Source organism: Lissotriton helveticus, chromosome 11 (genome assembly GCF_964261635.1).
Source record: "Lissotriton helveticus chromosome 11, aLisHel1.1, whole genome shotgun sequence".
Taxonomy (NCBI): domain Eukaryota; kingdom Metazoa; phylum Chordata; class Amphibia; order Caudata; family Salamandridae; genus Lissotriton; species Lissotriton helveticus.
Window position 1 is genome coordinate 1085421947 of NC_136072.1, and position 144179 is coordinate 1085566125.

At 46.1% G+C, this 144179-nt stretch overlaps 1 long non-coding RNA gene across 1 annotated transcript; it reads right to left on the reverse strand.

Moving 5' to 3' along the window:
• Window positions 1-10131: 10131 nt before the first annotated feature.
• Window positions 10132-115686, reverse strand: LOC144792585 (uncharacterized). The gene is made up of 4 exons (XR_013602584.1): window positions 115504-115686; window positions 48752-48884; window positions 19777-19922; window positions 10132-10363 (listed from the first exon to the last, which is right to left on the reverse strand). It is a non-coding gene; the product is annotated as an uncharacterized LOC144792585 (long non-coding RNA).
• Between the last annotated feature and the right edge of the window lie 28493 nt (window positions 115687-144179).

Genomic DNA, 144179 nt, shown 5'->3' on the forward strand with positions numbered 1-144179 from the left:
TTAGCAAACCTCACAAAATATATGAAATAACATTACGTATAGAGGGGGATAAGACTAGAAAAATAAGGGGACTATTTTGGGATAATCTCTCCAAGGGCTATGACATCCTTCTAGCTGAAAAAGACTGGCCACCAGAGTTTGTCAGGGAGTGCCCTCATGGCGAAGAAATAATTATGCCTGCCTTCTCAAATCACATCCCAATTCATAAAAAATACACACTTGCCAGAAAGTGGGCAGTAGCTCTAGCTCCTGCTTTATATAAAAATCACGTAGGATGGGATGAGGACTCTCCTCCTCACAAAATCCAGTTAAAATCACAACCTACTGCACAGAGACAGTACCCAATTAAGCAAGAAGCTAAAAAACAGGTAAAAGAAATCCTAGATCAGCTAGAATACCAGGGGGTGATTGAAACTTGCACCTCACAAATGAACAACCCTTTGTTTCCGGTCTCCAAACCAGACAATTCATATCGTCTAGTTTTGGATTACCGACACCTTAACTCATGTTGCAAAACTTTTGCAGTGCAAAATTCGCATCGTGCTGCACTAATGAATAACATAGTGCGCAAAAAATACAAAACAACATTAGACATCTCTAATGGATTCTTTTGTCAAAACATAGCACCAGAGAGCAGATATGTGTCTGCATTCTCAATAAATGGCACTCAAAAACAATTCTGTCGGTTAGCCCAGGGGTACAAAAACAGCCCGGGGGTATTCTCAGCGAGAGTAACAGAATTACTACAAACATATGATGACGAAGCATTATCATATGTCGACGACATATACTTAACAGATGATGACTTGGAGACTCACTTGAAGAGAGTGAACACCATAATACTTGGGTTCGCAGCAGAGGGTTACAAATTCAACTTTAAAAAATCCAGAATTGCCCATCTGACAGTCCTGTTCTTAGGATATGAATTATCAAGTGAAGGCAAAAGCCTGGCTGACAATTTTCTAGAAAAATGTGCCGTACTCCAAGCACCTAGAACACTAAAAAACCTACAGTCAATTCTAGGCTTCCTAAATTTCGGAAGAACATACATTGCAAATTACGCAGAAAGGGTCAAACCCCTTTATGATCTAATAAAACCAGATTTTAAAAGAACCAATTGGACTCAAATACACACAGAAATTTTGAGATCCTTACAAACAGACATGTTAATTAAAACAAAATTAGAAACACGTGATAACACACGCAATCTTGTGATTCGAGTCATCCCAGGGAGATGCGGATTCACATACCTGACCTCTAATGAGGAAGACAAGGTACCAATTGCATTCAAATCACACTTGTACACAGAGGCTGAACAGAAATTCAGCATTAAAGAAAACATTGTTCATGCAGTTCAAACCGCAATAGCTAGAGAAAAAGATCAAGCTGACGGTAGACGTATCACAGTCAGAACATTAGAATCAGCCTTTGAGGCATTAACAACACCGTGTAATTTACCAACAACAACATTGAATCCGGAATGGATACAATGGGTGAATTCAATTACAACGGACAAAGTATACTACTACTTTGATCCAGAACTAGAGGAACTGAAAAATCTAGAATATGAAAGAACATTCCCTCTGCCAATCGACATTCTGCCCTTACGACAATACGCTTGTGTAATCTATACAGACGGACATGCTCAACCCTCCGTTTGGGGAGAACAAGCATACAACCCCACATGTGAGATTACAAAAGAAGTGTGGCGCGGAGGTAAACTAAAACCTCTATTAACAAAAACACACTCAGTAGAAACTAATTCAGAACAACAGACTGAAATAATAGCATTGAAAATGGCGCTAGATAATGCGGATCGCGAATTCCCGACACTTATAGTGTCCGATTCATATTACTGCGTCAAATCATATAACAACGATTTGCAGACATGGATTCAAAACGGTTACAAAGATGACACAGATGCAACAATAAAGCAGCAACTGCTGTGGGAACAAATAGCTCTTTTACAAAGGGAACTACCAAAGACTCACGTGACACACTCACTGAGTCATCAGCGTGATGGCGTTCACGTTGCAGGGAATTCATTGGCTGAGACAGCCACAGCGGTAGCAACTAAATCGGCTTCCGTAGTTCGAAAAAAGCGTACATTAAAATACATTGACGGTGAAACAGTGCTGGCGGTGAAAACGTCATTAAAGGGCAACTGTTCAGCGCTACCGATCAACTATCCACTCAATTATACATACATAATCGATGCAAACTCCGTCCCTTTTGCTCGAATCCCTGGAGTGGGGGATAGAGTGATTCAAAACATGGACAGGAGAAACTTGTTAATCGCAGACGCACATATGGGCGAGGGTCTCAGACACCTCAAACTAAAAGATTCTCTGGAAGAATTACAATCAAGGTACTGGTGGCCAGGCATGAGCCTGCATCACACCATGTTTGTAAAAAACTGCCCAAACTGCAACAGGAATCGCAGTGGTGAGAGAAACGGTGTAATACCGTGTCGTTTCACTCCAGAAAAAATCAACAGTAAAAAGCAAGGCTTGCGATTAACATATACAGGCTAGTTTCCACTTATAATGTAGATCACCAGCACTCGGCTGACGTCTGGACTGTTATACAAAGATTTGCGAGTCTAAATGGCATATACGCTAAGAGCATGCTTCGTTTGACCATTGTTTTCACTCTAGCCCTCCAGCCTGAGGGGAAACATGGCCAAATGAGTATAGCACAGCGGGAATCTTCTCACTTCCTTCCTGAGGGATACGGGATGGTGTAAAGAAAAAACCAAGGCATAAAGCAATCTATAACGGAAAGGATATTAGGTTCGGGAGCTGGGTGGGCCAAACATCTAATAAGTGTCCAACGTAGTCTAAATAACTTGCCAAGAAATTCTCTGAAGGAATTCAGTCCGTACGAATTATTATTTGGAACTAGGATGTTAATCTCTGACCTTGACAGTCAAACTTCAGTGGTGAAGGAAAAAAGCTTTGATATCAAAGACCGTTTGGCTATTTTGCAGGACTTAAATGAAACAAGAAAAGACCTGAGCAACATAAAGTTGAAACAGCAGCCAACAACCACTGAAGAACCACCACCTGTCCCAGCAAGACCTGTCTGGATTCCAAAAGTCGGGGATCTAGTCAGAGAAAAGATCGCGGTAAAGAAGGAATTTGGGCCTTCTTACAGAACAGCAGTTCCTGTCTTGTCTGTCAACGGGACAAGATCAGTTGTACTACCGCCGCTTGCTGGTAAAAAGGAGAACCGAGTTGTATCCATCGACCTGGTAAAACCACAATCATGTGGCCGATAACAAATAGTAGGCCAAGTGGACTCCCCATAAGTAGCAGAACACCAAGGTTTGCTACCAGTACAGAGGTCCTAACAAAGAGGCTAATCACATTCGAAACGCCTACAGAAGAACAACAAGGACTATGCAACAATGCAATGGAACTTAGACCTCTGAAAACCCAAATAAAAACATTTAGCAGAGACACACCAACCTATAATGAAGTAACAAACGACTATGCAAGAAACAGTAATCCTGAAGCAATTGGAACTATTGACAGAACTGCATCCGGCTACTTCATAAACTTCGATGATTCCTCTGAAGGCTTCACTGAATCAAAGACACAGCCATCATCAAAAACCTTTAAAGATAAAGCTAAAGAACTTTTGAAACAACTGAAAGAAACATATCTAATTTCTCCATGGATCGAATTTTGGGTGGGTTTTGGTGCATTTATCCTCATACTTTGGCTCATCATGATACTAACTTTGGGACGCTTCATTGAGGGAAAATATGCTAAAATGGACACAGCAAGTCAGAAAATCAACTTGATCCTCAAACCACACACATCTTCACACGTCGAGAAAAGAGAACTTTCTTCAGTCAACTTCACAGCCAATCCTATTGGGGTAGCATGGGACAACACAGACTACGAAATCTATGGTCCGGTTGAAATCCTGAAATATCCACACCAAATTAAGATCTCATTGAGTGACTTTGTAAAACCAAGCTCATTTGCTGATGATTGGGACTTCGAAAGCATTAATAATATGATGTCTGACTTAGTAATGTCTGCTAAATTTACCAAACATGATTATTTGCAGGGTTCTACAAATTATGATAGTATGTATTGCTACAACCACTATGGTAACCATTTTATACATAGATCTGCACAACCTAGAAATGTTTTAAATTATAATCAATGGGAACATTGTGCAACTCCTCCAAAAGGAAGCTCAAGAACCGTTTACGACAAATATTCATACTTTTCAGGTTTTAACATAAGTAATGCTGAAACATTTTATTTCAAATTGTCAAATAAGACAGGGACAAAGACCATGATAACAAACACGAAATTGATATATTCAGACTCATTCTTTGAACAAATGAATACTTTTGGTTTTGATTATTGGGACAAAAATGTTGAATTGAAAAGTGTTTGGGGCACAAAAGAATGGCAAGTACAGGGTATAGAATCTTTGTTTAGAGCCTGCATGATCCCAGAACAAATTATATTTTTAAATGACACTGTTCAACAAACTACCTGTCTAGGCTTAGCCAAAATCAAAGACTTAAATAAACCGTCTATTCCAAAACGAACAATGAACAGCAATAGCTCTACAGATGAAGAGATATACGTAAATTATGTATTAAACCAAAACAGAACACATCCAGATTGGAAACAGTGGTTGATCTGGCCCACAGATACTAATAACTGTCAAGACAGATTCCTGAACAAAACACAGGGGTTCAAAATGACCAGGCCAGACCCTAGATATCCTCAAAGACAACACCCAGGGATAATAACCACCTACAGTGTGGGCAAATTATGCCTTCAATGGCTACAAACTTCCACACTGGCAGAAATTAAGCAACACCTAACTTTACTAACTGATGGTGCTGACTTGCGTGATTTCACTATGGGACCACGCAAACAGCGTCAAAAGCGATTCATAGCAGCCTCTGTATATGCAGCATACAATGAGGCCTGGAAGGTTACTCAAATTGAGACAGCAGAAAGGATACGGGAAATTGACCGTATTCATTTGGAAAAATCACTTTCTGTAGTGGACAATGGGTTAATGACTCTGTCCTCCAGAATTTTTTCTTTGGACAGCATTGTGTCTTCAGCAATCGACATATTATCGCAAGACTTACTGTTATTACAACACGGTCAGTCCCAATTGCGTTCTATTGTACAGCTTGGCTGGACGTTACAAAATCTGCGTTCAGGCTATGTGCCTTGGCGTTTAATCAACACAACGTCACTATTCTATATCTTTAACCTTACTGATAGACAAATCAGTATGGCACAGAAGGGGGCTGATTATACAATCCTGAGCATTGAGAAACTTGAGAGATTACCAGTGACAATGTCAGAACGACCTGTCAGTGAATGGATAATACATGGGATAATTAATATTCCAATATCAACCTTCAGGTTTCAATACTGCCAAAAATATATACAGGCTGGCATGTATGAAAAATTAGGAAAAGGGTACATTAAAACAACATGGAACTTGCCCTATTCACATGCATGTGTCAGTAATAAAGGACAGAAAGTGTTTCTTAGTGGCAATAATTGTGCAATGTCACTAAGCGGTACACTTCTGTGTAACGGAATTAGTTTGCATGGAGCCTGTGAAGGGAACTCAAATAACCTTTCATGTCACCAGCAAGGCGCACCTGCAACACAGATTGAACCATTCTTTCAAAGACTCTATAATGGGAGTTACATTCTAATTGTAGATCACAGATGCTGTAGTCTTATGCCCGGGACTCCTTATCTCGTAACTACGACTGCGAAGGTCAAGTGCTGTGGACACTCATTGTTCCCCAGCTCCTTTCCAGACAGGGAGGCAAGGGCATGGCCCAACTTGAAAATTACTTCTATTCGAATAGATACTTTAAGCAGAATGAAAACAGTGCTTCTTCAGACGCCGACAAGGCTCACGTCATCAAAAGAAACGTATGATCTCCAAGTCGCAAGGACGACTGCAGAGATACATTCATTGTTATCAACTAATTCCCCCATACATTTCGCAGAAATCCTGAATGAAATCTTAAATATTTCTGATACCAGTGGAGTCTCAAAGGTATTTAAGACAGTATTTTCGATGGCATTAACACCATTCAAAGCCATACTGGGTATTTTTCCAGATTTCGTCCATTCGATTTTTGGCTGACTTCCCCTCATTTTGGGACTGATTGCAGGAATCCTATTCCTAGTCCTTATATTTCGTTATGGCAAACCATGTCACAGACAGAACACCTGCGACAAGGGAGGAAACAATCCTAGCCATTGGATACCGGGACCGGATATCAAAAATCCTGGGACTATCCCGGCTTAGAGACCTGAACATGACTTGGTTTCTATCCTTTCGACCAATGTGGCAACGATGTGTTTTACCTGTATTAAGGTGCCTGCTATGCGGAGAAGAATGCGTGTTAGGCACCTGTCTGACGCTACAATCGGATGCGCCAATGGATGCAGAAACATTGTTGAGTCCAACAAAGGCTCATGCTTTGTGCTGCCCTCAACGGCTACCAATCCTGATGACGGCATTCGTGGAAGCTTCACCACTACGATTAAGGGGTAGTGAAGTTCAAGATGAAAGCAGCATCGATCAGGTACGACCTTCTGTCAGCAATCCAAATCAGAATGTCAATGGAGACAATCATGCGCACGAATGCATGGTTACACCTATTTCCGAGTTAGTGGAACTCTCCCAGGAAGCTGTTGACAACTTTTTCGAAAGCCTAAATGATATGATGTTCTCACCAGAGCAGAAATAGAGACTTTTGAGCAAGCTCGTACACGGCGTTCCCTGAATTTGGCCTTCAACTTTAATAATAAAGTCACATGAACAATTTTCCCTCCAGTTCACGGACAGCAAATTTTTCAGCAGCCCCAGAATATTTTTGCATATTTTTCGGGACACTATCTTCTGCTTAAAGTAAGAACTATTCTTAGAGAACTAACATTTCTAATTTTAGATAGCTTATAGACATTAGCTGCCCGCTGGTATGTTCATAAATATTTTATTCTGTGATGAAATGGTCTCGAACCTTTTTTCTGTATTAAGAGCCATTTCATGTGTAAATTTTCATATACAAAATAGCAATAATGTATAGATATGCGTGATTACTTTAGCATATTCTGCAGCTTGAGTGCATATATTACATATGACTGTTTTTTCCGTATATTTGATAATTTCAAAATGCATTTATGTATTTTGGGGTGGTAAGGTATACACAATACTCTATAGTATGTTTTACTATGCATAGATTAGTAAATATGTCCATAGTTAGCGTGGAGTGGGTGTGATGTATTCCTATAGGTTCTGTATCGATCCCCCTATTCCTGACCCTATTCTGATTAACAAACTAACAAGTTAACTAGCAGCCATCCCATGAGGCAGAAAACCCCCATGATGCAGGAACCGTTATCTGATAAAGCCACACTACGGCACAGGAACGTGTTATCTGATTAGGTCATAACGCTTGCCATCTAATTAGACAAGCGATATTCCTCCAGCCCCTGATAAGGCATACGGAGTTCTCATAACAAATCAAACCTATGACAACCTGGGAAAAACCCTGCGGCCATTGTTTTGATTTCACCGAGAACTTCAGCAAAAGAATGTGCTAACGACCTGGTCGTATGACATCCTTATTGACGTATCTATGTCCATCCTTACGTCAATCTCAGCACCTTAAAGGTATAAATATTACCGATATTGCCCTATGCAAACACACGCGGTGGTGACGAGGACGGAGCAGCCAGACTTGCCGAAGCCCAGAGCAGAGCAGACCCCGCTGGCGCAGCCCCGCCTTCTTGACGCGCTGAGAACGAGAAGCTGCCTATTTCTCCTGCCGAGAAATCCAGCTCCGGCGCTTCCGGGTAGCCCTCGCAGACAGCCTGGAATATCGAGACCAGAGACGAGAGATACCATCCCTCATCCATCCTAGATTCCAGGTACAGAACTGAATGACCCCTCGCAGAGAATTCTTTAGTCAGTCACTTGGCAAAAACAAACTTAACTTAAACTGTAACTTTCTATTCCCGCCCACGTATTAGGCTTAGGTCAGGTACACGGGGTAGGCGTAGCTAGAAACACCAGTTGAGTACGATTAGCCAAATGTATATGTGTATGTAATATATTTTATTCATTTTAAACCTTCATATGGCTTAGAAACCATATCAATGTTTTTACAGTATTATTTTATACTTCTGCTTTTAATGTATGCACTTTACTTAACTATAAGTATTGCAATAATATCGATCCATTTCTCTTGTATGAGAAAAGAGACTGATCAATAAATAACATCTTTTATTGAACACGCCCGTCTCTTCCTTTTCTCTACAATCTGATGAGACTAAGAATGCACGTACTGACTGAGTAAAATAAATTGCCTTTTGTTCACACGACTCTCGAGATACACTCTTGATTAGGGGAGAGCAAAGTTGTCATGTTCTATGGTTGTCAGAAACTAAATCCCTTCTTGTCTATCCAGGGAGGTTCAACTCCTCCTTGCCTATTCGAGAAAGTTTCTAGTGAACTCTGAGCTAGCTGGCAAACCCAAACCTTTAAGTCTAATATCGACAGTAGTAGACCTAGTTAACGTCTGGTCTAGGCCTATACTATTGAAGGTATTATTCCAATGCGCAGAGCCTATTGGGATAATAGGAACTACACTACAGTATGCACTGTACTTAACCTTAAGTATTGCAATAATAGCGATTCATTTCTCTTGTATGAGAAAAGAGACTGATCAATAAATAACACCTTTTTATTGAACACGCCCGTCTCTTCCTTTTCTCTACAATCTGGTGAAACTAAGAATGCACGTACTGACTGAGTAAAATAAGTTGTCTTTTGTTTTCACACGACTCTAGAGATATACTCTTGATTAGGGGAGAGCAAAGTTGTCATGTTCTATGGTTGTCAGAAACCAAATCCCTTCTTGTCTATCCAGGGAGGTTAAACTCCTCCTTGCCTATTCGAGAAAGTTTCTAGTGAACTCTGAGCTAGCTGGCACACATAAACTTTAAGTCTAATATCGTCAGTAGAAGACCTAGTTAACCACAGTCCTACGTCTATACTATTGAAGATATTATTCCAATGCGCAGAGCCTATTGGGAAAATAGGAACTACACTACACCACAATGCATTAGGGGGTTGCAAGTAAGAGGTGGACTGGACTCATGTCTGCTACACTATGCAGGGTCTGCATTTGCAGCAGTTTGGGTTACATTTCTACGGAAATATGTTTGGTTGTGCTCTTACCTTGGGAGGTCCCCGCATGTCCTGAGGTGTCAATCTGCGTGATCCTGACAACTGCCTCTGGCTGCAGAGTGGATCCCACCAAGTCGTCCAGTGGGGTGTTTGCAGACTGAGTGGATGTTCCCCTTCCTGTTTTTCTTGCAGAGGCCAGCCTTTGAGGCACTCTTTCTTTTGCCTGGCTGCAAAGGTCATACCATCTCTTCTGTTGGTTGTTGATGTCACGGTGTGTTACCCCCACAAATTTGATCCTGGCTTGTATCCCAAGCCAGATCTTCCTCTTCATTGATTCTGCAACATGCAGGGATAGTTTCCCAAACAGCTGGTCATGTTTTTGAACAACTTCCTCAGTGAGTATTTCCAATTCCCTCTCGCTGAATTTAATCTTCCTCTTCCTGCCTTCTCCTTTTTGCTGTTTTTATGCTGTGTTCATGATGTTTGCTTGTCTCAATTTCTGCAGGGATAAGTGTTTTCCAGGCTGAGCACCAACAGTCTTCCTCCTCCTCAGTCTCTCCCTGTGCACAGGCGTGTGAAATCTGGGAATCAATTCCTGCTTGTGATGTCATCTCCATGAGACGGTTGGCGCTTTCGCAATTACCGATTCTGTAATTGTGAATTCGCAAATACAGATTTGGTAAATAAGTAATCGGTAAATATTTTAGCGATTTTTAGGGAATCGCAAATATTTACAGATTTTTTTGGTGCATTCGGTTTAATGAATCTTTAATAGCGATTCCTTATTTCTCACTATTTTAGAATCGCTAAATCTTAATTTGATACATGTGGGCCTAAATGTTTTGCAGCGCCATGAGTCAGCGTAGAGCAGAATATACATTTTCCAGCTATCAAGAAGGAAAGTTTCAATTTTATTAAAAATCTTTCTTCACTTTATTAAATAGCAGTCGTTTTAAAGATCACCACTTTATGTAAACAAAAAAGATTAACCAAACTACATTTCCCAGCAACTTCTGGTAATGAGTAACCATTAGTAACAGTTCTTCAATCATAACACAGATCCTTGTACATAATCCTGTGATGTCTCTTCCTGTTCCTCTTCTTCACATGAGGAAAGTATTCCTTGTTGCTTTCATTGTTCATTCTTCTGTTTGTTATATAAGGGATTAAAGTAAAATGTTACGTTATCCAGTTATTTCATGCAAATTACTGTTCTATCATAATCCACACCAGTACAAAATGCATGATATTCTAATTTCATGTTCATCCTATTGAAAAAACCAGAATCATCATTTTAGCCAATATATAGAAGCATCATTCCTCAAAGAAGCATAACATAGAACTTCAATACACGCTCTACTTACAGTCAACTCAATTGATCCAGTCGGTGGAGGATCTTCCAGATCTCTGAATGGGATAATCCTCCTCTCTGAGTCCTTAGTAGAATTTAAACTTTTCTTCTTGATAGCAAGGAAATGTTATATTCTATGTCAGGGCCAGAGGCGAGGAATATGCATGTTTAAATCTTACTTCCCACCAAACCTGCTGCGTCAGAAGTGGGATTGAAGGTCAAGTCCTACGAGCAATCCACAGCAGTCATACTGTATTCCAATCAACCACCTACTGAATTGCTTAAGAAGCCACTACCCTTATTGTGGAGTGGGGACAAAACTTTGTGGGGTCTATTCAAGCCTCCACCATGATCCTTTTTACTCACCTGGCGTGTGAGGGGGGAAGGGGCTGCCATGAAAGGCTTCTTCACCGAAATGAGGAGTTGTCTATCTCCTGCCGGCCTTACCGCTGCCATAATGTCCTCGTAAATGTAAATGTATTGGACTTGTAAAGCGCACGGCTGCCCGTAAGCGTCCCGGCGCTTGCTTAGGGAACCCGTCCTGGTATTCCCCTGTGAGAAACCCCGGCAGGGTGTCCACAAGGTGAAAGCCAGGCATCCCGCCGCGAGGGGCCGTAGTGGAGATTAAGCAAGCTATTGCCCAGAGTCGCAGAGTGTGACCCCGTGAGTTGAGTAGGCACCAGAGCGAGAATTGTTGAGTCCGTGGAATTTTGAGCCCAAGACCCGCCGAGGCGGGGAATCGAACCCTGGTCCACGGTCGATCTCAGCTTCCGGGTCTGCCGCCTCTAACCACTGAGCCACGCTTCTCCACTGTAAGACTTGATACGAACAATTGTTACTTACCTGTAAACAGGTGGTTCTCCAGTATTGGTGTCTTTCATAGATTCACATGCTTGAATATTCCCCGTCGTCGAAGTGGGAGTCCCACGGTAAATAAAATAGCAATAATGCTAAATATATATAAATATATATAACCATAATACAAGAAAAAGAAAGGAAATACAACTGAAATCGTCTAAAAACGGTTCCTACATAGGAATGCAAGGCAAAGAGAAAAAACTATTTGTAACACATTAGTGTCATTATGTTAGTCCAATCTGCAGCCAATCAGGCGCCAGCACCCTCTAGAACCTTCTCCTCAGAAGCTCAAGCCCTCAGATTTTCGTAGCACAAAGTAATCAAGAGTGTATGAGGAGAAGAGAGCCTCTGAGGGGAGGAGGGTGGGTCGCATGTGAATCTATGAAAGACACCAATACTGGAGAACCACCTGTTTACAGGTAAGTAACAATTGTTCTTCTCCAGTATTAGGGGTGTCTTTCATAGATTCACATGCTTGAATAGAATAGAAAGCAGTAACCTCCTAGAACTGAGATTGCTAGGCATATGAAGGAGAAATCAAGACAGTACTAATAATAATAATACAGTCATATAACACATCATAGCAATCACAGGAAACACTAAGGAGGAGGGAACAGAGGCTCACCTTACTGGAAAAGATGGCGAAGCACTGCCTGTCCCACTGCGGTATCCGCTTCATTGATGGCATCCAAACAGTAATGTTTGGTGAAGGTGTGCCTGCTGGACATTGTCGCTGCACGGCAGATCTGATGAAGTGGCACACCAGCAAACAAGGCGGTGGATGAAGACATCGCCCTCGTAGAATGAGCCCTCACTGAAGACTGCAATGGTTTGCCCGCTTGTTGGTGGCAGAAGGCAATGGCTGAGGAAAGCCACCGGCAATAGTCGGCTTGGAAACTGGATGTGCCCTGCGCAGTCGTCCGTAGGCAATGAACAGTTGGTCGGACTTGCGGAAGGGGGCAGTTCTGGCAGTGTAAAATTTAAGACATCGTTTGATGTCCAGAGAATGTAAGCGCTGCTCCGCCGGAGATTTTGGGTCCGGAAAGAAAGTCTTGAGGAACACAGGCTCATTCAAATAAAAATCCGTAGGTACTTTAGGTAGGAAAGAGGGGTTGGTACGAAGTGCCACTCCGTTAGGTTTGAACTGTAGATAAGGCGGTTTGACAGTAAAAGCGTGAAGGTCACTCACGCGACGAGATGAGGTCAAAGCCAGAAGAAGTGCAACCTTCCAGGTGATGAATTTAATATCCGCCCTATTGATAGGCTCAAATGGCGACTTCATAAGTTGAGATAGTACCACATTGAGGTGCCAAGCTGGAGGAGGGCGACGCACAGGTGGAAACTTGCGGAAGAGCCCTTTGAAGAATTGGCGTATAATCCGTGATGAACAGAGGGATGAAGAGCCATCATGGCGGAAACGAGATATTGCAGCTAAGAAAACTCTCAGTGTAGCATGAGAGAGTCCTGACTGAGCGAGGCTCAAAAAGAATGGAAGGAGCTGCTCAGGAGTGGAATGGATGGGATGGATATGGGCTGTAACGCACCAATGACAGAACCGCTTCCACTTAAGTTTGTACGTCTTGATGGTAGACGGAGCTCTGGCATGAGCTAGGATGTCTCTGCACTCCTGGGATATGTTCAAGCCAGCGAATTCAAGGTGCTCAGGTTCTATGTGCACAACTGCAGCGTTGAGGGATCCGGATGACACACTAAGCCCCTGTCTATAGTTAGAAGGTCTGGACGAGGACGTAGAGGAATGGGCTCGCACTGGGACATTAGAAGCAGTTCCGAAAACCATGCCTGTCTGGGCCAACGAGGTGCGATCAACAGGATGTGGCAGGGCTGCCTCCGCATCTTTCACAGTACCCGCGGTATTAATGGGAGCGGCGGAAAAGCGTAAGCGAATAGATCGCACCAGTTGATCAAAAGGGCATTCCCGCAGGACCCTGGGTGGGGATGCCAACTTGCATAAGACGGGCATTTCCGATTCTCCGGTGTTGCAAAGAGATCCAGATCTGGGTGACCCCATTGGCGGAACACAAGATCCAGAGTCGGTTGGTGCAGTTCCCATTCGTGTGTTGAGGAAGTGGACCTGCTCAAAGAGTCCGCCAGGAGGTTGGACACGCCCGGAAGGTGGACAGCTGTCAAGGTGATGTGATGGCGAAGAGCCCAATCCCAGATCGACTGGGCCAAGCGGGACAGAGGTGGAGACCTGGTCCCTCCCTGCTTGTTCACGTAGTGCATACTGGTGGTGTTGTCTGTTTGGATTAGCACTGACTCCCCGTGAACACCTGGGAGGAAGGACTTGAGCGCTAGAAAGATCGCCATCAATTTTAGCCTGTTGATATGCCACGTGCGCTGCGTCGGCGACCACTTGCCCTTGATGGAGAGACCCTGGAGATGAGCGCCCCACCGCTCTAAGGAGGCGTCCATCGTCAGCGTAAGGTCTGGAGCATGATCGAGGAAGGACACACCCATTTCCAGATTTGCGGGCTGCGCCCACCAAAACAGGCTCATTTTCATGCGGGCTGTGACGGCAACTAGTTCGTTGAAGGATCCGGAGACCTGACGCCACTGTAAGTCCAGTTCTTCCTGAATAGGATGGGTGCGCAGCCTGCAATTTGGGATCAGTGCGATATAAGATGAAGCCATTCCCAAGAATGATTTTAACGTCCGAACAGAAACTGACTGTTTTCGTCGAATTAGTGAGACCAGACGAAGGATCTTGAGACGCCGCTCTTCTGAGACAATCGCTTTTGAGAGCTGCGTGTCTAGGATCGCTCCCAGGAATGATCTGGTCTGCAGAGGTGCAAACTGTGACTTCCCGATGTTGATGGTCAACCCCAGAGAGCGAAACACTTGCTGGCAAAGGTGCGTGTCCCGACCCAGCTGATGGTGGCATTGAGACTTGAGAAGGCAATCGTCTAAATAGGGAAAGATCTGAACTCCTTGTAGACGCAGGTGAGCCACCACCGGGGCCAGTACCTTCGTGAACACACGAGGAGCTGAACGCAGTCCGAAGGGAAGAACTTTGAACTGAAAATGCATTGGTCCCACTTTGAAACGCAGGTACTGGCGATGTTGGTCGATTATTGGAACATGAAAGTATGCGTCTTGAAGATCTATGGTGGTCATAAAATCCTCGCTGGATAGAAGACGCAGGACTTCCAGTAGCGTCAGCATACGGAATGTTCGAGACTTCAGGAACTGGTTGAGAGCCCTCAAATCCAGAATGGGTCGCCAATCTCCGTTCTTCTTGAGTATGAGGAAGAATCAAGAGTAAAAACCATTCCCTCTTTGATGTTTCGGGACCACTTCGACTGCACCCTTTAACACAATAAGACGGACCTGATGGTAAAGCTCCTCGAGATGTGGAGGAGGTGGGCCACGAGGTGGAGTGCAAGGAGGAATCTCTGTAAACTCCAGGGTATGACCCTGTTTGACAATGTCCAAAACCCAGCGGTCCGAGGTGATCGAGGACCATTGGGAATAAAACAGAGAGATTCGTCCTCCAACACTTTGAGAGTGGCAAAAGTCATTGGCGTTTCTGATTGGCGCCACGATAGGACGACTTTCCTCGATATGATTTGGAGGGTTGTTGACAAGACTGCTGATTGGGCGTGTAACGTTGGCCGCTCTGATTGTAGGAGCGGTATTGTTGCCCACCTCGAAAGTTGGAAGAAGTGCAGCGTCCGCGCGCACCTCGAAAGGACTGCTTCCGAAATTGCAGCGTGCCCAAGGACTTCACCGTATCGGTGTCCTTCTTGATGGACTCAAGGGCATCATCGATATGGGATCCGAATAACGATTCCCCATCATATGGCATATCCAATATTCTGGCTTGGACTTCTTGCCGGAAGGAGGTGGACTTCAGCCAGCCTTGTCGTCGGAGTGCAGCCGCACTTGCCAGGAGGCGGAAACCTGTGTTAGCAATATCGACTGCACAGTCGATTATTTCTTCCGATGCCCTTTGACCATCGCGGAGAATCTGTTGTGCGTCAGCTTTGGAAGCATCAGGGATGAGTGCCATGTAATCTGCAATGTCTAACCACATCTGCCGGTCATAACGTCCCAAGATGGCTAAGGCATTGGCGGCCCGGACAGATGTTGAAGCCATCGTTGAGAACTTGCGGCCAATAGCATCTAAGCGTCGACCCTCTCTATCCGGAGGGGCTGTGATTTGGGACGCTGGATTCCGTGCTCTACGCTGTGCGGCCTGAGTCACGACAGAGTCCGGTTTGGGATGAGAAATCAGGCAAGCTAAAAATCTCAATAAAGATTTGTTAAAAAAAAAAAGAGAAATCAGGCAAGCTGGAGAACCAGTTGGGGCCTTGTACTTCTTCTCAAGGCGCGGAATCTGAGCAGGTAAGGAGTTTGGAGTATTCATTAGTTTAATGCCCTCTTTCCAAACAAAATCAATAATAGGAATTGTGTGAACCTGCTTATAAGGTTTATCTTTAAGGTCATAAAGAAAACAATCCTCTTCGCGTTGTGATCGTGGAAGTTTGAAACGCTGAGCCGCTTTATCCATTAAAAGATGGAAACTGGCGATGTCTACTGGTGGCGACTCACTCGAGGTACCAGGTTGAGGAGAGGGCGTCTGCGCCCGATAATCCTCCCATTCGGCCATATCCTGGTCGCCTGCCTCATCATCCGTGTTGTCTGGGACTTCACCGTCCTCCCGTTCTGCGACCTCCTCATCATCCGCATCCCGCGGGTATACCGTGGTATGGATGCTAATTGATCTATGAACCTGAGGCGCGGTACGATAGGCGGCAATGAAGGTGGAGGTAGTACCACAGGAGCGGGAGATTGCGCAGGTGCAGTCTGCGGTGTTGCAGGAAAACGGCGGTTGTAATCGTCCAGCATATGTTGGAGATTAGAAATTAAGGTCAAAGGAATGGTGGCGACAGGAGCTTGAGTAAAATGCGCTTCATGTTGAAATTCTGAGTCACCGCCACCGTCAGAGTCTGTGTCCTGACATTTAATTATTAAATCAGAGGGACTACGTGCTGCCCCAAACGTGTCCTCTTCATGCTCCGAGTCTGTATCATGCTCAGATGTAGTTGCGAACATCGGAGAAGGTGGTTGAGGCTCTGGATCAGAGATCTGTTGGCAGGGTACTGTAGTGCGCGAATGTGAAGATCTGGAGGTCTTCAATGGCAATAACGGCAAGATGCAAACGAAATAGGTGCCGCCGTCGACGGAGCTGTCGCTGGTAACGTCGACGAGGCTGATTTTGCTGTTGTCAACGGTAATTTTGACGAAACCTTCGTCGACGGAGTGGTTGTCGACGGGGTCGTCGACGGTGTCGCTGTCGACGGGCGATCCACTGTAGATGAAGCCGTCGACGGGGTCGTCGTCGTCGGGGTCGTCGTCGATGCTGGCACCGACTCCGTAGGCCGAGTCTTCGTCGACGGGCCTATCTTCGTTGACGAGATCTTCTTCGTCGACGAGATCTTGGTCGACGGTGTCTTCGCCGACGAGGCTTTAGTCGACGGCGTCGTCGACGACGACGATGTCTTCGGGTCTTTCGTCGACGAGGATTCCCTCTTCTTCGTCGACAAGATAGGAATCGTCGACGAGACAAGTTTAGACGGCAACAAAACCCTTGTCGACGTCGAGGCTGACGACGAAACCGTCGTCGACGATGAGAATGCTGAAGTGGTAGTCAGCGTCGTCGTCGAAAATGCAGGCAACGCTGTTCTCGTCGTCGGAGCGCTCGACGACGCTCCAGTCGACGGCGGAACTTTAAGAGGTGTGAAAACACCTTTAGAGGCAGCCAAAGACGCCTGAGAGCCAGGTCTCGTGGGCGTAGAGGTGGTAGGAGTGGTAGAAGACACCACAGGAGCCACAGACAAGGCTAATTTAGGCTTCTTGAGGAAAGGAGAAGGAACCTCCTGAACACTACCACTCTTTGAGGCTGCTGAAGAGAAACCAGAACGTAAACTTTCTGCGTCGGACAGTAAAGACTCCTTGTCCTTAAGACGTTGTAGCCAAAGGAGTAGACGGCCTTCCCTGTCCTTAAGAGTTTTGGTAGAAAAGGTTCTACAAAACTTGCAGCTGCCAGCCTCATGATCCGGGTACAAACAATAAATACACTTCTGGTGGGGGTCCTTTTCAAAAAGGCGCAGCTTCCCACAAGAAGAGCAGGGTCTGAATAAAGACTTCTTACTTGACATGCTGAAGAAATTTCTGGAACTAGAAGAATAGAGATGAAAATTGAGCAGAGCTCAGGGAGACTCCCTTCACACGACGTGCGGTAGAAAATCTGAGGGCTTGAGCTTCTGATGGGAAGGTTCTAGAGGGTGCTGGCGCCTGATTGGCTGCAGTTTGGACTAACATAATGACACTAATGTGTTACAAATAGTTTTTTCTCGTTGCCTTGCATTCCTATGTAGGAATCGTTTTTAGAGGATTTCAGTTGTATTTCCTTTCTTTTTCTTGTATTATGTTTATATATATTTATATATATTTGGCATTATTGCTATTTTATTTACCGTGGGACTCCCACTTCGACGACGGGGAATATTCAAGCATGTGAATCTATGAAAGACACCCCTAATACTGGAGAACTGGAGTACTCTTATATAAAGCGTCAGAAGGCACAGACAGCTCTGCTGCAAGAGACACACCTTACTGCGGAGAACTAGCCCGTCTGCACAAGCGATGGCAGGGAACCTTCTGTGCCACTACCTACTCGGTGTTTGCGCAGGGGGTGTTAGTATGGCTGCCACCTGGTACCCCCTTTCAGGAAACATGCAGGTTGGTCGACCCTGAAGGGAGATATTCATTAATCGAAGGACTTCTAGATGGTCAGTCAGTGCTTATAGGAAGCATCTATGCTCTCAATACTGAGCAGGGGAAATTCTGGGACACCTTGTCGAGTGTCTTGGCCCAATTCACTGGCTCACCATTGGGTACTAGGGGAATATTCTAATTGTGTGTTTGACCTCTCCCTGGACAGGTCCCACCCACCCATTCCTGGCTCCCCACTCTATGTACAGACGGAGCGCTTCCGCACCTGGGTGCAGCATTTGTCACTTGCAGAACCCGGTACCCCACTGCTAAACTATACTCATTCCACTCTATCCCACACAACCTCTTTGTGCGTCTTGACCGCTTCTTGTGCTCGCCCACCATCGTACCCCTAATTCAACATGCGGACTACCTGGGAGGGGTCCTGTCAGACCATGAAGTGCACCTCATGGCCCTCCAATGGCGGCCAGCCCCCCGCCCTCTGTCCCTGTTCGGCGGCTGCTGTGCGACTGCCTTGAAGACCTGGTGTTTTGGCATGAGCAGGAGCCACATATTCGCCACTACTTTTCTGAAAATTCCCACACGGAGTCCACCAGAATGCTGGAATTGGATGCCTTTAAGGTAGTCACCAGGGGGACGTGTATCCGGCAGATAGTAGGGGTCCGAGGTACACTCGAACAAGACTTGCAGGCAGCGGAGCTCAAGCTTGCTACTCACAGCAAAGTGGCAGACGCTAACCTGGCACTTGTGATCCAACTGAAGGAGGCACAAACTACCCATGAGGCACTACTAGCAGACCTCCAACGGTACAACCTCAAAGCATATGCTGCCAGGGTGCATCGAGAAGGGAGCAAGCTGGGATCACTCCTAACATGGATTATTCGCCAGGATTCTGATGCTCGCCCCATAACTGCAGTAACCACTGTAGGAAGGTAGATCCCTGACTAACTTCTCACAACCACCCCCTCAGGCATCGCGGTCCATGGCCAGACTAATATTCTATGACTACTATGCTGAGGTCTATAGGGTCCCAAGGCACATTTCTTTGCGATTTATAAACCATTTCCTTGCTGCTCTTAATCTGCCCCTGTTGCAGGTATGCTCTCCCATGCCAGCCTTGCTCAATGTCATTCAATCTGATATGGACCAATCTGATATGGACCTCTCCATTCAAGTTATGTCATAAGCATGATGTGCTGTCATTCATAAAGGAGTTGTATGGTTTGATCACTAAGGTTTGGTGGAATATATGCTTGAATGTGTTTGGAGCTAGTTTCTTCAATTTATACCATAATCTAATCGTGATCTTTCATTCGTGTGTAAGTACATAACCCTCAATCAAATCTAAATATTGCATGTGCACATTAATGGACAAATGACAGACACGTGTATTTTAATTTCCTGAAGCAAGTACAAGCAACTGCAGAAATCATGTGCATCGTAAAATGTAAATGAATCCCACAGGCGTTAACTGACAAGTGTCATAGGCGTGTGAGCAACGTGTATTCAAATAAAAAATAACTAACTAGAGAGGGTATTTAAACTGCTCCCATCTGCACTCATCGCTTTGCCACGTTTTCCCGCTCACTTACCGGTCTCCAGCTCCATCCAGTGGCCGGTTCTCTTCCTCTTCGATCCCCAGAGGATTTTCTATCCGAGTTCCTTCGCAGTCAAGATTCCCGCTTCAGTTTCCGGTTGTCCGGTCATCCTCTTCAGCTTCCTCGATTCAATGCATTCCCTAGAAAAGACGAGCATCGCAAAAGGTCAACTGAGGTAATTAGAGTACTGCAAAATCGCTGAGTTAAATCTTGATACACTTTCTTGCATTCCGCAATTGGTGAATAATATCGCCTATTGACATTAAAACAGCCTTAAAACAATTTGGGAATCTACAAAGCCAGTTTAACATTGCGGCGAGACATTTAACCGTAATTTCCTGCAATAAAGGCATCTAGAAACGAAGGCTCAAGAACTCTGTACAATGTCTTTAACTCTGAACTCTGTATAATCAAAGACTTCCACAAACATTATGAGAAAAACATTACTATTGTTTGTTATTCTCTATTTATTTATTTTCCCCTTTTGATGTTATTAATGCTGAGAAGCCACAAAAGAAAATCGCAGAGCCCCATTTAGCGAATTCTGATTACCGAACTCAGGTATTAGTGTTATGTGAGATGCACAATTATCGATAACGATCATTTATATTTTCTTGGACAGTAACGATTGCATTGTTTATTTCAGATTACCCATCAAAGATAAGAGATATCGTTGTATGTGTGAATAACTGTCAGTATTTCATGTGCAACCTAAGAGTTATTGGGTAAGGAAGAATAGGTTTTTGTTCACAATTGATGATGATTATGTTAGACAAGACAACTACATTTATATGTTGTTTATTCTTTTATGTAATTAGGAACTTAATCTTGAATACAAGCTTCCCTTCTCTATAAACAGTGGAAGGTTCAAGGTATCCAGGTACTTCCTCAAGAATTCCAGTCCCAGCCGACTGACAAGTCGTGAAAACTTCCTGTCCCAAACAAAGACATCTGGAATCTTCATTTTTTCTTGTTTCTCTTCTCCTCCAATCCCCTTTTCCCCCTAGGAGCTTTCAGAGTGACGGTGAAGTGTTTTTTCATTATTGTCACGCTGCTAGTTTCCAGAGGGTCTGGGGGAATTATCGTCATTGAAACAATCTGGAGAGCAGGTGAGTGCAAACTAACAGAAGGCAAAATCCACAACTTGTTTCAACTTGACTACGATCTTATCATGGACATTTCAGAAGAGACATCACGTCTAACTGAAATAATTAACACATTTACAAGTAGAAATGCAGCAAATGAATCAGCAAAATCATGCCTCGAGGGAGGAACTTTTTAAAAATAGAACTGAATTCACACAGTGGAGAGAACCAAGAACTTCAGACACTAGCCCCATCTTAACTGCACCCAAATTTGGTCAAAGTCCTTTTGCCACTTCTTCTTCTAATGCCCAACGCCCAGATCAAAATTTACAGGTCACAGTAGGAACCCCAACCCCTGTTCCTTTGGCCAACCCCGAGCGATTTTTGGGGGCTAGTTCTCGGTTTGCCTCTTTTATGAGTCAGTGTCAGATGCACTTTCTGTGCAAACCTCAGGTTTGACAAAATTGCTTTCATCATTTCGTATCTAGGATGTGTAGCCGTCAATTGGACAATACCTTTAATAGAAAATAACGATCCCCTTTTACATAATTATACTAATTTTAAAGATGCTGTGTCATGCCTGTTTGCACGACACACTTTTATACAAGCTAGCGATAATGAGCTTTTAAATCTACGACAAGGTTTACATATATCACCACTTTTAATCATCTTTTGTCAGAAACACATTGGCCAGAAGAAAAACGGATTTCCCTCTTTTATAGAGGTTTGAGAGACAAATTAAAAGATTCTTTAGCTCACACTGTGGAATTACCAGTCGATTATTCTGATTTTATAGATGTGGTCATTAAATTAGATCATAGACTTGTAGAGAGAAAGCATGACAAACCAAGACTAGACACCAGAATAATCATAGTTTAATCAGAGAAAAAAGAAAGTGAGGTAAGAAGAAATGTCTCAGAACCAATGCAAATAGGCAGGCTGAAAGGTCCATTAACCCCTTCAGTGCTGGCCACGTTCAGCGGACATCGTGTGTACAACCTGGGTAGTGCTGCGCACGTCCTGAACGTTCCGGCCCTGCCCGCGCAATAGAATGGCAAACAACCTTTACAACGCAACTTTTACCACGCAGTGCCTTTACGACGCAACTTTTACAACGCAAACCATTACAACGCATTGCGCTGGGGGGGCGCTCTAGGATAGGGAATAGGTTTAATGTACTATCCAACACCTTCCCTACTATCCACGGGGACTGGAGTTGGAATAGTAAATTAAACTATTCACTATCCAGCGCCCAAAAGCATTATGCGTTGTAAAGGTATTCGTTGTAAATACCGCGTTGTAACATGCGATGTAAAAGCATGCGTTGTAATGTAATACATCCGAAAGGAGAATTTATGTTTATATTGTAGTAAAAGTGGACATTTTGCTCGATTTTGTCCCATTAAACCTAAAAAGCAATAGCTAATGTGAACACTAAACCATCTGAGTCTGAAAACTAACTGTCTCGAAGGAAGTCGAGATTGTCCCTTCGAGAACTAATGAATCTAAGATCTCTCAATACGTTACTAACATCATAAATCATGTTCCACGACACATGACTATTCGAATCACTTTCATTGTCTCTGCTCAGCAAAGATACTGCTTATCTGTTTTATTAGATTCAGGTGCTACAGGCAATTTATTTTTTATATAAGTCTTGCCCAAAAATTCGGACTAACACAAGTACCCAAAGAAGAACAAGAACCAGAACCAGTAAGAGCGGTTCATGGTTCAGCTTTATCATCAGGTCTTATTCTGTGTGAAAAGGGTCACACAGAACAAACCTCATTGATACTTCAACTTTTGGGGTTATATTAGGAGTTTCCTGGCTGGAACTGCATAACCCTAAAATTGACTTTATCGCACAGTTTTCTGACATTGTTTCCCCCATTACTCCTTTGTTAAAAAAAGCAAAGACGTTTCACTGGACAGAAGATGCTGAAAAGGCGTTTCTGAAATTAAAACAGGCTTTCACCACAGTTCCCATTTTGTGTCATCCAGATCCTGATAATCCATTCTTTGTGGAAGCAGATGCTTCTCAGACTACATTAGGAGGAGTGCTCTTGCAGAAAAATCCCTTTACCAGACATTTACATCCGTTAGCTTATTATTCTAGAAAACTACTACGGGCAGAACAGAATTACCCAATAGCTGAGCGAGAGTTGCTCGCTATAAAGGCAGATTTTAATGAATGGAGATATCATCTTTTGGGGGCCAAACCTACAATCACGATCTTTACTGATCAAAAGAACCTTCAGTTTTTTACTTCTGTGAAGGCCCTGATTCCTAGACAGATGAGATGGTTACTGATTTCAGTGAGTTTGATTTTCTGATAACATATTGTCCTGGTAAAAATCAACTATTATCAGATACCTTATCTAGAATTGATGAAAAAGAAATCAAAGAGCAACCTACTCCAGCACCCAGTAGTTCAAGTTCAAGTTCAACTTTATTCGGATTCCAAAAAATCCATAAAAGCACATCACAAATTTACAACAAAGTAAATAAAATTAATTCCATATGACGAGGTTTACAATATTGTACAATAGCAAGTAGTCAATTGATTTAATAAACTGATCGTACCAAGGTAAAAACATTCAGGGGTTACACATCGTCTTGCGTGCTCAAATGGTAATTTTCAAAAAAGTGCTGGTGCGAAAAATGAATTCTTCAGTATTCAAAGTAAGCAACCACTGATAAGCATTATCCAAAGAGACAGGTCTCTGCTTTTTAAAAAAAGGAGTTAAAAACCACTTGGTATATTTTAAATAATATTTACAAAAAAAAAAAAAAAAATGTAAATCAGTTTGGCCACTCACACCATCACATGGACAAAGTACGTGATCAAGATTGGGCTGATAGCCAAGCGGAAAACATAAGAGGAATTTAACAGTACCCGCTCTCAGGCAAAATAAAAGACTCCTTTCCCAGTGACTCATTGGTAGAGTAAGATAAATTGGTAAAGAATGCCTATATGATTCTATGGACATATAACTTAATGCAAAGGATTTCTTTGATTCCATACAAATCCTTTCTGTGTTATAAAGTGTATAGAGTGCGCTTTTTAGCTCATTTTTGTGTAGTGTTTCGGCTGTGCTTGGATTTAGGAAGAGACTGCCTTTATTAACACTATATAGACTATGATAGACTCCCGATAACCATGGAATATCCGTTCCTCTCTCACATTTAAGACAGTCGCTAATAATTCCTCTAGTTAAAGACGCAGCTTGATTCCTCTAAACTGATAACCAACAAAGAGCTGGGCGAGCATTAATAAAATCATTAATAAAATTTAAATTAAGTTCCCTGTGACAAATATATTGAGGGGTGGAAATTGGGACACCCAACAACTTTCTGCAAAACCTATTTTCCTCTCGCTGAATTGAGTGTGTATTCACATTGCCCCAAATCTCAGCTCCATAAGTGGCAACAGGGACACATTGTAGTTTAAAAAATGTAGAAATGGCTATTATAGCACCTGTATTCTTTGGATGTGGGAGACTAAGGATTGAATTGATGGCCTTAGAGAACTTGCTCCTGGAGTGAGCCAAATGCTCAGTCCAGGAGCCGTTTGCAGCAAAGACCACCCCAAGATAGGGAAAACTGCAGTGGTTTTCAATTTTTGGCTGCCTACACAGATTGAATTAAGCTTACGCTTTCCAGGGCCACATGACATTATGTAAGATTTTTTTAAATTAAATCTTAAGTCTAAGCTGCCAATGTAGTTTACAAAGGAATTTACTAAAATACGCAGAGAGTTCGGAGAACAGCCAATTAAGACCGCATCATCTGCGTATAGCAGTACCGGCAGCTGCATCCTCTTAATTCTCGGGACATCTACTGTCAAAGCTTTCAGGGAAGTGTTCAAACCATTAATGTAAATAATAAAAAGCAGGGCTGCCAGAACACATCCCTGTCTGTCACCCCTGCCCACCCCTATAGCACCAGAGACCTCACCGCCACTACCGATCCTAAATTGAGCCTTGAGATCTTTGTGAAGATGCGCCAAAAAATTTACCAAAGGCTCGTCCAGCCCATAGGCCAATAAAATGGTCCACAATTTGAACCTATTAACTAAATTCAAAGTGGACGATAGGTCCATAAAGGCCAAATAAACTGGGGAGGATCGGGCGATGGTATATTTTCCAATGACCAAATTTAGGTTTAGACACTGCTCAATTGTCCCGACCTTACTGCGAAAGCCCAATTGGCATGGCTCTAGAATACCACTGTCCTCTGACCATTCTAAGATCCTATTATATAGAACTCTGCCCAATATCTTTAGGGTATTGTCAAGCAAAGAAATGGGCCTATAAATAATGGGATCTGATCGATCCCCTTTTTTAAAAATTGGGACAATGGTGCTCATGGCCCAGGTGCTCGGCAATGGTGCATACGGCAAGTTATTAAAAACATTCAAGAGGAGCGGAGTCCAAAACAATGGTTGCCATTTAATCAAGTCTATGGTCAGGCCGTCCGGGCCAGGTGCCTTATTTCCCAGGCTCTGGTCAATCGCTTCTTCCACCTCAGGCAGAGTTATTTGCAGGTCGGACAGTTGGCCCAATACATACTGTTCTGACTCTTGTACAGGTGAGGCATAGATCTTAGAAAAATGGCTCTCCGACATCTCGCTCGAGATGGTACAGCTAACCGGTGTCAATAACTGGCCCATAGAGCGCAAGTCCTTTACGGCTGACCAGAATGTGTTACCCTTTTTTGTAGCAGCAGCCTTGGATAAGGCTTCCCAACGATTGTTCAGGAAGGCACTCTTCCGATTAGTAATTGCTGTGGTGTACCTCCGCCTGGCTGCTCTCACATCTGAAAGGGTAGGGGGTGCCTTCAAGGGAATTTGTTTAAGCAAAATAGTATTATTTTGTGAAAATTAGGAGGATAATTGAATAAACCTCTAAAGGACTAAATCCCATACACTATTCACTAGTAACCTAAGACAATGCACATTATTACAAAGACATGAAACAAACAAGAAAACATGAACACAGGTGTATAGAAAAATCTCGAATTTATCAGTTCATAAAAAAGGCATTAAATTATATAATACAAATATAGATGAAAAACAGGCCTACAGGTATAGGAATTATACACGAATATATAACTCTGTAGTTCCTGGTTGAGCCTATCCTAAAACATAATGCGGTTAATGAATGGAGAAGGACAAGGCGCTGGTCGACGTTTCGGTCTCTTAGGTAATAATCTGTGAGACCATCTTCAGGACGATGGATATTTGTATTTGTATTAGCCCTATTGTAATCTCTTTCTAGTCGAAGCCGTTATTTTGAAAGTCAGATGTGGTCAAACAACGATATATGGATTGATATGGCATAACCTTAAGTGTAATTTGTAAGGGTCTTAAATGTGGTATTGGGCGGCAGATTTTAATTTCGACACTTAAAAGGTGACAGCAGTAGTTATGATTGTTTGGCACTAAGATCAATGTGCTTATTTTCTAAACTTTATGCGGTGCAGTGGCTTATATGCAGCTGTACAGATGAATCGCACTCTTGAGTTATGTAGTTGTTGTCGAAAAACCGTTCCGGCACCATCGGCTTCAGCAATTAGTTAGCAGCTGCCAAACAATCATAACTACTGCTGTCACCTTTTAAGTGTCGAAATTAAAATCTGCCGCCCGATACCACATTTAAGATTGGTACATCGTTTAATAAAATTTCCTGTAGGCGAGACCCTTACAAATTACACTTAAGGTTATGCCATATCAATTCATATATCGTTGTTTGACCACATCTGACTTTCAAAATAACGGCTTCGACTAGAAAGAGTTTACAATTATTTATTTTTCCATGAGTTCTAGAATTTGACACAGGTAAATTAGTCCCCGCATTATCAGGAGCACGATTCTCCTTGCTACTGGTCAGATTGTCCATAATAAAGTCCATCCTTTGCAGCCGCCCCCATAGTAGATCAAAATTCTTGTCAATAATCTCCTTAATTTGCGACAGGGCAGAGTCTAAAGTTCTCTCGTTTTAACATTCCCTCTAGACTTAGCAGCCTGCGCTCCAGTATTAATGCAGGGGGTGGCCAAGGCGGCCGCAGCAGTCGTAACCGACGCTTCCTGTTGTGGAGCTACAAGTCGTGAGATGGAAAAGGGGCTCTCAATAGCATTTTGTGGTGATAAATGAGGTATATTGGCTGGGTTGGTGCCACCCAATGACAGACGACCCTGTAAAGAAACAGGGTCCAAAGACAGACGACGTTCGGTTAACGCAATTTCATGAGTCAGGAGGGATTCTGCCCTTAAGATAAAAGCGTCTAGGGTCCCTGCAACTCCTTTCCTTTGAGTCATTTTGAAAACACAGCTCTGCTGAGCGGATGCCAAGTACAAACAGTATAAGTGTAATACCAAATAGGATCACGAACACCAGGAAATTAAGATGCCTTTCACAGTACCTGGAATTCCTCAACAGATGTATGGCTGGCAGTAGCTATCAGAGGGGGGTCCAGCCCGGCCTCCTCCGGTCTCGGATGGGCTCAGACAGGCCCGCCCTTGGTTCGGGCTTCGTCCGGGCACGATCCGCGCACGTGTCCCACAGTGTGGGAGTGTGCAGGGCGATTTGTAGTGCCCCTGGCACTCCCCGATGAAGCTGCGGCCGTGCACGGCCGTTCGGGGGATCTGGGATGTGTTGTCCTTCCAGCAGCTTGTTTTGACATACTTAGCAGCGCACAGCTGTGAGAGTCTTCTCAAACTTAAGCCTTCTCTGGTTGACTTTTTTGAGTTATTTTTAAATACTAATTTCTCACCACCGTGTGGTCACCATGTCAAACTTGGGATTAACATACTCTGAGTCAGAAATAGCAGACATCTTGTTGCCGATCCTTCAATTTCTCAGGCAATTGCCCATACCTCTGAATGGGAAAAGCTCACTGAGGTGAAACGTGAGAGGATACGTACCATCCTTCATGGTACCATATTGAAACAGTATCTGATGAAAAACGCGGCCCCTAAAGGGCTATTAGTAACAAATGCCCCTAGGATTTTCCTAAATGATGCCACCTTTAGGAAGGAATGGGCCATGATCGCGTGGCATTGCACCCGCGACTGGCTCGTCCTCATAATTAAGACAGCACTAAGACTTTCAGAGACGCTATTGATTGAAATCCAAGAGACTGAAACCCGCTTCAAAACAACAATAACAGGCTTCAAAAAAAAGCTCGACGAAATCAATAAAGACCTCAATGAATACAAAGAGAACTTAATGCAAGCAAAAGTTACTAAGTTCCAAAAAGACCTAGATAAATTCGAATTCGAAAAAATCTACCCTTACTCAGCGGCATCATTCACACCGCCCACAAGAAATTCAACCAACAACGCTCAATCAGATGAGGATTCGTCTATTAGTAGTGGTTCAAGTACAGGCTCCTACAAACAAGGGAGAAGGAGAGGCAACAGAGGAAACCGCAATAACAGAGGACGCCCTGCATTTCACAACCAACCACAAGGATGGCCCATGCCCCCACAAATGATGGATATGGGACAACAATTCCCTTTTCATCAACCACCTTACCCAATGATGGGTTGGAGCCCGGGCTTCATGCAACCACCCAACTTCGCCCCCCAATATCGCCAGCCTTTTTTAGGTTCGGGCAGGAGAGGAAGAGGGAAGAGAAGAGGGTCCAACCAGCTATCGTGGGAAAACACGGACATGGTGAGCAATCACACCCGCAACAAGGACCAGCAACCGGGAACGAGCGGCACCTAAGCTTAATAACAAACCTCTCTGATAAAATCTTATCACCGGTAGAAACTAAGGTTTTGGAAAAAGGTTTGGGTTTCATCCCCACCTCTCGACCCGACAAATTTAGACTCCACTGTGAGCTCGGAGCTTTTTTCAGGAAGTTGAAACTTAAGGCCTTCTTCGAGGGAAAGGAAGACCCCAATGAGGCACTGCGAAATGGTGACACCAGCCTCAGATTAAGCTCCACTTTCAACCTCCCACCACACACCGTGCCGGCGGCCATCACAGCCTTTGAGCAGGCAGTTTCTTTAGACCTTGAGAACTGCCCAGATCCTAAGTCCTTTAACAACTTTACCACTGCGGAATATCATGCATTGCAAGATTTGCAAAACGATCAAAGCATCACTATAAAGCCCGCAGATAAGGGTGGTGGCCTAGTCATACAGAACACTACTGACTACGATAAGGCATGTCGGTTACTTCTCAATGATCAAAAAAACTACAAACTCTTGACGATAGACCCCACCGAGGATCTAAGATCACGGATCTCGACACTAGTAAGGAGAGCGGAAGAAGACGGACTCATTTCAAAGAATGAGGCGGATTTCCTCAATATCAACGATAGCATTATCCCTTACTTCTACACCCTCCCCAAAACCCACAAAAATCGGTTGCCACCACCCGGACGTCCAATCGTCTCCGGTATTGGCTCCTTACTGGAACCTCTGTCACGCTTCTGCGATCATTACCTGAAGCCGTTAGTACAGAGCACTCCTACCTACCTTAAGGACACTAAAAGCCTTCTCCAATTACTTGAGAACCTGAGTTTCGCTGAGAATACCGTAACTCTAGTTACGCTTGACATTGAGAGCTTATATACAAGCATCCCCCAGGACGACACCATCAAGGTCCTGGGGGCAGCCTTAGACTCTGTCACTTGGAACTACCAAACCTCCAAGGACTTCATCTTGGAGTGTGCAACACTGGCACTTAAAGAAAATTTCTTTTCCTATGATGGCAATCTTTACCTCCAGTGTACCGGTACCTCTATGGGCAGTACTTTTGCCCCGAGCGTGGCAGGCCTCTATGTAGCAGACTTTGAGGCCAAATACATCCTGCCAACTAACAGTCCTTTCTCTCAGTCAATACAAGTCTGGCGTCGCTATATCGACGACGTCCTGGTCCTGTGGATCGGCGACGATGAAGAACTTCAGGCCTTCCTGACGTGGGTCAATAACCTCGACCCCAATCTAAAATTCACGCACGCAACCAGCAAAACTGAAGCCACATTTCTGGATGTCACAATCCAAGTCTCTGGGACTAAACTTACTACTAAGACTTATCACAAGCCAACTGCCAAAAACAATCTTTTAGAATATACCAGCTTTCATCCTCGACCTTTAAGAGAGAATCTTCTCTATGGCCAGTATTTACGGCTAAGACGCAACTGCTCTGAACTACAGGACTTTAAGGCACAATCTGAGGAACTATCAAATAAACTCAAGGCCAGAGGATACCCCACCGCAATCCTAAACAAAGGTTATAAAAGAGCACGCAACCAGCCAAGGGAGGCTCTTCTCGAAGAAAGGGAGCAAAACCATAAGGAAATCCCTCTGACGTGTGTAACAACATATAGCACACTGTCAAACATAATGAAAAAATCTATAAATAAAAATTGGCGAATTCTGTCCAGCACCAATAAAACCTGGGAAAAACCTCTCTTCTCCTTCAAGAAAGGTAGAAGCATTAAGGATGCACTGGTCCATACACGACCGAGACTCAAAAACAGAGATCGGTAACTGACATTTGAGATCTTCCAAAGGTGGTGGGTCACTACCCATGTTCCAATTGTAGTGTATGCCACCTGACAACACATTCAAAAACGTTAGAACTGGAACCAGGCAGGACATGGGCACAACGAGATCATACGAACTGCAATACAAACAATGTAGTCTATCTTATCACGTGTCCCTGCGATCTGCGTTATGTGGGCATGACCAGCAGAAAGGTCAAACAGAGAATTTGTGAACATCGGTCCAACATCAGATGTAAAAAATCCACTACCAAAATAAGCAAACATTTTTGGGAATCCAACCACACCACTAATGACATGCACTGGACAATAATTGAACACATCGGAAATGGTACTAACATCACCCAGCACCTTTTCGAGAAGGAACAGAGATGGGTCTACAGACTTGGGACCCACATTCTCGGGCTTAATGACGATATCCCATGGAATTCTGTTTTGAAGTAAACATATAGGAAGCTGTTCATCGTCCAGTCAATGGGATTGGTATATAGCCAACGAGAACAACTGCTTCACCCTCTGTGCTCTATAGTAGAGAACTGACGTTTCACTCCTCTCTAGCGTCTAACTTCGTTGTCCCTGACAACGTCCAGAACATTTCTGATTGGCCCAGGTTAACCACGTGACGAGTTGTCGTCACGCGACAAGTCTGGTCCCAAGCCACATCTTGCAGTGGCTGTATCTTCGTTATCCCCGATCGCAAACAAGAAAACCAGAATCGTTGCATCTTTAATCGCTGTATTTCAAAATCAACCAATTTGAAAATAATCATTTGTGTTGTCGTATTGATTGCCCATGACAACGACCTGACAACCTCTTACTGGTTCTACGAACCACGCGTCACTTTCATCAGCAAACACCGATTGGCCTACAACCACGCCTCGACGTGGTGCAACCACGCCCACCCGGAAGCAGATTACCGCGAAGCGATCACTTAACGCCCTCGCTGCCTCGCGCTCACATCTTCGGGGTCCAGCTGAGGGTCGCTTCAGGTATACAACGGGTGCCGAGCGTCGAGGGCGTGAGTATAAAAGGCAGAACCTCCCCACCACTAACCTCACTGAGCTAAGTACCAATCCATGCCGTGGGACTGACTATGCGTCAATCCCCCTTGTTATGTTTTTGTTTTGACAATTGCAGGGTGTGCCAATTACGCTTCCACCCCCCTCCTGTGACCCATGGTGTGAATCCGTCACGCCTTAAAAGTGAGAAATGTTTAATATTGTTAGTACGATCACGATCGCGCCGACTTTTTTTGTTTGATAGCGTTTTTAAACACAACTAAACCCCCTTGCAATTAGCATTGTCTGTATATAGCACGTATAGTACACATCACTACCCACTTTTAGCACTCTATAAAATTGGGGACCAAGGTGGTGTTAACTATACTGTTACTCTGCCACACGATGCCTCTGAAACCACCAACTGGAGCACAATGGACTGACATTAAGTGATCAGCATCGCAACTCATTGTATGTTCTGTCCTTTATGTTTGTCCGCGTTATTCTTCTTCCCCCACAGGTGCAGAAACCGTAAATTCGGAAGCCTCCTAAACCAGGAGTAATTAGGAAGACAATTTTTTCTTCCTAATTTTTTGCACTTTTTTCACTATTTAATTTTCACTTTCACGCCCCTAGGTAAGGGTGGGCCTTAGAGAGTCCATACCGCCAGGGTTTTATTTCACACTGAGTCCTGATGAATGCCAGGTAAATTTATACCGTTTCATGGCTGAAACATGTCGACTGACTTAGGAAACTACCACTTAATTAATTGTGGATGAATTTCCTACACACAATCTTTATCTTTAAGTCCTTAGTGATCATAATAATAAAGTTAATTTTGAAACACTACTGACTTTTTTACCTCTCACCACTCACTAAATTTTCTTTGCACAACACTGCCTTAACCCACCAACCCGCTCCGCAGTAGATCTGGCATTGAAGCACACAAAAGAGACGCTAGGTCTCTTTTGTGGGGCCCGATGATGAAGCATGTCATCACTAGGTGGTGAGTGAGGGCTTTCCTTAACGCCTTAAGTGAAGTCGTTTAATTGCTCCAAACCGGTGGTACGTCACTACCTTGGAACACTCTTGTCTTGTTTATTTGGTCCTTCCAGCAGCGGCAGTCCGGTAAAGGCAAATGCAAGATCAAGGTCCCGCGGTGCGGAAGTGTGCAGGGCGATTTGTAGTGCCCCTGGCGCTCCCCGATGACGCTGCGGCCGTGCACTGTCGGTCGGGGGATCTGGGATGTGTTGTCCTTCCAGCAACGGCAGTCTGGTAAACGCAAGGGCAAGATCAAGGTCCCCTGCACCCAGTATAATACCTCAAGACAAAATTATTGCAGTAACACATGTTGATTCTGTCTTTCAAGACAAAAAGTCAGCAACCCAGACGGTTAATGTTAAAAAATGGCTGCAAAATTCCAACCATTCCGAAATAGATTTTGTTTCAAAATAATAAGTTATTCATTCCACAAAAAATTTACGACAACAAATCATAGCCTGGAATCATGATTCAGGATAAGCAGGTTACCCAGGTACATATAAAACTTTAGACTTGTGTCCAAGTAATTTTTGGTGAGGAAATATTCAGAATGATGTACGAGAATATATAAAATTATGTTCAATCTGTGCCCGTAATAAATCTCTACACATAGCACCGGCAGGTTTATAACATCCTTTACGTGTTCCTTCAATACCCTGGCACACCATCAGTGTAGATTTTATCACAGATTTACCCAAATCCAATATTTACACTACTATCCTAGTAGTTGTGGACTTACTCTAAAAAATGAGCCATTTTATACCTTTAAAAAAACTTCCCACTGCTACTGAATTTAGTGACATCTTTTTGAATCATGTTGTCAAATTACATGGCCTTCCTAGTAAAATAATTTCCAACCGTGATCCTCAATTCAGTTCAAATTTTGGAAAACTTTATGTGCACAATTGGGAATTGATGTAGCATTAAGTTCTGCTTTCCATCCACAAACAGATGGACAAACGGAGAAAGTTAATCATTACTTGGAACAAAGTTTACACTGTTTAACTTCCACCTTAACTTCACGTTTGGATAAAGCACTTTCTTTAGCAGAGTTTTCATACAATAATAGTATTCATGCTGCACCTGGATGTTCCCCATTTGATTTCATTACTGGTTATCATCCACTGTCACTTCCTAATCTACCCCTGACTCCTACAACCCCCATGCAGTCAGTGTCAGATCGACTTAATCAGTTACAGGAAATTCAGGAAAGAGCCTGAATAAGTTTGACAAAAATTAAACTACATTCCAAAATACAAGCAGACAAACATAGGTCACCAGAACCTACGCATAAAGTTGTAGAATTGGTCTGGTTATCTACGCGGAATATCCTGTTAGAGGGCCCCAGAAAATTACAGCTGCACTTTATTGGGCCATTTCCCATAAAACAGATCCTATATACAGTCACAGTTCAACTACAACTACCTGATGAATATATGTAAATGTAAATCTAAATGTATTTGAGCTTGTAAAGCGCACTGCTACCCGTCCGTAGGTTTCCTGGCGCTGTATAACTCTGGGGAACCCGTCATGGCTTTCCCTGTGGGATGGTCCCAGCTGGGAGTCCCCAAGGTGGAGCCAGGCATCCCCGGAATTGATTGGGGCGTTGTGGAGATTAGGCAAGCTAATACCCAAAGTTGCCGAGTGGAACCCCTGATTAGAGTAAGCACCGAAGCGAGAATTATCGAATCCGCTGACCCAAGTCCACGACCCTGCCACGTCGGGAATTGAACCCTGGACCCGAGCCGACTTCTGCTCCCGGGTCTGCCGCCTCTAACCAGTGAGCCACACTACTCCACTATACAATGCATTCTACCTTTCATGTGTCTCTAATCAAACAATACTATCCCATGACCCGAAAGGATACTCCCCCTCCACCAGTGTTGCTCAATAATCATCCTGAATATGAAATACAATGCATACTGGATGCTAAAAGAATACAGGGCAAATTATACTATCTCCTGGATTGGAAGGGTTATGATGCTTCTGAACGATCTAGGGAGCCAGCGTCCAATGTTTATGCTGCTTGACTGTTAAGACGTTTTTATGCCTTGCACCCTGACAAACCTCGTCCTTTAAAGCGGCCTTTGAGGGGGGGAACTGTTACAGGTATCCTCTCCCATGCCCGCCTTCGTCAATGTCATCCATTCTGATATGGACCAATCTGATATGGACATCTCCATTCAAGTTATGTCATAAGCATGATGTGCTGTCATTCATAAAGGAGTTGTATAGTTTGATCACTAAGGTATGGTGGAATGTATGCTTGAATGTGTTTGAAGATAGTTTCTTCGACTTATACCATAATACAACATTTTCTAGCTATCGCGACAAGAATTTTAGATTCTATTAAGGACACGGAGGCGAGGATTATGCTTTCTCATTTCTTTACTGCACCAACAGCAACCAAAGAAAAGTAAAACTACAATGATAAAAACAACATTTCCCATGAGGCTTTGAACCACGCCTCCAATATTACAGCCAATCACAGTAGTAACAAACATATAAAGTATCGAGACACTAATCTGGCCTCCTCTTTCTTTGCGCGAACAGTCTCTTTAAAATAAACCTCAAGCTCAATCCAAAGGAGATATTCAACTCTTGTTGGAGTCGTTTCCTGAAACAGAAAAAGAAGTTTGAGAAAAGAAGCCCACCATTACATTTCTCACTGGGTGGGAATAAAGTTGTTAAACAACATACTTCAAACAACTTTACAGTTGAATAACTGTCCCAACGGGTGGGATAATCCTTGCGTCCGTGTCCTTAATAGAATCTAAAATTCTTGTCGCGATAGCTAGAAAATTTTGTATTCTATGGCAGGACCGGAGGCTTCTGATTATGCTGGTTCAAAGCTCATCAAGCACAGCATCAGAAACATGAGGAATAGGTTTACAATAAAAAACTTTAAACATTGAGTCAGAAGACCAGTCAGCCGCTTTGAGAAGTCTTCCAAGCGGGAACCTAACAAATAAGCCTTAGAAGCCATCGCACTTCTAGCTGAATGAGCACCATAAACAGAGATATCGATGCCAGCCTCTGACATAATCCAACGAACCCATCTGGCAAAAGTAGCCGCAGCGACCGGTTTGAAGGGTTTCTGAACAGAGATTAGCAACTGGCCTAAAGGATCAGTCCTGTGTGCAATAGTACGCTCCTCATAACATTTCAGACACTGCAACACACATAACTTGTTAGTATGCCGATAAGCGGGATACTCCACTGAGCGTGACATGGTTTTAGTACGTCTTATAATAACAAAGGAGACACCCTGCGGAGAAAACATCCTACCAGCCAAATCTAGAGCTCTAACATCTGAAACTCTGCGACATGAAATGAGACACAATAGCATAGTACAAAGAACAAGAGAAGTGCCGGTACTGATAACATTTATTCAATGATAGAACTCACCATCCACACCAAGAAAATTAATTCCAGATAGGGAATTGCTACTTAGTCGCAATTTTATTTTATAGAAATTCAACAGTTATTACAAAGTTTATCTGTTCATAAAAGAGAAGCATTACAGAAATTAGAACAATAAGGGACACATCAGATCACATTCATTGGAAACCTCATACATTCCAAAACTGCTATCATGTCACAGTCAACAAAACATTCACCACATTCATATCTGACTCAAACAAACCAAATACTGCCGCTACAGGGAGAAGAAAATATACACTGGATCTGCACAAATTATACAATAGTTCAGTACACTTGTTTGAAAATATTACATTCCTGTCTATTTATGAATTATTTGCCATTCAATAGAAATTAATACACTGAGAGGTAATGTACATAAAATGGTAGGGAGCCTGGGAGTAGTAATGACTCCTGGGTACTCAAGCAGACCAGTAAGAAAGTGGCCTACGCGTTTCAAATCCCCTTTTATTCGTCAGGGATTCTCATCAGGGCCTCAGACACACCCAATAGCTTAAATGTAGTTTCTAAGGGGGTCCAAACGGGATAGGCTTCTCTAGGATGACAGAGCCACTAAGTGGCTAGGGTTAAACGGAGATGACTCAGGGTTTAAGCTGTGCGGAAAACCAATCACGGACCTAAAGAACAAGTTACTTACCTTCGGTAACGCTTTTTCTGGTAGATACAATATCTGCCTGTGGATTCCTCACCTTGTGAATACCCCTTGCGTCAGCAACATTCGGAAATTCTTTTTTCGTAGCCTCGCGCCGACGTGGACTCCTGACGTCATAGAGACACGACCTCGCTCGCGACTCCGCTGACGTCACCGACGCCTATAATAGGCCCACGCCGGCGTGATGACATCAGTTCCGCCCTTTTTTCCGTGCCATCGAGGCACACGGACGGACCAATGACAGTAGAAATATACAAGTATACACAGTACACCATAATCAAGGCAAAACACACAGTGTTAAGCAAAAGCAGGAAAGAAATTGGAACATTTCCTTGACAACAAAATATATATATACATTACATTACAGTGACTCTGGCAAAGAAGAGTGGACAAACGGGGAGGCGGGTGGGTCAGTGAGGAATCCACAGGCAGATATTGTATCTACCAGAAAAAGCGTTACCGAAGGTAAGTAACTTGTTCTTCTGATAGATACATCTGCCGTGTGGATTCCTCACCTTGTGAATAGAGTCCCACAGCAGTCCCCACTCCCGGAGGAGGGTGTCCACTCTTCTAAACCAGGAAATCCTGAAGGACAGAGCGTGCAAAATGACCATCCCTCCCCACCTCGGAATCCAAGCAGTAATGCTTCGCAAAAGTGTGGAGGGAAGACCAAGTTGCCGCTCTACAAATATCCTCTACAGGCACACCTCTAGCCAATGCAGAGGTCGAAGATTTAGCTCTAGTTGAATGAGCCCTTATACCCTCTGGTGGTTCCTTACCGGCCAAAGAGTAGCAGATCTTTATGCAGAGGACGATCCATCTCGATAAAGTTCTTTTATGGACCGCTCTTCCTTTCTTGCAGCCAGCAAACCCAACGAAGAGCTGGTCTTCCAAACGAAAGTCCTTGGATCTGTCCAAGTAAAAGGACACCGCCCTCTTAGGATCCAGACGGTGCAGTCTCTCTTCCTCCTTAGAAGGGTGAGGGGGAGGATAGAAGGAAGGTAAAGTAATGGACTGTCCTAGGTGGAAGGGAGTTACCACCTTAGGCAGAAAAGCAGCCCTGGTCCTGAGAACCATTCGATCAGCATGTATGGACAAGAAAGGGGGCTTGTGACAAAGAGCTTGAAGCTCACTTACCCTTCTTGCCGAGGTTATTGCCACGAGGAAGACCGTCTTAAGGGTAAGAAGCCTCAAGGGACAATTGTGGAGAGGCTCGAAAGGAGCACCCATCAAAAAGGTCAAGACCAGATTCAAGTCCCACTGAGGCACAATAAAAGGGACAGGAGGAAACTTATTAATAAGGCCCTTTAAAAACCTTAAAACCACAGGTGACTTAAAAAGAGAAGGCTGGTCAGGCAAACAGAGAAAAGCTGACAGCGCAGAAAGATAGCCCTTCACTGTAGCAACGGCAAGACCCTGCTGCGCCAGAGAAAGGGCAAACTGGAGAACATTAGACAAATGGGCCTTCAAAGGATCAACAGACCTTTCCCCACACCACGTGACAAATTTCGACCATCTATAAGAATAGATGGACTTAGTGGAGTCACGCCTGGCTGACAAGATAACATCCACAACGTCAGGCGGGAGGGAAAAGGAAATCAGGTTGCCCCGCTCAATCTCCAGGCATGAAGGTGCAATGTCTGGAGGTGGGGGTGTAGAACCTGCCCCTCCATCTGAGAGAGGAGGTCTGCCCTGTGAGGGAGACGGAGCGGCGGGTGAGAGGAGAGGTGGAGTAGATCTGTATACCACACCCTTCTTGGCCAATCCGGGGCGACCAATATGACTTGGGCCCGGTCTTGGCGAATCTTCCTCAGAACCCGAGGAATCAAAGGTATGGGGGGAAAAGCGTAAAGGAGTTGACCTTTCCAACTCAACTGAAACGCGTCCCCCAAGGCTCCTTGCATCGGATACTGGAGACTGCAGAAAGACAGGCAGTGCGCATTCTCGTGAGTGGCGAACAGGTCCACCCGAGGAGTCCCCCACATCTGAAAGATGTCGTGAACAACCTCCGGGTGAAGCCTCCACTCGTGGTCGGCAGAGAACTGTCGACTGAGACTGTCTGCACGAACGTTCAACACCCCGGCCAGATGATTTGCCATCAGACAAATCTGATGGTCCTGAGCCCAGGACCAGAGACGCAGAGCCTCTCTGCAGAGACACCGCGACCCTACTCCTCCCTGCTTGTTGATGTACCACATCGCGGTCGTGTTGTCCGTCAGGACTTGAACCGACTGACCGCGAAGGGAAGGGAGGAAGGCCTTGAGCGCCAAACGTATCGCCCGCAATTCTAGAAGGTTGATGTGAAGCAACCTTTCCTCTGGAGACCAAAGGCCCTTGACCTCCAGATCCCCCAGATGAGCACCCCACCCGAGAGTGGATGCATCCGATATCACCGTGGCCACCGATGGGGGAAGTTGAAAAGGCTTTCCTTGGGACAGATTGCCTTCCACGCCCCACCAAGACAGATCCGCCGCAGCTTCTCTGGAGATCCTCACTGACTCCCTGAGATCTCCGTTGTGCTGATACCACTGCTTGCGGAGGCACCACTGGAGCGCCCTCATGTGCCAGCGTGCATGGTTGACCAACAGAATGCATGAAGCCATCAGACCGAGCAGGCGAAGGACCTTCAGGACTGGAACAACCGCTCCATTGTAAAATAAAGGAATCATCTCCCGTATGTCGCGAATCCTTTGAGGGGGAGGGAATGCACGACATACGGTTGTGTCCAGTACTGCACCTATGAACAGGTTGCGCTGGGAGGGCACCAGGTGAGACTTGGGTACATTTATTGAAAAACCCAACCTGTACAACAACTGGGTTGTCTCCTGCAGATGATGAAGCACAACCTCTGACGACTCCGCTTTGATCAGCCAATCGTCCAGATACGGGAATACCGGAATCCCCGATCTTCTGAGATGCGCCGCCACCACTGCCATCACCTTGGTGAAGACCCGAGGTGCAGTAGTAAGTCCAAACGGAAGGACCGCAAACTGGTAGTGTTGTGATCCAACCGTAAAACGGAGATACCTCCTGTGCGACTTCAGGATTGGGATGTGAAAGTACGCTTCCTGCAAGTCGAGTGACACCATCCAGTCTTCTTCCAGCAGAGCCTGAAGAACCTGAGCAAGGGTGAGCATCTTGAATTTCTCCTGCTTCAGATAAAAATTCAAGATCCTGAGATCCAGGATCGGACGAAGCCTGCCATCCTTCTTGGGAATCAGGAAATACCGGGAGTAGCATCCCTGACCCCTTTCCTGCTCTGGAACCACCTCTATCGCACATTTTCTCAAAAGTGTTTGGACTTCCTCCTGTAGGAGTAACAGATGTTCCTCTGAGCAATATCCCTGGCAAGGAGGGTAATTGGGAGAGAATTCCCGAAAGGGAAGGGCATACCCATTTTCTACGAGATTGAGAACCCAAAGATCTGATGTAACCGATTCCCAATCTCGTAGAAAGTAGGTAAGCCGACCCCCCACTGGACCCACATGATCCTGAATGGCGGATCTAGGGCTGCTTTTCTGTGGCTGGGGGGTTGGAGGAGGTGGAGGAGGAAGAGACCTGACGACCTCGAGGACGTGACCTCTGTTTCCTTCTGTAAGACCTATACAAGGTATTCTGCTGCTGCTGTTGTTGCTGCTGCTGCTGAGCGGGTCTATACGACCGAAAGGAAGAGCGACCAAACCCTCTAAACTTTCTGGTCGTAGAACCCCTGACCTGAAGGCCAAGAGATCTAGCAGTTGCCCTGCTGTCCTTGAATCTCTCCAAGGCCGTGTCTGCCTTCTTCCCAAAAAGCCCCTCGCCATCGAAAGGCAAATCCAATAATGCAGACTGCACATCAGCCGAAAAGTCAGATGACTTTAACCAGGCTGAACGCCTCGTGGCAACCGCCGTGCCCATGATCCTTGCCACAGAATCTGTTGTATCAAGTCCACTTTGGATGACCTGACGAGCCGCTGCCTGAGTGTCAGATAAAGCCTCTTCAAAGTCCTTTCTACTAGCCTCAGGAACCTTAGGGACCAAAGAACTTATAGAGTCCATAAGAGCATGGATGTATCTTCCCATGAGGCAAGTGGCGTTAGAAGACTTCAAAGCCATGCTGGACGAAGAAAAAATCTTCTTCGCAATCTGATCTTGTTTCTTGGCTTCTTTGTCGCCAGGCACCTGCGGAAAAGCCCCAACAGACTTCTTAGAGCAAGCAGCCTGAATCACCAAACTTTCAGGGGAAGGATGCGAAGATAAGAAAGCAGGATCCTCACGAGCCACTCTATACCTCCTAGCCACACTTTTTGCAACCGCAGGAGCAGAAAAAAGCTTTTTCCAAACTTCCATTATAGGATCCTTTAAGGCATCGTTAAATGGGAGCAAAGGTTCCACTGAAGAACTAGGAGAATGGAGAACCTCTGTCAACAAATTCGATTTAAACTCGACAGAGGGCAAAGTCAGACCTAAAAGTCCTGCTGCCTTCTTCATGACAACATGATAAGGTTGAACATCTCTGGAGGGAGCATCAGGTCCAGAAGGCAAAGACCACTCCGGAGAAAACTCAAGACCACTTGCATCCGCCAGGTCTTCGAAACAATCCCCTTCCAGTTCACCTTCCTCCACCTCAGAAGATGAATCATTAACTCTCTGCTCCTCCCGAAGCCGTTGAGCCTCTCTACGAGATCTCATTTTGACTCGAAGTGCAGCCGAATCCAACGCCGAATTCGACGGCGCCGGAGCCGACTTCGGAATCGAATCCGAGGGCTTGGAAGGCTGCCCCATAGAATCCAAGGGAGTCGATGACGCCGGGACCGGAGTCGCCGACTTCGGCCGAGCCGGCGTCGACACCGGCGTCGACCGCGGTGGAGCTTGGTACTGCCACAACGGAGTCGGAGCCGGCATATACGGCATGAAGGGTGCCGGAGCATATGAGTGTGGAACACCCAAATTGAAAGCCATTGGACCCATGGGACCCGAAGGTGCTCCAGAGGGGTACCACGACCTGGAGAAAACACCATACATCGCGTTTAAAAACGCAGAAGGGTCCTGACCTGGAGTCGGAAATGGTGGATGCTCAGGCTGACCTCGAGGTACATTAGAATCTGTTTCCTCAACAGGATTCGAAGCCCCTTCCTCAACAGGAACTCCATCGGTGTCTTCCGGAGCCGGAGATGGAGCCGGAGATGGAGCCGGAGATGGAGCCGGAGACGGAGACGGAGTCGGCGTCGGATCTGGAACTGGAGTCGGAGAATGGACCACCGACTCCGAAGGTGAAGCCTCACCTACCGACTCATGAGGAGGAATCACTTTCGACTTCATCCTTTTGGGAGACTTTGATCTGGAATGATGACGTGATCCGTGTCTCCTCTTCTTATGCTTCTTGCGGGAACCGGAAGCATGACCGGATGATGACTTCGAGGCCGACGCCTCTCGAGACCTTGACCTGGATCTCGACCTCGACTTCTTCGGATGCTTTGAGGATCTTTTAACCTTACTTGCTTTAAGTTTGGCAACAAGAAGTTTAGATTCCCTCTCACGAAGAGCCTTCGGATTCATCTTTTGACAAGATGAACAATCATCGACGTCATGATCCGAGCTTAAACACCAGATACAGTCTTGATGAGGGTCCGTAACGGACATCATCTTCCCGCATTCTCTGCAAGGCTTAAAACCGGTCTTCTTTGTCGACATGACAATATCTGAGAATTGGAGAAAACGAAGAAACAAAGTAACAATGTACTAAGGCTACAGAGTATCCCGAAACCGTTAGCGTCGACGACGCGGAAAAAAGGGAACTGATGTCATCACGCCGGCGTGGGCCTATTATAGGCGTCGGTGACGTCAGCGGAGTCGCGAGCGAGGTCGTGTCTCTATGACGTCAGGAGTCCACGTCGGCGCGAGGCTACGAAAAAAGAATTTCCGAATGTTGCTGACGCAAGGGGTATTCACACGGTGAGGAATCCACACGGCAGATGTATCTATCAGAAGGGTTGACTCCAACCGCCGGATTTGCAAAATGGTATCAAATAGGCGTGAAGGACGAGAGTAATCTTCGTAGCCTTCAAAGAGGAAATGGGCGCATTCCCACTCGATTGTAAATCGTTCGTGCTACGAAGTAGCGCTTCAAAGCGGTAAAACGTCGCTCATCTTAATAGTAGAGGGGGCAGCGTCAGCACATACCCGCTGGTCTAGCGTGTACGGAGGGATTGTATCCAACGCTGTCTCTCTTCTGTCTGCAAACTGTCAGCGTCTGACTTCGCGCTAATCTCTCACGCAGCGTGAGAGATTAGCGCGAAGTCAGACGCTGACAGTTTGCAGACAGAAGAGAGACAGCGTTGGATACAATCCCTCCGTACACGCTAGACCAGCGGGTATGTGCTGACGCTGCCCCCTCTACTATTAAGATGAGCGACGTTTTACCGCTTTGAAGCGCTACTTCGTAGCACGAACGATTTACAATCGAGTGGGAATGCGCCCATTTCCTCTTTGAAGGCTACGAAGATTACTCTCGTCCTTCACGCCTATTTGATACCATTTTGCAAATCCGGCGGTTGGAGTCAACCCTTTAGGTCCGTGATTGGTTTTCCGCACAGCTTAAACCCTGAGTCATCTCCGTTTAACCCTAGCCACTTAGTGGCTCTGTCATCCTAGAGAAGCCTATCCCGTTTGGACCCCCTTAGAAACTACATTTAAGCTATTGGGTGTGTCTGAGGCCCTGATGAGAATCCCTGATGAATAAAAGGGGATTTGAAACGCGTAGGCCACTTTCTTACTGGTCTGCTTGAGTACCCAGGAGTCATTACTACTCCCAGGCTCCCTACCATTTTATGTACATTACCTCTCAGTGTATTAATTTCTATTGAATGGCAAATAATTCATAAATAGACAGGAATGTAATATTTTCAAACAAGTGTACTGAACTATTGTATAATTTGTGCAGATCCAGTGTATATTTTCTTCTCCCTGTAGCGGCAGTATTTGGTTTGTTTGAGTCAGATATGAATGTGGTGAATGTTTTGTTGACTGTGACATGATAGCAGTTTTGGAATGTATGAGGTTTCCAATGAATGTGATCTGATGTGTCCCTTATTGTTCTAATTTCTGTAATGCTTCTCTTTTATGAACAGATACACTTTGTAATAACTGTTGAATTTCTATAAAATAAAATTGCGACTAAGTAGCAATTCCCTATCTCGAATTAATTTTCTTGGTGTGGATGGTGAGTTCTATCATTGAATAAATGTTATCAGTACCGGCACTTCTCTTGTTCTTTGTTGTATAGGCTCAGCCTTGCTGATTAGAGCCAACCCCATTTTTGTTTTCACACAATAGCATAGTAAGCTTGGCAGAAAGCTGTTTTAAGGACAAATCACCATTATCTGGCCAGGTTTCAAACAGATGAAGAACTTTTGTAACATCCCACAGTGTGGAATACCTTGTTCGAGGAGGGTTGGCAACACGCACTCCTTTAAGTAACTTACAAACCAAGGGATGCATCCCCACAGGCTTACCATCGATGTGATCGTGTCCAGCTGAAATAGCAGATCTGAAATTATTAACCGACCTGTAGGCCAGGCCTGAGGCTGCACATTCAGAAAGAAAATTCAGAACATCAGTTACATTTGATCCCACGGGATCCACCTGTTTTGGAAGGCACCAACCCACCCATTTCTTCCAAGATGCAGAGTATCGTTTCCGGGTGGAAGGAGCCCACGCCTGCTGCATAAAGCTGGAGGCCTCCTGTGAAAGGCCTGCAAGGCATTCATGTCTCCGGAGAGCGTCCACACCATCAAAGTCAACTGATTCTGCAGGATTAAGGGGTGGCAAGCTCCCACTGGATCCTGCAGAAGCGTCGGGAAAACTGGGAGCCGGAATGGAAGATCCACAGATAACTCCAACAGTGTGGGAAACCACGACTGAGTCGACCAAAACGGGGTCACCAACACTATTGTCGCCCTTTGCCGGCGCACAAAGGCCGCCACTCTCGGGATCAGAGCAAACGGGGGAAAGGCATAATTCCTCCGTAGCCCCCAATGGTGTAGGAACGCGTCCGTTCCCATTGCCATCGGATCCGGTCTCCAACTGTAAAACAGGGGAAGCCGGGCATTGAGGCGAGAGGCAAACAGGTCTATCTGGCAGGGGCCTCGCATAGTCATGATCTGACCAAACAGCGATGGGTGAAGTCTCCAGTCGCTGAAGTCCCGAAGAAACCGGGAATTCCAATCCGCCAGCTGATTGAATTTCCCCGGAAGGTATTCCGCCACTACAGAGATCTTGCGATCCAGACAAAAGTGCCAAAATTCCTTCGTGCTGTGCACCAGCATTCGAGACTTTGTCCCCCCTAATCGATTGATGTATCTCACCGCTGAGACATTGTCCATTCGAAGGAGGATACAACAATTGCTCTTTAGCGGTGAGACAGACCTGATGGCAAATGACCCTGCCAACAACTCCAGACAATTTATGTGTAATGTGAGTTCGTCGGCTGACCACTGACCTCCTGTGGTAAAATCTCCACAGCGAGCGCCCCAGCCCCACTGACTGGCGTCCGACTCGACTACCACATCCGGGGCTGCGCCGAAGATGGCTCGGCCATTCCAGGCTGACATGTGCGCCAGCCACCACTGAAGCTCCTCTCGGGCTTCGAGGGAAAGAGGAATGAGATGGTCGTAATGAAACTTCCTCTGTAAATAAAAGATTTTCAGTCTCTGCAGGGCTCTGTAATGCAGGGGACCTGGGAAAATGTCCTGACTCGAGGAAGCCAGAAGGCCCACAATCCTCGCCAGAACACGCAAGGAAATCATCTCCTTGGATAAAGTGGATGTTATTTCCCTCTTGATGGACCTGATCTTGTGAAGAGGAAGGAGGAGTTGAGCTGTTACGGAGTCTATCAGGAAACCTAGGAATTCCATCTGCTAGTTCGGTATCATGTCCGACTTCTTGGCATTGATAACGAACCCCAGATTCTGTAGCAGAGACGTCGTCCACTCTGTGAGGAGAAGGGGCCGATCTTGAGCTAGAATAAGCATGTCGTCTAGGTAGACAATGAGACGCACTCCCATCTCTCGAAGGCGAGAGATCACCGGTTTGAGAAGCTTGGTGAACACCCAAGGGGCTGAGGACAGACCAAAGGGGAGCACCCTGTACCGGTACCACTGCCCCTTCCAAGGGAATTGCAAGAACATTTGATGAGAGGGGCAGATGGGGACTGTCAGATAGGCATCTTTTAGATCCAAACGGACCATCCAGTCGTTTTCCAACAGAAGGTCTCGTAAAAGATGGATACCCTCCATCTTGAAGTGGCGATACGTGACATAGGGATTGAAGTCTCTCAAATTTAACACTAAGCGTTGACCGCCTCCTTTCTTCTGTACTAGGAAGACGTTGCTGCAGAAGCCTCCGGGGATGAAGGGTCCCACAGCAATAGCCTCCTTGGCCAACAACTCTTCTAGTTCTGAGTCGATAAAACTCTGTTCTAGAAGGGAAAAAAGGAGAGGGGGAGGGGGAGAGGCCTGAAAGGGACATTCCAACATCTCTATCTGGTAACCCTGGACGGTCCGGAGGACCCACACATCTGAAGTGAGGCTCGTCCAATTCACCACAAAGTGACGCAACCTGCCCCCTAACGGAGCTAAGCACACCTGACTTACCAGAGGACTGGTTGTCGAAGTTCTTGTAACCTCTGTTGACACCTCGATTATAGCGACCTCTGAAGCCACGGGATCTTGATGAGTAGAAACCGGCCTGGTCCGGTTCTTGTGTGTATCCTCTGCCCCGCCTAGGAGCGTAGCCCCTTTGTGGACTGGTATTTGAATAGCGGCCGGTCGAGCGTCCTCTACCACGCCCGGCCCTATTAGAGACCTGATGTAACACCCTCTTCAAGGAGGTTTGAGATTTATCAAGGGACGCAAAGGTATTAAAAATTTCGCAATGTCTTTCACAAAGTTGTCCCCAAACAACTGTCCTTCCGCCAAAGGACCCGGCTCTGATGAAGCCAACTCTACCAACTGAGGGTCAATCAGGAGCAATACTGACTTCCGCCTTTCAGAAGCTAAAGCGCAGTTGGCGTTCCCCAGCATGCAAATGGCGCGTTGCGCCCAACCAGCTTGGACTTCAGGGTGAATGGCATCTCCTGTCTCCTGAGCTTGAAGGGCCAGTTCCAGGATTTTGGCTAATGGCCCGGAAAGGTCAAGGACCTTATCTTGGCACGCCCTGAGAGCGCGATCAATCCCTTTTTTAGGGTCTTTCTTATATTTCTTAAGAAAAGTAGTCATGGAAGTGTCAATATCGGGTGTGACGGCAACGTTGTGGGCCAAATCGGGACGGGGACACTCGGACTTAAGGCGGGCTCTCACCTCTTTGTCAAAGCCTTTGCGGAGATGGGTTTCCAGGTATTCCGCTACAGCCGGGGGGGGGGAGCCAATCAGAGTACCTAGGGTGCACTGTATCCGATGGGTCAAAGGAGAAGGGTGAAGGGGTGACGGGAGGGGAAGCATGCTTACATTTCTTGGTGCGCTTGCGAGGAGCAGCGTCTGAAGAATCCGTATCAGTATCAGTGTCAGTAGTGGTATCCTTTGGGGGGGATGGGGGGGGGGACGGTAAGGCCTTGTCACCGGAGGAAGACTCCTTGGATTTACAAAGTTTATCATAGGACTGGGCATGTGGCCAGGATGGGTCAAGGGCTACCTTCTTAGGAAGGGGGGGACGGGAGTGATCTTGGCCAGGACGAGCAATCGGCTTACCAGGGACCAAAAATTCCAATTTCTTGGCTAGTGGGAGCAGGGCCGAGGAAAGGGCCTTATCTAGCTTAGCGTCCAGCTTTTTGTCAATAAGATCTTCCATGGACTCCTCGTAATATTCATCATTGCCCTGGTAGTCGCACGCAGTACCCTCCTCTTCGCAGTACTCTGTATCTGCCATATTCACAAGGATTTTGAGCAAATTCCACTCCAATCCCCAGAGGGAAGCACAATTGCCAGCCCAGGCAAGGGCGTCGAGCAGGGGAAGTGCCAGGCGCAGGAGCCGGAATTACCAAGAGAAAACAGGCGTACAAAGTCCCACTCTAGGACTAATGGAGGGAAATAACCCTTATCCAGTTGGAAAAAGGGTCTCCAAAAATTGCCCCTCTTCCTCAGTCACTGGGAAGCTAGGGGTTAATGTCCATGAGCTCCGATCGTGAAAGGAGAGAAAAACCTTGCTTTTTTACTGTGAAAAACGGCCTCTCGGCTCCTGGCCAACTGCGTGATCCCCCTTTCAGCCGGGGGTAGAGCGTCTTGATGGCACTATCGGCGGGCTGCGCAGGCACACAGGCGTGCGCGGGACCCGAAGACGCACGCCGGGCCTCGGCCGGGCTCCGACGTGCGCCTCCTTCCCCGCGGGGGGGGCAAATCCCTCCAAATCGCGGACGGCAAGTCAAGCGGCCGCACACCAAGCAGCGATACAGGGAGAGAGCGAGGGCCTATGGGCGCAACACGCGCTCCGAAACTAATCACTGTAACACGAAACGGGTCAGAGCAACCCGATCCGGAGTCTAAAGGGGACAGAAGCCGAAAGCGGCAATGACTTAAGAGTCGCAAGAGTGGCAAAAGCAGCACATAGCAGGTGAAAATAACAGTGCACATACACGGGTTCAATAAAATAAGCAACCAAGCGCACCAGAGGCGATATCTACAACATGAGGCCTGCCACACAGCAGAACAAACATATAAAGTAAAGAGAACTTATCTGGGCTGCGGAGCAGCAAAGAAAGAGGAGGCCAGATTAGTGTCTCGATACTTTATATGTTTGTTACTACTGTGATTGGCTGTAATATTGGAGGCGTGGTTCAAAGCCTCATGGGAAATTTTGTTTTTATCATTGTAGTTTTACTTTTCATTGGCTGCTGTTGGTGCAGTAAAGAAATGAGAAAGCATAATCAGAAGCCTCCGGTCCTGCCAGAGAATCTATTATTGTATCGTGATCTTTCATTCATGTGTAAGTATAGAACCCTCAATTAAATCTAAATATTGCATGTGCACGTTAATGGACAAATAACAGACACGTGTATTTTAATTTACTGAAGTAAGTACAAGTAGCTGCAGAAATCATGTGCATCGTAAAATGTAAATTAATCCCACAGGTGTTAACTGACAAGTGGCATATGCATGTGAGCAACGTGTATTCAAATAAACAGCAACTGCAACTAGAGAGGGTATTTAAACCGCTCCCATCAGAGCACATCGCTTTGCCTCGCTTCCCCGCTCACTTACCTGTCTCCAGCTCCATCCAGTTTCCGGTTCTCTTCCTCTTCGGTGTCTGGGGGATTTTCTCTCTGAGTTCCTCCGCAGTCGAGATTCCCACTTCAGTTTCCGGTTGTCCTCTTCAGCTTCCTTGATCCGATTCCTCGATTCACCGCATTCCATAGAAAGGACGAGCAACACAAAAGGTGAACTGAGGTAATTCGACTACTGCAAAATCGCGATGAGTTAAATCTTGATACACCTTCTCGCATTGCGCAATTGGTGAATAATATCTCCTATTGACATTTAAGAAGTGACAATTCAAGCCTTAAAATAATTTGGGAGTCTACAAAGTCAGTTTAACATTATGGTGATGTTTAACCGTTATTTCCTGCAATAAAGGCATCCAGAAACGAAGGATCAAGAACTTTATATAATCAAAGACTTCCACAAACATTTTGAGAAGACATTACTATTGTTTGTTATTCCTTATTTATTTATTTTCCCCTTTTGATGTTATTAATGCTGAGAAACCACAAAAGAAAATCGCAGAGCCCCATTTAGCGAATTCTGATTACCGAACTCAGGTATTAGTGTTATGTAAGATGCACAATTATCCACAAAGATCATTTATATTTTCTGTAATTGGACAGTAACTATTGAATTGTTTATTTCAGATTACCCATCAAAGATAAGAGGTATCTTTGTATCTGTGAATAACTGTCAGTATTTCATGTGCAACCTAAGAGTTGTTAGGTAAGGAAGAATAGAAGGTTTTTGTTCACAATTGATGATGATTTATGTTAGACAAGACAACTACATGTATATGTTGTTTATTCTTTTATGTAATTAGGAACCTAGTCTTGAATACAAGCTTCCCTTCTCCAATAACGGTGGAAGGTTCAAGGTATCCCAGTACTTCCTGAAGAATTCCTGTCCCAGCCCACTGACAAGTCCAGAAAACATCGTGTCCCAAACGAAGACATCTGGAATCTTCATTTTTTCTTGTTTCTCTTCTCGTCCCATCCCCTTTTTCCCCCGTGAGCTTTCAGAGTGACAGTGAAGTGTTCTGTCATTATTGTCACGCTGCTAGTTTCCAGAGGGTCTGGGGGACCTATCGTCGTCAAGTTGAAACAATCTGGGGAGTAGGTGAGTGCCATCGAACAGCCCCGGAGTCGCTCTCAGATGAAGGCATCAATGGATGCAGAGAACACATCGGCTGATATGAAACAGGGGATCCTAGACCAGGCCATGGGTAAAAACCTGGGGATGGAAGGCCTGCCGTTGGAATACTATAAGACTTTTTCCAACCTGCTAGATACCCCAACTGGTGGAAATGTACAAAGCGGTGCTATGAGCGGCAAGCTCCTCCATTCGCTCCATGAGTCCATTCTAGTCACGTTTCCAAAACCAGACAGAGATTCCAACCAACTGGCCTCCTATAGACCCATTGCCCTCCTGACGGGGGACTGCAAGATCCTTGGCAAAATATTGGCAGACTGCTACACCCAGGTACTTCCTACTCTCATGGGCTCTGACCAAATTGGCTTTGTACCTGGTAGGAGCACATCCCTAAACATCTGCCGTCTGTTCCATGTTCAAGATAGGGTGAAGGGTCTTTTCCCCTGTGCTGCGTGCCTGATCCTGGATTTGGAGAAGGCGTTCGATACCCTGTCCTGGCCTTACCTGTTCACAGTGCTTCATCCCAGACCCAGACTCGTAGCGCACACAAAGCTACTGTATTCAAAGCCCATCTCGCAGGTATGCCACGGTTGTCACATTTCGGCTCCCTTCCCTGTGACTTGGGAGCGCGCGTCAAGGGTGCCTGCTCTCCCCTCTGCTCTTCGCCCTACCGATGGAACCCCAGGCGGCGCGTCTATGGGGAGGGAAGAGGGTGGGGCATACCCCTAACGGGGGGGACTCACAGTGTGTTCTTGTATGCAGACGACCTACTTCTTTATCTGTGGGACATTGCAGCCAACCTCTGACCATTCTGGGCCATGTTGTTGAACTTCCCCGATGCAGCCGGGCTGAATTCATCGGTCTTTCCTCTCAGTCCTCAGCTCCCCCGTGGGAGGTGCGCGTTGTGACTCCAGCCTCGCTTGGCATGAGCAGGCGCCGCACTATCTGGGAGTCCACCTGTACCATACTCCTCAGGGTTTCTATGAGGGTAACCACCGCAGAACCTTGGCAGGCATACGTGGGCTTCTGGTAAACTCCTCCCCTGGCTTCTATAAGGAAATTTGCATTGGCAAAAATCATCATCCTTCCCTACCTTCTCTACTATTTTGCCAATCTCTGGTCATCCCTCTTCGCTCCTTCTTCAGAGAGCTAAATACACTGCTTTGCCCCCTTATCTGGAGGAATGGGCGAGAGCGAGTCACTTTAGTCAAGCTGCAGCTGCCGGTGAATCAGGAGGGCCTGGGAGCCCCATCATTTGAAGCATACTTCCTGGTGGCGCAGCTCCAGGGGCTATCTCGCTGGATAGCGTGGCGGTACCTGGGGAGGCCTGCTCTGACAGTGGACCTTTGCCACTTTCGGCAATCCGCCATCTGTTCCTACCGGGAGACCCGCCAGTCTCGACCTATTCCATACAAGTAACTATAGCAAAGGCCTGTATGCTCCTCATTCACTATCGGTCTTGAGGAGCCCCCACTATACAACCCACTGCTACCGCTAGCCGGCCTGCCCCGGGGCGGGGGTTATGACAGTACCCAGGATCTACAGATCTGGACAGACCACTCGCTTCTGGAGATGGCTTCCTTATTCTAAGAGGGCCAGCTACTCCCCTTTGACCAGCCGGTGGAGGAGGGGGGGCTCCCTCCGAAACAGTTCCTGCTCCATAGGCGAATCACGCTCGACTGGCGATGCCTCTGGGTCCCGGCTCAGAGGGAGCCTGCGACCCATCCAGTGCTCCACACAATATTAACCATGGGCCATGGCCGTCATCTTATCACCTGGATATGCAAGGCCATCTGGGAACTGAACCCTGTCCCACTCGCTCGAATTCCCGAAGAAGGTGTTCCGGAACTCCAGCTTAAAAAATATACATTTCTATATATTGCACCGGGCATACCTGATGCCAGCTCAGCTTCAGTGTAAATACCAAGAGTCACAGTTTGCCTGCGCCCGCTGCCAGACCCCTAACATAACCTTCCTTCATATGTTCTGGGCTTGTCCTGCAGCACTACTGGAACATTATACACATCACACTGCAAGAAGTCACGGAGCTCCCCGAGATATCTTCGTGGGAAGCCTGCTCATTGGGAATATTCAAACGACAAAAACATTACAAGGTCCAATAGTGTTTCGTGGCGCTAGCCCTTCTGCTGGCCAAGCGAGGCATCACAATGCACTGGCGTGCACCTGAGGGACCCCCCTGGTGGCCTGGGTAAGGGGTGTACATAAGTGGGGCGCTGTGGAAGAAGATGCGCTTTGATAGGTGCACAGGGTCCATCCCCGCACCATCTCCCCTGAATGGGCCACGCTACTCCTGCGCTTCCGCAAAACTGTTGATCATGACACTGTGCCGCCGCAGTTGCAAGGCACCCCTGCAGCGTCTTTCCGGGCGCCCCCCACCCGGAGACCGCAGACATCCTGCCTTCCTGAGACTCCCCAACACTGTGCGCAAACGTCACTGCAGCCGGAGCACCCCAGCAGACTCACCAGGTGCTCCCCCCTGGCTCAGCTTGCAGCGCCAACCACCCACTGTACACAACTACACACTCGGCTTTCCCTCCCTCCCTTCCTTCCTTCCCCAGCCACAAGCCCTGGTTTGGTGCCCTATGTTAGCATCTAGTTTTTCCTCTAAAATTATTCCTTTGGGCACACATCAGTAGTTGCACCTCTCGTGGGAGCGGTTCACCCCCCTAACGTGCTCCATGGACATTCATGTACTCGATTCTTGCTCATTGCATGCAATGTTGTTTCAATGTCAGACAAGTAACTGGCTTGTTATGTCTACACTTCTGATTTGTGTACATGTGTAATGCTTCTCTCCACTTAAAACCCAAATAAAATGGTATAACAAAAAACAAATGGCAGGATCTGTGATTGACTGAACAGCCTTATTAGAAATATTTGTCTAATACGCATGATACAAGTCACCACAGTCTCTCTATAATACCTGCAAACAAAATGTTAGTAGGAATACAATAATAAAATGAACAAAGTATATGTAACTTACAATTGCATGAAATCTATTTCCATTGAGAAAGATGTGCCTGTCACTGTACCAGACAAACACACAACATGATGCTGGATGTTACGTCATCTGCTTAACCCAAAACTCCACAGGTGAGTCTGTAATAAGAACGAATCTGTATGCCTATAGCCATGTAATACAGGCCCCAACCACTCACAACAGCATATCTTTTATTGAGTAATGTGCTGCTCTTCCCAACCATAAGCAATGACACCAAAACGTTGTTGAACATCATTTTCATGGGGCGATAGGCTTGTTCTGTTTCGCTCTGCCCTATTTCCATGGTCTATAGATTGCACATTTGGAGGTAGTTGCTGAACCTTCTGGAGCGCAAATGACATAACAAGAATTAGCAATAGAGGGGGGAGGAGCTTAGCGCGCACCCAAGATGGTCGCGTGAGCTCAGAGCTCCCGGACCTTCGCCACCTCCATCGACAATCCTGCAACTAATCCTGATTTGGACGATGGGCTTTTTGTGGTCGAGAACCTGCTGATCACTTATCCGTTTGCGAATTTCGATTTGGTCTCCGGGAACCGAATATATGGATTTTTGAATATTTGCGGCCTGCTCCATGGCACTGCCCCGGGCTTGCCTACTCTGCCAGCCGGGTAGTAATTGAATAACAACGGCCTGCGCTAACCTCCCTTGCCCGGTCTTCTACTTTCAGTTTCGATTCTGACGAGCCTACGTCATTGACCTTGCCTTGGTCGCCCTGGCTGCTTGCTCCACTCAACTATTCGCAACATCGCTCGGAGATCCGGACTTTCTTGTTCTTTGCCTAGCGACTGGTCCTCACTTTATTCTCTGAGCTTCTGCGGGCACATCGAGTGTAGCCATTTTCACTAGGTCTCAGAATACCCTCCGGGGCACACGACCTAAGATGGCCACCAAGCCTGAAGCAGAGAGGCGCAAGACCAGACCGGCAGCTCGAGGAGGTTCTGTCCAATCCAACGTCATGGACCGATATACCCTTACTAAGAGCTCTCCGAGCGGAATGGCTAAACCCCCGGCCGGCATTGAGGACGAATCCCTGCTGGGTGATGACCCGTCGTTGAAAGACGTCATGTGCGCCATTGCTGGGATGAAGGCCGCGATGGGACAACAGTATGAGGCCCTAACCCACAAGCTGGACACTGTTGCCATAGATGTCAATCTGATCAGGGCGGATCTTGCAAAAACCAACGAAAAGGTCAAGTCTCTCGACCTGAAGACTACTAGTCTTATCACCGACGTCTCTGACCTGCAGACGGAGGTCGGTAATCTGAGATCCGCCCGTGACTATCTCTCCCGTCGCTTGGACGATTTCGAGGGCCGAGCACGACGGAACAACGTCCGACTGGTCGGTGTCCCGGAGAAGACGGAATCGTCAGCTGTGGACCTACTGGTGGAGGACCTTGTCCTAAATCATTTAGCACCCAAGGGCCTGAGCAAGTTTTTTGCAGTAGAACGGGCCCACCGTGTCCCGGGTGGCCCGCCCAAGCTGGGTGCCTCTCCGCGCCCCATCATTGCGCGGATTTTCAACTTTCGTGATACTGCAGGCTTCCCGCACATCGGGCCCCACGGAATATGAGAACGCTGCGGTCAGCTTTTACCCGGACTTCACCCAACAAGTCCAGAAGCAGCGGCTGGGATTTCAAGGAGTGAAGAAGAGACTGAGAGACAGGGACATGAAATATGCCATGCTTTTCCCGGCTCAATTGCGTATCGTCCACAACGATAGAACATTTTTCTTTGACCATCCTGAAGCGGCTAATGACTGGTTGGACTCGCTGCCTACGGGACGAGGGCGATTTGAACAATCGGAACCTTCCGGTGGAGCGGAGGGCGGCCCGACGGAGCAGGAATAGGGAGCGACATCGGCTCCCGGACCAACGTTTTGACTTTCGGCAGTGGTTCGATGCTATACTGATAATGATTGCTACTCCATTGTCTTACTGGGGTGTGGGTGAGGGGCGGGTGAGCCTTCCTCCTCTGGGGTTCTTTTCGTAGATTAGTTGTATGTTAGGGCGACAGGCTGGCTGCGAGTTGGGGTGGCTTTTGAGTCTAACGCAGGGGTGCGGGGTGGGGGGTATGATGTTGTTCTGGGGGTTGAGAAGTTCAGGGATGTGTTTCTTTGTTTTTTTCAAGGCATAATGCTGATGATCTTCTGTGTTGTGGTGTCGCGGCTGGTGTGGGGGGGGACTTGGGGTGGAATCTGGGATGGGGGGTAGGGGACTACGGATACTGTGTTGGAACATAAATGGTCTGGGAGACAGAATTAAGCGGGAAGTGGTCTTGCAGTTACTGAGACGCTTGTCCCCTGATGTGGTTTTGCTTCAGGAGACGCACTTGCTGGGTAATACGTGCCACGCCATGAATAGGCGTGGCTATCGTCTCATTGCACACTCAGGTTTCACTTCTGGCTCCAGAGGGGTGGGCATTCTAATCCGGACCTCCCTCCCCCTCGCTGTTGACGACATTATACTTGATGATAGAGGGCGGTACGCCGCCATTGTGGGGCGTTGGGAGGGTAGGGTGGTTACATTATTTTCTGTTTACATACCCCCAGGTCTTCAAACTACGACCTATGCAGATCTGGGAAGAGTGATTCTGGGAGTCCCCGAGGGTTTGCTTGTAGTCGGGTGAGACTTTAATTCAGTAGTATCTGGAATGTGTGATCGTTACCCTCCCCGAGTTCTCGCTAAGTTCCAATCCTGGCTTGGGGACTTCATGGAGGCGCTGGGGCTGACCGATTGTTGGCGCTTACATCATCCTGGGCAACAACAGTATACCTTTCACTCTGGGGCCCACGGCAGCCTTTCGAGATTGGATTATGTTTTGATGCCCTCCTCCCAGGCTTCCCGTATAGGGGAGGTGAAACATCTTGCCAGGGGTATTTCGGATCATTCCCCACTGTGGTTGGTTGTGAACGCACATGGGGGATCGGAGGGTCGAGTGGCCCCGATCAACCCATGGTACCTCCGTGATCCTAAGATTAGAGCGGAACTACTTAGGACAATTGATCAATACTTTGCCGAAAATGTGGGGTCAGTATCCTCTTCTGTCTCCTTGTGGGAGGCGTACAAAACTGTAATTCGGGGGCAGGCCCTTTCGTCGATTGGCAATGTTAAGAGATGTCGACGAGAGGAGGTTGTTCGTCTTGAGACTGAAATTACCGTTCTTGAGGGAGAGTTTGATGCTGGGGTCTCCCCTGAGAGGCTTCATCTGTTGGACCTAAAACAACATGAGTACAGAGCTCTGGTGACTGATGCAGCGAAGGAGATGAGTCGTGAACAGCAGGGACGTCTGTATGATGTGGGAGATAAGGCTGGGAAGTTGCTTGCTTGGTTGGATAGGAGAGAATGCGCGAGTCGAGTGGTTCCTGTTATAGTTGACGCAAATGGTGAAAGTATCACGGACCCTGCTGGGAAGGTTGAGAAGTTCGCCGATTATTTTCGGGTAGTGTACTCCCCTGTGTCCGATAGACCGGAGCAGGACTCCCACATGCTTTTACGCGATATCTCGCTACCATGCTTGTCTGATTCAGAGAGGGACCTGCTGGAAGCTCCGCCCACGGCGGATGAAGTTGCGACCGCTATCCGTTCGATCCGCTCCGGGAAGGCCTCGGGCCCTAATGGACTCCCTATAGAACTCTACAAGCTCCGTCCGGATGTGCTGGCACCATATATGCGATCTATGTTTTTGGAATCACTGGCAGAAGGGTTTCTTCCTCCTGACCAGAGATTGGCTTCCATAGTGGTTATTCATAAAGAGGGTAAGCCACGTGACCGCTGCGAATCATACAGGCCTATTTCCCTAATAAATGCTGAACCCAAGATCCTGGCCAAAGTTCTTGCTAATCGTCTGGTGACTGTTATAAGCGATCTGGTTCATCCAGACCAGTCCGGATTTATACCACATCGCAATACGGCACTTAATCTTCGGCGCTTGCATGGAGTCCTCGCGCGAGCGGGGACATTGAGAGAGTCGGCCATCTTAGCGTCTTTGGACGCCACCATGGCGTTTGACACGATTGAATGGCCCTATCTTTGGGCGGTCCTTTCCAAATTCGGGTTTGGGCCCACCTTTATCCGTTGGGTTCGATTGCTTTATGCTGATCCCTTAGCCCAGGTAGTGGTGAATGGACGTGTCTCGGCCTCCTTTGCTCTCGGTAGAGGTACGCGCCAGGGCTGTCCTCTGTCCCCACTCTTGTTTGCCCTTGCTTTAGAGCCACTGGCGGCTTGGCTGCGATGGGAACCATCCATGAAGGGCATTCGATGGTCTCCGGAATTTGAAGACCGTGTATCTCTGTATGCAGATGATATCCTTTTGTACCTCACATCGCCCCGAAAGTCGTTAATCGTCCTTTTCGACGTTTTGACTTCTTTCCGTAAGAATTCCGGCTTAGTTATAAATTGGTCTAAATCTTGCGTTTATGTTCTCTCCGGTGATACTCCTCTCCTGCCCCGTGATTGTCCTATTCCGGTGGTACTAGATGGTTTCAAATATCTGTGAATCTTTGTCACCTTGGACCCCACACTTCGGTATGAGCGCAATCTGCTGCCCCCTCTCAGACGCCTTCGGGCGGATGTCGGGACTTGGAGCAGACTACCCCTTTCTCCCTTGGAACGAGCTGCGTTGTTTAAGATGATGTCGCTCCCCCGATTCCTTTATGCACTTCAAAACACGCTTGATGTTGTGCCAGCGGAATATTTTCGTGAGATTGAGAGTCTACAGCGGCAATTGTTATGGGGGGGCCGTCCTCGCATCGCCCTCTCGAAGCTTACACTCCCTTGGTACGATGGCGGCATCGCTCTCCCGGACATTCGTCGCTATTACTGGGACTCTCAATTGGGGGCCATCAACCATGGCACCTACACTCCCCCACTAAACCCGGCTTTTGCGATGGACAGATGGTTGCTACCCGGTGGGGACTACAATAGGGCTCTATATGCGAAATCAGCTGGCGAAACTCTTACGGGCCCCACCGAAACAGCAGTGCAGGTGTGGCGTAGAGCTACGGCGGCCACGGGATGGGCCGACAGGCCGACCCGGGCTACCCCACTATATGCTTCGGATAAACTGGGCTCCCTTTGGCAGTCGAAGGGATTTGATCGGTGGGACATGATCGGGATCAGTAGGGTAGATGACGTATGGATCAAGGGCAGGGTCAAGACGTTTGAGGAATTGAAAGTTGAGTATGGGCTGAATGATAAGGAATTCTTCAGATATGCGCAAGTCCGGCATGCGGTCTTGTCTGTTTTTCCACTAGGCTCGGACGTGCCGGAGGCATCCCCGCTCGAGGATCGGATTCTGGATGGTCACGTTCCTGATAGCACGATCTCGCTAATTTATAAAAAGTTGATCAATACCAGGACTGATCTACTAGATAGTCTTCGAGGGTTGTGGACCAGAGATGGTCTAGAACTCGATGATGAGGACTGGCAGTCCGCGATTTCTTCCCCGAAGGAAGTGGCTATCCCGGCACGTCTTCGGTTCGTCCAACTAAAAATTTTGCATAGGGTGTATGTGACTGGCCCACGTCTGGTTCGAATGGGATTTTCGATGGATGGATTGTGCAGGCGCGGATGCGGTATGGTGGCTACGTTCCTTCATATTATCTGGGAATGCCCTGCTGTGATACGTTATTGGAACCGCGTGCATGAAGTAATGAGTGAGGTCACGGAAGTGCGATTAATGCCTGAAGCGCGAAGATGCTTGTTGAATGTCTGGGAGCCGAATGACTACAATCAAGCGCAGCTCCGCTGGGCGACCTTGGGCAACATGGTTGCCAAGCGTGATATTGCCCAATTGTGGGGCGCTCAGAAGCCTCCGACACTTCTGGGGTGGACACATAACATGGATTGGTGCATGTTTCGAGAAAAAACTGTGTATGTTTCCCGTGGCAAACCAGGCAAGTGGGGGAAAGTGTGGACCCAATGGAACGCATACCGTGGAGATATATGTACTCCCCCAATGTCGGAATTTGATGCTGATTTGTCTTCCTCCCAACCTGACGTTTCCTCCGCAGGACTATAGTTGTTTTGTATATATTTTGGTCTCCTTTCCCCCCCTCTCCCCCCCCCAATTATTGATTGCATTACTGCTTGATTCCTCTATATAACCCCCCCCCCACGGGCCACGTGATGACACGTGTTAATGTACTGCCTTGTTTTGTATTGTTCTTTTGTTTTCTTGTTTTAAAATTAATAAAAAGTTTTCAACAAAAAAAAAAAAGAATGAGCAATAGAGCATGTGTATGCTCAACAGTCGTTGGAGCGCCGATAATTAGCATTTGACAATTGGGATATCAAAATAAATGAAATTATCAGCACTTGGAAAAATGTTCAATTAGTGGAAGCGCTGCATTCAAATAATAAGTTCAGTAACTGTCTGTCATCCAAAACTCTGACCGTTATTCTTCAGAATAGAGCAATTAAGAAAGAAGGGGTTGATTTAGAAAATATCAGCAGGTTTGCTCATTACCAACTCCCGAATCCCCGTGCCAGCATTCTACCCCAAGAACTCCCCTCCGAGAGCATTCCATAGCCACATTCCATGCACCTCACAACAGTATCCCTTTGATTAATTAACTTATCTAAGGATGGTTTCCCAATGATACGCCATTAATGAAAAAATAGCCTGCAGAGATACTCAATTTGAAAGAGTTCACTGTGCAATAGCCAGGTCTGACTTGGATAATTCCGCCAGAAAATTCAGGACATGCGTTAACTTGGCCCCTATGGGATCCAGGTGTCTACACACCAACGAGCTGCCCATCGTCTCTCTGCACAGTGCCGTCTCTTGATAGTACCAGAGGCCCTGGCATGTTGAATGAAGTTTGCAGCAACCTCTGAAAGTTGTTTGTCCTCCAATCATCCCCTGAAATCCTCGAGGCCATGAGTTTGAGATCTCCTTGCAAAACCAAAGGGTGTGGGCAGCTTTGGAACACTGCAACCTGCTGGGTGCTGATGGCAGCTCTATTGGTAGATCCCACAATAATCCCATCAGAGCCATGGCTGTGGTCTCCGAAGCAGGACCCTGCTCCCGTTTGACAAACTTTCCTAGGTTGTCATTGGAAGAGCTAAACTGTCTCTTAGACGCTACTAAGTCCTGTTCTCCCCTGGACCCCTGCCCTTTAAAAACGCTTAAGGCATGTAGAGAGGTTATCCTTCCCCCTCTGCTGGAGGTCATGTATATGGCCATCTCCGAAAGGGAGTTTTCCCGTAGCTTGGAAAACCGCAGTTGTGAAACCTCTTCTAAAAAAGGCCTCCCTGAACCCGGAAGTCTTAAAAAAAATTCGACCCACCTCCTTACTTCCTGCCCCTGCCAAAATGCTAGAGGCCCATCTCAATCGCTACTTGGCTTCTTATCTGGAGAGTGAGAACCTGTTGGATGTCTCCCAACATGGGTTTCGTGCTGCTCATAGCACTGAGTCCGCCCTCACAGTGATGCTTAATAATATCAGATCAGAGGTTGACAGAGAACAGACCACGTTGTTGGTTCTGTTGGACCTGACGGCACAGTTTGATACCCTGTCCCCTTCAATCCTGGTCGACAGGCTAAAGGGGATAGGGGTGGAGGGCAGTGCCTTGAATCTCCTCTCCTCTTTCCTTCATCAGAGAAGGCAGAGAGTAAAATTGGGAACATTTTTGTCCCCGTCCCAGGCGGTGCAATGTGGGGTCCCACAGGGCTCTGCTTTGAGCCCTGTACTGTTCAACATCTACGTGACCCCACTTGCTAAGATTGTAAGATCTTTTGGGTACCAGGTGCTGTCGTATGCTGACGATACTCAAATTATCGTCTCCACCACCCTGCCGATAAATGACTCTGCCCTCAAATTTCGAGCTTGCATGGAGGCAGTATCGCACTGGATGATACGTAACCATCTTAAGCTGAATGGAGAAAAGACGGAAGTCTTGGTCTTTGGAGGGAGCCAAGAGCTGTGGACAGGGGACTGGTGGCCGGCCTCCCTAGGGGACTGTCCCCAGCCTACTCATTCGGCCAGGAATCTGGGCCTTCCTCATAGATCCTGCCCTTTCATTTGACCGCCAGGTCAACAGAACAGTGGCCACTTGCTGCACTATCATTCGGACACTAAAAAAGATTGCCCCATATCTGTCACCTGATGCGCGCAAAAAGGCAACGGTCGCCCTGGTCTCCTCCAGGCTCGATTACTGTAATGCGCTATATGGAGGCATTAACAAGAAATCTCTTCAGCGCCTCCAGGTAGTCCAAAATGCCGCTGCCAGGATGGTTCTTGACCTGCCTAGGCGTACATCTGATACCAGGGCTAGGAAAGATCTCCATTGGCTACCAATTCAGGCCAGGATCTCTTTTCAAATTCTCTGCCTGGCCCATAGGGCGGTCTTTGGATCAGGATCCGAAGGGATCAGATCCCTTGTTAGCCCTTATATCCCCAACAGATCCCTTCGCTCGGCCTCCAGAAATCTGCTCATCGTTCCTAGATTTAAAAAGGTGAGATGGGGAGGAAGAGCATTTTCCATCTTGGCTCCCAAATTATGGAACTCGTTTCCATCTGAACTTTCCAGCCAACCCTCATTAGGGATTTTCCGTAAACTTTTGAAGACCTGGCTCTTCTCCCTGGCTTATTAAGCTCTAAGGTATCCCCCTTATGTTGTTCTATGTCTGTCTGTTGCCTGCGCCTTGATGCCCTTCTGGGTTAAGTTTTGCGCATTATAAGACACCTATTCATTCATTCATTCATTCAGAGCTGTAAATCCGTAGACCGGAGCAGGACTCCCACATGCTTTTACGCGATATCTCGCTACCATGCTTGTCTGATTCAGAGAGGGACCTGCTGGAAGCTCCGCCCACGGCGGATGAAGTTGCGACCGCTATCCGTTCGATCCGCTCCGGGAAGGCCTCGGGCCCTAATGGACTCCCTATAGAACTCTACAAGCTCCGTCCGGATGTGCTGGCACCATATATGCGATCTATGTTTTTGGAATCACTGGCAGAAGGGTTTCTTCCTCCTGACCAGAGATTGGCTTCCATAGTGGTTATTCATAAAGAGGGTAAGCCACGTGACCGCTGCGAATCATACAGGCCTATTTCCCTAATAAATGCTGAACCCAAGATCCTGGCCAAAGTTCTTGCTAATCGTCTGGTGACTGTTATAAGCGATCTGGTTCATCCAGACCAGTCCGGATTTATACCACATCGCAATACGGCACTTAATCTTCGGCGCTTGCATGGAGTCCTCGCGCGAGCGGGGACATTGAGAGAGTCGGCCATCTTAGCGTCTTTGGACGCCACCATGGCGTTTGACACGATTGAATGGCCCTATCTTTGGGCGGTCCTTTCCAAATTCGGGTTTGGGCCCACCTTTATCCGTTGGGTTCGATTGCTTTATGCTGATCCCTTAGCCCAGGTAGTGGTGAATGGACGTGTCTCGGCCTCCTTTGCTCTCGGTAGAGGTACGCGCCAGGGCTGTCCTCTGTCCCCACTCTTGTTTGCCCTTGCTTTAGAGCCACTGGCGGCTTGGCTGCGATGGGAACCATCCATGAAGGGCATTCGATGGTCTCCGGAATTTGAAGACCGTGTATCTCTGTATGCAGATGATATCCTTTTGTACCTCACATCGCCCCGAAAGTCGTTAATCGTCCTTTTCGACGTTTTGACTTCTTTCCGTAAGAATTCCGGCTTAGTTATAAATTGGTCTAAATCTTGCGTTTATGTTCTCTCCGGTGATACTCCTCTCCTGCCCCGTGATTGTCCTATTCCGGTGGTACTAGATGGTTTCAAATATCTGTGAATCTTTGTCACCTTGGACCCCACACTTCGGTATGAGCGCAATCTGCTGCCCCCTCTCAGACGCCTTCGGGCGGATGTCGGGACTTGGAGCAGACTACCCCTTTCTCCCTTGGAACGAGCTGCGTTGTTTAAGATGATGTCGCTCCCCCGATTCCTTTATGCACTTCAAAACACGCTTGATGTTGTGCCAGCGGAATATTTTCGTGAGATTGAGAGTCTACAGCGGCAATTGTTATGGGGGGGCCGTCCTCGCATCGCCCTCTCGAAGCTTACACTCCCTTGGTACGATGGCGGCATCGCTCTCCCGGACATTCGTCGCTATTACTGGGACTCTCAATTGGGGGCCATCAACCATGGCACCTACACTCCCCCACTAAACCCGGCTTTTGCGATGGACAGATGGTTGCTACCCGGTGGGGACTACAATAGGGCTCTATATGCGAAATCAGCTGGCGAAACTCTTACGGGCCCCACCGAAACAGCAGTGCAGGTGTGGCGTAGAGCTACGGCGGCCACGGGATGGGCCGACAGGCCGACCCGGGCTACCCCACTATATGCTTCGGATAAACTGGGCTCCCTTTGGCAGTCGAAGGGATTTGATCGGTGGGACATGATCGGGATCAGTAGGGTAGATGACGTATGGATCAAGGGCAGGGTCAAGACGTTTGAGGAATTGAAAGTTGAGTATGGGCTGAATGATAAGGAATTCTTCAGATATGCGCAAGTCCGGCATGCGGTCTTGTCTGTTTTTCCACTAGGCTCGGACGTGCCGGAGGCATCCCCGCTCGAGGATCGGATTCTGGATGGTCACGTTCCTGATAGCACGATCTCGCTAATTTATAAAAAGTTGATCAATACCAGGACTGATCTACTAGATAGTCTTCGAGGGTTGTGGACCAGAGATGGTCTAGAACTCGATGATGAGGACTGGCAGTCCGCGATTTCTTCCCCGAAGGAAGTGGCTATCCCGGCACGTCTTCGGTTCGTCCAACTAAAAATTTTGCATAGGGTGTATGTGACTGGCCCACGTCTGGTTCGAATGGGATTTTCGATGGATGGATTGTGCAGGCGCGGATGCGGTATGGTGGCTACGTTCCTTCATATTATCTGGGAATGCCCTGCTGTGATACGTTATTGGAACCGCGTGCATGAAGTAATGAGTGAGGTCACGGAAGTGCGATTAATGCCTGAAGCGCGAAGATGCTTGTTGAATGTCTGGGAGCCGAATGACTACAATCAAGCGCAGCTCCGCTGGGCGACCTTGGGCAACATGGTTGCCAAGCGTGATATTGCCCAATTGTGGGGCGCTCAGAAGCCTCCGACACTTCTGGGGTGGACACATAACATGGATTGGTGCATGTTTCGAGAAAAAACTGTGTATGTTTCCCGTGGCAAACCAGGCAAGTGGGGGAAAGTGTGGACCCAATGGAACGCATACCGTGGAGATATATGTACTCCCCCAATGTCGGAATTTGATGCTGATTTGTCTTCCTCCCAACCTGACGTTTCCTCCGCAGGACTATAGTTGTTTTGTATATATTTTGGTCTCCTTTCCCCCCCTCTCCCCCCCCCAATTATTGATTGCATTACTGCTTGATTCCTCTATATACCCCCCCCCCACGGGCCACGTGATGACACGTGTTAATGTACTGCCTTGTTTTGTATTGTTCTTTTGTTTTCTTGTTTTAAAATTAATAAAAAGTTTTCAACAAAAAAAAAAAAGAATGAGCAATAGAGCATGTGTATGCTCAACAGTCGTTGGAGCGCCGATAATTAGCATTTGACAATTGGGATATCAAAATAAATGAAATTATCAGCACTTGGAAAAATGTTCAATTAGTGGAAGCGCTGCATTCAAATAATAAGTTCAGTAACTGTCTGTCATCCAAAACTCTGACCGTTATTCTTCAGAATAGAGCAATTAAGAAAGAAGGGGTTGATTTAGAAAATATCAGCAGGTTTGCTCATTACCAACTCCCGAATCCCCGTGCCAGCATTCTACCCCAAGAACTCCCCTCCGAGAGCATTCCATAGCCACATTCCATGCACCTCACAACAGTATCCCTTTGATTAATTAACTTATCTAAGGATGGTTTCCCAATGATACGCCATTAATGAAAAAATAGCCTGTAGAGATACTCAATTTGAAAGAGTTCACTGTGCAATAGCCAGGTCTGACTTGGATAATTCCGCCAGAAAATTCAGGACATGCGTTAACTTGGCCCCTATGGGATCCAGGTGTCTACACACCAACGAGCTGCCCATCGTCTCTCTGCACAGTGCCGTCTCTTGATAGTACCAGAGGCCCTGGCATGTTGAATGAAGTTTGCAGCAACCTCTGAAAGTTGTTTGTCCTCCAATCATCCCCTGAAATCCTCGAGGCCATGAGTTTGAGATCTCCTTGCAAAACCAAAGGGTGTGGGCAGCTTTGGAACACTGCAACCTGCTGGGTGCTGATGGCAGCTCTATTGGTAGATCCCACAATAATCCCATCAGAGCCATGGCTGTGGTCTCCGAAGCAGGACCCTGCTCCCGTTTGACAAACTTTCCTAGGTTGTCATTGGAAGAGCTAAACTGTCTCTTAGACGCTACTAAGTCCTGTTCTCCCCTGGACCCCTGCCCTTTAAAAACGCTTAAGGCATGTAGAGAGGTTATCCTTCCCCCTCTGCTGGAGGTCATGTATATGGCCATCTCCGAAAGGGAGTTTTCCCGTAGCTTGGAAAACCGCAGTTGTGAAACCTCTTCTAAAAAAGGCCTCCCTGAACCCGGAAGTCTTAAAACAAATTCGACCCACCTCCTTACTTCCTGCCCCTGCCAAAATGCTAGAGGCCCATCTCAATCGCTACTTGGCTTCTTATCTGGAGAGTGAGAACCTGTTGGATGTCTCCCAACATGGGTTTCGTGCTGCTCATAGCACTGAGTCCGCCCTCACAGTGATGCTTAATAATATCAGATCAGAGGTTGACAGAGAACAGACCACGTTGTTGGTTCTGTTGGACCTGACGGCACAGTTTGATACCCTGTCCCCTTCAATCCTGGTCGACAGGCTAAAGGGGATAGGGGTGGAGGGCAGTGCCTTGAATCTCCTCTCCTCTTTCCTTCATCAGAGAAGGCAGAGAGTAAAATTGGGAACATTTTTGTCCCCCTCCCAGGCGGTGCAATGTGGGGTCCCACAGGGCTCTGCTTTGAGCCCTGTACTGTTCAACATCTACGTGACCCCACTTGCTAAGATTGTAAGATCTTTTGGGTACCAGGTGCTGTCGTATGCTGACGATACTCAAATTATCGTCTCCACCACCCTGCCGATAAATGACTCTGCCCTCAAATTTCGAGCTTGCATGGAGGCAGTATCGCACTGGATGATACGTAACCATCTTAAGCTGAATGGAGAAAAGACGGAAGTCTTGGTCTTTGGAGGGAGCCAAGAGCTGTGGACAGGGGACTGGTGGCCGGCCTCCCTAGGGGACTGTCCCCAGCCTACTCATTCGGCCAGGAATCTGGGCCTTCCTCATAGATCCTGCCCTTTCATTTGACCGCCAGGTCAACAGAACAGTGGCCACTTGCTGCACTATCATTCGGACACTAAAAAAGATTGCCCCATATCTGTCACCTGATGCGCGCAAAAAGGCAACGGTCGCCCTGGTCTCCTCCAGGCTCGATTACTGTAATGCGCTATATGGAGGCATTAACAAGAAATCTCTTCAGCGCCTCCAGGTAGTCCAAAATGCCGCTGCCAGGATGGTTCTTGACCTGCCTAGGCGTACATCTGATACCAGGGCTAGGAAAGATCTCCATTGGCTACCAATTCAGGCCAGGATCTCTTTTCAAATTCTCTGCCTGGCCCATAGGGCGGTCTTTGGATCAGGATCCGAAGGGATCAGATCCCTTGTTAGCCCTTATATCCCCAACAGATCCCTTCGCTCGGCCTCCAGAAATCTGCTCATCGTTCCTAGATTTAAAAAGGTGAGATGGGGAGGAAGAGCATTTTCCATCTTGGCTCCCAAATTATGGAACTCGTTTCCATCTGAACTTTCCAGCCAACCCTCATTAGGGATTTTCCGTAAACTTTTGAAGACCTGGCTCTTCTCCCTGGCTTATTAAGCTCTAAGGTATCCCCCTTATGTTGTTCTATGTCTGTCTGTTGCCTGCGCCTTGATGCCCTTCTGGGTTAAGTTTTGCGCATTATAAGACACCTATTCATTCATTCATTCATTCAGAGCTGTAAATCCGTAGACGCTGCTCTGGGTATCATCACGAAAGGTGGAAAGGCATACAACTGTCTATTTGACCAGTCCTGTAGGAATGCATCCACGGTTTTCACTCCAGGGACCAGCCGCCATCTGACATAGACCAGAAGCTGATTGTTCAGCTTGGATGTACAAAGATCCACGCAGGAAGGTCCATCTAGCCATCAGGACTTTGAATATCTTGTGATCCAATCACTGTTGTCCGTAAGGTACCTTGAGTTCCAGTCCACAATCTTGTTCTGGGCTTCCGGAAGATATTCTGCTGTTACCAAAGTCTGTCTCTCTAGACAGTAGTGCCAGAAGTCCACTGCTGGATCCAACAGGTTATTCGATCTCGCGCCTTTCAATGAGGTTTATGTATCTCACCGTCGACACACTATCCAGTTTCAGGAAATGCAGCGAGAGACTTTGTTCCTGGTGAGGGACCTGATAGTAACAGAATCTGCTAGAAGTTCCAAGCAGTTTATATGAAGCGACAGGTCCTCCTCCAATCATCTACGTCCCATCGAGATGTTGCCACACCTGCCCCCCCCCCTTGACGGCTGGCGTGCTATTCTATGATCAAGTATAGGGAGATTCCAAAAATCGCTCGGGCATTCCAGGCATCCATGTGGTCCAACCACCACTGGATCTCAGTCATGGCTTCTTGCGACAAAGGAATCCATTCCAAGTAGTGTAATTGTCTCCTGAGATGGGCCACATTGAGTCTCTGCAATGCTGTGTAGGGGTGAGCCCAGAAAAATGGCCTGTATTGATGAAGAGAACAGTCCCACTATCCTGGCTAATTGTTGAAGCGATATACTGTCTTATCTCATGACCTTCCTCAGTTTTCTTCATTTTTGTGATTTTTGTCTCTGGGAAACTCAAGAGTGACTTCGGTCGAATCTATTAAGAAACCTAGAAAGGACATTACCTGTTTTGGAATCAAGTCTGATTTCCTCTTGTTAATTACAAATCCCAGGTTCTGAAGAAGTGCAATAGTAATTTTTCAAATTGAATTGTAGACAATGGAGGCATTGATCCATCAAGAGAATATCATCCAGATAGATGATCATTCTGATGCCTCTCGTTCTGAGTACCTCCACACACGGCTGTAAGAGTTTGGTGAAACACCTCAGGGCTGAGGATAACCCAAATGGGAGTGCAAGGAACTCTGAACTTTGCTCCTCCAGGAAAATTTGAGGAACCTCATGTGGGGGCGGCATAAATAGGGATGGACAGATAAGAATCCTTTGGATTCAACCTTGCCAACCTGTCCCCCGCCAACAGGACATCCCTCAAGAGGTGGATCCCCTACATTTTGAAGAAATCAAATACCAGCCACTCGTTAAACTCTTTAAAGTTTATGACGGGTCTAAAAACGTTGTCTTTCTCCTCCACCAAAAAGATATTGCTCAAAAGTCACAGGTGGAATACTGACCTTTAAAATTCCTCCTTCGCATAAGAGCTCAGTGACCTTATCATCTGTCAGACTCCTTTCCTGATATGAAAATCTCAAGAGCCATGGTCAGGAGATCTGCACTGAGCAGTTATAGAACTCTATGTGGCACCCCTGTACTATTACTATTACCAAAACATCTGATGAGTCTCCTTCCATTTGTATAGAAACCAATGCAGCCTCCCCCCTAATTTTCTAGGGGCTGCTCTGTCAGCTCAGTGATCTTGGTGAGAGAGCCCACAACGTCCAGGAGTTTGTCCCGACAGGCCCTCCACAAATGATCAATCCATTTCTTGATGTCCCTCGTGTACTTTCAGGAGAAAGTGCACATTTTCGTATCAATCTTTGGGTTGGCTGTCACTTCTCCCCATAGTGAAGGTCTGTGGCATTTTGCCCTCAAACGAGCCCTCACGTTCTTCTCCATGGATTGTCTCGTCTTATTGGCGACATAATCCATAATTTACTGCTCAGGCATCCACTGTGAATACTGGGGTGGTATAGGCCTTGGAGCAGAGTAATTTGACTCCACCCTCTACATATATTGTATTAATTTGTTACAATATATAATCTGTATATTCAAAGTGTGCCTTAAATCATTAATTTGTGTGTTACACTTTTATGCATTATCGTAAATAAATATTGCTGTTTAAGTGAATAAGTAGCCCAAGTATGTATATTTATTGAATACTCACATTATAATAATGATAGCTTGCTTTCCTATGGTTAATAATGCTATTCCGTGCCTCCATTTTGATTTTCGAGCTAACTTTGGGGGCGATTATGATGGCGGTGAATCTGCATCCTCCGGGCCGGTGGAAGCCACCGCCGGCCCGGAGGATGCGGATTTACCGTCGCGGTGACAGAAAACACCCACCGCCAGATTAGGATGGCGGTGGGATGGCTTTGGGAACAGCGGCGGACGGCAGGTCCGTCCGTCGCTGATCCGCGGGATGATGAGCGCTATTTGGTGGCAGTGTCTGCAAGACACCGTCAGCCAAATTAGGATGTACGGTGAAACATGCTTTTCCGCGGCGGCTTTTCCGCCGTGGAAAAGCATGTGGAACTTTGCTTCTGGGGGCCCCTTGCAGGCCCCAGGGTGAAGGAGGGGTCGGGGGGGGGGGGTGGGGGGTATAGAATGCACATGGGGCTAGCCGGTTTTGAAACAGGGGGCTAGTTTTTTTTAACTAGAGGGGAGATTATTTTGCAAAATTGGCTCAGAGTAACAAAATCAGAAGGCCAATGGGATGCCAGCTTTCATGGACAGCTCAGATCAGCTTGCAGGGTGGGGTTCACGCAGGATCACACATCAGCCTTACTCCTACAGTGTGCAGGGCCTCATGAAAGAGACGGGCTATGTCACAGGGTGCTCTTGCAAAGTCACATTAGCCTCACAAATGCAATATGCGGTTTCGCAGGATGCTCGGTGGTCAATGTCAGGTCACACTGGGTCATAGAGCATTAACTCCAGTCTCACTTAACAGCACATAGGGCCATATGTCAGTCAGTCAAATAACTTTATTCGATTCAAATGAATCATAAAAGTTTACAGAAAATCATACATTCATTTAAAATAAAATTTCTACACACAATTTAAAAAAACAATGCACAAAATAAAAACCATGTTAGGAAAATTCAATAAAAGCAATTTACAATTCGTAACGTTTCCTAATTAAAAAAACAATTTTGATAAAACTAAGCACAGAGCTGCAGATAGGAAGAGTTGATAGCAACCTTAAATAGTTAACACCCTCTTTGTAAGAACAAGGACGAATGTCCCTTAAAATAGGCTTAATAAAGCGGGCTCTTGCAGAGTGTGCAAAAAAGCATAAGGTGCATTGTGCTCTGTTGGGCTACATTGTTACATGGACGGGGGGGGGAAGTCTCTCACACCAACCCCCCGTTTTGGAAAAGCCACAAGAAAGTGCAGTGTGCTTAAACGAAATCTAGCCATTAGAAAACGTGGGTGGTAAAATAAAAATAAAATTGTTGCTTATTTAAAAGTGCACAATCCACTGTGTCATTGACCTGGTTAGACAAACTTAAAACATTATGATATTTGAATTTGAATTTAAAAACATTTGTATAGCGCACATATACCACGCGGTTTCTTGGCGCTTTTGGATTGCGAGAGGCAGCAGGAGCAAGAAGGATCTAAAGAACGTGAGCTCGAGAAAAGAGCAGGGTTTTGAGGCCTTTACGGAACTCAGTGTAAAGGGATGTCATGCGAAGCTCAGCGGGAAGGGAGTTCCAAAACATAGGGGCAAGGACTGCAAATTTGGTTCCACCCGCCTTTTTCTTCCTAAACCGGTGAGTGGTGAGGAGTGCTTGATGGGTAGAGCGGAGCTCTCTGCCCGGTACATAGGGTTTAACAGCGGAGCAAATAAACTCCGGGGCAGTGCCCATTTTAGCCTGGAAGGTAAGACAACCAAGCTTAAATAAGGCTCGCTCTCTCACTGGCAGCCAGTGCAATGCCTGCAATAAAGGGGTGGTACGATGATATTTAGGCAGGCCGTGAATCAGGCGGGCAGCCTGGTTCTGCACTAGCTGCAGCCGGTGGATGGCATAGGCCGGAGCGCCATTATAGATGATGTTACCATAATCAAGGCGCGAGAGCACCATGGCCATCACTATGATCTTTAAGGCGGGAAGGGAGAAAAAACGAGAGATCTTCCTAATGGTTCTGAGAGAAAAAAAACAAGAAGAGACAACCGAATTCACCTGTGAGTGGACAGAAAGTGAGGAATTAAGAAAGATACCAAGGGTTTTAACCTTAGAAACAGGAAGCGGGGGAACACCGAGTGAAGATGGCCAGTGGGAAGGGGACCAGGGGCTGCAACCACCTCCGGTCAAGACTAACTCCGTCTTGTCCGGGTTGAGTTTGAGGTGGTTGCAGTTCATCCAGTCTTGTATAAACAACATAACAGACTGGACATTCTGGGAGGATGAAGGGGAGTGAGAAAGGTTAAAAATTAGCTGGAGGTCATCGGCGTAGTTAAACACCGTGACCTCGAGCTGCTGTAACATAAAAATGAGGGGGTAGATGTATAAATTAAACAAAAGAGGGGAAAGTGAAGAACCTTGGGGAACCCCACAAGCAACCTTACGAGGGGAGGCCCTGAAACCCGCTAGATGGACCGCCTGAGCCCTGTCACTCAGGAAGGACTCGATCCAGGCGAGGGCAAGGCCCTCTATGCCCGCCGCCCTGACACGGGTAAGAAGAGTGGAGTGATCCACCGTGTCAAAAGCGGCGGACAGATCTAAGAGAATGAGGGCCTGTGGTGAGTTGGTATCAATGCCCTCGCGTAGGTAGTCCATCACTGAGATCACCACCTTCTCCGTTGAATGGAGGGGGCGAAAGCCCGCCTGCCGAGGGGAGAGGCAGTGGTTGTTTTCCACGTGGGCGCTCAGGGTGCAGGTTACATGGGTTTCCAGGACCTTGCCCAAGTAAGGCAAAAGAGAAATGGGGCGGTAATTGGAAGGGGAAGAAGGGTCGGCACCTGCTTTTTTTAAGATAGGAATGATAGCCGCATATTTATGGGCAGCGGGAACCACTCCATTCCTGAGGGAGTCATTCAGAAGGGTAAGAGGGGGAATTGGGCAGGCTAGGAAGATATCTCTCAAAATATAAGCAGGGGCAAAGTCCAGAGGGGAGCCTGATTTCACCTTTTGGAGCAAAGGAGGGAGCGTGACTTTTGTCAGAAGGGAAATGGAAGTGAGTTTAGGGGTAGCAGTAGGGGGGGGAGGATTGATAAATGTGAGGGATGGAGGGGGGATGTTGGCCTTAATCTTTGCGACTTTATCAAGGAAAAAATCGTTGAGCGAGTCGCAAAGCGGTTGTGAAGGGGGGATCGAGGCCATGACTCTGTGGGATGAGGCAAGCTCGTGTACTGTGGCGAAGATTTCTTTGGATTGTGACTCCGCAGACAGAATCCTGTTAGAATAAAACAGGGTCTTGGCATCAAGGATGCCTTGCTTGTAGACCTTAAGTACGGAAAGGTAGGCCTTTTTTTGGGCAGGGCAGTATGTTTTCCTCCATGCGCGCTCTGCTCTGCGCGCGGCCAACTTTTTCGCTTTAAGATCAGGAGTGAACCAACGGTTAGCGGCGTGATTCCGCTTAACCGTGATCCGTCTTAATGGAGCAAAGTCGTCGCCAGCGCGGGTAAGCCAGTTGTTAATGGTATCCAGTTGGACCGGGGCGGCGAGGCCGGTAAGGTCAGGGCTAGAGTTGGCCAGGTAAGTGCACAGGGATGGCATGTCGGCTTTACCCCATTTTCTAACCCAGATGTTCTTAGGAAGTGGAAGTTTGACAGCCGGGGCTAAGGCAAGGGAAAAGGAGATTAAAAAATGATCAGACCAGGAACAAGGGGAAATGGCAAGTGGGGTGACGGGGATGCTCAGGGTCCAAACCTGATCGAGCGAGTGACCAAGTGCATGAGTGGGGCTGTGAACATGAGAGGTGAAGTTAAGGCTAATCATAAGGTCAGTAAAATCTTTAGAGGAGGGGCTTTCAGCAGGATCATTAGGCCAATAGTTCAGGTCACCTAAAACTAACACTGACGAGTTGTTTACTACCAGTGTTGCGAGGGTGTCCTGAAGATTAGAAACAAAGGTGGGGGTGGGATGGGGGGGACGGTAGATGAGGACAATGGTAAGGGGAGTGGAGTGGGAGCTGGAACGAATTATCAAACAGTCGACTTCCGGAATAGAGGGGGAGGGAAGGATCTGAAAATGGAAATCAGTGTGAGCTATCAGGGCCACTCCACCGCCTCTCCTGCCCTCCGGTCGATCCGCTCGGATGGTAGAGTATGAGGGAGGTAGGGCAGCTAAGACATTTGGCAGGGAGTCGGCCTTGAACCATGTCTCTGTTAACAACAAGAGATCCGGTTTATGGGTATCAATATAGTCGAATAGCTCATACTGGTGGCTAACTGCTGATCGGGTGTTAAGAAGCACGGCCGTGGTGTTAAAGGCCGGGGTATGGGGAGCAGGTACAGAGGAAGGGATAGAAGAGACAGTGCGGGACGAAGTGAGCAAGCCAGCTATAGTGGCTGGAGGAATAGGAGGAGGACTAGCAAGAAGGCCCAGATGTTTCAGCCGATAACGGGTAGACGGGCTGATAGTGCCAGGGGTCCAGAGTGACAGGAAACTGAGGGAAGAGTAAGACAGGGGGGGAGCATTAGGAGGTGCCCCTAGCCCCGGCCGGCCGCGGACGGGCGCAGACGGGCTGGACTCTGGCGTGACTCCGGCGCGCCTACGTCGCGCCCGCTGCGCTCGTCTGCTGCGCTGACACATGAAGGCCGTTTAAATGGAGGAGTGGCGCGGGGGGAGTGGCGTGGGAGGGGTTGGGCGATCCAGCCCAAGGCAAGATGGCGACCGCGGCCGCTGAGAGCCCGCGGTATAAACAGCTGACAGACAGCCACGCACAGCCCCTAAAACGAAGAATGAATGAATTAGTAACCTGTCAATGTGTTTTTTTAATGCCCATTTTCATATTGGGTTGAATAGACTTGAGTTATCATAAAAGTCTTCAAGACCTATCTTATAAAAGTTTCTTTAACATAACGTAACCAGGGGACCGCCATTGCATTGTCAAGGTTCACACAGTCTCTTAGGATATCTCTTGAAAATAATAGGTCCTCTGAGGTCCAAATTTGTCCCCAAAGAAGCAAGGGGGCAATATGAATTCGGTCAGTCACCTAGTCAATACCCACCTCAGAATGACAGAAATGAGTGGGGGAACTACTGGGGATAAGTAATAGTTTTTTTTAACACCTTGGCTGCTATTGTCATTCCTCCCCTGTCCCTGTGCTGGACCTCAATGTAAATGGGTGTGGTCATGACGAGCTCAGCTCGTCATGAGCACAGGAGCACTGTGCCTCATGACGAGCTGAGCTCGTCAGGAGCACCGAAGGGGCTAATGTGTTCTCTAATATTTGAATCTGTGCACTTTTATGATATCTCATACTCCTGCCCCATAGGTGGCCACTGACAGACATTTCGTTTTATACAATATTTTCAATTGGGCTTATGACCAAGTTTGCTGGCAAATCGAAAAAGCCCCTCTATGGTTCTACGAGTTTGTTGTAGCCTTGTCGTAATCAAGTGGTCCCAACTTAGTTTATTATTAAAAAGGTTCCCAAAGTAAGTAAAATGTGGCACTTTGTCAATAGCAATATCATTTACTATATATTTACATATTTTAGTTTTCTTTGGACCGCAGACCATAACAAAAGATTTACTAAAATTAACCTTAAGGTCCAATCCTGTCACAAACTCAGTGAATGCATTCAAACATTTTTGTAGGCTATTGGCTGTTAAGGTCATCAGGACTGTTTCGTCCACATACAGGGCTCGACAAAACCACTCGCCCGCTTGCATTTGCGAGGGAGAATGGATGAGGACGAGCTATTTTTAGGTCCTACTCGCCCTTTCTGGCGAGTAGGAAGACAAACTAACTTTTGTCCTCTGAGGGGATTTTCCAAGTTACTAGACCTGCAGGACTAGTACAATTTTTAGGTCTCGTCCTTTTCCATTGCGAAGCAATGGGAAATGGGGGAGAATTCATGTGCTCCATCGGATAGTCAAACCACCGCTTTTCTCCGTGGCGTTTTCTTCGAGTGCACGTACAGGCACGCGCATTTGGCCATCTGTTCCTGTTCCTAATGGCCCTCCCCCAGCACAGAGCGCGCATCGCGGCCGCACAGCACATCAAAGGGCTTCTCCCAGCGTGTGCTGTGCGGCTTCTCCTCCCCTAATTATGTGGCCGGCTGCAACGTGTATTGGCAAGGTTTGTTTAACAATGTTCTTGCTATTGTTGGTGTCTCTTAATTTTCTCTTGAAATTGTTTCTTCTTTTTTAAACACGCTCACACCTTTTGCCCATGTTCTCACTGCACAAAACTCATAAATAAATATATACATTTAAAAAACGATTGGCATACTTTCCGTTATATACTCATTTGTTTACACGTGATACGTCATTGAGCATGTAATCTTTCACTTTAATTCATTTTGAATCTCTTGTCAGAAGCCAAATGTTTCTGTTTGTAATAAGCGTCAATATTGCTGGATTTTTATCCTTTCTTGTTTTATTTGTTGCAGCTTTATATAGCACCAAATAGATCCAAAGGTATTGTACACTGGTCCCTCTCACCCACTTCTTGTGGCGAGGTTAATGCATACTCGAGTTTTATTTTGGTGTGGTTACTTTCAAAGCTTCCCCCGTCCCATTGCTGTTTTCAATGCCATCATCCACCTTCCCATTATTGTTTTAAACCCCTCACCTCGCCACTATTTCCAGTTATCCCCCACTATCCCTCTGTGGCTTTCTCAATTCACCCCCACCCCTCCTGCTGTTGCTTTTAAATCCCCAAAACCCTCCAGTTGTTTCTGTCAGACCTTCCCCTCCTACCTCGCCAGAAAAAACATCACCCGCTAGCCATCCCACCAGATTGCCTTTGACAATGCTTCTTTACTTAGATTTCTGCCGTGCTGCGCTTGGGCAGCATGCATTTCTGAGAATGACAGTCCGGCAACTAACCCAGAGCGTGCTCGGGGTAAATAAATACAAGTAAGAGTTAGAGTTCTAAACAGCACGGACAGTGTGACTGACTCGAGACGGGGTGCTGCAGTTCCTCAATGCTGCTGTCAGACCAGAACATGTGCGCGTGGGACAGCAATGCACCGGACTTGTTCATATAGCTCTTTGCCACCGTCCCATATCTTTGTAAACCGGCTTTGCTGCATGAAGTGACTGTTCTGCATGCCGAAACATAAAACTTATGTGCCTTTATTATTTATCGCTCTCTCTCCTTTATTGTTATTTATCTCTCCCTCCCTCTCGTTTGTTATTTATCTCTCTCTCTCTCCTTTATTGTTATTTATGTATATCTCTCTATCTCCTTTATTGTTATTGATTTGGACTGATCAAAGTGAACAACACTGCTGGAGTCCTGCTCACACGTTGTCATTGGTGCCTGAATCTTGTTTCCCGTGGGTCTCAGCCGGTCGGTCATCCCTTTGTTTTGAATCTGTGCTTTGTACATATGGATGCTGACAAAAAGGGGAGGTTCACAATAGGCTGCAGCATCACAGTCATGTGTTTTGTCTTGTTTTTGGTAATTACAACATGACTGTGGGCTCCGTCACTGCTCATGCGTCCACGTAGCAAGACTAATAAGCATTTGCAATCCAATAGGTCTCGCATTACTGAAAGTTTGAGCTATTGGCGTTGCATCATTATTTGCAACGCCAGTAGCTCAAACTTTAACTACTGCGAGACCTATTGCATTGCAAATGCTTGTTCAGATTTATCGAGCCCTGACATAGGACAATAAAGGTACCTGTTTGCCTCCTATTCTTGGAAAATCCAAGTGTTGAAGTAAAAAATGTTCTAAGCCATAAGTACATATTAAAAATAAGAACGGAGCCAATTTACAGCCCTGACACACTCCCTCGATTGAGGCAATTGGGTTAGTCTTTTCTCCCTTTGGACCATACCGGATAGCTACAGTAGTAGATGTGTTTAATCTGTGCAACAGGGTGACAAGCAGTTCCTCAAATCCCATAGTGTCCATAAGTGACCACAGCTTTCCCCGACAAACCGTGTTGAAGGCACTGAACAAGTCCATGAAGGCCAGATGGATTAAAACACCCCTGGCCTTTATGTACTTGTCCATAATCTTAGACAAGTTGAGGCACTGCTCAGTCGTTCCCCTCCCCTTCCTGAAGCCAAATTGAGTGTTCACTATAAGGGCAGAAGTATTGGCCCATGACTCCAGGCGTGCAAGAATTACCCTCCCAGCAACTTGCGTAAAGCATTGATTCGAGAAATCGGCCTATAGCATGTAGGGTCATTTCTATTTCCCTTTTTAAAAATCAGCGCCACCACTGCTCTTTTCCATGAAGATGGAATACGGCCCAAAATTGCTGCTTTAAAAACCTTAAGTAACATTGGGGCCCATATTTGTCGGTTGCTTTTAAATAAATCCAGGGGCACACCGTCTGGCCTTAGAGCTTTTAGGGGAATACCCTTTCTCGGGGCCTCTTCCACTTCGCTTAAAGAAAGTGATGCACTAAGCTGTTGTGCAGTTTGTATGTTGATACTTATTTCATCCTTGCACTCACTTGGTGAAACGCTCTCTGGGTTAAATATATTGGAGAGGTGGGTCTCCCAATCCACCCCAGTTATATTAGTATCCATGCTCCTTTTTTATTAGTGAAAAGGGGGTGATTTAGCACCTTCCAAAAGCTCCTAGAATCCTTCAGAGCACTTGCTCTTTCATGATCATCCCAGGCCTGCCTTCTCAATTCATCCTTTCTCTGCCCAATTACCTATTTATAGGTCTGCCTGGCTACTTTTATCATATCCCTATCTCGGGGGACACTATGTAATGCCTTTTTCAATTTATTTTGCGCCGCATAACAATCGGCATTGAACCATCATATTTCGGGGAGACTGCCTTTTCTCACCGGTCTGAGCACATTCTTAGCCACGTCATCACAAATAATTTCAAAACTTTGCATTATTGCATCTAGCTGTGAAGTATCGGTTAAGCAGGTCATTACTTGAGTTAGATTTGCTTTAATAATAGTCTCCTCAAAATCCTTATAATTTATCGCATTTAATTTTAGCCTTATCTCTTTGTTGCGATTATATTTTATTAGGCAATCAGAGGCCTTGCCCTTTCGTGCCTCAATATATAGGGAAACAGTAAGGGGGTTATGATCACTGTCAGGGTTGGGTTTGACCGCAAAGTTATCAACAAGGTGTGAGTACCTACTAGAAATCAATAGTGCTTAAACAACCCCCCCGCCCCGAACTGTCGGATATTGCACCACTGGAGTGCTAACCAAAGTGTCAATCATACGTAGGTCATTCACAACAATAATGGAGTTTAAGGCGTTGCCCTGTATGGTATGTTTAAAGTGGGTCATAGGTTGATCATCAGTATCTACTAACCCACAAACCTTGCTCCTGCTATGCTGACATAAGGTGCAGTTGAAATCTCCTACCCAAATAATACACAAAGGGGAAACTTTCACTTCTATCTTAACAATCTCCATGTCAAGCAAATTGATAACCACAACATTCTGTGTATCAAAGATATTGTAGTACCAATTGACTAATATTATGGGTACATTGATCAAATTAAAACACAGGATCAGCTGATACCATGGGGATTCAATTACTTTTTCTATTCTTAGCGACTCATACTGTACTAAATTTAGAGTCGCAAGGCCTCCCTTTGCCCTCCCTGCCAATGATGGTTCAGCTTGGACAGTTAATGCGTTGTATCCGTCCGGAGAGACATCATCCCTGCTCCACGTTTCTTGTGTGCAAATAATGTCAAACGTTTTAATATACTGGACCCATGTTTTGTCTAATGACCTTCGAGAAATGCGTGCAACATTCCAAAAAATTAGACGCAGGCTGCGGCTATTAAGTTGGGAATTTTGCGCATGTAAAAAGTTGCCATCCCCACTATTCGATGGTCGTTCAGCTTGAGTGGCATTCAAATCTATCCCAATAGTCCCAGCTGTTCCCAGGCCTCTATTATGGTACAGCTGCAGAGGGACAATAGCTGTGTTTAAAGTCTATGGAGGGTTATACTCTTTATCACTCCCACGTGTATTGAGAATAATCTCAGATACATGGGCATTGTCTTCTGAAGCACTAGTTTTTAGCTTTGGTCAGTCTATATCAGCAAGACCGCTTAGTGGCTCAAAGCGATTTTCGTGATACCAAGGTGAAAACTGTGGATACTGTTTTGTCCTTAATGAGCTCTCTTCTTCCACTAAGTATGGTCGCAATCTAGGTGGTCGATAAAAAACAAACAATGGTAATATAGAGATCCTTAACTCATTCATAGGTTCGTCAACCATCCTATCTAATATGGATCTTACCAGGCCTCGTGGCCTGAAGGTCAATACAATGCAATCCCCCGCCAGTGACTTATTGGTTGGACCTACCCACCTAACCCTGCGTGCCATCTTAAGCTCAGAGAATAGTAGATTATTATTTACACCTGTCTTGGCATTTACACAATGCAAAGATGTATTCCTCAGAGATGGCCAGTCTTCCCTGTCACCAGGCAACAATGGGGGAACATTAGCTAAAACAACAATATAGGGTGTTGTTTCTGCAGGCAGATGTAAGTTCGAATTAGTGCCACTGATAGGTGAGTGACCTAAATGATGATGTGCAGGGGTACGTGAGATTTGGGGCCTTTCATCAACATTGTTACATGCCTTATTCACTTGATCTGTGTTCGGGGAATTTACAAACTGACAATCACTTTGGGAGAATCCTTCTGTCTGAAATGAATAAACAGTGACTTGTGGGCAGTTACTTTCCGGTCTCCCTTGGTGAGACCCTTCTTATGTCATAGTTCTCCAAGAGGGTTCCTGGTTGTAAACACCCCCTCTATTGGCTCCACCCATGGTCTTATTTAGCTTAGGTCTGTGCTCTATAGGCAATGTGGGAATGCTAGGTGATTGTTTTTCTAAACATGATAACCTGCTCTCGATATCCGTTAATTTCTGAAGGATGGGATTTAAGTGCGCTGTAATTACAGTTTCCAATTTATCCCAAAAACCCTCCTCCAAGTTGTGAATTAAAGTCGGCTCGGGAACCCCCTCAACTGGAGCTAAGACTTGATTGGCTTCAGGTGTAGGCTCCCTGTCCACTTGGTTGCTCCTACCATCTAGTAGTTTAGATGTGAGGTGGCTTTGTTTGTTTAACTTAGTTACTACCTGCCCTTTTTTTTTCTTTGGCGGGGGTGCAGAGCTACCTCCGCCTTTTGGTTTAGATTTCTGGGCCCTCACAACTACAATTGGCATAACTGGAGTAACCTGGAAGTCGGTTATCTCCTGAACATTAGCAAGCTCAGGGCTTGGGGAGTGTGACCTGCTAGTTCGTGGTGCTCCATCAACCGGGTTCGTTTGTGAGCTTAAAGTGCTGAGGGTATGACGACTAGGTAGTAATTGAGGACCTAGGGATAATTTGCGCTCCGTCAATTCAATTTCGTGCATGAGAGTAGATTCAGCTCTTGATAAGAAGGCATCTAGTGTACCTACTACCCCTTGACCAGTCATAGGTTTTGTCATGTTTGATTAAAGTCCTACATTACAACACAAGATAGCAACAGTCAAATAAGAAATATTATCAGGTAAAACCTTCAGGGTTCAGGGATGAGTACCTAACAATCACATTCAGTCAGTAAGAAAGTGTTAGACCTGTCTGCTTCTGAGAGTCCCCTCACACTATGATTTTTTTTGTTCCCCCGTGCCTCCTAAAATTTGTCGCTTTTTCTTTGTCTACCAGGACCTTTTTGTGTGTTGTCCCATGGGGCTAGATGCTCTTTGATGCCCAGTTGCTCACCAAGTTCCTGGCACCTATGTACAAGGCGCCTGACGGAACCAGTGGCATAACCAACTGGGGTTGTCAACCCTAAAATGGTGGACACCATTGTCCCCTATGAGAGTGACTCCCATTGGAGCCCCTCTGACCTCTGACCCTTTGAAGGTTTTGGCGCACTTTGTGTAACCTGCAAACCTGACAGGAATCCCCTCAGGAGTTACAAGTACACAAAATGGCTGCCTTAGGAAGCCCAGTACGGTGGCTCCTAATGACCAAAAAGATACCTTGAAAGGGCCATGTCATTGATATAGCCAGGGAAGGTTCTAGAACCTTCTGGCTCGTGCTGGCATCCTAGGGCACGGGCTATAAAAGGCCCAGTCCCTGGCGGCCATAAAAAAGAATGATCAAAGAACACCAGAAGAAGAGGACTTGACCCCAGATTGACACCTGCCATGTTAACCCCCTGAGGCAGCTGATAGCGCAGGCAGAAGAGCAGCAGAGGTTGCTGGCGTGGACCCTGACTGGCGTTCCAGTCAGAAGCGTGAGCAGTGACCTCTAGCCTTCAGCGCCTGGTCAGCGAGTGCCCAATTGCCCCTCAGAGACTTTGGCCATAGTTAGAGCCTCCCCGCCCCCCAGTGGTGAGATCGCAACTGCAACTTTTAAAAGTGCCACCTTCAACTTAAGTGCCTCCTGGCGGGCGTTCGGACGTCTCCGAACCCACCGCCGTCGATGCGCTGTTTGTGGATAGAAGGTGAGGTGCTGCGCTGGGGCGGGGAAAGGCTGGCCTTCATTTGGGCGAGATTACTGTCTCTGCCCTGCCCGAGTGACTTGGGAGCTGGTGTGTGGGCGGGAGCCCCCCCTGTGAGTGAGCTCGGAGGGAGGATCGCGGAGCCCCTGGAACCCCCCTTGGCCTTGGGAGAAGTGCCATACTGACTGGAGCGCTTACCGGCGCCGCCGAAGTGAGGTGGGCCGTCTCTACCCCTGAAGTTGCCGCGTTGTTGTGGAACTGTGATGCGGTCTCATTTTGAACTGTACGCGCAGGTGTTTTGGCCCCTCCGGCAGCCCGTTCGACGGTCCCAAGACTCGTGAACTGGAGCCGCCTTCGGAAACCCCGCCTGCGCTGACAGAAGCGCACAGACTCCTCCGGCAGCAGTAGCATTGAACCGGCTGGCCGCGGAGTGTAATTGCCGTAGTCATTTTATGCCTTTATCTTCCAGATATACGCGCAATGAGTTGTGAGTGCAACTAAGGGATTATCACTCGTATCTTGTGCCAGAGAGCCCGAACCCGTGAACACTTCAAAAACTGTAAGAGCACGCATTCCGCATTGAATGACAAACGTAATGTGTTTACCCTGAAAGTGATTAATTGGTGGCAGCGATACCAGAATGACCCTGTGATATTTATGTGAAACGATCAGTATCTAACCTGCTAGGAAACTGTCCAGTCATTGCTGATATTTATTCCAGTCATTGCTGATATTTATTCCAGTCATTGCTGATATATATTCCAGTCATTGCTGATATTTATTCCAGTCATTGCTGATATGTATTCCAGTCATTGCTGATATTTATTCCAGTCATTGCTGATATTTATTCCAGTCATTGCTGATATTTATTCCAGTCATTGCTGATATTTATTCTAATGTATTGAATCCTGATATTTATCCAGTATATTTATTTATTAGAGTCCAACTATTTATTCCTGAGAAACCAGTACACAGCTAATCAAACCCATGTAAGAAATGTCAATGTGATTACCTAAGTGAACTTACTTCAAACCCAGAGAACTTTTACATAAACGAAACGTATTTTTCTATAACAGTGGTGTGGTGTCCTTCTTTTTGTGTGGTGTGCAGGGAGTTATTATTTGGTCATAGCCGGCTTAACACAACAGCCTTCTACCGCCTTGTCACTCAAGCCAAGCTACCCCCCTTTGTGCTGGGCTTGCCTATCGCAGGTCCAACAGAAAGTATAGCCCAACCTGGCCTCTTTCTGCCTATGACGTAATTCAGACCCGATACCTTGCAAGCACAGTTCAAATCAAGTTCACCAAATATCCTTTGGCTGCAACCAAACCTGTCCTGTGAATGTTAATAGCCTATCCCAGCCCGGCCTCTGACGGGCCCGGGCGTTGCAGGAATGCCTGGAGTGCTTTAAAGGCGCAGGGAGGGTGATGTCACCTACCGTGCCGGGTGCTCACTGGGACCTGCTGGGGGACCCCCCCCCCTCCGGGGCAGAAAAAGGTGAATGTCAGTAGGGCTCACAAGCCTTTACCTTGTCCCGGGTGTCTGGGCAGGCCTGACGATCCTCCACTCCTCTGCCAGGTAAGCCCCATGCCCGATCCTGATCTGCACCGCTTCGGCCTCGTGTGCTGCCTCAAGCGCCCCCTCTGGCAATCAGACCCAGTCCAGAGTCTGGAAGGACTTTTCACCTCCTTCGCTGTGCCACAAAACTCATTGGGCCTTCCCGGGGAGTAGCACCGCTTTAATGAGGGAAGAGCGGCCGGGGGGGCCTTCACAGGCGCCTCTGCGCCAGGCCTCTTACTCACTTTGCCCCCTCAGGCTGCCTCTGCGCGACCAGAGCCACTCTCAGCCATGAGGGCGTGTCTTCAATCGGGTCCAGGCCTCCGTGTCACCTGGCGTCCTCTCACGCCGTCTGAAGGCACCTTGCGGGGGCCAGCCCAATCAGGTCGCAATGCCGGGCCAGCTAACTCAGGCCTGCGGCGGGCAGTCGACATCCCAGGAGAGGTCAAGCACCGGGGCTCCAGCACCTCGCGACCAGCCTCCGATGGCCCCACACACTGCGGGAAGCACTGTTCTTCGGCCACAGAAAGCGGAGCTCCTCAGGCTCGCTGTTGCTTCGCCGCCATCTTCGAAAAGTTCACTCCTAGCTGAACACGAGGCCATATGTACAAACACATTTTCCCATGGACACACAATGGTGATGGAGCGAGGTTCAGAATAATATTTTGTTCTGACTCGCAAAGTTAAACTTCCATAATATCATAACTGTATTAATCAGTGTATGTTGAAATGTACTAATCAAACTAGTTTAAAATGCAAACACGACATGAGGGACTAACACATGTGCTCTATGTTGCAATTGCAAGTTCGTGGAAAATAATGAATTAACCTTGTCTATTGTCTTTGTCAGTATTAAATGCGGCTGTTTTATTAATGGCATGTGCTTATTTTGTGTGCTTATGCTATGTCTTTTTGTCTTTATGTGGCATAAGTTTGTGAAGAAACCTGAATATGGAAAGCAGCTTTATGTGCTTACAGCTAGTTAACATAAATTAATGGGATAATAATTAGAAAAGGGGGTGGGTAACAGAAGGGTTTTCAATACTCTAATTAATTGATGTCTTGTGTTTCTTTGAATACTAGTTCTCCATGAGAGAGGCCTAAGGCCTGAGGCCTAGCGTTTTAAAGATGGTGTTGTCGAGTCCTGTCCAGAGAGAGCAAGAGCCTGGCGTGGAAAGTTTTATCACGTTGAAAATATTTGCAAGCTCAATGGAGAATTGTATTATACGTGCTCATGGAAGGATTAAATCCAAGGACAGAAACTGGCAAAGTCTGCCAAGTTAAGGAAGTCACAGCCTGTGAATGTAAAATGTTTCAATCTGAGGAAGCTGCGTGACTTGAAAATAAGGGACAATGGACTCTAAGAAAAAGTTTGATTTAAGCTTCAGGAAAGAGGATGACACCATATGAGCTGACGTTTCTCAGCCAATCCGAACTCTGGATGGTCAAGAAAAGTATACTTTTCAGTGAGATTAGCTAGTTAGAAAGGTATAAAAACGTAGCCCCAAAACGGGAGGGGACTGCTTGTTTTCCGATTCCTGAAAGGCGTGTTGTGCTGACGGACATTTGGCGCACGTAAGGATAGTAGGCCTTAATGACTTTAACTTTAGATGAAGTGAGTTTTAGACAGGGTAATAGAACTTAGGGGTTAGGAAACTTGTTTATTTTTCTTTAATTCATGCTGAATGGTGATGCTTTGAAATGTCAATCTAATATGTCTTTCCTCAATAAAACGCTGCTAATTTGCTAATAAAATAAAGATTCATATTTTAAAATGCTCTTTCTTTGAATAATAAAGCTAATAAATTAGATTTTGAGTTTACAAGCTGGTCTTGTTTATTCATGGTCTAGTTGCCATCAGTTGATCCATTTACCTTAGTGACTTAATTAAAATGTATTATGTTAGAAATCCATGGTAAAATTGATAAACTGCAGTTGTATATAAATGCGTAAATAGTTTTTAAATAGTTCTGATTAATTAGGTCACATGATTCAGCTACCCAAAATTTGTCTCGGTAGTTTATGGGCCTTGTGAGAGATTTATGATTAATGGTGAGTATCATGGTGTTGGGTAGCGTTGTTGAGACAGATTTTCTATAGGGGCGCTGCATCAATTCCTTGGTAGCAGAGTAACGGACATGCTACATGGTAATTACATAGGATCGATGTTTAACATATGTTGAGTTTGTTCAGTTGTTATATGTAGTTGAAAGGTTTTTTCCAGCAGTGTGAAAATTCCTGGTTTTGTACCGGTACAAGAGTAGTGTAACAGGTGAAGTTGCACAGTGCATTTGTTCTGTTTCGAAATAGTGGTATTGATGTATATCACTAGTGTTGTGGACGTACAACACAAGTTTAGGGACCATAGGTGTGCTAGGATAAATGTATAGTGAGGATAGTCTATGAAATTGTAGCTTTTGAGTATAGGGACTAGGAGCCTGTTTTAAAACTCACTGTGAAAAGAGTAGTAGAATTTATCCAAGCTTGAGTGAAGGGTAAGGAAGCGTCGTCTATCTTACTGACAAGTGTAGGTTTTCTATGGTTGGTTAAAGTCCTACCAAGATTCATGTATGCATGGTTAGGTTTTCTTTCCTTTGAAAGTGCGTAAATGATTTTGTAATTACGTTCGAGTTAAAACTTTGAATTGACACTATATATGCATTTAGAGGGAACGAGTTCGTTATTACCTGTTAGAAGGGTAGAGTAGTATTACTTTATCAACAAATGAATATTCTGTGAGAATAGCGTCGTCTATTCCATGCAAAGAATACTTGAATGATTGTAAAAACTGTCACTTCATTTTAGCGAAACAGACAAATGGTTTGTTTTTCTGTAGTTATTAACTGAATTTCATTGAAAAGTTTGTTTAAAATGGCGCTGTGAAAATATTTTGTGAAGGAGGGGTGAGTTCTAGGAGCGAGAGACAGTGGAGCTGCAGCGGCAGTGTACGTCACAGGGTCCGCGCTGTGATTGGCTAACATACGTCACAGCTAGCGCGCTGATTGGTTCACGTGACCAAGACAAGCTGACAGCTGATTGGCTTATTCTGAAGGCAGTGATTCTATTGGTTGAGCAAGGTGGTGACGTAGCTTAACCTGATTGGCTTGTTGGTGAGTTTGGCGCACGGATTGGTTGAATTGGCGGAACCACAAGTAAACATTTACGATCATTCAGAAATAAGTGAATTTGTTTAAAAACATGAGTTATTACTATAAGAAAGAGGAGCTTACTTGGCTTCAGAAAATGAAAAATGTATTTAAACCTGATAAGAAAATTGAAACGAGAGGTGGAAAGTTACTTCATAAGTACAAAACACCTGCAGCCTATATGGAAGGTGAATATGGGTATCATACTTGTCTTTGGAAGGATAATTGGATGGATTATACCAAAGATGATGGTGTTTTAGGATGGCCGGAAGATGGATCATTTAATATGAAGGTTTTGAAAAACTTGAGAGAAAAAATGATGGCTCTTGTGCCAAAGCCTAGACCTACTCAATTTGAAGCTTTAGTTGAATGGGAGGATGAGATGTTTGAACTTGCACGAGAAAACAGTGGTATAACCAGAGGTTCAAATTTAGATATTAAGAGGGAAACTCATGAAGATAGAATGTGTCGTTGGACACAGGCACACATGTGTGATGGTTTGTACCCAGTGAGAGAGATGGTTACTGAAATACCAGGTCAAAAGAATACCCAAAAGAGAAATAATGTTGTTGAAGAAAGTGATTTGAAGATCCAGTTTTAGAAGAAATTTATATTACAAATCGGAAGCAAACTCCTTATAAACCAGCCTGTACTTGGTCTTCCCCGATGGTTCCTACAGGAACTACTCCAAGTGCTCCTCCAAGGGAAATTATTGATGAGGTATCACCCAGATTTCACCCGAATAATGCAAAAACTCCTGAAAGAGTAGAAACCAGAACTAATTCTAGTATATCAGGAGGAAATAGAAATTATATTGAAATTCCCAGAAATAATTTTGGAATTTCTCTAATACAGAGAAATGAAGCCCCAAGAAATGTAATGAGAACAGAAAGATGTAATGAAATGCCAAATACTTCAGAATATCTTCAAGCAAAAGAAGAGTTAATACAACAGTTAACTAAAAGCATGGAAGCAGTAACGGTACCAGTAACAATTGGTCCTGTTAAACCAGTATTTGATCAAAGAGAAATTAGACACTCAGCTTTGACTATTCCATTAAATGCGGAAATTCAGAAGGTGGCCTAAAATTTTTATTCAGAATTATCAGAGATACACCGAGAGAAAACAATGCCTGACTTAACCTTTAATCAAGATTCACCGTGTAAAACTCAATTTGGGGCAGAATCCGATACTGAAACTCCAGAAAGAAGCATTAATAGAATAGATTTAACGAATACCCCAAAAACTCCAGAAAATAAATTACTAGATGTTGCTAAACTGAAAGCAGATTTAGAGGAATTAATTATTGGCACGATCGGACCTGACATTTTAAAGCAATATCAGGATGAAGAATTATTGTTTATTTGTAAAAGCATACAATGGAAAACAAAAAATAAGTATGATCAGTTAGAAGAATTGGCTGTTGAATTGGAAATTGATTTGAGCAGGCAGAAAAATTTGGGTAAGCATTACAGAATAGATTTTACCGAAAAGGATATTGAAAACATGAATTCTAATGGAAGAATAGTGCATATTAAGGATTTGATTGTGTACCGTAAGAGATTAGGGGACTTAAGTAAATGGAGAGTTAAATGGACAAAGAAAAGGGAGGAAGAAAGGAGAGAAAGAGGTGAAATGGCAAATCAGTTCCCGATGAGAGAAATAGCAGGAGGTGGGTATGTACATGTCCCTTGGACAAGACAGGACATTTTGTTGTTCACAAATGATTTTCCTCGGCTGAGAGAAAAGCCTGTGGAATGGTATCGACAGGTGGATAGATTTATCAAAGTCTCAAAAGTTCTGTGGATTGATCTTGATGGATTCTTTGACATTGTTGTCCCATCAGATCTTTGGACAGAATGTAAGGTTTCCATGGGTTGGCCCAAGGAAGAACCTGAACGAAATAGAGTAACAGGTGCTCCATCATCAGATGTTATGGAACTGTATGATAAAGTAATTTATTGGTTGAAAAACAAGATTCCCCCGAAAGAAGTTGATTGGGTTAAAATAGATAGAACAAATCAAGAGCCAAAAGAATCAGTACATTCATTTTATGAAAGGTTACTGTTGGTCTTTAAACAGTACAGTGGCTATGAAAAATTAAGTGAAAAGGACATGAGCCACTTCATATACAGGTTTGTTTATGGTTTAAGACCTGAAATTGGTGATATGATTAGAAACGGTATAGTTGGTTGGCAATCACTTTCAGTTGACATTTTGAGAAAAGCAAAATACTGTAGTGATGAGATAGATGCGAAGCAAAAGAAGCTAAAAGAAAAAGCCATGTGGGCACAAGTAAAGGTAGCTGAACAGCAAATTGCAAATTCAGAAATTAAAAATGTTAATCAGAATCAAGGTAAATTTAAAGGTAATTATAATAAGCCAAAATTTAATGTGAATATTGAAGAACTCAAGCAGAAATTACCATGTTTTAATAGCGGCGAAATTGGACACTGGAAGCGTGAATGTAAAAATCCGCCCAGAAATTTAAAAAATGCATCATTGAATCCACAGATGCAGAATGAGATAAATCTGCAGCAACAGCTACAGCGACAGCTACAGCAACAGCTACAGCGACAGGTAGTAAATCAGCAGAGTCAGATTCCACAACCGCCACTTCCAAATTGTGTGAATGTGCAGAGATACAATACAGAGGCGGGATTTTGTGGTGGTGATCAGGTAAACAGGTCGCAAAGAGTGAATGTGCAAAATGTTTCTCAACAATATTTGTTGAATAATAATGGAGGGAGTGATTCTGAAGATTACTTTTGACGGTGCCTGAGAGAGGAGGAAGAGTGTGTGCTTGGAGCCACTCTTGAGGTAGATCAGTCTGATCCATTTGTAAGTGGGAAAGTGAATGATGTAGAAATCACTTTTCTTGTGGACACAGGTGCTACCCGTTCTACTGTTAGATCAGTGGAAATAGAAAACCTGCCTCTCTCTGGAGACACCATCCAAGTAGTTGGCGTAGCTAATTAACAAATTAAAACAGATTTAACAGAACCTGTCAAAGTGGAGATAGTTAAATTTAAAGACAAACATAGATTCGTAGTTTGTAACAGCAGTCCTGTAAACCTGTTAGGGAGGGATATTTTGTGTAAGATGAATTGCAAAATATATTGCTCACCGGATGGTATAGAGCTCCAAACACTTGAAGAAGATGGGTTGTACAAGTTAACTATGTTAATGGTTGAAGCAGAGGAAAGTAAATTATTTCCTGCATTTGGAAAAGATAATCTTCCTGAAGAGTTAAAAGAAACAGTCAATGCTAAAATTTGGGATTTGACAGGAAGTGAAATGGGCTTGATGAAAAATGTTGACATAGTTAAAATTACAGTAAAACAAGGAGTAGATTTTCTAAACATTCCTCAGTATAAAATGAAGGCAGAAACTATTGAAGGTGTCATACCTGTAGTTGACAAGTTCATAAAACAAGGTGTTCTAAAAGAAATCGAGAGTAGTCCATGTAATTCACCGATTATTGGAATTAAAAAGCCGAACGGAACTTTCAGGATTGTTCAAGACCTGAGAAAGGTTAATCAAATAGTTGTTCCATGTTGCCCAGTTGTTCCAAACCCTGCGGTAATTTTATATCAGATTCTGCACAATGCAGAATGGTATACAGTCATAGACCTCTGCAATGCGTTCTTTACTGTTCCATTGCATCCAGATAGCCAGCAAATTTTTGCGTTCAGGTTCCAGGATCTCATCCTAGCATGGTGTCGTATCCCTCAAGGGTATACAGAAAGTCCATCTATTTTTAATCAGTTGCTAAAGAAATCCTTGGAGAATCTAGATTTACCTGGTAAGTCAACATTGGTGCAATACATAGATGACTTGCTAGTGGCTGCAAAAACATGAGATAACTGTGTGACGGATACCATTACACTGTTGAATCATCTGGCAGATGAGGGACATAAAGTGTCCCCTGCAAAATTACAGTTTTGCAAACAAGAAGTTAAATATCTTGAACACAGAATTGCAAAAGGAATCCGGCAATTGACAATTGAGAGAATCAAAATGATTCAGGAAATGCACCCTCCAAAAACACAGAGACAGGTCAGAATGTTTTTAGGAATGGTTGGTTATTGTTGCCAATGGATTAGTGGTTTTTCTGTAATTGCAAAACCACTACAGAGACTGAGAAAAGCAGACATAAAAGATCCGATTACTCTAACAGAAATTGAGTTAGAAGCTTTTGAAAAGCTAAAAAGAAGTCTGTGTGAAGCTCCAGCTCTGGGTATGCCAGATTATGAGAAGGGATTTGAGCTGTATTGCAGTGAAAGAGAAGGATGTGCTTTGTCAGTTTTGATTCAGAGACATGGCAAACTGAGAAAGCCAATTGCCTATTTCTCAGCAGTTCTTGATCCTGTTGCAAAAGCATTACCAGGCTGCTTAAAAGCAGTAGCTGCAACCAGTGTAAGTCTTGAGCAGAGTGAAGGAATCATAATGGGATTTCCTGTAAAAGTCTATGTACCCCATTCAGTTGAAATTCTTCTTACCAGAAGCAAAACCCAACATTTGACAAGTAACAGGTTAACCAAATATGAGAAAACTATTCTGGGATCAGATAATGTATCGATAGCAAGGTGTGTGAATTTAAATCCTTCTACATTGTTGCCTGATGGTACTGTAACAGAAATCAGAAACGAAAATGACATTGATCATGAATGCTTGGATGTTTTAGAATACTGTACCAAACCTAGGCAGGATATTAAAGATGTTCCATTGCTAGAGTCAGATTTTATTTACTTTGTTGATGGTTCTTGTTTAAGAACAGAAGAAGGTGTTCTGAGAGCAGCATATTCAGTCTGCACAGCTGCAGATGTAGTCGAAGCCTCATGTCTTGAAGGAATTCGTTCAGCTCAAGTAGTAGAATTGAATGCTTTAATTCGTGCTTGTGAAAGAGCAAAAGAATTAAGAATCACTATAGTGACTGATAGTCAGTATGGATACGGTGTAGTCCATGACTATGGTCAGCTCTGGTCTCAAAGAGGTTATTTAACTTCTGCTGGATCACCAATAAGAAATGCAAAATTGATCAAAAGATTGATCGATGGCATTCAGCAACCAGAGAAAATTGCTGTCGTGAAATGTACAGCACATAAAAAGGGCAATGATTACATTACTAAAGGAAATGCTTATGCAGATGAGATTTCTAAACATTGTGCAATAAACAATTATTCAATCAATCGGGAAAAAGACAATGAACATGTTTTGAATTCACTTATGCTAACATCTGTAGTTGAGACATGGCAAGGAGTTAAAGATTTACAAGATGAGGCAGATGATGAGGAGAAAAATTCATGGTTAAGAGCAGGTTGTAGACAGCGAGAGGAAGATGAGATTTGGGTTTATAAATATGACAGACCAGTTATGCCAAATAGCATGATTTCTGACATGGCTAGAATGTATCATGGTCCAGGACACATAGGGAGAGATTCTATGATCAGATTATTTAGGCAGACATGGTTTAACCCGAAATTCAGAATAATTGCAGAATCTTTTTGTCAGAGATGCTTAGTCTGTCAACAAATGAACCCAAACAGAAAAACAGTTGTGAGCATGGGAACCAAAGGACGGGAGGGTGGTCCTTTCACCAGGTTGCAAATGGATTTCATTGACATGCCACCCCATAATAACTTGAGGTATGTGCTTGTGATAGTCTGTTTGTTTTCAAGATGGGTGGAAGCGTTCCCAACACATCACAATGATTCAGTTACTGTTGCAAAATTGCTTTTAAGGGTGATCATACCTAGGTACGGATTTCCAGTGACTGTTGAAACTGATCGTGTAACACATTTTGAAAACAGATTGTTACAAATGGTTTGTGAAGCATTAAATATAGAAGAAAAGCTGCACTGTGCCTACAGACCAGAAGCATCAGGTGTTGTTGAGCAAGTGAATGGCACAATTAAGAATAGGATAGGAAAGATGTGTTTAGCTACAGGAGTAAAGTGGACAGATGCACTTCCACTTGTTTTGATGTCTTTGAGAAGCACTCCTGATAAAAAGACAGGTTTAAGTCCTCATGATATTGTCATGGGTAGAGTCATGAGACAAGCATTTGTACCAGTTGGAAAGATAATGAGTATAAATATTAGCGTCATTTTGGAATACTGTAAGAACCTTTCTGACGTCGTGACTTCTGGAGTTCTGGACTTTTTTGGTTCCGTCCAGAGGTGTCAGGGATAACACCCGAAGACCCCGGAGTTCAACCTGCCTTGGTGCACAAACAAACAGAAACACGGGCTTCTCGATGGTGGCGTCAAAGACCAAAGGTTTATTACTGCAGGGACACAGAAGTCACAGAAACTACACATGGGCAGTATCTAGGAGCCTGTTCAATTTGTACAAAGAGGGTTGTTCCTTATATACTGAATATTGGGCTTCAGGCAAATTCTTTACATGTTAGCACATTCCAAAACCTTTGTATCTTAAACAATAAATATTTGTCGTTGCACAGGAATCGTCAACAATATCTGATGTCAAAACATTACGAACGAGGGGTTCCCACTAGTCCATCATAATCCTATGTCAATTTCTCATTCAAGACCCGGACCGCCTCATCGTAAATTTCGTTACCTCCCCCTAATAAAGGCCCAGAAGGAAAGGAGCAGAGCCAGGTGCAGAAGATAGAACAGTAGGATAAGAGATGTTTGTGGGTCGTAAATGGGCACGGTTACCGGCTTCGGCCGCCTAATCATGATCAGGCCAACGGACACGAGAATCAGTATAGCAGGACTGGCCTCAGGCTGGGGAGGCAGCTCTTGCCGAGTCATGTTGCCACAGCGTTGCTGGCCTAAGGTGCGCAATTCACTAGCAAGGTGAATTGCCGGCTAAGGCCTACGTGTCCTTAATTGAAAGAGGTTATTGCGTGTTCATTGACTATGTGAGGGCAAAGAATACAAAATGGCTTCCGTGTTCTAAGATGGATGCCATGGGTAGAACAGAAATGTGTTTGTAACAGGAGTGCTCTTGCTCGTAGCATAGCGAAAACACCAGGATATACTAAATGGATCATTTGCGGTTCATTGATACCAAAATTATGTATTTGTGACAATGTTACAAACACGGGGTAAAATCGTCACGGAACCTCAGACCCTCCTTTTGCCCTTACATAGGCAATTACTCAGTCTATGTCAGAATCTAACTCTATGCTCATTAGGTCAGTGACATGTTGTTGCATCATCATCCTGTCTCGTACCTTTTCTCCGAATACAGGTTGTTTTCTGAAACAGGTTGCAGCACAGAGACTACACAAAGCGGGACCACATTGGATAATAAGGCAGCACGAGAACAGAAATACTAGGATGACACCAATGACCATCAGAACCTTCCATCCCCACGCTGATACCAGAGTCCAAAACCACTCCATGAAGGACCAGTTTCCCTTTTCTACGTGTATAGAGTCGGAAATCTTGTGTAGCTTAGAGATCGCTTCATAGACGGTTGGAGCATTATTGGGAATAAAAACACAGCAGCTCGATTGGATCATTCTGCATACCCCACCTCGATCTGCAAGTATTACGTCTAGAACCATACGGTTCTGTAACGTCATGAGACGATCCGCCTGAAGCTCAGCTGTTAAGTTACTAAGGGCACCAGCAGTTTCTGTAATAGTAGATTCAACTACCCGTGTTAGTTGACGTAGATTTCTACTATTGGCCATAGGCCCCCAAAACGGAAGGAAACCTTTGAAGAAGTCTCCAGCTTCCTGACCAGCGGTATCTTCCTTGCTGAAGACACCTCTTGCTACTCTGGTCTTGTGATAATCTGAAGAAGCAATGTACGTCGGAGGTAACAATCGAGCAATATAACATGAACCTGAGAAGTCAGCAGGCAGCCATGTATACGCTCTGTCTTGACAGATGAAGTAAGTACCCCTAGCAGTAAGGAAGGCAGGGGAGGAGTTAGACGGAAATACGTAAGTCTCAACGCACTCACTCCTCCCTAGCTGAGCTCTCAGATTTCTCCCATTTCCTTGCAAACAGACCTGACCTCGGTGAGGCACGACCCAAACTGAAGTGGAGCTTTTACGCTTGCTTTCTCCCAAATTAAGGCGATACTCGGTAGAGTTCCAACTCAAATACACCCGTAATTCATCTCTAGGGTAAGATGGAGTATTATTGACGTCTTTAATCATGTCAATAATTCCCTGGACTAAAGCTTTGTTGGCTGAGTTGTATTTAGTGGACCGTGGTGGACGCGGAGGATAGGTCTCAAGGGCATAGGAAAAAATGGTCTGAAAGGCCTGAAATGATCCATTATAGCTGAAGGGCAAGACTAGATAGGGAATGCCTTTATCCATAGTGTGAGGTATCAAGCCACACACCCAGCAGTCTGTAGTATTAACTACCAGTTGGTGTTGATGCAAGAGCTGTACAAATGTATTGTTAATAAATTCTGAGCGTCGAGCTTGTTCGTGTTCAGGAAATGAGTGAAAAGAATGCATAGAAGAAACCGTAGAAGTAGTAGGATCAAGGGGAGGTACTGTAGTTACCGGCATAAAAATCAAATGTACACCAAAGATGATTCCACCCACCAACGTTATCAAAACAATTAAAAATGTAACTGCACATTGCATTAGAAAGCATTTGCTGTGAAGTATTCTGTACAGTCTATTTCTGCGAACATAAATTACATTCTTTCGTTGCAGCTCAGGAAGCTCCATCTTCTACAATCCGCTCGTGACCACTGATGATGTGTACGTAGATGAAAATGCCTCTATCAGCCCTGGGAGTTCCCAGAACTAACAGAAAGATCGACCTTATGTCTGACCCCCGCAGATTCAACTAGGCACACAGCCACGACCCTACGGCTACCCAGACGGCAAGGCAAAATTTAAAACAATAAAATAATAGCAAACTTCCTGGCTGGAGGCAATGTATAAAAATTCAAATGTGAAAATAGGCAGTTTCCTGCTTTATTTGTCCATATTGCGAGGTCGCAAGTTGTATCTCAGTTTTGCAGGAGCTGTCTGATCTGGAAACAATATATTTTCAGCCGACGTTGCAATGTTCGCGTTTGCAGATGACAAATGTTCTTTTGGTGCAGATGGCAAATGTTCAGGGTTCAAAAGAGCAGTTTCAGGAGGAGAGTCAGAGTTTGATGTATCAGTGATCAGTTCTGCATCACTGAAAGGGATGAACCTGGGTATTTGTTCTGCTTCAGAGGCACTGATTCCTTTCTTTACCCAGTTGTCGTAAGGAAGTGGCAGAGGCACACGTTTGACGTGTGTCGTGTGGATCCAATTCTTCCGTCCGGCCACTCGAATAGCAGTTCTCGTCGCCAATAAGACTTGGAACGGGCCAACGAATCTGGGCTGAAGATTTTTCGTTCTTGCAAAATTTCTAATGACTACTTGATCCCCAGGTTTCAGCTGATGACCTGGACTCTCCAGTGGCTTTGGCAATGCATCGAAAACCTGTTGGTGAATAAGGCTCAATTTAGCAGTCAAGTCGAAAAGGTAATCAATTAACATTGGGTATTCCAGCTGCTTAAATTCTTTTGGTCTAGGTACCCCCCAAACATTTGCAGGACGACCAAAAATTATTTCATATGGACTAAGCCCTACTCTAGAATGTACAGTTGCTCTTGTTGATAACAAAGCCAAAGGCAGTGCATCTGGCCAGGGCAAACCCGTGGATGCTTGTATCTTAGCAAGTTTCAGTTTAAGGGTGCCATTGTAACCCTCAACTAAACCCGCGGACTGGGGATGATTCGCACTGTGAAACTTTTGTCTAATCCCTAGGCCGGCACACACACTCTGCATAACTTTCCCTACGAACTCACTTCCGTTATCTGACCATACAATCCGTGGCATTCCGAATCTGGGGAAGTATTCTTTAAGAAGGATCTTGGCAGTGGACATAGCAGTATTGTCCTTCAGTGGGTATGCTTCGATCCATCTGGAGAACGCACAAACTACCACTAGGACGTACTTTAGATTATTACAACGATCCATGTGAATGAAGTCTAGCTGAATCACTTCAAAGGGGCAGGAAGGAGGAGCGAAGTGACCTGCAGGTGTGGGGATTCCCTTGCCAGGATTATGCATCAAGCATACCATACAATTTCTCACCACTCTCTCTGCACACTTACTAATCCCATCATTCTTCCACACTGGGGCCAACATCTTACAAATCCCTTTAGAGCTGATGTGCGCTGCTCCATGTGCCATCGTTACTACTGCAAGCACATACGCATCAGGTAACATCCAACGCTGTTGTTCCGACAAATCAATCCAACACCCACTCGAGTCCAATTTACCCGTGCTCTCTTTCCATGCACGCTTTTCCTCCTCAGTCGCCTCTTTCTGAATTTCTTTCACGCTTTCCACTGTGTCCTCACACATTCCAGACTCAGAAATCCATCTTGCAGACGTTGCAACATACATTCTACTCATCATATTTCTAGCTGTCTGTTTTGCAGTCTCATCAGCAAAAGCATTCCCACGACCAACATCATCCGTGATTGCTTTGTGAGCACTGCATTTCACAATCGCAACTTCAGTCGGCAAGGTTAGAGATTCCAACAAGTCATTAACTAGCTGGCCATGTTGAATCTTAGTCCCATGGGACGTAATGAAACCTCTCTCTTTCCACAAACGGCCAAAACTATGGGCCACGCCGAACGCGTACTGACTATCTGTGAACACATTCACTCTCTTTCCCTTAGCTAAAACGCACGCTCTTGTTAGCGCGATCAATTCTGCAGCCTGGGCAGAATTCTGACTCACTCTTGCAGTCTCCACAATCGTACGCAAAGTCGTTACTGCATAGGCAGCAGTCACATCACCATTCTGGAGTTTGAAGCAAGACCCATCAACATACAACGTGCCATCTGGATCTGATAACGGAGTGTCTTTTAAATCAATTCGTCCTTTTGTTTCTTCCTCAGTTCTAAAACAACAGTCGTGTGGTTCGGAATCACTCGACTCTTGACTAGTCGGCAGCAATGTTGCTGGATTCAATACATTGCATCTTTTGATCTGAATATGACTCGCTAGCAATGTCAGTTCGTAACCTGATAATCTAGCACTGGTAAGGTGCTGCGTCTTGGTTCGGTTCATGAGTGTATCCACAGCATGAGGAACCATAACCACTAGCATGTTGTTCATTACTAAACCAGCAGATTGTCGAATGGAGGCTGCAGCTGCGGCTGTAGCTCTCAAGCAACTAGGCAACGCTCTAGCTACCGGATCTAACGTTGATGAAAAATACGCACAAGGGCGTTGTTTATCACCAAATTTCTGTGTCAAAACACTCAACGCACAACCTTCTCTTTCATGGACATAGAGCGTGAATGGCTTACTGTAATCGGGTGTACCCAGTACAGGAGCTGAACACAGTGCATTTCGTAACTCAGAAAAACTCTCCTGACATTCGGCAGACCATGGCACTGGACTCGGAACATTTTTCCCAGTCAAAGCTACCAACGGTTTTGCCAAAAGAGAAAAATTTGGGATCCATTGCCTACAATATGAGGTAATACCTAAAAAGGCACGTACTTCTCTCTGCGTGCTAGGAACATTCATCTGTGTAATTGCTTTTATTCTCTCTGGGGTCAACTTCCTTCCCTCCATTGACAAGAGATGACCTAAGTAGGTCACTTCTTGGCAACAGTATTGCATTTTTGAAGGTGACACTTTGTGATTCTAATTTGACAAATGACGCAATAATGAAATTGTAGCTGTTTTGCAAGTTTCCTTGTCATCGGCAGCCACTAGAAGATCATCAACATATTGTACTAAAGCAGAACCAGGAGGAAGTACAAAGGAATCTAATTGGCTTTTTAATGCTTGACTGTAAATGGATGGGCTTTCACAATAACCTTGTGGAGCGCGTTTAAACCTGAAGCTTCGTCCTCCTAGAGAGAAACCGAAGATATCTCTGCTTTCCTCGGCTATCGGAATGCTGAAAAAGGCATTTTTCAAGTCGATAACCGAAAACCATGCTGCTGTAGCAGGAATCAACGTTAACAATGCAGTAATGTCTGGAACCACAGGAAACTGTGGAATCACAATTTTATTAACCTCTCTAAGATCAATTACAAACCTATATACTGGAGGCTTTGTTGGGTCAGTTCGTTTCAGAATGGGCAGTACAGGACTATTACAGACATTACCTCTAGTTTCTTCTACAACGTTTTTCTCGATCAGATCTTGCACAATTAATAAAAGTGCGCGTTCACCTTCACTAGAGATTCTGTATTGTGGAATTCGAGGAAATTTTACATTCGCTTTCAAAGTTACTACATATGGTGGAATTTCTAAAAGACCTACATCATTAGGACCAGTCGCCCAAAGAGTATCAGGGAGAGAACGCAGCTCTGGTGGGAGCGCATCCATCGACAAGTACATCGGAGAAATTATTCTTTTACCCAACGTAAGCTGTACTCCTTCTGGAGAACAGTACAATGTCGCATATAAGCGTTTTAACAAGTCTAAACCAAGCAGATTTTCATTACAACCTGTTGTCAGAATCAGGGGAGCTTTCAAGTGGCGGGGTCCAACAGAAATAGACAAAGGACCAGAAACAGGGTTGTGAACAGGGGCGCCTGAAAAACCTACTGAAACGTTTGTTGAGCCAGACAAAGGTGCGCCAGGGAGTTTCGCATGTATGATAGAACTTTTTGCTGCACCAGTATCCAACAGAAACGGTTCGACTATACCTGATGTTGCTACTGCAACATAAGGCCCACTCTGATCTACTGGAACTGATACTACTCCCTCTCTTTGTCCATGGCTGTCCTAGTACTCCCTTGGCTGAACTTCCTCACTAGCTTCATAGTAATCTTCAACATGATATTGTTGAGACCTATTTTGTTGGGCAGATTGTCCATTTCGTTGGTCGAAATAATTAGAAGGGCGATCACTTGTCTGTGGAGGCATAGCACTTCTTCCTCGACCTCTAGAATTCTGCATATAACCACCACGACCTCTCTGAGCTGCCGCAGTATTATTTTGTGCCCGTACCGGACACTCAGTCTTATAATGGCCTTCCATTTTGCAATAAGCACACTGATTCCATTGGTACTGTGGCCTCTGAGAATTATACTCCGTTCTTTGATATGACCCTTGCTGTGTATTAGTCTGATTGGTGCGAGGCGGATAAGCTTGCTGTAAAAGAATTTTAGTTTTTAAATCTTTCGTCTTTTTATCTGATTTTTCTTTCTCCTCTTTATCCCTATTTTCATAGTACTGGGCAGTCGCAAGTATTTGCGCAGTCGGAGAGACAGCCCACGCACTTTCAGAATTCTTTAATTTACCACTAAGTTCGGGCAACAGATTGTGCACAAATTTATCAACAAATAATCTCTGACCTCCTTCTGTGCTCATATCCTGACCACTATGATCCACGAAAGTCTCCTCGAATCTTGTGAAAAAGTCGGAGACGCTTTCGTCTTTCTTCTGTTTGCACGCGGACAATTTGTCCCAGTTAACGCGTAATGCTGGCATTAGGGTTTTCATTAAATCGATTATTCTACCAGGCAAATTAGCAATTAAGGGTTCAGGTTTGGAACCACCTATTTGTTGACCATCCGCTGCAATTATAGCTGCCCAATCACCACCTAGGGCAACTGGATGATTCTCTTTACGAATTTTAGCCCAAATTGGTTGCGGTACTACATTACCAAATAGCAGATCTATGTCAGCTAGATTTAATACACAAGCGTCAACTGTCTGAGCCAACTCTTTGTAGTATCCTGCAGGATTTTTACGCGGATCTGGCAAGGCCTGTTTCACTGCTAATACTTCAGCTCGCTTCCATGGAATATGTATCCATACTCTCTGGAATTGGGCTGGAGCGGCTGCAATACCAAGGTTTGCATTAGCTTGCACAGCTTCACGCCAAATTGGTGGAACCTCTCTCATTGGGTATTGACGATTTTGTTTCGTACTACGTTTCTCTAACTCCCTCGATGAACGAAGGGATGGGTCATTCCTATAACTTAAAATCAGTTCCATCGCTTCTTTTATATTTTGACCAACTATCATACCTGCAGCAAATTCTTTCCGAACATTAATTAATTCTTCTAGATTTGATTCAGGGTCATCCTCTTCCAATTCCTCACGTAGAAGGAAGCACATTTCATCAAACACATATCGTTGTGTCGGTTCGTTCCATTGCATAAATGTATCTAGTACATCTTGTACATTATATCTTCCAACTTTCGAAACCCATCTAAGAGCAGTGGAATCTAATATTCCTCTTTCTTCAGTACTGGGAAGCTGACTACGTCTCTGCACAGAGTCAGAGGTAGGAGTCTTAATCAGAGTTTTATAGAAGGGAGATAGAATATTAGAGACAGAATCAGTGATTCTCCGACGAACAGAAAGCGGAGTCATAATATTAGTAGAAGCAGTAAATAGAGTAGCAGTTGGAACAGATAGATCAGGAACAGTAGGAGTAGCGGGCAAAACAGCTTGTGAACTAGCAGGTGTAAGCGATACAGGTATAGGTAAAGAAGACGGCAACCCTGGAAGAGGGGGTGCCGAAGGAACATTAATATTGACCACAGGAGGTACAGGAACTTGATTCAGAGGAGCAGGAACACCAGGTTGTCCAGCAATCGGTAATTGAACATTTGGTATAGGTGAAGCCGTAGCACCCTGTGCATACGGTGGGGGTGATCGTAACAAGTAAGACAACAGGGGATCCTTTTCAGGGTCCTCTACTATCTTAGCTGTACTCGATGGCAAAGCAGGATAGCACTTGTCTATCGCTAAATTACGCTCTCTATTGGCCACCTCCATCGCCTTCTCAGACTCGTCGAGTTGCAGCTGCTTAGCAGACTGTTCTAAAGTCAACTCTTGCTCTTTCTGTTCTTTCTTCAACTTTTTAATTTCTCTCTGTTTAGATTCTTTTCGCCAATAACGGAAAGAATCAAACATTGCCGGCCGGGCTTTCTTCTTGAATAATTTCGTTTCTAAATTATCAAGAATTTGAGGTTCGAAACTACCATGCAGTGGCCAACTAAGGACACCATCTTTCTCTGTGTAGTGGATCCATACCTCGTTGTAAGAGATAGGGCCCACACCAAATTTGCAATATAGATCATAAAGGGGAGTTCCAATCGGAGGAACCGAACACGAGTCCTCCAACTGGGAATCACTGTTGCAACTAAAACAAGACAACATACAATTTCTCCGACTTAAAATTTTATAACCCGGAACACAAAACAGACAAAACACAAACCAAAAGAAAGGTGCGCACTCGAACCAAGAACTTAGGCCTACCAGAACAGACAAACGTATCGATACCCGAACTGAACTGAATGATTATCGTAACCAGAATAACCAGCGATAATCTTATGAAACCGAACCGAAACCAAGAACTAAAAGGATTATCGAAACAGAAACAACCCTCACGAAGTAATCAACTATCAACCACTTAATACTTAACTGAGGCACTGAAGACGTCACCAAGGAGAAACCCGTCACGTCTCGCCGTACTAAGGACTGCACCTCGGGTCCAAGACAGGGCGACGGTCAAGGCAACGAACCACTGCAGCCGTCTGAACGGGAACCCTCGTGGAAGAGAACGTCGGGCCACTTTTGCGATATGCCGGGATCGATGAAGTGGGGCGCCTCCCTCTGAAATCTTCACACGAAGCTTCTCGAACTCTTCAGGCTTTTGGACCGGTACCGAATGACGTCGCCCCACGTTGGGCGCCAATTGGAGTTCTGGACTTTTTTGGTTCCGTCCAGAGGTGTCAGGGATAACACCCGAAGACCCCGGAGTTCAACCTGCCTTGGTGCACAAACAAACAGAAACACGGGCTTCTCGATGGTGGCGTCAAAGACCAAAGGTTTATTACTGCAGGGACACAGAAGTCACAGAAACTACACATGGGCAGTATCTAGGAGCCTGTTCAATTTGTACAAAGAGGGTTGTTCCTTATATACTGAATATTGGGCTTCAGGCAAATTCTTTACATGTTAGCACATTCCAAAACCTTTGTATCTTAAACAATAAATATTTGTCGTTGCACAGGAATCGTCAACAATATCTGATGTCAAAACATTACGAACGAGGGGTTCCCACTAGTCAATCATAATCCTATGTCAATTTCTCATTCAAGACCCGGACCGCCTCATCGTAAATTTCATTACCTCCCCCTAATAAAGGCCCAGAAGGAAAGGAGCAGAGCCAGGTGCAGAAGATAGAACAGTAGGATAAGAGATGTTTGTGGGTCGTAAATGGGCACGGTTACCGGCTTCGGCCGCCTAATCATGATCAGGCCAACGGACACGAGAACCAGTATAGCAGGACTGGCCTCAGGCTGGGGAGGCAGCTCTTGCCGAGTCATGTTGCCACAGCGTTGCTGGCCTAAGGTGCGCAATTCACTAGCAAGGTGAATTGCCGGCTAAGGCCTACGTGTCCTTAATTGAAAGAGGTTATTGCGTGTTCATTGACTATGTGAGGGCAAAGAATACAAAATGGCTTCCGTGTTCTAAGATGGATGCCATGGGTAGAACAGAAATGTGTTTGTAACAGGAGTGCTCTTGCTCGTAGCATAGCGAAAACACCAGGATATACTAAATGGATCATTTGCGGTTCATTGATACCAAAATTATGTATTTGTGACAATGTTACAAACACGGGGTAAAATCGTCACGGAACCTCACTTCTGTGTTCCATCAGGTGGGAACAGATGTAATTGCAAGAGACAATGAAAAAGCTCATGATCTTTTGCCAGGAGACTGGGTGAGGACAAAAATTCACCGAAGAAGAAACAGCCTAGTACCCAGGTGGCAAAAGGCCAGACAAGTAATTCTTGTCACAACGAATGCAGTAAAGTGCAAAGGATTGAAAAGGTGGATTCACACTAGTCACACCATTCGTGTGCCAACACCTGAAAACCCTGACGAAGGTGACACTACAGCTGATTCAGACTCTGAAGAAGAACCTGAAAGAAATCCAGATCCTGAAGATCGACAGGAAAGTCGACATCTGGAAGATTTGAATGCGAATGAGGCATTGGATAAAGATACTGAAGAAATTGTGATGCTAGACTCTGAAGATGATGAAGTCGTCTTAGAAAAAGAAGCAGAAAAAGAGTCTTAACAAGAGGGAATCAAGATCAGGACGGTATTGAAAAGCAGATTGGAAACTCTGGAAGAAGGAATGAAAATTCTGAAACTGGGAAGTTGAAGGTAATTGAAGAAGAAGAAGAAGAAGAAGATGAATTACCAAGTACCAGCTATACGGATAGAGTTCCTAACAGAGTGAAGCTGAGTGAACAGAGTGAAGCTGCCGAGTAAAGAAGTACCTGAGTCCAGAATTCAAATTTCTGACAGTGAAACTGAAGAAAGTGACGAAGATTCTAAAAATGAGAAATTTCAGAAAGAGAGCTTGGAGAGCAGAGTGTAACACATCTGAACCCAAAAAGAAATTGACAAGAAAAGGTGATAACCGGCCTAATGAAAATGAAGGCCTAAAATTCAAATTGGTGAACAGATCAAAAGAGCAGGTGAATGAAGTCTCTAGTCAGAAAAGTGACTCTGTTAGGAAAAATCAAGCAGGAAAGAAAATAGAAGTGATTAATAATAGAGCAAAAAGAATCGTAAAGCCTAATCAGAAGTACAAGTCCCCTGAGTGGACTTACATTATCATCCCACCTGTGGTGGAGGTGAATAGTAGCAGTCAGGAAGATTTAGATGACACTAGTGGAAACGATTGAAGTAGTCTCGGTAAATTTTGAGTTTTTGGCGTAAGGCTGAAGAAATTGTGTTAGGTGACATAAGGTCGAAGAAATTGTGTTAGCTGGAAAAACACATTGATGTAAGACGCAAGGTCGAAGAAAAGCTGTTAGAAAATAGGGTTTTCTTTTAAAAAAATTTTTTTAAAATAGGGGGGTGTTAGAAATATTTAATTTAGAAATATTTATATTTAGACATTTTTGAATTTTTGATTTTTGTTTTATATTTGAAAGGCTTTTTATTGTGAGTTAAAAGATGCCTTTTGTTAACAATAATTCAAGATGTTCGATATTAAGGAGATGCTGCAAAAGGTCCTTGATCTGTGTGGTTTTATTAATCCTGGTCTGGTTAATTTTAGCTGTCATTTTCCCTTTTGGAATCGACAAGGAGACGTACAAAGCTAATATGACAAGTAAAGCTATGGCTAAACAAGATAAACATTATGCAGCAGGCAAAACTAACAGAGTGATTGATCACAAGCCAGAGATCCACCAAGATAGATCTGTTGGTGATTTTTCTAGTAATACTTTTTCAAGACTTCTGATACTGCCAGTGGATTTCAGCTAGTGGATACTGAACTTATTGCCATAAGGTCTATGGTAATGCAGAACCGTCTTGCTCTAGACATTCTGCTAGCAAAAGAGGGAGGAGTCTGTGGAATTTTACAAGTCCAGCATTGCTGTACTTATATCCCAGACAAGAGTCAGAATATTGAAATGTATATTAGAAACATCACAGAGTTACACTCAGAAATTGTACCTTTAGAGGTTGAGGATTTTTCAGAACGTTTGAGCAAAAGATTTGCAGCAATCAAAACCTGGTTTCAAGAGATTGGTAGTTCAATCTTGGGCAAAATACTGACTCCTTTATTAGTCATAGTCTTAGTGATACTTTTATTGAAAATCAGTTGCATGTTACACAAGAGAAAGAAGTATTTAAGGGAAAAGAAAAGGATCTATAAACTTAGAAAGGAACAAGAGAGAGAGATTGAGATGGAAGAGTTTCGTAGGACTCAATATGAGAGTTGCAGACAAACAGCTGAGTCAAGAGTTTAGAAATACTAACATTGTTATTCAAAACATGTTCGAAGGTTGAAAATTTAGCTGAAATTTTTGGGTGTAGTTTGGTGATTTTGAAATCACCAGATGAGGGAGTTGATGGAGCGAGGTTCAGAATAATATTTTGTTCTGACTCGCAAAGTTAAACTTCCATAATATCATAACTGTATTAATCAGTGTATGTTGAAATGTACTAATCAACCTAGTTTAAAATGCAAACACGACATGAGGGACTAACACATGTGCTCTATGTTGCAATTGCAAGTTCGTGGAAAATAATAAATTAACCTTGTCTATTGTCTTTGTCAGTATTAAATGCGGCTGTTTTATTGATGGCATGTGCTTATTTTGTGTGCTTATGCTATGTCTTTTTGTCTTTATGTGGCATAAGTTTGTGAAGAAACCTGAATATGGAAAGCAGCTTTATGTGCTTACAGCTAGTTAACATAAATTAATGGGATAATAATTAGGAAAGGGGGTGGGTAACAGAAGGGTTTTCAATACTCTAATTAATTGATGTCTTGTGTTTCTTTGAATACTAGTTCTCCATGAGAGAGGCCTAAGGCCGGAGGCCTAGCGTTTTAAAGATGGTGTTGTCGAGTCCTGTCCAGAGAGAGCAAGAACCTTGCGTGGAAAGTTTTATCACGTTGAAAATATTTGCAAGCTCAATTGAGAATTGTATTATACGTGCTCATGGAAGGACTAAATCCAAGGACAGGAACTGGCAAAGTCTACCAAGTTAAGGAAGTCACAGCCTGTGAATGTAAAATGTTTCGATCTGAGGAAGCTGCGTGACTTGAAAATAAGGGACAATGGACTCTAAGAAAAAGTTTGATTTAAGCTTCAGGAAAGAGGATGACACCATATGAGCTGACGTTTCTCAGCCAATCCGAACTCTGGATGGTCAAGAAAAGTATACTTTTCAGTGAGGTTAGCTAGTTAGAAAGGTATAAAAACTTAGCCCCAAAACAGGAGGGGGCTGCTTGTTTTCCGATTCCTGAAAGGCGTGTTGTGCTGACGGACATTTGGCGCATGTAAGGATAGTAGGCCTTAATGACTTTAACTTTAGATGAAGTGAGTTTTAGACAGGGTAATAGAACTTAGGGGTTAGGAAACTTGTTTATTTTTCTTTAATTCATGCTGAATGGTGATGCTTTGAAATGTCAATCTAATATGTCTTTCCTCAATAAAACGCTGCTAATTTGCTAATAAAATAAAGATTCATATTTTAAAATGCTCTTTCTTTGAATAATAAAGCTAATAAATTAGATTTTGAAATTACAAGCTGGTCTTGTTTATTCATGGTCTAGTTGCCATCAGTTTATCCATTACCCTTAGTGACTTAATTAAAATGTATTATGTTAGAAATCCATGGTAAAATTGATAAACTGCAGTTGTATATAAATGTGTAAATAGTTTTTAAATAGTTCTGATTAATTAGGTCACATGATTCAGCTGCCCAAAATTAGTCTCATTAGTTTATGGGCCTTGTGAGAGATTTATGATTAATGGTGAGTATCATGGTGTTGGGTAGCGTTGTTGAGACAGATTTTCTATAGGGGCGCTGCATCAATGGTTAAAACAATTTGATACATCTTGTCCATAGTGCCTTATGGCAAAATGGGTGCTTAAGTTCTGGAGGTGAAAGGCAGGTTCTCAGGAAGCATGGCAGTCTACCTCCATCTCAGCAGTGCTCAACCCACATTTGTATAGCGCACAATCACCCGTTAGGGTCTCTCTAGGCGCTGGGGGGCCGTCGGGAAGATTAAGCGAGCTATTGCCCAGAGTCGCATGGTGCTGGGCTGACCTGCCGCCGGAGCCGGGGATCGAACCGTGATCTCCAGATTCCAGCGTCAGTCGCCCTGGCCGCGGCGCCACACCTCTCCTCAACGGCATATATATCCTCTGCGACCCATGGAATTTATTAGGAGGGTCCTTCAGTCTGTCATATCGATGAAGGATGTGGCCTCTGCACCACTGCAAGAGGACTGCCCATTGTATTTAGAGATCCCCATCTACCACTTGAGGATCTCTGTGCTTAGAGTACATCTGTTGGTGTGGATGCTGTGTGGTAGGCACAGCTGAAATTCGGAGTGAGCCCCATGTTTTTTTCAGCCTGCTTAGTATTTCATGTTGCGCTCGGAAGCAAATCCCAAACAGGAGGTTTGTTTCTGAAGGCAAAATGGTAATGAATAGATTACTTACCAGTGATTTTCATTACCCTTAAAATAGTCCTCCTCGTCATAGCAGCACCCGCTTCCCACCCTTCCTGGGACATAATTATAAGCAGCTTGCTTACACATAGGAAGTGAATAGGGGGAAGCACCTTCCACTCTATTGTTGGGTTCATATTTAAAAAAAAATAGAAATAAAAGAAAGCTTAGGTAGCATTTACCTGTTGAGAGGCGACACAGCTTCATGGGTTATGGCTGTGACAAGGAGTACTTCCGTGTGGGTAATGGCCTTGACACAGGAAACATCCTTTACAACGCAACTTTTACCACGCAGTGCCTTTACGACGCAACTTTTACAACGCAAACCATTACAACGCATTGCGCTGGGGGGCGCTCAAGGATAGGGAATAAGTTTAATTTACTGTCCAACACCTTCCCTAGTGTCTACGGGGACTGGAGTTGGAATAGTAAATTAAACTATTCACTATCCAGCGCCCCAAAGCACTATGCGTTGTAATGGTATTCGTTGTAAATACCGCATTGTAAAGGCATTGGATGTAAAAGTATGCGTTGTAACGTCATACATCCCCTTGACACATGGGAGTTTTCTAAATGCATATCATTGCTATTGTTTGCCTTCCCTGCCCATTCCAAACCCAGATAGGGAGAATCAGTGGCAGCCCCGATGCCCTGAACAGACTGTAGTGACTGCCAGTGTGACTCAGCAGTATGTGGTGATTGGACTGTTGACTAAAGAGTTTCCAATAGCAGAACAGAAAAGATGCCAGTTCAAGCTCCTGACCCATGCATTCAAGACCCTACACAACTGCGGACCTGCTTCTTGAACCACCACCGCCTGAACTTCCATCAACCTACAGGAACCCTCCCTTCCACATTCCTTTCTCTAACCCTCAGCACCTACATCCGACATAGCAGATAGATGGATTCTGTCTTTTGCCTTCTCGCTTCTCCATGTAGGTGCATAGAGCGTCTTCAAATCAAAATTGAACACTGAATATGCAAGACAGAACTGCTTATATTCAGTCCCAGGGAGAGTTGGCATTACCAAATGTCCAACCGCATTCAAAGTTAGCCACAAACTTTGCAGTGGAACCAGTCATTGCAAGGTGTGCACTTCTCTTCCAGGTAGCCATAGCTCCAAAGCAACCATTTAGAGGTGACATTATTAACTGCTATTTTTTTATTGCATGTAGACAATTCTTACCTCAAACACAAAGCAGATATGTAGATGTTGGGAAGATATCCCAGTCTTTTTTATGGTTGGTGTAACCTTTTTAGGGTGACCAAATATATAAACCGAAAACAAACGACAGACCATAAACACAGAAGTAGGACTGGCATCATCTAAGGGCATGGATACATAAAAATAATTATTTGCATCCGCCACACATGGAACGGAATGCAAAAATTCAGGTCACAGCTTTAAAACGTTATATAGTAATAATATGGTGTACATTTCTTTTAAAAAGATCAGAGGGTAAAGACTTCAGAACAAAGCTTTTATAAAAGAACCCGCCCCCTTGTTCCTTCCTACATTGTGATAAACCTTAGAGGAAGGTCAGGGACCATTGACATTGCCTGAGGACATCTTTGTAGTGCTGAGTGACACCTCTTTCAATTCTGCTGTGCTTCGTGAAGCAATTAGTCTCTGTGCAAGGTCTGATGTTTAGGGAAAACCCCATGGAAACAAGAGAGAGCATGATATTTTGTTTACTAATGTGCTCACACACATGCTCCTCTCTTCAAAATGGGGTCATGAATTTTTGTTAATGAAAACTGGCGGGACACTGTAACAGGCACTGAAAAACAGTCCCGCCTGGGCAGATCTGAGGCATCTGGTCACCCTATCCATAAGGTTTCAAACTGGGGCAGGCCCCCCTAGGGGGGCTCAAGTTATTCCAGCAGATGCGCCATGCTCTGGCCAAAAGAAGCATTATGCTGAAAACAGTGCTTTGTTTGAAGCAGAAAAAAATGAACAGCAGTAAACCGCTCTGTAATGGTTCATCACTAACATCTTTTTTCATTTATATCCCAGCTGGGAGAAGGTGTCAAAAGGGAAGGGACTCCAAGTATTCTTCAGAATCCCAACCCCCATTACTAATAATCACACTGTAGATACTTTTACATCTTAGTAAGGTCTGCTTCACCAGAATAGTATGTTTGGCAATCATGTACTTGATTGCCATTTTAAAACTGTAACAGAACTTAACAGCAATGTTTAAATAACGTTAGACGTATTTAAAAATTGCCAGTTTAATAGACTAATTGTGAATGTTTTTGGGGGGGTGGGGGGTGATGATTTATTTTTTTTTCCGCTGGGGTGGTAGGGGTATGCAGCATTAAAAAGTTTAAAGAGCACTGTCCTAACCCATTACCCAACTCAGCAGGCCAAAGACTGTCCAAGTATTACTATCTCAGACCATACCCCTGGGAGTGGGTATTGACAGCCAGGCAGTCCTTGTGAGGAGGTGGGAATCTAAAGTTGCAGTTCAGAGGGGCATGCTGGCCAGGAGAAAAGGCTATCTATGCTGCACTAACCTACAACTTTAGGGACTTCTTACTAACAGGGGGAATCCCAAGCTGGAATCCCCACCTCACATGAAGAAGTGTGGCTCAGTGGTTAGAGGCGGCAGACCCGGAATCTGAGATCGACCGTGGACCAGGGTTCGATTCCCCGCCTCGGCGGGTCTCGGGCTCATAAATTCCACGGCCCGACAATTCTCGCTCCGGTGCCTACTCAGACTCACGGGGTCACACTCTGCGACTCTGGGCAATAGCTTGCTTAATCTCCACATCGGCCCCTCGCGGCGGGATGCCTGGCTTTCACCTTGTGGATACCCTGCTGGGGTTTCTCACAGGGGAATACCAGGACGGGTTCCCTAAGCAAGCGCGGAGATGCCCCAGGGTAAGTCCTGCGCTATATAAGTTTCATACATTTACATTTACATTTACATGAAGTCTCTGGCTCACTCAACCTATGCTCAGGGGAAGCTCTGCCTGGATTTACCAGGCAGAGCCAGTAGGTAATTCCCCCTATGTGGTCAGCTAACGCCAACCATAATAGCCTGGGCCTGAGCTCAGGAGTCATCTGTGCTAAAGGGAATACCATTCTCAGGGGACCCCAAAACCCCATCTGACTTTAGCACTCTGTTGGGGAGCAATACGTCATAACCATGCAGACCATTGGTCAGGAGACTTGTGACACGTGTTGCTGGCACCAGAAAACATACCAGATCTGGCAGACCCATGAATGATAAAATTAGAGGTGGGAGAAATTCCTGCGTGGAAAGGAAAATGCTGGAATTTCATGTGTTATATTTCCTGTCCATGGTGCAGAACTGGACCTGAGCCACTGCTCTGAGGGTGGAAAATAAACTAAAAAGCACAACTGTTTTTAAAGCTCTGTGAGTGGCTAGGCAATCCACTTGACTTAATTCTAAGTTCGGACTCCAGACAGCATAGACACTAGAAGTAGGGGTGCTGCAGCAGCCCCAAAAATAAGCACAATTGTTTAGAATACTGAAAATGCTTCAGTTCTGAAATGAGGAGAATGTGAAAGAACTATAAGGATTCTCACTGAAGTTACATCAGAGGCAGGGAAGGGTAGTACTGCTGCAGAATTAAGATGCATTTTTTTTTCATCCGGAGGGTGAGGGCAAAAATTGAGAGCCCGTCTCAGCACCTGCCTTTTAGAACTGCCAGTGCCCGGAACCGATGGGACCCGGGCAACTTAAAGCCCTGGCTATTTCAACAGAAAATGTGCTTTATGTAAATGACAGTGTGCTACCTCGCCAGTTAAACAAAATGCACCATCAGCCAACTACACCCTTACCACTCTCCTGCTGAATGGGCAAGGCACATTCGCCACTCCTGTTTAGGTTTCGCCTGGGCCGGAGCACTAGCTCCGCCCAGGAGAAATCTTATGTTCCTACAGTGTGGGGCTTAGTCCCACCTCTGTCTCCCATTGGCTAGCTCCATAAATGGAGGCTAGCCATTGGGAGACAGAGGCTGTCAATCACGCTTTCCCCGTGAAAACGTGATTCAGGGGCATTTTTTAAGTCCCGCCCCTTTGTCCTGGGCCACGCTGTCATTGGCTGCCGGCCCGGGACACCCCCGTGACGTCATTCCCCGGGCGGCGCTGTGATTGGCTGGCCGGCCCGGGACCTGACTTGTTTACAGCTGGTTTTACCTACCAGAAACATATTTAGGTGTCCCACACATAGTGAAATAAAACGCGGCAATTTCGCTCTGTCTAGGTTATAATGAGGTCCTACGTGAAGAGGGCAATAAATATGGTCCTACTTCTAAGTAGCTGGAACGTCCCGGTTTTTGGTTTACAAAATCGGGTCGCCTAAACTGTAAAGAGCTGCTTCAGGTAACGCTCGCGCTGTGTAGAAATGCAATAATTAAATAGTGACGTCATCAGAGCGCCCCGCCCTCCCACTCATCGTGACGCCATCGAAGTGCGCGGCAGCGGAGCAGGCCTCGGGTCGGGAAGATGCTGCAGCAGCTGATCATGGCGTCCTCGCTCTGCAAGGGGCTGGTGGGTCTCGGCTTGTTCGCTTTAGCGCACGCAGCTTTCTCTGCAGCCCAGCGTGAGTGCCGGGGGGATTAGTGGTGTTGCAGGGGACAGTTGCTGTTCATAAAGCACAGAGTGACAAGGACCGAAAAAGACTCACTTGAGGCTAAAGATCCGCGTGTGCGGCAGGTAGCAAGTGCTCCGGTGCACAACGTGCCGGGAGACCCTGAGAAAAGGATTCCCCATACGCTGTCTGTAGCGAGGGAGAAGTGGGGGCTGTTAGCCGGTGTACGCCATTGAGGCAAAATATCACAGACTAATGTTGGGGGAGGGGTGGCAGGTGAGTCTCTGTGGGGTGTGGGGCATAGAATAGGTGCGGCCTGTCAAACCTTTGAACCCCCCCCGCCCCCACAATAAGGATGAAGTCTGGTATTTAAGAGGGTTTTTCCAAAGTCCTCGGGCAATAAAATGGTTTAGGACAGGGGTGGCGAGGAAGACGTCTCCTAGCATAATTCGTGCAATTGCATCTTAATACAAAATACTAACGCATACAGTTAAAATTGAATTAAAACTCCGACATCAAATATGCCACACATTACAATCGTTAATGACCCAATCCGCGCCGTCAGCCAGTATTGCGAAATCCTTCAAACGGACGCAGGTACGAATTTAAAATCCTAGCTTAATAGTGATAGTCACACAGGTAAATGTTCATCACAAATTTGTCATTCACATCTACAAATTAGTAGCACGTATTGAAGTTTATGGGAATTTATCAAGACGCCAAATAATTACTAACAGCACCAGCTGATAATACACTCAATTTGCAGCTGTTGCTTTATTGAACGTTATTTCTTTTTCCTTGTTTTATTGTGTGGTTAATTAAAACCGTAACAACATAGAACATTCAAAAGGCATGTTATACAAAGTACAATAAAAGAAAAGGAAAAATGGATAAGTCGTTGTTTTTACCCTCTGACCTAACAGCCACCTAAAGATATGGGAACTAATTTTATACTGTTTTGGCTCTCGCCTGTGCTCGGTTTTTGGGGGAAATGTTGCTTTTAATATTTTTGATGCATTGTGTGAGATAGATGAGAACGTTGTAAATATTCTTTTGATATCTTTTTTATATTATTTGCTCGTGGATTATAAAGTCTTCCCTTTATTTTGTTAGTGTTATATAGCGCGAACGTGACCGAAGGTATCCCAGCGCGTTACATGAGCATCAGTTGCGTTCAGACGGGCACATTCATTTTGTTAGGCACGGGGAGATTAATTGATTTACCCAGAATAACAGGATGTGGAGCGTCCCTGCCGAGACTCGAACCCGGTTCCCCAGCTTCGGGATCGACCGCTCTAGCCGTTAGGCCACATAAAAGAGCGATGCATTATGACACGTACAATATGGAGATATACCATAAAGAATTAGTGTTGGTGAAAAGAAGAGATCAGGCCGGATATGAAGAGCATGCCTTTGGAATGCATTTCTCACACGACCTCTACAAGTCCGTTCCTCACCCACGGCTGCCTTTTCCCGGGGATGGCATGACCTAGTGGCATCACCCGGCTGTCTCGAGCTGTTAGTGGGGGCGCCCTGGCATGACTAGTTCTTGGACAGCACGGCCTGTGCTGCAGCGCTCGGCTCAACATGCGGGGCTGGGACGGCCTCCTACGGCCAGGCCAGCTTTTTTTTTTTAAAACAAAAACTTCAGCACTTCGCTGTTCTGCATGGACTTCTTTTCTAAATGCCACCCTCACTTCACCACCACGACGAACCTACAAGCCGGAGGCCCAGCCCCCTCCCCCGGAATGGCTTTGAGGATAAACACAGCCCTGCGTGCCTGCCAGTTTCAGCACGCTAAGGTGTTTGAACACAGTCTACGGGTTCTCACAATCAGTGGAAATGACGATCAGATTAGGGGCCGTAAGAGGGATGTTTGTTTTCGGTGTTTGCCTGGCGCTCGTACAAAGGTCATTTCATTGTGGATGTGCCGGTGGTAGGGTCTGATCGCATTCGGTCTTTAAAGGTCTTTCCACACCTCTCAACCCACCTTGTTCCCCAAACCCCAGTGCGCTGCCCTTCCTACAACTCTCCTCCAAACCTCACCACGCTTCTCTTTCGTCCCTCACACACCCACTTACCCACCAGACATTATCTCAACAAACTAGTTTGCCCACAGTTCTGCTCCATGCTCCAACACAATGAATCCCCAAACTCTACTGAGTCTCACCACACCTCTCCTCCATGTCTCAACATATTGTCCCCCTGCCTCTTTCATACCTTAACATATGCTTCACCACCGTCGCTCACTACACTGTCGTGTTCACTCTTCTCTACACTATTTCTCAAGCCCACTTGCCTCACCTTTCTTCTATTCTTCTACTTCTCTCATCTTTCCTCAGTCCTGCTGCGTTTCTCACCTTTACTCCATCCTCTCTACTTTTTCTCTTCTCACCCTTCTCACATTCTTCTACTTCTCTCACCTTTCCTCAGTCTTCCTGCTTGTCTCACCTTTCTTCTATTCTTTTAATTCTCTCTTCTTTCATCAGTGCTCCTGGTGTCTCACCTTTCTTCTGTTCCTCTACTTCTTTCAATTTTCCCCAATCCTCCGGTTTGTCTCACCCTATCATCCCCAGATGTTATTGAATGCTTAATGAATTGGATTGATGGTTACTTAGGATTGATGGATTGATGGTTACTTAGCACAAGCTTACCTAGAGCTAAGCTTTTCACTTTATCGAGTGTTGCGAGACGTTGCTGTGTGTGTGGCTCTCTGTGTGTGTGCGTGTGGATGCAAATGCAATAGGTCTCGCATTTGCTTGAGATTAAGCTATTGGCATTGTAAATGACAATGCCATTTATTTATGTTTTCAAAACCAACACATAAATAAAAAAAATTGTCATTTACAATGCCAATAGCTCTAACTTTTACAAAGGCGAAACCGTTGCATTGTAAATGCTTGTTTTAAGTAACGTTTGGATTTTCATAATCCCTTGGACTTCAGTGATATAATATCAACGAAAGCACCCCAGCCCCACTTTGAAAATGGTTCCAGCCCCACTGCCTGACAGTGCATTACAAAACAACCTCCCAAGCCAGGAGTTTCTCTACAGCGCCTGCCAGGATGGCCTCCTAGCAGGCAGTCAGGTGCCAGGCTCAAGCTTCCCTGCTGGGAAAGTTTCTATAAACAATGGCAGGCCATTGTAATAAGGTAACGTAATTACCATATCCAATGACAGGCCCTGACAGTGGCAGACAGTACGTTAATTTCTTGTTAATTGCATTTCTCGATGCCCTTACCAAGAAAAGCATGATGTGCAGGGAAATCCGCCTAAATTCCTCCCTTTTTCCAAACCCGGAGAGGTAGAAGAAGAAACGGCGAAAATGGCGGTTATCAAGCGGACACTGCCTGGGGGACTTTTTTTTAACCTAGACGTGTCATCAGAAGGCCCGCTCTACGGTGGAAACAGATGTGCGGCATGCCACCAGCCTGGATGTGCGGCATGCCACCAGCCTGGATGTGCGGCATGCCACCAGCCTCGTGCTGTATTGAGGGTAGGCGTCAAGTACCAGGCTATGTGTAAAGTGCCATACACAGTGCTTATTCGGACACGCTGGCCTGTGCAGCAGGCCAGTACGCTAAAGTAGCGTGACGCAAAATAATGAGGCCCCGGCTGCAATATACGAAGAGTGGCCCCATGAGACTTCTATATCTTACAGATACGGACTGGTAAAACACCCCCCCCCCCCCCCCCCCCAAGAATAACCCAACCCCCTTTCACAGCAGGGGCTGCTTGGCCTTGCGTTAAGTAACGCCCGTTTGTATTGGAAACCGTACAGGGTAGTATCTCCTCACGTCTTGGGTCCCTAAAAATACATCTGGTTCATTACGTGGCGGCTGCGGTATCCCTCCTCAGCTCCGGAGCTGACATGTTTCAGCACCACGGATATCTCTTCTTTGAAGTTGTTCCTCCCGCCTGCTCGGTAAGGAAGGACACCCTCGAGCCGCCTCACGAGGAGCGCCGCGGACGTCTGACGCAGAGCCGCCAACAAAGACAGAATCTGCGTAGGCGCCGCTGCGCCAGCGCCACCCCCTCAGCTGCCGCGAGCCCTCCGCCAGCGCCCCCGGGGCCCTGACAGGCGCTCGTTACTGCACCTGAGCAGGCAAGGCGGAGTGATCCGGGCCTTCGCCCACCCACTGAGGGGGAAGCAGGAAGGCGCGGCGTTAGAGAGTGAGCCTTCTCATCGTGTCCGTGTGCGTGTTTGTGCAAATGCAGTCTTCATTTTTATATGTGTGCGTGGTAGTGTGCGTCTACTGCATGTTTGGGTATTTACGTGTTGATGTAACTGACGTATGTATGGGTATATGTGAATGTAGGACATTCTATTTGGAAGTATTATGTCAGGTTGATTGTAATTGTATGTGGGCATATGTAAGTGTATAAGTGAACGCATGTACTGTATGTATGTGTTTATGTAAGTGCTTGAGTGCAATGTATCTTCCCTGCTTACCTGTCTTGCTGCTCAGCCAGTGTGGATGTTCAGTGGAATGTTGGTGTGTGTGATGAGATGATAGAATGTTGGGAATGCCTGGTAGAATATTGGGAATGCCTGGTGGATGAATGTCAGTTGAGAGGTTGGGCTGAGCAGCAAGGGAGCTGCTCCTGGTGGGGCTTTTGTGATTCTATGATTCAGACTTATAATTCATCAATAAACCTACTTAATCATTCATACTAAGGCTGCTCCCGGTGGGGCTTTTGTGATTCTATGATTCAGACTTATAATTCATCAATAAACCAACTTAATCATTCATACTTCGGCTACAGCTTATACTTATTACAGTGCTGTATGGATGTGGATATGTGAATGTAGGTTCTTTATATGCTATATGTAAGTATTATGTAAGAGGTTGGTAGTATATGTATGTGGGCTAGTTTAGCTTGTATGTGTGCGCATATTTGTATGTGCAAAGATGTTTGTCTGCCTGTAGTGCATGTATATGTTTATATAAAGTGTTGCAAATAATGCATGCACGCACAATACATAAAATACAGATGTGCCTTATCTGTGTGTGTGCGTGCTCGCACGCACAAATGTATATTTGCAGGGCTACTGGAGTGGATTTGTATGGCATAGTTGACCACATTATTCCACAGGATAGTCTAAGTTAGGTGGCAATCGGCATCCGTACAATGTGGCAAGAAAACTCTTATTGCATTGAGTTTTATTGGATTAAAGGCATCATGTGGCATACACTGTAGCCTTATCATCAACTGGTTTGGCATTTTAACACATTGCTGAAAAAAGGTATCCGCGCAGAGGCTTCCTGACTCGAAGCACCCCCTTCTGTATCTGGTTGGTACCCTACATGGCGACACACCTTCTGCATCTCAAAAGCTGGTTGGGTCCTGGGGGTCGTCCCACGGTATGCACCCACTCCCACAGTTCAGGGCTCTCCTGAATCACAGATAACACAGAGCGCCCCGTCCCTGATCCGAAGCCCTTGTAGGCCTGCTTAGGCACTGCACACTTTTTTATTTATTTTATCATTTATTTATTTTATGCGTTTTTATATAGCGTGGACTTTACCCGAAGGTGTCAGAACGCTTCACAATAGGATACATGAGGAGAAAATTACAAGTGAACAAATTACAAAAGCAAACGTTAAGTTACTTGAGGCAAAAGTGACAGTTGTGAGCAAACAAAATACAAGAGGTAGCAAACGGTACATTACAGGAGGAAAAAGTGGCATGTGTGCAGGTTACAAAAGGGGGTGGTGATGGACGGAGCATCTGAACCAATCAAACACTCCCACCCAGTCAACAGATCTGGGTTTAATCCATCACCGTTCTTTAACCCACTCTGCCACCCCAGTTCAGGCATGGCCATGTGCAAATCAGTCTGACCCTGTGCCTCATGGGAACAGTCCAGCCTGAACTGCCAAGCCATGCCTTCCCTGGACCGGAAACAAGCTTCCGAGGACCGGTGTGCAGGATACAAAAGCGTAAAAAGTACAAGTAAAGGTATAGTACTGCAATAAATGGCAGACACTCAAACACAAGAACAAGCGTTACGTAGGCAATAATGGCACTTGTGCAAGTATCTAAAGCAAACAAAATGTAAGAGGTAGCAAACAGTGTGTTACAAGAGAAAAGTGATATGTGCATATTACAAAAGAGTACCAAACACAGGTAGAAGGATAATACTGCAATAAATGGCAGAACACACTGGGAAGGCACTAGTCATGGAGAAAAGCACTGCAGCCTGCATTTCAGATTTAAAGCACCCGTTTCTACTCTGGGCTCAGCATGCAATGTTTTCTTATCCTAACCCGAGCACTTTCTATTCCTGTGCAGGCCCCCCACACACTGAGTTCACCCACACACCCCTGAGCCAAAGCACTCTCATCTATTTCTGTTTAGGCCCCCTCTAAGTGCATCCTGCCCAGTGCCCACGCATTGTTTGTATATCAGTAAGCACAGCGACCACACTAGTGCGCCCCCACCCACTACCGATCGGCAGCAGCTTCTCTGTTTCTGTCGGGCCGCCCACTCCTCCTCAGAGACAGTCTTTTCCATCCCTGGATGGGGTTTGGGGTGGAGGGAGAGTGGCACTCGCTACTCTTCAGCAGCAGTCCTTTCCATTTTTCCATCCCTGGGGACACTTACTACTCTTCGGCAGTATTTCCATCCCTGGGGGGAGGGGGAACCCACTACTCATCAGCTGCAATCTTTTCCATCCCTGGGGGCACCCACTATTCCTAAGCAACAGTCTTTTCCACCCCTGGGGGGGGGGGGGGGCACTGCACCTCGGCAGCAGTATTTTCCATCCCTGGGGGCACTCACTACTCTTCAGCAGCAGTGTTTTCCATCCCTGGGAGGCACTCGCTACTCCTTAGCAGCAATGTTTTCCATCCCTGGGAGCACTGACTACACTAACTACTCCTCAGCAGCAGTCTTTTTCCATCCCTGGGGGAGCACTTAGTACTACTCACTACTCAGTCTTTTTCATCCCTGGAGGGCACTCACTACTCCCTAGCAGTAGTATTTTTCATCCCTGGGGGGCACTCACGCCTCTTCAGCAGCAGTCTTTTCCATCCTTGGGTAGAGGGGGCACCCATTACTCCCCAAAAGCAGTATTTTCCATCCCTGGGGGGCACCCACTCCTCAGCATCAGTCTTTTCCATTCCTGGGGGGCACTCACTACTCAGCAGCAGTCTTTCTTATTCCCGGGGGAGGGGGCACACACTACTCTTCAGCAGCAGTTTTTTCCATCCCTGGGGGGCACACACTACTCCTCAGCAGCAGTATTTTCCAATTTTCCAGCCCTGTCGGGCACTCACTACTCTTCAGCAGCAGTCTTTTCCATCCCTGGGGGGGAGGAGACGCCCACTACTCCTCAGCAGCAACATTTCCATCCCTGGGGGCACCCACTATTCCCAAGCAACAGTCTTTTCCACCCCTGGGGTCCCCCACTGCTCCTCGGCAGCAGTATTTTCCATCCATGGGGGACACTCACTACTCTTCAGCAGCAGTGTTTTCGATCCCTGGGGGGCACTCGCTACTCCTTAGCAGCAGTGTTTTCCATCCCTGGTAGGCAGTCACTACTGCTCAGCAGCAGTCTTTCCCCCCCTGGGGTGGGGGAGGGGGCACCCACTACTCCCCAGCAGTATTCTTTTCCAACGCTAGAAGGCACCCACTACTCCTCAGCAACAGTCTTTTCCATCCGGAGTGGGGCACTCACTACTCCTCAGCAGCAGTCTTTTCTTGTCTGGTGGGGAGGGGTACTCACTACTCCTCAGAAGCTGTCTTTTCTATCCCTAGGGGGGCACTCACTACTCATCAGAAGCCGTCTTTTCTATTCCTAGGGGGGGCACTCACTACTCATCAGAAGCCATCTTTTCTATCCCTGGAGGGGCACTCACTACTCATCAGAATCCGACTTTTCTGTCCCTGGAGGGGCACTTACTACTCATCAGAGGTAGTCTTTTCCAACCCTGGGGGGCACCCACTACTTCTCAGCAGCAGTCTTCTCTCCCTTGGGAGGCACTCACTACTCAGTCTTTTTCATCCCTGGGGGGCACTAACTACTCAGCAGCAGTCTTTTTCATTCATAGGGGGCACTCAGTACTCCTCAGAAGCAGTCTTTTATGTCCCTTGGTAGGCACTCACTACTTATCAGAAGCAGTCTTTTCTCCCCTCGGTAGGCACTCACTACTCCTCAGAGGCAGTCTATTCTAGCCCTGGGGAGAAGTGACCCTTAATAAGGGTAGACTTGCCCTAGAAGGCAAACGCAGAGCAGAGCGCTTAGTCACATCTTTGATGCAGAGCTGTGTTCGTATTTCGAACCAGCTCTGTTACGATTCTATCCTTTTTTAAGGATCACTTCTGATCAGGTCCAGGTAAATTGCCTTGCGACCTGTTGTGTGACTGTCTACTAATTCTCAGTGAGTTCTACACTTAGATTCTGGTCACTAAGTAGTGTAGGTTTGCAACACTAGGTCCTGAAGAACTGCCAATTGACCCATCTGGATACCAGAGGCAAGAAATATGTTGATCACTATATACTAATATGTGTTGAGTTGAGTTGAGTAAAGACCATTATATCTGAATTGAGCACCACGTTTTTAGTTGGGGTAGTGTGCTCATTTTCATTAAATAAATTGACATTTAGCATCACTATACCTCACTTCACCATATGGCATCCCCAAAAATATCTCTGACAAAGAGCCCCATAGTGGTTGCCTGTCGGGCATTGCAGCGCCGGACCGACGAGGAGCATGCCCAAATGATGAAGCATGACACATCTCGGGATGTATGAGGGCACTTGCTCCTATATGGAGCTCTTTTTCCCGTAATCTGGCTTTCTATTTTCCCAGTTTTCTAATAGGAACTGCACACCTCATTTATAATTTAGTTTTAGGAGAAATTGTGTCGGACCTTCATAAGTTCCTGGTTCCTCTTGTTTGAAGAATATAATTTAACAGGACCATGAAAAAAATAAAAAATAATTGGAATGGTATATTCTGATATCAGTTCTCCATGCTTTTTCAGGACACTAACAGTAAACGAGCAGGGAGAGGGAGCCAATCAGAGTTCCAAATAAAGGAGGAGTATAGCAGGAAAGGTGAAACAGGATGAGAGGCTGAAGTCAGTGTGAAGAGGAGAGAAAGGATTGAATTCTTAAGGGTATATTTACTAAAATTTTGCTTCGTGTTTGTGTCTCAAAACTGATACAAATCAACACAGAATCTTCTTTTATCAATTTACTTTCCAGGGCAAAACATGTTTTGCACTGAAAAATCACTTGAAAGTAACACAAATCAGCATAGCACTGCTTTGCATTACTTAGCGCCAAGGGGGTGTTCCATGGGTGGTGCATGCGCATTACCATGCAACCACCCAAGGTTTTTGACGCAAAACCCAACTTAAGAAAACAAGTAGACCAGGGTTTTGCTGCAAAAAACAGCGCCCATTTCAAATAGGCGCTATCATGGAGAAATGCATTTATTTCTCATTTGTTTCCCACTTTGCATGGGTGCTGCATGGCACAGCACACATACAAAGTGAGAAAAGTTTTAACGTTAGTCTAAGCATAGTATTTTGTACTGGATGCATTCTTTCAGTACAAAACCTATGCTAGACTCACACAGACACACTTGCACTATGGTGTAAAGGTGTGTGCGAGGTGCACGGCACAAAATTCCAGCACCAGCGCTAGGCAGAGGGCAGAAGAGGGCCATATTCCTGTAAATATGGAGCTCTTCTGCTCTCTCTGTTCTCACACAACACAGCACAGCATTTTTGGATTGTGTGCTGCGTTGCATGAGGTTTTAGTAAATCTGTGCCTAAGACTCCCGTTCAGTAATAGGAAAGTAGCACGATTTTGTAAGAGAGCACTTCTAGATATAGCAGCAGAAGTCACAATAGTACATCAGACACTTCAGTGGTTTCTGGTCGTGAGTCCAACTGATGAGTTCATGCGAATTGAGACTCCAAATAAGCATTTAACCCCTTGCATGCTGATGACGGCCCCCAGCCGCCGTGCACTACGGCGCTCGTGTGCTGATGACGGCTGGAGGCCGTCATGAACCCGCCCACTTGCCGCTTTGCCGCACAGGCGCAGAATCGCGGCCGCATGCAAGGGGTTAACTGCCAGATTCATCAAAGACCCGTTTTGCGAGTCTTTAATAGCGATTCATAAGGAATCGCTATTAAGGACTTGCAAAACGGGACTCATGTAGGAATTGCAAAAAATATTGCGATTCCTACATGTTCCTTATTTGCGATTAGCAAATTGCTAATCGCAAATAAGGGATAACTCCCCATGCATTCCTATAGGAATGAATGGGGAGTTATTCCTTATTTGCGATTAGCAATTTGCTAATCGCAAATAAGGATGCGATTTCAAGGGTGCAGGGGTGTCCAAAGGACACCCTGTAGCACCCCTGAAATGTGAATTTACACTGATGTTGGGCACACACATGTCCAAAGGACATGTGTGTGTGTAACATGCAACTTAGAAAATTCATTAAAATGCATTTTTCTAAGTTTTCGCTTTTTACCAGGAGGTTTGACTTCGTGGTAAATAGCGGTCCTAAATTGCGAATTCGCTATTTTTAAATGTTTCATGAATAGCATTTAAGGAATCTCTAATAGAGATTCCTTAAATGCTAATCCTCGCATATTAGCGAATTCTTTATTAGCGATTTTTGCATTTGGGATGATGAATCCCAAATGCAAAAATTGCACTCGCAAAGGCCCAGATTCTCAGAATCTGGCCCTTTTGCGAGCGCATTTCGCTTGATGAATCTGGCTGTAAATCCTCCCAATAGGGTTTATGATTTAGAAATACAACTTTTTTTGAAAACATATTTTATTGATTTTCAGACACCATACAATCCAAAATCGGCACCCATTACACGTAGATCCATCAAATATATCTTCAAGTTTATCCCCAACCAACTCCCTCAGAACCCACCCCCCCTTTTCGGCGGTTGGTGTGGATTTATTTTAAAACATGTTCATCACAGCATAGCACCAGCGATAATAGGAACACATATAATACAGTGCGCTCATTGATTGTCACATGCATGTACTTCACTTCTCAGTCTTCCCCCTCCCTCTGGGAATTCAGTAGAGCCTGCACCATTGTGTCCCAAGTCTTGGCCAGTTCCAGAACTTTTACATTGGCCGTTCTCTTGGCCTGTTGGAACCTAACGGAGCTTTCGCTACTAGCCCATTTAAGTAACTCCGCTCGCCACCTCCTAATCGATGGTCCTTCTTTCGATTTCCAATGCCAGGTAATTTCCCGCGTTGCCAGGAGGTGGCCTAAGTCAATGAACTTACTGGCTACCTTAGTTTTGGGGGTATGCAGGAACCAGTGTAGGAGGCATACAGCAACATCAAAGATTAACTGTCTATCAGTGATCTCATTGAGGAGCTCCCCCACTGCCACCCAGTATCCTCCCAGAGCCGGACAGTTCCAGAGCATGTGCTCCAATTCTGCGCCCCGGTCTGAACATCTAGGGCAGGCTGCGCTATGGATCTTAAAGTATTTCTGGATCTTCCCCGGGGTGAGGTAAGCACGGTGCAAAATAAAAAATTGTACTTGCTGGAAACGCGCGTTTCTGCTCCCCTTCCAAGTTCTCCCCAGGACAAGGCCCCATACCGTGTCCGGTATCTGTTTACCTATGGTCTCCTCCCACTTCAATTTTAAGTCGTCCAGTGGTCGGAGTCCCTCACGTAGCATCCGATATTGAAGGCACGTGACAGCCTTAAATGTCCCCGCAGCCATTACCACATACTGGCAAGCCATAGTGGTCGTGGGTTCTACCTGCCCCCCTGCCAATGGTTCCGGATTGCTGTTGTTAGCCCAGCGTGAATCAGGAAGCTACCATCTGCGAGGCCTTATCTTTCCTGTAAGGCCTGAAATGTCAACAGTACTCCATCCTCAAATAAATCACCTACCATTTGGATTCCCAATCGTTCCCATTCCATAAGGGGGGGACCAGTCACCACCATGCGGCAGCGCCGTCAACATTCCCAATGGGAGTTCGGCGCATACGGGTGAACCACTCCAGCTCTGCATCTGCTCCTGTTCCAACAGAGCCTGAGGGTTTTTTCTTCTAACGTCAAGTCCCCTAGGTGACGTTTTTGTTGCATTATTATGTATGAGAGGATATGTCTCTGTATCCCTGCTCCTCGCAGTCCTTCAGTACCTCGAAATTCCCTCTCTACGTGTTGCGTAAGCACCTGTAGCTGGGCAGCCAGGTAGTAAAGTTCGAAGTCAGGAACAGCCATTCCGCTTTCAGCCTTAGGTCTCAGCAATGTTGCTAGCGCTACCCTCCGTCGACCACTCCCCCACAAGAAGCCAGTAATCATGGAGCGCAACTCCCGAAACACGCTCGGGGGAAGCCAGATTGGCAAGGTTCGGAAATAATAAAGTAGTCGGGGTAGGGCCACCATTTTAAGAAGGGCAACTCTCCCCACAACCGAAAGAGGAAGCGTAGACCAGAACGCCATGCTTCCTTTCAGCGCACTGATACAGCGCCCCACGTTCCCCTCCAGCATGTCCGAGGCAGCATGATAGATCCGGACCCCCAAGTATGTCAGACAGGTTGGCTCCCATGTCATCCCCCCGGGCAACTGCGGCGGCTGTGCACACGTTTTCAACGGGAAGAGACATGTCTTACGCCAGTTCACCTGCAAACCCGATAGTGCACCAAAGTGCGAGAGCAGGGACACTGCCTTCTGCAACGAATCCTCAGCGTTGTCTAAAAACAGAAGCAGGTCATCCGCATATAATGATATGTAATGGGGTACATTGTGTAACCACAGACTCTAATAGATGTGTCCTGATGTAGCTTGTGCCGCGAGGGGTTCCATCGCCAGGGCGAACAATTGCGGGGACAGAGAGCACCCCTGTCTCGTCCCTCTCAGGACTGGACATTGCGCCGAAATCATCTCACCCAACCGCACTCTTGCTCTAGCCGAGGAGTACAACACCCTCGTCCACGCTCCAAATTGGTCCCCCAAGCCAAATTTCTCCAGCACGCTATAAAGAAATGCCCATTCCAGACTGTCGAAGGCCTTCTCGATATCAACCGACAAGGCCAGCGGCAGTCGCGCATCATGGTGGTCCCCCCCCATAATCCGCACCAATCTCCGAATGTTCGAAGAGGTGCTACGCGTAGGGATAAACCCGCCTGGTCAGCATGAACCAGCGTGGTCATGTATGGCAGCAATCGGGTCGCCAGGATCCGGCTCAGTATTTTGTAGTCTACCGTCAGCATGGACAGCGGCCTATAGGAGGTCACATCCGTGCTTTCCCTGCCTGGCTTCAAGAGGGGGGCGATCAACGACTCACGCATCGATGTTGGCAATTGACCCAGGGTCTTGGCTTCTGCGTATACCTCCAGCAGGAGGGGCGCTAAGATATCCACATATTGGGCGTAAAATTCTATTGGTAGTCCGTCTGCCCCCGGCACCTTATTCCTGGCCATGCCCTTAATCGCACACCTGATCTCTGACAATGTTATATCCCCTCCTAAGATCACAGCTTGCTCTTCATCTAGTCGTGGTAGGGTTTAGAAATACAACTTGAAGGGGATACACCACACACTATGAAAGCTGTCTCCTGGTCACGTTTATCTGAAGATTATGACATCATACTAGCTGAGGAAGACTAGCCTCCAGTCTTTATTAGGGAGGCACCCCGGGGTGGGAAGCGGAGTAATAAGAGTAGCTGTTTCTTCCATAATACCTGAAGGCATCAGGGAAATTTACACCAGAGAACAGGCTGTAAGACAGGTTCCATCCTCATAGAGAAATCAAACATGATGGAATAAACATTCTTTTCCACATTTCATTTCCTTACACATTGAACCTCAAGTGCAGGGTCAATACCCTTTAAAGCCAGAAGCAAAGCATAGTATAAAAGCAATATTATATCAATTGCAATATCATGGCATATTAATGCCTTGTTTTTCTCAAATGAACACACCCCTTTTTCCTGTTTTCAAACCAAATGGATCCTAAAGGATAGTTTAAACACACATACATGAGCATATGCAGTGCAAAATGCGCATTCTACCTCACCCGGTTGCTTATGGGGGATCTGTGGGGCCATAAAATTAGGCAAGTATATCAAACAATCACTACACACTCCACAACAACTATTCACAGGACTCGGGCGGCGTGGGAGGCAGATGTGCCCACCCTGATCGATGATGACTGGGCAGAGGCATTGGCTAGCCCTCTGTACTCTGCTGTATCCACCCGGTACTGGTTGATCCAATTTAAGTACCTCCACAGGGCCTACTATGCACGCTTATGCCTCTACAAGATGGGGTTATCCAATCTTCCATGTGCCTTCGCTGTGGCTTGGAGGAGGGGTCTTTCTTACACACGGTATGGAGCTGCGTCGCGCTGCAACATTTCTGGTCTGGTATTAGGTCCTGCTTAGGGCGGGTCCTTGCGTAAAACATCTATGCTGATCCCCGACTGATTTTCCTCCACGGCACAGGGGACATCGGGGGGAACAGATACAAAAGACACCTGCTATTCTTGGGTCTCAAACTTGCCAAGCGGGACATTGCACAACACTGGAGGGCGGTGTCCCACCTGGTATAGGTAATTGGAAGAAAGCAATGGATAGATGCCTGTCGGCTGAAGTGGCGGTGTTTCAGGCATGAAATGTCTGCAAAAGCATGGAAAAATGTGGGCGGGCTGGGCCACGTACAGAGGCATTGACCTGTCGCTCTTGGGGCCTCTGGTTTCCCAGGACCCGATTGACAGACTAGTCGTGAGCAACTCACCAGTTTAATGCAACGGGGTGGCGCGCGTGCGTGGAGCATGACTACATAATGTTACTTTACGATGACTACAGGGTGCGGGGTGGGGGGTGGGGGTCTCTGGTCTGATGTTTTGCAGACCCTCATTGGGGTTGATATTGGATGCCAAGAATTGCTACAATATGCCTGATACATGTATAATGCTTGCTGGCTTTGCTCCTTTGTCACCATTGAAAACCAATAAAATTTGTTGTTAAAAAAAATGCGCATTGTACAGGTTTGATTATGAACATCATGCGAAAAAAATCTTGGTGCAGTTCTCATTCCAACACTTGCCTATCCATACTAATATTATAAAGAGAGAGCCCAAACCTTTGAGGCGGGTAATCTCAGTAACCACAGCACCAATCACAACACCCAATACAGCGTTGGAAAGGGCAGTTGCAGCAGAAGGTCATAGGTTATGCAGACGGCCACCATATATATATTTTTTTTTGCAGAGTTTTATATAGCGCGAACTTGACCCGAACTAAATCAGGTATCAGAGCGCTTTACATAGCACCAGTTACATTACATGAGGACACACATTCATTTTTGTTAGGCACGGGAAGATTAAGTGATTTGCCCAGAATCACAGGATGTTTGGCGTCGTTACCAACACTCAAACCCAGATCCCCAGATCCCCAGGTCCGAGGTCGAGCGCCTTAGCCGTTAGGCCAACTCCTCTATACATTTAAAAGGTAAAAGAACCGTGTCAGCAAAGTAGTCCCTTGTGGGCATGTCTGCGTTGTGCTGTGGGCGTTGGCTGGGGGCGTGACTAACAATGGGGGCGTGTGGTACGGTCATCACATCATGGGCTTTGGGCGTGTGCTGGGGGCGTGACAAATGCTGGGGGCGTGTATCCGCCCTTCATGCCATGTGAGTCGTACATACAAGCGCCAATTACGTTGCTGCGCAGCATCAAGGGGCACGCTGGGGGCGTGACACGCTGGGGGCGTGAGTCCGGCCTTCATGCCATGTGAACGCAATTGCGCCGCATCAAGGGGCACGCTGGGGGCGTGTGCTACGTTCCGCCCTTAATGCCATGTAGGTCGTACATTAATCAGAAGATCGTCTGCTGTGGCAGTGTGCTGGGGGCATGACAAACTCGTTAACCTGGTGGCCTGGTAAGTAACGTTACTGCAGCCTCTCCTACGCGCTGTTACTGAACTCTCTCATTCAACGAAATTACACACACCTGCTACCATCAACCAGGGCTCTAGCCGGGCTCAGGCGGCAGATCAGGACACTAATTACACGCTCCTGATAACATCAACCAGGGCTGCAGCTGGGCCTCAAGCGGGGGAACACGCGCCTGCTAACATCAAACAGGCCTGCATCTGGGCCTCAAGCGGGGGAACACGCAAATGAGCATGTCTGCGGGGACAATTACTGCAGCTTCTCCTACTCGCTGTCACTCAACTCTCTCATTAAACGGATTTACCCGGGGCTGATAACTCTCTCATTCAACGACATTACACGCGCCTGCTAACATCAACCAGGGCTGTAGCCGGGCTCAGGCGGCGGATCACTACACCAATTACACGGGCCTGCTAACATCAACCAGGGCTGCAGCTGGGCCTTCTCTGTCCCTATTCTAATGAAACAAAAAATCTTGTCTAACGCGAGATTTTAAAATAAATTGCCCTTGCCAAAAACACACATTGCACACATTCTATTTCATACCCGGACAACGTCGGGAGGGGCTGCTAGTGGACTATAAGAACAGTACTGGCTTATTTTCAGTAAGCATTATGGAGACCTTACAAACAGACCTGAGGTATTGTCATATACTGACAATATCTTTCTGACTGATGACAACTTAGATGTAAACGTATACCTATGTGACCTACAACAAAGGACAGACCATTCCTATAGCATACAAGTCTCAATTTTATTCTCGGTCTGAAACACGTTTTGCTTCTGTTGAAAAAAATCTTACAGCTGTGCAAACTGCTATTTTGAAGGAGTTCAATTTGGTGCTGGAAAAACTAATGATTGTGTCTTTTCCCATACCGGCAAAAGAGGCAGCCACCAAATCAAGCATTCCTAATGCTTGTGCCCTACACCCAAGGTGGGTGCAGTGTGGCTCTTCTTTAAGTGCAGTTGATGAACAGTTTCCGTATGATCCTACTCTTCATACACAGGCTTATCTCCGATATGAGCAATGTTCATCCAATTCTAAATGCCTTACGCATTGAGTCTTATCAGATCGTATTCTACACAGATAGCTAGAAACAACTGCGTGGCAGAGCAAGGTGTAGCCCACAGCCAGCCGCGGTCGGTGCAGGTAACAGAGGTGGGGATTTCGACGGACGATGCTGAGGGAATTTTCCCTCTGCATCGTCCCTTGAAATTCCCCCTTACACGGGCCAACCGCCCCACCACTGTTACCTACACTGACAGCGGCTGCCCACAGCGCAATCACTCTAAAATCTTAGGCGACAACCCTGAGCAACATGCAGAACTTCATGACGTTATTTGGCTAATCCATCAGTTCCCACACTCATAGTGTTGGATTTATTGTTCTGTGTGCAAGGGTACAATGGTGACATGCAACAAGGATTCAAAGGGAACATTTATCATTAAGAAGTAGCTTTGGTGACAGGTAGCTATCTTACAAGATACGCTTCCATTGGTCAATGTGAGGCACACTTTGGGCCATCAGCATGATGGGTTTCATGACAAAAGGAACTGTGTGGCTGATTTAGGTGCCAAAGTTGCAATTCAGACTATTAGAGTAGCAACCGTAACCAGATCTCAGACAAAGATACACTCAAATATTTTAAGAGCCATACATGCAACTAAACAAGGCAGAAAGCCTCCTGCAGACTTTCCTCCTGAGTATTCCTACACCCCTAGTTTAGACCACACTCCTGTAGTCGCACTACCAGAACTGGGAGACAGGACAATTCTAATAAAATGTCCAGATTAGATTTAATCAGGGAAGCTCATGATAGATTGGCCTCTGCCCATGCTGTGGTCAATACAGCTGTGGCAATGCTAAGGCAACACTATTGGTTGGCTTGCTTTTATAATCAGACTAGAGACTATGTTAGAAAACATGACATAAGTCAACAACCATCAACTCAAACAGTCAATCAAGATTTATAGAGCACGGCGAATCACCAGCCGCTCATTCAAACAGCCAGGTCTTGAGGGCCGTTCAGAATTTTGGAAGTGAGGTGATGGTCCAGAGTTGCATGGAGAGGCTGTTCCAGGTATTTTCTACGACGTGGGAGGAGTAGCATCCTCCACTTCTGCCTCGGTAGATGTGGGGAGTATGGACAAAAGTAAATGTAAATGTACAGGAATTTATATAGCGCAAATCACCAAGTGGTTTCTAAGCGCTTGCTTAGGGAACCCGTCCTGGTATTCCCCTGTGAGATAACCCCAGCAGGGTATCCGCAAGGTGAAAGCCAGGCATCCCGCCGTGAGGGGCCGTTGTGGAGATTAAGCAAGCTATTGCCCAGAGTCGCAGAGTGTGAGCCCGTGAATCGAGTAGGCACCGGAGCGAGAATTGTCAAGTCCACGGACATTTTAGGACTCAAGACCCCGCCGAGCCGGGAATTGAACCCTGGTCCCGGGCTGACCTCTGCTTCCAGGTCTGCCTCCTCTAACCAGTGAGCCACACTTCTCCACAAGAGACAGGGGGGTGGAGCGTAGTCTTGACAGTTGGTGGAAGTTCAGGTTGTGGTTAATGTAGGCGGGTCCTTGGGTGTGTAGAGCCTTGTGTGCGTGGGTCAGCTGCTTGAATTGGCATCTCTTCTGTACAAGAAGCCAGTGGAGTTGCCTGAGGTGGCATGTGATGTGGGTTTGTTGGGGGAGGTCGAGGATTAGTCTGGTTGCGGCGTTCGGAATGGTCTGAAATCTCTGTAGGAGTTGTGCAGCGATTCAAAAGTAGAGAGCTTTGCCGTAGTCCATTTAGCTGGTGATGAGTGCCTGTGTCACAGTGTGTCTAGTGTGCAGGGGTAGCGATTTGAAGAACGTACATAGCATGCGCAGAGTGAGGAAGCAGGCCGTTGAGATGGCGTTTATCTGTGATTTCATTGTGAGTTTGTTGTCAATAGTGATTCAGAGGTTTCTGGCATGGTTAGAGAGTGTGGATGCGGGTTCTAGGTTTAACGGCTACCAGGAGTCATTCCATGGGTTGCTGTTGTTGCCTAAGATCAGTACTTCTGTCTTGTCCGTGTTCAGCAGCAGGCAATTGTTCTTCATCCTGTCAGTGACGCTTGTCGTGCAACTGTGGAAGTTGTTCCTGGTGGTGGTGGGGTCGTCGGTGAGTGAGAGGATGAGTTGGATGTCATCAGTGTAGGAGATTATGTTGAGGCCATCAAGGGTCTGGATGTGTTTTTGCTGGCAGCAGGTTGGGAAAATCTTTCACGATGTTGAAAAGTTCCTTGGTGTTGGTGCTGGTTTCGATGTATGCGGCTAATGCTTTCTTCTTTGTGGCCCTCAGCAGGTGGTGCTTGAGGTTGACGAATGTCTTAAAAAGCTGCCCTGTTGGATGTATCCTTGCTGGATTTCCATTTCCTGTCCATCTGTTTGCTGTCTCACTTCGCTGTTCTCAGTTCTTGGGAATACCAGCTGGCCCTTTTGGAGGATTTTGTCCAGTTGCTACTGTTGGTGGGGTGATACTGTCTGTGCAGTTGGTGAGCCAGGCATTGAAGTTCTTAATTCCCTGTTAGAGTTTGTTGGCGGTAGAGGGGGTGGAGGGATGTATGACATTACAACGCATGCTTTTACATCGCATGCCTTTACAACGCGGTTTTTACAACGAAAACCTTTACAACGCATAGCGCTTTGGGATGCTGGATAGTGAATAGTTTAATTTACTATTCCAACTCCAGTCCCCGTGGACACTAGGGAAGGTGTGGGATAGTAAATTAAACTTATTCCCTATCCTAGAGCGCCCCCCAGCGCAATGCGTTGTAATGGTTTGCGTTGTAAAAGTTACGTCGTAAAGGCACTGCGTGGTAAAAGTTGCGTTGTAAAGGATGTTTCCCGGGGTGGAGGGTGTCCATCCAGCCGGTCTCTGAAATGTTGTTCCAACTGCAGTGGGGGGTACTGGTCACCTTGGGGGTGATGTAGGGGCTGGAGAGGCTGAAATAGACGATGGAGTGATTGGTCCATGTGAGTTATGTGATGTGGCTGTAACTGATGCAGTTGCAGGAGGTGAAGGTGGGGTCCAGGTGTGCCTTGAAATGTGCGTGAGGTCGTGGAAGATCTATGTCAGTCCGAGGCTACTCATGCTGTCCAGGAAGTGTATGGTTTTGTTATCATTGGGGTCATCGATATGGAAATGTAGGTCACTGCAGAAGATGTAGGGACTGATTCACAAAGATAAACTAAGACGAATGTCTAACTTTACGACTTTCGGTATTCACTAAGGGCATTTACGAGAGATAAAGTTAGACTTTTGTCTCAGTTAAACTTAAGTTCTGGAATTAAGTTTAACTGAGTCCTTGGGCTTAGTTAAACTTAAGACCAAAACTTAAGTTTAACTGAGAAAAAAGTCTAACTTTACTACTCGAAAATGCCATTTGTGAATATTGAAAGTCGTAAAGTTCGATTTTTTTCTCAGTTTACCTTTGTGAATCTGGCCCCTAGTGCTTGGAGTCTAAGGTGAGGGCTGTAATGAAGTCTGCGAGGGTGTTGTAGAAGCTGGAGCACAGACCGGGGGCTAGTATGAGAGGGTGCCTCTGATGGTTGTCTTACCGTCAGAGCTTGAAGTTGAGATGTTCCATGGGATTGGTGGTGTTTTCAGTGGTGTTGGTGCACTGTATGATCTTTTTGTTGAGGATGGCTATTCCTCTTTCCGGCTTGTTGGTGTGGTGTTGAGTGAATTATCTGTCAGGGATCACTGTGGCAATGTCTGGGATGGATACAGGGTTGAGCCAGGTCTCGGTGTGGAAGATGATGTTGGATGCGAGGGTGGCAAGGAGGTTCCTTAGTTTAGTGGAGTGCTTGCATATAGTGTGCATGTTGAGGAGTAGACAGTGGAGTCTATGTGTCACTTCTGGTATAGTGTGCCGAGAGGTCAACGTAGTGCTTTGTGGTGTGATGGCAGTCTCACTGGTGGAGGAGAGGGTGCATCTGGCGCAGGATAGTGGTCCTACCGCAGAGTACAGTGCGGCATGGTAGCAGTGTTTGCTGCACCATTCGGTGTCCAGGGCGTGGAGATGGTGATGGTATATCTGCGGGTGGGCCGGGGACCAGAGGTCCTGGCGATGGGCGCAATACAGGCGCGGATGGGTGCAGTTTGGCTTGCCTTCGGGGTGACCAAAAAAGGAATTGTCCCCTCTGTATTATTACCTGTAATAAACTGCCACTCTAATTAATTATTTTTAGTTCTATCCACTCTTTCATGCACGCCATAAGCCTTATTTTTGGTAAAAAGTATGTCTCTCCTTTATTTTGAATATAATAAAAACAATTATTTTTCCATAAAAACAATACAATCAGTACAATGCATAAAACCATTTCATAGAAAGATACACATTTCATTAAAACAATAGCACATTGTTCATTTCAGTAAGGTCATAAATGTAGAATATGCACTCCAAGAAACAGTATTGACAAATCAATATTATAATAAAGAAGAACAGTAGTCGACGCAGCGTTTCGGTGACAGATTGGTTGACACTACCTTCTTCCAGACAGTCTTTTTTTTTTGATAATCAAGTTTATTGGTACTTTGAAACAGATCACAAAAACAATGGCAGCACAATCATACATGATAAAAAGGTGAAGTACATTGGAAGGAAGGACGACCAAGAGTCTTATAGCACACTGGAAATGAGTAGAGCACCAGCAGGACGGGTTCGTGTCCTTCAGGGCACCAAGTTGAACCATTTGCCCATATCTTACCAAAAAGTTCGGGACGGCCCCGGGCCTCAAAGAGGGGCTCCTCCTGAGTTCCACACCAGTCCACACGCCGTCTCCATTTTCGCACAGTGGGTGGTTTGGCCTGAGCCCATAGCGCCGTGATGTCGCGTTTCGCCACTGCCACAGACGTTCCGAGGAAGTGCTTATCAGCCCTGGAGCCAACGAGGCCATCAAACACCCCCAGGATCAGACGTAACGCGGGTCATGAGGAACCTCCCAACCCATGGTCTGTGTAAGGTCTAGCTCAACCCCCGCCCAGAATGGTGAAAGCGCGGGACACTGCCATATCGTGTGATAGAAATCTGAAGGAGCGTGGTTGCATCGCATGCAGGACAGGGATGGTTGCATTCGGGCACTGTAGAGGCGCGCAGGGGTGAGGTATGCCATGTGGAGGTAGTAGAGTTGGACTAGACGCAGCTTGGAGGAGGTCATCAGGGTCTCGGGAGCCATAAGGGCATCTCTCCAATCTGCATCCTCCAGGGGGCCCAGCCACCCCTCCCAGCGGGCATGCAGCAGGTCAAGGGAAGCAGGGCCATTATTTACCAGGGAGCGGTAAATCCGCAACACCCCCCTCTACCTAAGTTCCCCATCATCACTTGAGCTTCCAGGGGACTGAACTCCAGAAGGGATGTGGGAGACGGACTGTGTGTTTGGAGGGCATGCCGTAGCTGTAGGTACTTGTAAAATTGGGAGGATTGGAGGGAATGACTGTGTTGTAAGTCTGCAAAAGAACGAATGTGGTCCCCTACCCAGACGTCCCCCAGCAGCGAAATTCCGATAAGGTCCAATCGGCGGAAGTACTCAAGGGACGAAACCTCCACCAGCCAAGCACCACTCCATAAAGGCGTCTGTCTGGTAACCTTCCGATCCCACTTCGTGTGGCGTAGGGCTGAGCGCCAGGCCATAAGTACCGCTTGTGTGATGGGTGGAAGGGCTTGCGGCATGGGGGTCCCATAAAGGAAGGCTTGGAGCTGTGGGAAATCCATGGCCCCTAGTTCCACCCGGTACGCGGGATCGGACCAGCCACCCACGAACCAGTCATGGATCACAATGAGCGTAGTGGCCAAATATTATAGGTGGAGATGAGTTACCCCCATGCCCCCATCATAAGGGGGTATGCGGCAGTGCGCCAGAGACAATCTCGACCTTTCACCACCCCACAGGAACTGGGTAAGGGCACTGTCCATTTCACGGAACCAACTCCCAGGGAGATGACGGGAGACATTTTGTAAAATGTATAGAAAACGTGGTAGGACCTTCATTTTAAAAAGAGCGCTCCTGTCAAGGGGATTGAGGGGGAGGTACTGCCATTTCTTGAGGTCCGCCTTGGCCTTAAAGACCAGGGGCGTGATGTTCAGGGCCCATTCGAGTTCTGGAAGAAGGGCGACCCACACCCCCAAGTACTTAAACAATTGCTTGCGCAGGGGGATAGTCGTCTGCCAATCGAAACACGCCCGGGAGGAATGCAAGGGAACCAAAGTGGATTTAGACGGATTGAGCCGGAGGCCGGAGACCCGTCCGAAGGCTAGAAGTGTGTCCAAGCATCTCGGGCCTGAGCTCTCTGGGTCTGCAACGAAGTGGAGGATGTCATCGGCATACAAGGCGATCTTATCGGTCTGGTATGGGTCCCAGGCGCATCCTCGTATGAGAGAGTCCTGACGGACGAGGGATGCCAGGGGTTCCATTGCTAGGGCAAATAAACATCCCCAAGGTAGTTCCAGTCCACGGGATTGAATGCCTTTTCGAAATCCACTAAAAGTAGAGCGAGATATGGGGTAAGGTGGTGGCGGTGCGCCAGGGCAAGGTGGAGCCGACGGATGCAGTGCCGGGTGCTCCGGACAGTCTTATTAATTAAAAACAGCATTGTTGATTTGTAACTTACTGTGTGAATTTTAATGTACAAGTTTCAATATGTGGTTAGGTCTATTCGTGATGATACATTCTGTATCTGGTAGGGGTTCACCACCAGGATGGTTGATAATCCTTATCAATAATCTACTTTGTTCCTGGTTGGAAGTGAGCTCTTCACCCAGTTTATTTATAATCCTATGAAGTAGGACAATATTACTTAGTCTTCCAAGTGTTATGGGGCCGTGCCACCATCTAATCTATGAACGTGGGATCTCTTAGTTACTTTCGCACTGAAATAGATTGGATTTGGTGATGTCTTCTCCTTTTGTTCACTGCCAATATCTCATGGGTTAATACGTGAATCTCCGGTGGTAAAACGCTGCACCATCCATTAAGTAGGTCCAGTGAGGAGGGGAGGGCGCTGTGAGTCGGTGGGTGGGGCTACCCAGGTGGCGGGAAAATGGGCAGAAGACGGCCGTAATGGTAGAAGAATAACAACAAAAGCAGAAAATGAGGTAAAAACGGGAAAAAGCAATTGAGAATAGAGTAAAATAAAGGGAACAGCAGAAGGAACAAGCAATTAAGAAAGGGAGGTAAAAATATTGATTTACGTTCTTTATTCCTATGGGTGTGCTTCAGCAGTCATAAAGGATTTGCAGTGAAGAAACGGGACTAGCAATTAAGAAAAGGAGGAAAAATAAAGGCAAGAGCCGAAAAAAATGAAGAACTTGCAGAAGCTAGGGTGATGCAGCAATGCATGAGGGAGAACTGGGTCAGGCTCCTGCCTATTAAGAGACCCTTGCCAACTCCCCTCACAGTCTCCAATATCCCATTCAGGGTAATTTATTTGGACCATGTCAGCCCAATAAATTCTGTCAACCGATATACATATATACTGTTAGCCAAAGATTCATGTTCTTGATTCCTATGGGTGTGACCATTAAGAAATGCAAGTGCTTCAGCGGTCATAAAGGATTTGCAGTGTCTGGTAGTAATGGGAGCAGTACATTAATTTCACTCCAATAATGGCCCTGTGTTCGCCTTCAAAGCTTAGAGGAATTTCATGTCTGTACTAGGAGTTTGTTGTCATTTAGAGCCATGTCCAATGGGCCAGTTGAGCATGCTAACGGCATGATTAAATAAGCCTTGACCAGTAGGGTACTAAGTTCAAGTCTTAGTTGGTACCATAATCTCTGTATGGAGTCAAGAGAGCAATAAATAACTTGCCTAGGCAAGTATTGAGAGGCCACATTGCATACCTACTAGGTTCTCTTCATAGTTCCTAAGTTTGTGCCTTGCCTAGATAATCTTGGGAAGGTGGCGGATGAAGAAACATTTGACCTTGAAAAACGTATGAATGTCTTACAAAGTATCAAAGATGTCAGAGAAGGGGTGTGGCCAAGCCGGCGGCAAAGATGGCCGCCTGCTAGAGAAGCTCCTGAATTTGGCCAGGCCCATCTGCGATTTCCCCTGCAAAATTAATACAATCCAGCACTAAAGTCGGCGTTACGGACAGCGGTAGCGGCGCTGCATGTGAAGAGCCAGTCGCCGGGTGCAAGTTCCCGTCCATATTGAAGACTCAGTTCATAAACTTTTATTCGATTATAAAATTGCATAATCATAAAAAGTACAGTTTTATAAAAATTCAGAAATTAATACATTGAAACACATATAATAATTTAAGAAACGATTTCAAGTCGGGTTTTTGTTACTAGTTTTAAAAAGATCGCTGTCATTTTAGCTTCATGCGGATATTTCGGTGACTGGAGATAAGCGAGAGCTGGGTATGTACATCTGAGTCCGCTTAGACGGAGAAGGGGAAGGATCCATTTTTTCCTGGCTGCTATGTAGTACTTGCAGAACAGAACAACATGGACCGTTGATTGATTGGAAACCCCGTCACAAGGACAGCGTGTCAGGCTCCTGGACCAGTTGTTCGGTTCTGGGAATGAGACCATTCGGAAAAAAAGGTCGAACCGTAGTCTTGTCAGTAGGAACTTTTCGTGGTTCGAGAGAAAGAATGACAGGTAGGGCTGCAATGATCTCCCTGACTGTAAGGAGCAGATTTTTTCGTTTTGTGTTTTGACAATCTCGGTCTGGTGGCGAAGTTCTCTTAGGTGGTCCATACATAGTTTTTTCAGTTGTTTCTTCGAGATGTCCTCTATTGATGGAGGTTCGAGAAAGTATTGCTCCCGGTCAATGTCTTGGAGGAATTTGTGAATATAATTGAGCCAGGGTATTTTCCTCCAATGGGCTAGGCCAAGGCATTCGGTGATGATGGATCGCGTGATGTGGCTTTCGGAATTGCACCATATACGGTGCCAGAGTATAAGGGGCTGGCATCGTATGGTGTCTGTCACATAGTCCATTCCTAACTCCCGATGAGACACAAAGATTGGGGAACTTTGGGGAGGGCTAAAACGTATTTAATAAAAGCGTTCTCCGTTACCTGGAGCTGATCGATGCTTCCGTAGCCCCAGATGCCTGCTCCATAGGTGGCCACGCTATGGCATTTTGCGTAGTATATTGTGTTCGCCTTCAAAGCTTAGAGGAATTTCATGTCTGTACTAGGAGTTTGTTGTCATTTAGAGCCATGTCCAATGGGCCAGTTGAGCATGCTAACGGCATGATTAAATAAGCCTTGACCAGTAGGGTACTAAGTTCAAGTCTTAGTTGGTACCATAATCTCTGTATGGAGTCAAGAGAGCAATAAATAACTTGCCTAGGCAAGTATTGAGAGGCCACATTGCATACCTACTAGGTTCTCTTCATAGTTCCTAAGTTTGTGCCTTGCCTAGATAATCTTGGGAAGGTGGCGGATGAAGAAACATTTGACCTTGAAAAACGTATGAATGTCTTACAAAGTATCAAAGATGTCAGAGAAGGGGTGTGGCCAAGCCGGCGGCAAAGATGGCCGCCTGCTAGAGAAGCTCCTGAATTTGGCCAGGCCCATCTGCGATTTCCCCTGCAAAATTAATACAATCCAGCACTAAAGTCGGCGTTACGGACAGCGGTAGCGGCGCTGCATGTGAAGAGCCAGTCGCCGGGTGCAAGTTCCCGTCCATATTGAAGACTCGCCGTGCCAGAGGAAGCGGGGGGCCGGCCGGCACTACCACAGACTGGCACCCCAGCGGGCCAGCACGAGAGAACGTCCTGCGGACGGACGGCAGCGCCGCAAGCAAGGACTAGCAGGAGTACGGGTAAGTCGGGCTTGGTGGGTGACGATTCCCCCTCCCTTGACACCTGCGCCCGCTATCGGCTGTCTGGCCGGCTGCTCTGCCCCGCGACCTAGCGCGCTGCAGTCAGGCATACGTGGGGACAGGGCCCACTCGTTATTGCCTTCGCGGGTTGGGGGTTTGGGCTCTGGCCGGGGGCTGTGGCAGCTCGGGGGGGGGGGGGGGGGGGGGGGTGCGCACTCGCCTGATACTCTGCACTGCGGATTGGTCAGAACACCCGCAAGGCTTCTCCGGGATATTCGGGACCTTTCCTGGATGCCGCACGCTCACTTAGAGCCATTCTACCTGCCGTACCGGGGCGCTTCTTCACTGCCTACACAGCGTCATTAACTGCAGAAATACATCGCTGCTCTGCCAATCAGTGCACGTAAACTGAGTATTCATGGCCCACCTGCTTTGATGGCCACAAATCTTTTTCAATAACACGCACATCACCCTGTGAGGACACCGCCATTTGCTTTCCCTTGCTGCCAGTACACAAATCCAATCTAAGCCACCCGCCGGTGCTAGCCTGCTGTCCCGAGTGCCTACAGTGTTTAGGGCCCGGAAGAATGTTTTTTGATCCACGTGAAGCTTACAGATCATTGTCCAAGCCGGATCCTCCTCACCAGTGGCGCCATCTCTGTGGAATGGGACGTAAGGAACCCAAGCAAAGAATCCTCCCTTTTGAAAACGTGGCTGAGGGAGCAACGTCACACACCTCTGACATGGCTGACAAGGCTCCCACTGCGGAGTAACCTGAACCCTTGGGGGCCTCTGTTGCCTCCCTGCTGCTTGAGATGAAGGCTAGATTTATGGTGCTGGACTCCCGCTTCGACACTCTTGACCAGACCATCGCGTCTCTGGGCGCCAAAATACAGGTTCACGACAGGCGCCTCAACGTGGCGGAGGCTCGTGTCTCGGACTTAGAGGACGGGACAGCCCAGTCCCTGAAGAGGATGGAACGGGTGGAACGCCTGCTCAAAGAAGTCGAGCTGAAATGCACAAAGCGGGCCCACGGGACACTCATGGAGTGGGGGCCTCTGAGCTTCAGTGCAAAAGGTGCTCGGGCTGGGGCTTCAAGCACCCCAATGCACAACTGTGGGATACCTTGGGAAGTCGTTGCAGGTAGCAAAATGCAGGATGTCCAGGAGTTTTGGTCCCACATCTCTCGTGTCCGCCACGGGTCTCAGCTTTGCTTTGAGCGAAGGTCGGGGTCAGAGATGTCTGGAAGTCTGTGTCCTGTGTCGCAGATTCTTCAGGGTCTGGCGGGAGCCTCGAAAATGCAGACTGGCAAAGATGCTGTTGGTGCCTGTTTGGACAGGGTGGTCACTCCTTGATGACAATGGAGATTTCTTCCGTCTTCCAGTCGATATGGAATGTCGAAGTTCCAGGATATATGTTGCAGAGTTTCACTCAGGGTAATCTAAAGTCCTAGGGACTGGGGTTCTATACTTATATTAAGTTTAAGGTTGGACTAACTGTAAGGTCCCTCCTATGGGTGGGCCTGGGGTGGGAGGTGGTTACACCCCTTCCCCTTTGTCCAGATTCACACCAGAGCTGGGGCTGTGCGCCCCAGCAACCGGTTTGAATTGGGAAATGCATGGAGCACCTTGTGTGCCCCAGGCAGTGTCTGGAAAGCATTCACTAAATGCAGCCCTCCCTGCCCCAATACACTAAGAGCCTGTCTGGGGAGGTGCCAGTACCTCCCTGGGCAGGAAACCTATTGTCCAGGCCTCCCCTGCCGGAGTTCCGTCCAGTAGCAGGAGGGCAGACTCGTGTCTGTGGTAGCAGCATCCATTTTGTGATGCTGAGGCTCTGTTTAACTTTAACCGGGTAAACCAGTATCTACATGTCTTCTCCCTCTAGAAGGGTGGAAATACTACCCCCCGCCAGGACTGGCAAGGGGGGTAGTATTCCAAAGTGTTTGACACCTTACACAACATGTTTTCATAAAGCCAAACCAAAGTTAGCATTAACGGCGAGGATTATAATGCACTAAAGAGTATATGGTATGGCTATATCATAGAACAGCTATAAGGAGATGGTTCCGAAAGCTGCAGAGGGGCTCAGCTGCTCAGCTCATGCTAGGGCACCCTCTCACATAAAACCAAGCCCTCTAGGAGTGGCTTATAGGTGTATATGTGTCTATATAGGTATATAGATATAGGTATACTATATCTAAGTAAGGGGTGATTAAAACACCCTACCCAGGCTGTAAGAGCAGACCTGCGGTGTCAGTTTGGAAGGCAAACCAGGGGTGGCATAATACATGCTGCAGACCCTGGTAGGCCTAGGGTGCACCTATGCCACTTTACAGGGGCTCAAAAAGTTGACCCAGTAACCAATCTGGTATGTACCTAAAGTACATGGTATCAATTTAGGGAGAGAACAGCTGGGCTGTGGGCCTGATTAGCAGGTCCAAAGCCACACTAAAGTCGAAAAACCAAAGAATCACAGCAAAAAGTGGGGGTAACCATAGGAAGCAGACCCTACTCTCCTACAGCGACCTTCCCTGACCAAGAGGTTCAGGCGGAGAGACTCGCCCTTTTGTCTGAATATAGGGACACGGCCGATCGGGAGATACTATATCTGGGAAAATACCACACGGCCCGAGGATACGGCGAAGGCGAGCGGCCTGGCAGGGTGCTGGCGCAAATGCTGAGACCGCCTTACAGTAAAATTTACATTACTGAACTGCACTCAGCTACCAGTACCACTCTTAACTCAACATCGGCTTTTCGGGACGAGTTCCTGGACTATTACACCACACTGTACTCTTCCAGGGCAGAACCCAACGGCACGGCCCCGACTGCAAACCCAGATGAAGTCGCATTGGTGTATTTGGAAAAATACATGCTAGTCTTTATGGCGGAACCAATATCAGTTGCCGATGTCACACTAGCCACAGACACCTAGTGGGGATCTACTGCCCCGGGGCTGGATGGCTTCACAGGGGACTTTTGTAAAGAATTCAAGAACATTCTCGTCCCCCAGCTAATTGAGGTCTATGCGGAAGCATTGGAGAAACAAAGTCTCCCCCTCACATTGCGTGAAGCCGTAATATTACTTCTTCCGAAACCTGGCAAAGATCACAAGCAATGCGGCTCATATCGGCCGCTGTCCTTACGGAATCTAGACTATAAAATCTTGGCAAAAGTGCTTTCAAACAAGCTATCACAGCTGATGGAGTACACTATTTCCACAGTACAATCTGGCTTCGTCCCCCAACGCTCAACATTCCTGAATCTCTGTACGCTGTTTGCTGTGTTACACAGAATACAGCCCGAAATTCCAGCGGCGGCAGTATTGCTTGGCGCAGAGAAAGTGTTTGAGTCCTTGGAGTGGCCATTCCTTGCAGAAGTGATGCAGCGCATGGGACTGCCTTATGGCTTCATTGCCACAGTCTCCCTGCTTTATAGTAACCCCTCGGCACGACTCCGTTTGAATGGCACCCTGTCCAGACCATTTCAGCTCTATCGGAGGACTAGGCAGGGCTGCCCCTTATCCCCGCTCTTATTCATCCTGGCTATGGACCTGCTAATCAGGCATTTCCAGGAGCGCCACCTACACAGAGGACTGCAGTTTAATACGGGCCCACTCCTAGCTTCTCTATACGCGGACGACACCATCCTTTACGTCCGGGAACCACGCCTCAATCTGTCGCCTCTTACCCTGGAAATCATCCGTTTTGGCAGATTCTCGGGTCTGGGTATAAACTGGCACAAATCCATCATATTCCCGCTAACAGCTAGCACAGTCCGATGGGACTGCGAATTACCTCTCGAATGGTGCCAAGATTCAGTGAAATATCTTGGTATACATATTCACCTGGACACCACTCAAATCATTCGCTTAAATTATGGATAGATGTTCCAAAAGCTAGAGGAACAGGTCGACAGATGGCTGAGATTACACTTGTCCCTGGCTGGCCGGGTGGCTATATTGAAAATGGTGGTCCTTCCCAAATTTTTATATCTCTTATAATATTCCAATACCTCTCTCGGACGGCTTCTTTCGCTCTCTGCTGACACTCATGACCGCCTGGTTTGGGGCGGAAAAAGACCACACGTTCGCTGGTCTACACTGACCTTATTGAATGACAGAGGCGGGTTTCCATGTCCCGGACTTCCAACTGTATTATTTGGTAGCGCAGTGCCGCTACGCGTTCGCTTGGTTTCACCCAGATGCACGCATTCCGTTTCTACAGACCTGGTTCTCCCCGATAAATTCAGCAAAGTACTACTGGGGGGTTTCCCGCGAGATAGACGCAATATACAGACAGTGTCTACAACCGCCTGGGCGTGGGGTAATTGAGAAAGCGCACAGGCGCCGCGCTCCTATACTCCTCCGCCTTTCCATTACCCAATGTCAGATGGTTCCCAATCACTGGGGAAGAGCTAGTACAGCGTACACTGTCTGCATTAGACATTGTAAAGGTAGGCAATCTCTTCCCTGGGGGTCATATCTTCATGATAGACGAAGATGCCAGGTTCACCGGCTGCAGCTTCATGACACGTTTCCTTATGAGCCTAATGAGATCTGCACTACGTGCTGCGCTCCCCACATACCCTGTTGAGCCAGACTCTTTTCCCCCACTCACTCTGGTGTTAGAAAACCCAAGTGACACACGCCTTATTTCTAAAATGTACAAAGCCTGCGCCAAAATGCTACCTGTGGAGGACTCCAAACTGAGACAGGCCTGGGAAGCGGACACGTGAAGGGTCTATAACGGACAAGCAATGGGTAAAATGTTGTGAGGCCACCAAGGACATTTCACTCAACAGCCGCCATAAGTTGCTGCATTTTAAATTTCTCCGTCGCGTTTTCTTTACACCAGCCATGACGCATAGGATAGATGCTGATGGGCCTCACACCTGTTTAAAATGCGCTGCCCCACACACTGACTTTCTGCTTCTGGCATGACCCTGTCCCCGCTTGCAGACCTACTGGCCAGGGGTACATGGGACTCTAAGGAGAATAATTGGTCTTCCACTTGTTCCTCTCCCAGAAGTTGCACTTTTAGGATACACCGTTCAGATCCCCAAACAAGTCAGGAGACTAGCATCATTGGGACTACTGCTGGCTAAAAGGGAAGTTGCCATTCACTGGGGCAGGAAAACCGCTCCTAAGTTACAAGATTGGCTGAGGAGTTTTGTGTACTATAACACCAATGCTGAGATATATGCCAGTCTAATGCCACCGACATCACGTCCCAAAGACATATGGGGACCGCTGAGGGCCTATTTAGACGCAGTCAAGCAGGCTTCCAACACGCAGGCAGACAACGGCATAGTACCGGAGGGAGTGGGCTGAGGGGGACATTTTTGAGCCCCGTAGGTTCTTCTCAGTACATCATGATCCGGGGGAGATGCAGTTGATTAGCTTTACTTGAGATGCACTGCTGGCTGTGATGTCTAACAACTTAGAATGGGATTGTGGGAGAGGGTGGGGGGACATGTTGGGGACAGGTTGAAGTACTATATGAGACCACTGTACAGACTGCTGTCGTAACCGGATCACTGAAAGAATATCGACTACCAAAATATCGACTACCCAAAATATCGAGGAAAAAATATCTACAGCAAAAATATCGAGTTTGTATGTACAAACAGGTAAGTACAAAAATATCGAGTACAAAATATCGTTTACAAAAATATAGTTGTAAAAAATATCGTATTTACTAAAAACAGTGTTAAATTAAATTAATATTAATAATTAATTACT